The following is a 144,179-nucleotide window of genomic DNA, read 5'->3' as shown; positions in this document are numbered from 1 at the left end:
ATAGTCTAGCCATTGTCAGAAATAGCAGAACAAGGTAACACGAGAGACAACCTGACGGAGAGATGCAAGCGCAGGAACCCAAGCAACAGAAACCAAGACTACATGGCATCTTCAGAGCACAATTCTCCGACCAAAGCAAACACTGAATATCCAAACATACCAGAAAAGGAAGAGCTAGATTTTAAATCACATTTGATCATGATGATAGAGGACTTCAAGAGAGACATAAAGAACTCCCTTAGAGAAATGAAGGAAAACATAAATAAACAGGTTAGAAGCCTATAGCAAGGAATCACAAAAATCTGTGAAAGATATCCAGGAAAACAAAATCAAACACGTAAAGGAATTAAAAATGGAAATAGAAGCAATAAAGAAAGCATAAAGGGAGACAACCCTGGATGTAGAAAACTATAGGAAGAGACAAGGAGCCATAGATACAAGGATCACCAACAGAATACAAGAGATAGAAGAGAGAATCTCAGGAGAAGATTCCAGAGAAATCATTGACACAACTGCAAAGATAATATGAAACAGAAAAAGCTACTGGCCCAAAACATACAGGAAATGCAGGACTCAATGAGAAGATCAAACCTAAGGATAATAGGTATAGAGGAGAGTGAAGACTTCCAGCTCAAAAGACCAGAAAATATCTTCAGAAAAATCATAGAAGAAAACTTCCCTAACCTAAAGAAAGAGATATCCATAAACATACAAGAAGCCTACAGAACTACAAATAGAGTGGACCAGAAAAGAAACTCCTCCTGTCACATAATAGTCAAAACACCAAATGAACAAAACAAAGAAAGAATATTAAAAGCAGTAGGGGAAAAGGTCAAGTAACATATAAAGGCAGACCTATCATATTAAACCAGACTTCCCAGCAGAGACTACGGAAGCCAGAAGATTCTGGACAAGTGTCATACAGACCCTAAGAGAACACAAATGCCAGCCCAGGTTACTGTATTCAGGAAAACTCTCAATTAACATAGATGGAGAAACCAAGATATTCTATGACAAAACTAAATTTACACAATATCTTTCTACAAATTCAGCCCTACAAAGGATAATAAATGGTAAAGCCCAACACAAGGAGGCAAGATAAACCCTAGAAAAAGCAAGAAACTAATCGTTTTGCAACAGAACAAAGAGAAGACAAGCACACAAACATAATTTCAACATCCAAATATGAATATAACAGGATGCAACAATCACTACTCCTTAATACCTCTCCACACCAATAGACTCAATTCCCCAATAAAAAGACACAGATTAACATACTGGATAAGCAATGAGGATCCAGCATTTTGCTGCTTACAGGAAACACACCTCAGAGACAAAGACAGACACTACCTCAGAGTGAAAAGCTGGAAAACAAATTTCCAAGCAAATGGTCTGAAGAAGCAAGAAGGAATAGCCATTCTAATATCAAATAAAATCGATTTTCAATCGAAAGCCATTAAAAAAGATAAGGAAGGACACTTCATATTCATCAAAGGAAAAATCCACAAAGATGAACTCTCAATCCTAAATATCTATGCGACAAATACAAGGGCACCTACATACATAAAAGAAACCTTACTAAAGCTCAAAGCACACATTGCACCTCACACAATAGTAGCAGATTTCAACACCCCACTTTTATCAATGGACAGATCATGTAAACAAATTAAACAGAAACATAGACAGACTAAGAGAAGTCACGAACCAAATGGACTTAACAGATATTCATAGAACATTCTATCCTAAAACAAAAAGATACTCCTTCTTCTCACCACCTCAAGGTAATTTCTTCAAAACTGACCATATAATCGGTCATAAAACAGGCTTCAACAGATACAGAAAGACAGAAATAATCCCATGTATCCTAGGAGAACAACATGGGCTAAAACTGGTCTTCAATAACAATAAGGAAAGAATGCCCACACATACATGGAAGATGAACAATGCTCTACTCAATGATAACCTGGTCAAGGAAGAAATAAAGAAAGAAATTAAAGACTTCTTAGAATTTAAGGAAAATTAAGGGAGAACATACCCAAACATATGGGACACAATGAAAGCTGTGCTAAGAGGAAAACTCATAGCGCTGAGTGCCTGCAGAAAGAAACAGGAGAGAGCATATATCAGCAGCTTGACAGTACACCTACAAGCTCTAGAACAAAAAGAAGCAAATACACCCAGGAGGAGTAGAAGGCAGGAAATAATCAAACTCAGAGCTGAAATCAACCAAGTAGAAACAAAAAGGACCATAGAAAGAATCAACAGAACCAAAAGTTGGTTCTTTGAGAAAATCAACAAGATAGATAAACCCTTAGCCAGACTAACGAGAGGACACAGAGAGTGCATCCAAATTAACAAAATCAGAAATGAAAAGGGAGACATAACTACAGATTCAGAGGAAATTCAAAAAATCATCAGATCTTACTATAAAAGCCTATATTCAACAAAACTTGAAAATCTTCAGGAAATGAACAATTTCCTAGACAGATACCAGGTACCGAAGTTAAATCAGGAACAGATAAACCAGTTAAACAACCCCATAATTCCTAAGGAAATAGAAGCAGTCATTAAAAGTCTCCCAACCAAAAAGTGCCCAGATCCAGATGGGTTCAATGCAGAATTCTATCAAACCTTCATAGAAGAACTCATACCAATACTATCCAAACTATTCCACAAAATTGAAACAGATGGAGCACTACCGAATTCCTGCTATGAAGCCACAATTACTCTTATACCTAATCCACACAAAGACCCAATGAAGAAAGAGAACTTCAGACCAATTTCCCTCATGAATATCGACGCAAAAATACTCAAGAAAATTCTGCCAAACCGAATCCAAGAGCACATCAAAACAATCATTCGCCATGAATAAGTAGGCTTCATCCCAGGCATGCAGGGATGGTTTAATATACAGAAAAGCATCAATGTGATCCATCATATAAACAAACTGAAAGGACAAAATCACATGATCTTTGCATTAGATGTTGAGAAAACTTTGACAAAATTCAACACCCCTTCATGATAAAAGTCCTGGAAAATATAGGAATTAAAGGCCCACACCGAAACATAGTAAAAGCCATATACAGCAAACCAGTAGCTAACATTAAACTAAATGGAGAGAAACTTGAAGCAATCCCACTAAAATCAGGGACTAGACAAGGCTGCCCACTCTCTCCCTACTTATTCAATATAGTTCTTGAAGTTCTAGCCGGAGCAATCAGACAACGAAGAGAGATCAAGGGGATACAGATTGGAAAAGAAAAAGTTAGGGGTTGGGGATTTAGCTCAGCAGTAGAGTGCTTGCCTGGCAAGTGCAAGGCCCCGGGTTTGGTCCCTAGCTCTGAAAAAAAAAAAAAGAAATGAAAAGGAAAGGAAAAGAAAAGAAAAAGTCAAAATATCACTATTTGCAAACCACATGATAGTATATTTAAGTGATCCGAAGAAGAAGTACTAAACCTGATAAACAACTTCAGCAAAGTGGCTAGGTATAAAATTAACTCAAATAAATCAGTAGACTTCCTCTACACAAGAGAGAAACAAGTCGAGAAAGAAATTAGGGGAATGACACCCTTCATAATAGTCCCAAATAATATAAAGTACCTCAGTGTGACTTTAACCAAGCAAGTAAAAGATCTGTACAATAAGAACTTCAAGACTCTGAAGAAAGAAATTGAAGAAGACCTCAGAAGATGGAAAGATCTCCCATGCTCATGGATTGGCAGAATTAATATAGTAAAAATGGCCATTTTACCAAAAGTGATCTACACATTCAATGCAATCTTCATGAAAATACCAATCCAATTCTTCAGAGAGTTAAACAGAACAATTTGCAAATTCATCTGGAATAACAAAAAACCCAGGATAGCTAAAACTATCCTCAACATTAAAAGGACTTCGGGGGGAATCACCATCCCTGAACTCAAGCCGTATTTCAGAGCAATAGTGATAAAAAACTGCATGGTATTGGTACAGACACAGACAGATAGACCAATGGAAGAGAACTGAAGACCCAGAAATGAACCCACACACCTATGGGGACTTGATTTTTGACAAAGGAGCCAAAACCATCCAATGGAAAAAAGATAGCATTTTCAGCAAATGGTGCTGGTTCAACTGGAGGTCAACATGTAGAAGAATGCAGATCGATCCATGCTTATCACCCTGTACAAAGCTTAAGTCCAAGTGGATCAAGGACCTCCACATCAAACCAGACACACTCAAACTAATAGAAGAAAAACTAGGGAAGCATCTGGAACACATGGGCACTGGAAAAAATTTCCTGAACAAAACACCAATGGCTTATGCTCTAAGATCAAGAATCGACAAATGGGATCTCATAAAACTGCAAAGCTTCTGTAAGGCAAAGGACACTGTGGTTAGGACAAAACAGCAACCAACAGATTGGGAAAAGATCTTTACCAATCCTACAACTGATAGAGGCCTTATATCCAAAATTTACTAAGAACTCAAGAAGTTAGACTGCAGGGAGACAAATAACCCTATTAAAAAATGGGGTTCAGAACTAAACAAAGAATTCACAGCTGAAGAATGCCGAATGGCTGAGAAACACCTAAAGAAATGTTCAACATCTTTAGTCATAAGGGAAATGCAAATCAAAACAACCCTGAGATTTCACCTCACACCAGTGAGAATGGCTAAGATCAAAAACTCAGGTGACAGCAGATGCTGGCGAGGATGTAGAGAAAGAGGAACACTCCTCCATTGTTGGTGGGATTGCAGACTGGTATAACCATTCTGGAAATCAGTCTGGAGGTTCCTCAGAAAATTGGACATTGAACTGCCTGAGGATCCAGCTATACCTCTCTTGGGCATATACCCAAAAGATGCCCCAACATATAAAAAAGACACGTGCTCCACTATGTTCATCATGTAGCCTTATTTATAATAGCCAGAAGCTGGAAAGAACCCAGATGCCTTCAACAGAGGAATGGATACAGAAAATGTGGTACATCTACACAATGGAATATTACTCAGCCATCAAAAACAATGACTTTATGAAATTCATAGGCAAATGGATGAAACTGGAAAATATCATCCTGAGTGAGGTAACCCAATCACAGAAAAACACACGTGGTATGCACTCATTGGTAAGTGGCTATTAGCCCAAATGCTTGAATTACCCTAGATGCATAGAACACATGAAACTCAAGACGGGTGATCAAAATGTGAATGCTTCACTCCTTCTTTAAAAGGGGAACAAGAATACCGTTGGCAGGGAATAGAGAGGCAAAGATTAAAACAGACACAGAAGGAACACCCATTCAGAGCCTGCCCCACATGTGGCCCATACATATACAGCCACCCAATTAGACAAGATGGATGAAGCAAAGAAGTGCAGGCTGACAGGAGCCTGGATGTAGATATCTCCTGAGAGACACAGCCAGAATACAGCCAATACAGAGGCAAATGCCAGCAGCAAACCACTGAACTGAGAATAGGACCCCCGTTGAAGGAATCAGAGAAAGAACTGGAAGATCTTGAAGGGGCTCGAGACCCCATATGAACAACAATGCCAAGCAACCAGAGCTTCCACGAACTAAGCCACTACCTAAAGACTATACATGGACTGACCCTGGTAGGACTGACCTCATAGGTAGCAGTGAATATCCTAGTAAGATCATCAGTGGAAGGGGAAGCCCTTGGTCCTGCTAAGACTGAACCCCCAGTGAATGTGATTGTTGGGGGGAGAGTGGCAATGGGGGGAGGATGGAGAGGGAACACACATAAAGAAGGGGAGGGGGATGGGTTAGGGGGATTTGGCCTGGAAACCGGGAAAAGGAATAACACTCGAAATGTAAATAAGAAATACTCAAGTTAATAAAAAAAAGAGAGAGAAAAAAAAATATTTCTAGTAACAAAGCCAATAGGATACTTACTTCTTCATTTTGATATCATTAAAAGACAAATAATGTCTTTAAATAAAAATTTCATGTATTCAAAAAAACAATGGAATACAATTAAAGACTCATCTTATATCCATCAGAACGGTTACAATCAATAAAACAAATGATAGCTCATGCTAGAGAGGATGTGGAACACTCTTCCATTGCTTGTAGGAGTGTAAACCTGCACAGCCACTATCAAAATCAGTGTGGTGGTTCCTCAAGAAAATGGGAATCAATCTACCTCAATCCAGCTATACCACTCTTTGACATATTCTCAAGGGTTGCTTCATCCTACAACAGAGACACTTGCTCAACCATGTTATTGCTGCTCTAGTCAATATAGCCAGAAATTGAAAACAACCTAGATGTCTCTCAAAGGATGAATGATAAAGAAAATATGGTACATTTATACAATGGAATATTACTCAGCCATTTAAAAAAAATGACACCATGAAACGTACAGGTAAATGAATGTGGGTGGAATTAGAAAGAATCATTCCAAATGAGGCAACCCAGACCCAGAAAGACAAATATGGTATGGATTCATTTAAATGTTCCTATCAGCTGTTAAGTCAATGATAACCAAGATACAATCTGTAGAACCACAGAAGTTAGGTACAAAGTAAGGAATTAGGTGTTGAGGTCTGGTCTATTGCTATGTATTGCAAAGCTAAACACAGACCCCCAAAACCTGGTTGCCCCAGAAACAAAAGAGTTACACTTAAACCCAAGTAACTATGTCACCATGCCCCCAAGTTATATCTGATTGGTGAATAAAGATGCCAATAGCCAATAACTAGGAAGAAGAGACATAGGCAGGGTTTAGGGTTCCAGAGCTTTGGGAGTTCAGAGGAGAACCACAGACAGGAGATGAAGGAGAAGAGTGGAGAAAGCCTCTATCAGTCAAGAATCTTAAGGCTTATAAATATAAAGGTTGTGTGTGTCTTTTATCTGGGAACTGAATGGTCAAAGGCAGGGTAGAAACTCCAGATTGAGATTAAATATTTCAACAACTTTAGGGGAACAGCAGATGGATACCCTAGGAAAGGGGAGTAGGATAGACAGTTATGGAAGGTTGTGTGGGTGGACGGAACTGAAGGGTCAAATGGGGAAGATGAGGGAAGAGGGGCACAAGAAAGGAAATATAGGAAAAAGAAGCTAAAATCAAAGGTCATTTGATGGATGGTATGGAAACCTAATATCGTAGAAGTTTTCTAGCATATACACAAAAATGAAAGTGAGCTAAGTGAAATGGCCAAATAATGGGAAAGACAGAGCCTCCAATTGGCCATCTCTTGTCACCAAGTGAAGCCCAGGTTTGGGTTACATCAATTGTTGGCCAAAGGGATCCTCTGGGACTCCCCCAAAGAACCCAGGCTGTTCCCATAACATAGATTGCTCCCCATAGTAAGCCCTCATTTCTGAAGACAACAGCTACACAGCTCATTGACCATAGGCAAGTTGACCTTGTAGCCACATAGAACCCTCCCCCTACATGCCAGTGTCTATGGTACTGAAAGATGCTCTGCACACTACCAAAGGAGACATGTAACCATGTCTCAAATCAGCTACAAACCTTTGTGTTGGGAGTGATGCCCTTGAAGTCCTCCATTGTTGATGTTAGAATTAAGTATGACTAGGTTCATGGAAAATCCCCAGCCAGCTGCACAAGACTAATACAAATCTGGTGGTCAAGAAAAATAACAATATGATAAAGTTATCCTGCTGACTAATAATATGACAAACCTGTGAACTTTGTGACAACCTGTCAACATCAGCCTACTCCCTGACCACACGAATATTGTGTCCTTGGCCTGTGTAAATGTTTCTTACTTCCCCCTCCCTCTGTTACCCATGTTATGGTATAAATTCAGCCTTGGAGAAAAATAAAGTTGTCACCTTGATCAGACACTTGTCTTGGCATCCTTCTTCACATCCCTTGTCCCCCATTCTCTTCCAGGTACCCCCAGCACCCTTCGTTTACACCTTTGGATCTAAAATCTGTCCTACCTGTAAGATATGCTAGTGCAATGGTGACACAAAGCTTGTGGAAGGAACCTATCAATATCTGATTTGGCTTCAGGCCCACTCCATGAGATAGAACCCAAACTTGACATGTTTGGGTGACCGAAAACTTAAAACTAGATAACCCAAGGACCTAAGGTAAATCCAAATATTATTGAGCTAAAAACAAAAAAAAATCATAAAATGGCTCCTAATGACATACATACTATACTCATACATCAGTGACTTGCTCAGCCATCTTCAGAGAACCTTCCTTCAGCAACATATGGGAACAAACACACACACACACACACACACACACACACACACACACACACAAACATATACACACGCCCCCTGCAACCAGACATGCTGAGTGAGAAACTTCGAACACTCAGCTCTAAATGGAATATCGCTATCCTATCTCTCCCTTTGGGCTCAGGGAATCCTGTGGAAAAGGAGGCAGAAAGAGTATCCTTTACATATGTATTATAGCTTTCAACTTGGCATTTTCATGAGATTCCTAAGTGTGTGGAAATGTGTGGTCTCTGTATCTTTACCTGTTTCTTGTGCCTTTTGATGGGCTCCTTTACTTCTCTTGTTTGTGTTCTCCTATTCCAATGAATTAGTTTTGCTTTATTTTATAATTATACTTTTTATTATTATCCTTTAGAAGCCTATTTCTTTTCTAATAAGAGACAGAAAGAAGGTGGATTTGCATGGAAAGAAACATAATAAGGGGAGTAGAGGGAGGGAATACTGTATTCAGGATATATTATGTAAGGGGGGAAAGCCATTTTCAATAAAAGGGGGGAAAGTAAAAGAAAAGAATGATATGAAGGCTGTGGAGACAGCCCAGAGGATAAATGTGCTTACCATGCAAGGCTCACAGCTTGAGTTCAACCCCAGAACCCACATGAAATGGGACAACAGATTCTTCTGACCTTCACACAAAGCATACATACACACATAAAATAATGAAACAAATGTGTTCTAAAATAAAAACAAGCTCAATACAGCCTAAATAACTGAAATAAGAATATTTACAAAAATGTTAACTCCTTCAGATATTAGGGTATCCTTTGTGATATTAATAACTATTTTCTTAAAATAAATTTTTACAGGAATGAACAGGAATGAACCGCAACAGAAAGATAATTATAATCATGGAGTCTTGAGTTCAAAGTGAATGTTTCCCTGATATACTCAAAACCAAATGCAGATATTAAAGTATGGGGCTTAGGAGTATAGCTCAGTGACTAAGTATATTCTTAGTGAGCAGGAAATCTGGGTTTGATCCCCAGTCCCTGCCCTTAAAAAATAAAATGGTCAACTCCCCACCATCTAAATTCACCTCTCCTATGTCTCACTAATATTTCTCATAATGAGATTGAGAACCTGTATGACTGTGTGAATGGAGAAATGCCAATGTGGCAGTGCTTCAGCACACTGGGAACTACTGAGACCTCTATTGTGGGGTGCATGGAACAATGTGAGAAACTCCTCCATCTCAAGTGCCTGGAGCATTTGAATTTATATAATGAGCACATGGTCTCTTTGTACTCAAGAATTAATACATATTTATTCCAAGGTTTCCCTGACTTAGGTTATCTGTCAGAGAAACAAACACACTAGCTAGCCCAGGAGGATGTGCAGGGACTGCAAATGAGTCACCTTTGAAATGAGGCCCAAGCTGTGCTCTGACCACAGGCAATGGCTGTCGACTAAGTGTCAGGCAGGACCACTGTAGGATACTGAGTAATAGGTCTGCATGCATGGCTTGTTTAGTAATGAAGTCATCGTATTGCTATCCTGGTTACACTGTTACAGTCCCAGGCTTAGAAGTCTTGGGAGGAAATAAACTCCCATCACAACTGAGGAAAAGACCCTAAGTATGAATGCTCAGGAGGGTAGAATCAGAGACTTTGACAGCTTAAGGATGAAAGAACAAACATCAGCACAAGAGGAATGGGAGGTGTGGTGGCCTGAGTCTTTACAGTCCTTCCCTGAATGCACACTTTCATCCACACACAGAGATACTGACAGCTGGTACCACACAGACAAGTATACTCTTTTCCCTCTCCACACAGAGAACCAACCTCTATTCATCACATCTCTCACTAGAAACAACACGGACACTGGGTGGGGGAAGAATTCTATGACAGTTCATCTAAGTCTACCTACTACAAAAGCCAAAATATTGTTGTCTTGTAAAAGCATCACTTTTAAAAGATTTTTAAGTGTGTGTGTGTGAGTCTGACTTTATGCACATAAATGCAATGTTTGTGGAATCTAGATTTGAATCCCCTGAACCTAGAGATGTATACTGTTGTGAGCCACCAAAGTGGGTGCTGGGAACAGAACACCAATCGCTCTTAACCACTGAGTCATTTCTCTAACCCCTAAAGCAATATTCTTCGTCAAATTTCCACTGCAAAAATTTCCCTTGAAGCTGAAGGCCAAACCTCCCTGATCCCAGCCCACAGCTCCCTGGTCCCAAACCCCTTGGGAGAGAGAGTTCACCACCCACACAGGTGGGCACTCCTGAGACTGCAGAGTGGGAGAGACCACCAATACTGCCCATCCCTGCCCACATTCCTGGCCCAAGAGGAAACTGTATAGGGCCTCTGGGATCAGGAAGATAGGGGCACTCAAGCAGCAGGTGCCCTAGTATACCGCCCGGACCTGAAGGGACCCGGTCAACAGCTACCTGCACCCAAATGCTATGGGAGGGAGAGCTAAACATTCAGAGGGGCAGACACACTTGGGAAGCCAGAAGAAACTACATTCTACCCACATTTCTGACTCCAGAGGAAAATGCCTAATGCCATCTGGGACTCCGGTGCATGGGGGTCCTGGGAAAAGGCAGCAAAGGCCCTCCTGGTTGCTGCCCTCATACAGAGCTCAAAAGCAGGCCCAAGTAGCAACTTCAGCTCCAGGAAAACAGGTAAGACCAACTTCTCTGCTCCATGTGACCTGCCTGGTGGACTCAGGACACACACTCACAGAAATAGCTGAAGACCAGTAAACAGGAAAGACTACACACCTGAAACCAGAACACTCTGTTCCCACAACTGGCTGAAAGAAAACAGGAAAACAGGTCTACAGCACTTGTGACAAACAGGCCTATAGCACGGTGGAGGCACTGTCAGAAATAGCAGAACAAGGTAACATGAGAGAGAATCTGATGGTGAGAGGCAAGCGCAGGAACCCAAGCAACAGAAACCAAGACTACATGGCATCATTGAAGCCCAATTCTCCCACCAAAGCAAACACTGAATATCCAAAAACACCAGAAAAGCAAGAGCTAGATTTTAAATCACATTTGATCATGATGATGGAGAATTTCAAGAAAGAAATAAAGAGCTCCCTTAGAGAAATGCAGGAAAACATTAAAAAAAAAAAAAAGTAGAAGCCTATAGAGAGGAATCACAAAAATGCTTGAAAGAATTTGAAGAAACACAATCAAACAGGTGAAGGAATTAAAAATGGAAATAGAAGCAATAAAGAAACCACTAAGGGAGACAACCCTGGATATAGAAAACCAAAGGAAGAGACAAGGAGCCGTAGATACAAGCATCACCAACAGAATACAAGAGATAGAAGACAGAATTTCAGGAGCAGAAGATTCCATCAAAATCATCAACACAACTTTCAAAGATAATGTAAAATAGAAAAAGCTACTGGTCCAAAACATACAGGAAATCCAGGACTCAATGAGAAGATCAAACCTAAGGATAATAGGTATAGAAGAGAGTGAAGACACCCAGCTCAAAGGACCAGTAAATATCTTCAACAAAATCATAGAAGAAAACATCCCCAACCTAAAGAAAGAAAGGGCCATAAACATACAAGAAGCCTACAGAACTCCAAATAGACAGGACCAGAAAAGAAACTCCTCCTGTGACATAATAGTCAAAACACCAAATGCACAAACCAAAGAAAGAATATTAAAGCAGTAAGGGAAAACGGTCAAGTAACATATAAAGGCAGACCTATCAGAATCACATGAGATTTCTCACCAGAGACTATGAAAGCCAGAAGATCCTGAACAGATGTCATACAGACCCTAAGAGAACATGAATGCCAGCCCAGGTTACTGTATCCAGCAAAACTCTCAAATAACATAGATGGAGAAACCAAGATATTCCATGACAAAACCAAATTTACACAATATCTTTCTACAAATCCAGCCCTACAAAGGATATTAAATGGTAAAGCCAAACATACAGAGGCAAGACACCCTAGAAAAAGCAAGAAAGTAATAGTCTTGGCAACAAAACAAGGAGAAGACAAGCACACAAACATAATTTCACATCCAAATACGAATATAACAGGAAGCAATAATGACTATTCCTTAATATCTCTCAACATCAATGGACTCAACTCCCCAATAAAAAGACATAGATTAACAAACTGGATATGCAATGAGGACACTGCATTCTGCTGCCTACAGGAAACACACCTCAGAGACAAAGAAAGACACTACCTCAGAGTGAAAGGCTGGAAAACAACTTTCCAAGCAAATGATCTGAAGAAGCAAGCTGGAGTAACCATTCTAATATCAAATAAAATCAATTTTCAACTAAAAGTCATCAAAAAAAGATAAGGAAAGGAAGGACACTTCATATTCATCAAAGGAAAAATCCGCCAAGATGAACACTCAGCCCTAAATATCAATCCTCCAAATACAAGGGCACCTACATACATAAAAGAAACCTTACTAAAGCTCAAAGCACACATTACACCTCACACAATAATAGTACGAGATTTCAACATCCCACTCTCGCAATGGACAGATCTTGGAAACAGAAATTAAACAGAGACATAGACAGACTAAGAGAAGTCATGAACCAAATGGACTTAACAGATATTTATACAACATTCTATCCTAAAACAAAAGGATATACCTTCTTCTCACCACCTCATGGTACTTTCATCAAAATTGACCATATAATTGGTCAGAAAACAGGCCTCAATAGATACAGAAAGTTGAAATAATCACATGCGTCCTGTCAGACCACCATGGGCTAAAGCAGGTCTTTAACAATAAGGGAAGAATGCCCACATATATATGGAAGTTGAACAATGCCCTACTCAATGATAATCTGGTCAAGGAAGAAATAAAGAAGGGAATTGAAGACTTCTTAGAATTTAAAGAAAATGAAGGTACAACATACCCAAACTTAGGGGACACAATGAAAGCTGTGCTAATAGGAAAACTCATAGCTCTGATTTCTGCAGAAAGAAACAGGAGAGAGCATATGTCAGCAGCTTGACAGCACACCTAAAAGCTCTAGAACAAAAAGAAGCAAATACACCCAGGAGGAGTAGAAGGCAGGAAATGATCAAATTCAGAGCTCAAACCTTCCAGGTAGAAACAAAAAGGACCATAGAAAGAATCAACAGAACCAAAAGTTGGTTCTTTGAGAAAATCAACAAGATAGATAAATCCTTAGCCAGACTAACGAGAGGGCACAGAGAGTGTGTCAAAACTAACAAAATCAGAAATTAAAAGGGAGACATAACTACAGAATCAGTGGAAGTTCAAAAAATCATCAGATCCTATTACAAAAGCCTATATTCAACAAAACTTGAAAATCTGCAGGAAATGGACAATTTCCTAGACAGATACCAGGTACCAAAGTTAAATCAGGAACAGATAAACCAGTTAAACAGCCCCATAACTCCTAAAGAAATAGAAGCAGTCATTAGACATCTGCCAACCAAAAAGAGCCCAGCTTCAGATAGGTTCAGTGAAGAATTCTATCAAACCTTCATAGAAGACCTCATACAAATAGTATCCAAACTATTCCACAAAATTGAAACAGATGGAGAACTAAGGAATTCTTTCTATGAAGCTACAATTACTTTTATACCTAATCCACACAAAGACCCAACAAAGAAGAGAACTTCAGACCAATTTCCCTTATGAATATCGATGCAAAAATATCAAGAAATTTCTGGCAAACCGAATCCAAGAGCACATCAAAACAATCATTCACCATGATCAAGTAGGCTTCATCCCAGGCATGCAGGGATGGTTTAATATATGGAAAAGCATCAACGTGATCCATTATATAAACAAACTGAAAGAACAAAACCACATGATCATCTCATTAGACACTGAGAAAGCATTTGACAAAATTCAACACCCCTTCATGATAAAAGTCCTGGAAAGAATAGGAATTAAAGGCCCATACCAAAACATAATAAAAGCCATATACAGGAAACCAGTCACTAACATTAAACTAAATGGACAGAAACTTGAAGCAATCCAACTAAAATCAGGGACTAGATGAGGCTGCCCACTCTCTCCCTACTTATTCAATATAGTTCTTGAAGTTCTAGCCAGAGGAATCAGACAACGAAAGGAGATCAAGGGGATACAGATTGGAAAAGAAGAAGTCTAAATATCACTATTTGCAGATGATATGATAGTATATTTAAGTGATCCCAAGAGTTCCACCAGAGAAGTACTAAAGCTGATAAACAACTTCAGCAAAGTGGGTGGGTATAAAATTAACTCAAATAAATCAGTAGACTTCCTCTACACAAAAGAGAAACAAGTTGAGAAAGAAATTAGGGGAACGACAACCTTCATAATAGTCCCAAATAATATAAAGTACCTCAGTGTGACTTTAACCAAGCAAGTAAAAGATCTGTACAATAAGAACTTCAAGACTCTGAAGAAAGAAATTGAAGAAGACCTCAGAAGATGGAAAGACCTCCCATGCTCATGGATTGGCAGGATTAATATAGTAAAAATGGCCATTTTACCAAAAGTGATCTACACATTCAATGCAATCCTCATGAAAATACCAATCCAATTCTTCAGAGAGTTAGACAGAACAATTTGCAAATTCATCTGGAATAACAAAAAACCCAGGATAGCTAAAACTATCCTCAACAATAAAAGGACTTCCAGGGTAATCACTATCCTTAAACTCAAGCAGTATTACTGAGCAGTAGTGATAAAAACTGTATGGTATTGGTACAGAGACAGGCAGATAGACCAGTGGAATAGAACTGAAGACCCAGAAATGAACCCACACACCCATGGTCACTTGATTTTTGACAAAGGAGCCAACACCATCCAATGGAAAAAAGATAGCATTTTCAGCAAATGGTGCTGGTTCAACTGGAGGGCAGCATGTAGAAGAATGGAGATCAATCCATGCTTATCGACCGTACAAAGCTTAAGTCCAAGTGGATCAAGGACCTCCACATCAAACCAGATACAATCAAACTAATAGAAGAAAAGGTGGGGAAGCCTCTTGAACACATGGGCACTGGAGAAAATTTCCTGAACAAAACACAAATGTCTTATGCTAAGATCAAGAATCAACAAATGGGATCTCATAAAACTGCAAAGCTTCTGTAAGGCAAAGGAAACTGTAGTTAGGACAAAATGGCAACCAACAGATTGGGAAAGGTTTTTTGCCAATCCTACAACTGATAGAGGGCTCATATCCAAAATATACAAAGAACTCAATAAGTTAGACCACAGGGGGACAAATAACCCTATTAAAAAATGGGGTTCAACTCCTCCATTGTTGGTGGGATTGCAGACTGGTACAACCATTCTGGAAATCAGTCTGGAGGTTCCTCAGAAAATTGGACATTAAACTGCCTGAGGATCCAGCTATACCTCTCTTGGGCATATACCCAAAAGATGCCCCAACATATAAAAAAGACACGTGCTCCACTATGTTCATAGCAGCCTTATTTATAATAGCCAGAAGCTGGAAAGAACCCAGATGCCCTTCAACAGAGGAATGGATACAGAAAATGTGGTACATCTACACAATGGAATATTACTCAGCTATCAAAAACAACGAGTTTATGAAATTCGTAGGCAAATGGTTGGAACTGGAAAATATCATCCTGAGTGAGCTAACCCAATCACAGAAAGACATACATGGTATGCACTCATTGATAAGTGGCTATTAGCCCAAATGCCTGAATTACCCTAGATGCCTAGAACAAATGAAACTCAAGACGGATGATCAAAATGTGAATGCTTCACTCCTTCTTTAAAAGGGGAACAAGAATACCCTTGGCAGGGAAGAGAGAGGCAAAGATTAAAACAGAGACTGAAGGAACACCCATTCAGAGCCTGCCCCACATGTGGCCCATATATATACAGCCACCCAATTAGACAAGATGGATGAAGCAAAGAAGTGCAGAAGTGTAGATCGCTCCTGAGAGACACAGCCAGAATACAGCAAATACAGAGGCGAATGCCAGCAGCAAACCACTGAACTGAGAATAGGACCCCCGTTGAAGGAATCAGAGAAAGAACTGGAAGAGCTTGAAGGGGCTCGAGACCCCATATGTACAACAATGCCAAGCAACCAGAGCTTCCAGGGACTAAGCCACTACCTAAAGACTATACATGGACTGACCCTGGACTCTGACCTCATAGGTAGCAATGAATATCCTAGTAAGAGCACCAGTGGAAGGGGAAGCCCTGGGTCCTGCTAATACTGAATTCCCAGTGAACTAGACTGTTGGGGGGGAGGGCAATGGGGGAGGGTGGGAGGAACACCCGGGGAGGGGGATGTTTGCCCGGAAACCGGGAAAGGGAATAACACTCGAAATGTATAAAAGAAATATTCAAGTTAATAAAAAAAAAAAGAAAAGAAAAAAAAATGGGGTTCAGAGCTAAACAAAGAATTCACAGCTGATGAATGCCGAATGGCTGAGAAACATCTAAAGAAATGTTCAACATCTTTAGTCGTAAGGGAAATGCAAATGAAAACAACCCTGAGATTCCACCTCACACCAGTCATAATGGCTAAAATCAAAAACTCCAGCAACAGCAGATGCTGGAGAGGATGTGGAGAAAGAGGAACACTCCTCCATTGTTGGTGGGATTGCAGACTGGTACAACCATTCTGGAAATCAGTCTGGAGGTTCCTCAGAAAATTGGACATTGGACTACCTGAGGACCCAGCTTACCTCTCTTGGGCATATACCCAAAAGATGCCCCAACATATAACAAAGACACATGCTCCACTATGTTCATAGCAACCTTATTTATAATAGCCAGAAGCTGGAAAGAACCCAGATGCCCTTCAACGGAGGAATGGATTCAGAAAATGTGGTACATCTACATAATGGAATACTACTCAGCTATCAAAAACAAAGACTTTATGAAATTCATAGGCAAATGGATGGAACTGGAAAATGTCATCCTGAGTGAGGTAACCCAATCACAGAAAAACATACATGGGATGCACTCATTGATAAGTGGCTATTAGCCCAAATGCTTGAATTACCCTAGATGCATAGAACACATGAAACTCAAGAACTATGACCCAAATGCAATTGCTTCACTCCTTCTTTAAAAGGGGAACAAGAGTATTTTTGGCAGGGAATAGGGAGGCAAAGTTTAGAACAGAGGCAGAAGGAACACTCATTCAGATCCTGCCCCACATGTGGCCCATACATATACAGCCACCACACTAGTTAAGATGGATGAAGCAAAGAATTGCAGGCCAACAGAAACCAGATGTAGATCTCTCCTGAGAGACAGCCAGAATACAGCAAATTCATAGGCAAATGCCATCATTAAACCACTGAACTACAATCAGGACCCCTGTTGAAGGAATCAGATAAAGAACTGGAAGAGTTTGAAGGGGCTCGAGACCCCATATGAACAACAATGCCAACCAACCAGAGCTTCCAGGGACTAAGCCACTACCCAAAGACTATACATAGACTGACCCTGGGCTCCAACCTCATAAGTAGCAATAAATAGCCTAGTAAGACCACCAGTGGAAGGGGAAGCCCTTGTTCCTGCCAAGACTGAACCCCTAGTGAACTGGATGGTTGGGGGGGAGGATGGTAATGGGGAAAGGATGGGGAGGGGAACACCGATAGAGAAGGGAAGGGGGAGGGGTTAGGGGGATGTTTTCCCAGAAAAGGGGAAAGGGAATAACAATCGAAATATAAACAAGAAATATCCAAATTATTAAAGATGGGGGGGAAATTTTCCCTTGCATGTAAATGCAGCTAAAATCCAAGTAAGAACCCAATTTTATCTTTACTTCAATTAAAATTCCCTTCATGTTATACAACCAGGGACTCAGCAGGAGATGTTATATTGCTGACAAATGACCAAAGATAAATATATGGTAATGGGAAACAAAACCAAAAGCCTAGAAAGCATTGGCAGTTATAATAACAGAGATGCCAAAGTAAACTTAATGATTGTTCATTAGATAACATGTCATATAGCTTATTCTATGATATATCATTCTGTGTAGTAAGAATTAAAGTTTATAAACTTGAACTGTGTTATGGAAGCTGAAGATGTAGCCTCCCATTCCCAGCATGCATGAGACCCTGGGTTCCATTCTAGCACTATACAAATTATGAATGGTGACTTAAGCCTGTAATCCCAAGAACTTGGAAGGTGGAGGCAGGAGGATAAGAAGTTCAAGGTCATCCATCCTCACACAGAGTGAGTATGAGACCAGCCTGAGTAAGCTACATGAGGCTGTATAGAGAAAGTCAGGCTCCGATATTTTTAATGTTCAGATTCCATGAAATGAACTGTTTTCCCATGTGACAAGCTTTTTAGGCAATCTGTTGTCATCCTACAAAATCGTCCACTAAGTACATTCACTTGACAAGGACTTGTTTTATAGCAGGTGCCAGTTTCCAGACATCTCTGTTGCTGTGTCATTGGGGGTTTATGGATAAGAAGGTAAATCCTGAGGATCACCATGTTGTCTGAATTTTACAAAAATGACATCTGACTCTAAAACCCTGAACCCAGATTTATATAGGCTGACCAACTCTGAGGATAGGTATGGGTAGTCTGTGTTTTTAATAGTTAGTATGGTGAGCCAAATTATGAGGTTGGTGATCTCTGTTCCCCGACCTACGTCCTCTGTGGCTGCCCCACCCTTTCTGTCACCTAGGACCTGGTATGGATTAGTGGGTCACTGAGTGGAGTCACTTTGCTCTAACAGTTCAACTCTTACCTGTTGAGTCCAAAACAGCAGTACACAGCTTAGCGTCCATACTCTCTTCTCCTTGCCCTCACACCTCTTCCCAGGAAAGGTCTCAAAAGATCTGAACACTGGCAGTAAAATTGTAGAAAAATTACCTTTTATAAAAATTACCAAATTAATATTCTTCCTCAAAATGAAGCAACACTTGGCAAGGGCTTGTGTTAGAAGCAGCTTTCTGGATTTTTCGACTGCCTCACCCTGCCCTGTCCTCAGCAGCTATTTAGTCTTTTACAAGTATGGATGCATTTGGATCCCTTCATGCAGTTCCAACTTATTACATTTCACAAACAAGTAGTGAACTTGATGTTGTGGGCACCTAGCAGGAATATAAAATTATATGGAACAACACAGGCAGAGCCTTCCTTTTTCTTTCAGAAGAAGAGAGGAAAATTTCATGAAGTCATTGTTTTTAATCATTGTGTAGATGCACCACATTTTCTGTATCCATTCCTCTGTTGAAGGACATCTGGGTTCTTTCCAGCTTCTGGCTATTATTCATAAGGCTGCTATGAATACAGTGGAGCACGTGTCCTTGTTATATGTTGGAGGATGGGAGAACAACATAGGCCTGCTTGACCACCCAGTTCTCTCAGAGTCTAGACCACCAACCAAGGAGTGTACCTGGAGGGATCCATGGGTCCAGATACTTATGTAACAGAGGATGGCATTGCCTGACAGCAATGGGAGGGGAGGCCCTTAGTCCCAGGGAAGCTTGATGCCCCAGCATAAGACGATGCTGGAGGGGTGGGGCGAGAGAGTGGGGGTGGGTGGGGGAGCACTCTCATACAGGCAAGGGGGGGGAGAGAAGGGGTGGATATAGGATGGGGGACTGGAGGAAGGGATAACCGGGAAGTGGGATATCATATGAGATGTAAACGAATGAAATGCTTAATTAAAAACAAACAAATACTGTAATGCTTAATCTGAGACTTATATAAGATTAAGATATACAATGTACAAAATACTTAAGCATATAAAGTAATACATATGAATAAAAAAAGAAGAAGAGAGGCAACTACTTAAGCCCAGGGCACTGTTTGGATAAGCCACATTGAAAAGCAGTTCCCACTATATCAAAGATGGAAAACTAAAACATTCCTATATACTTAACCCTTTGCAATAACTTTAAAAATTAGCATTTCTCTTCCATACAAAAACAAGGAGCCACCCTAATTCTATTGAAAAAGAAGAAAATCTTTATCCCTATAGAATTTATTACAGGTCCTAGACAGACATGTGTCCTCCTCGGCTGCTGGTTCTCCTCACAGTAGTCATGATGCTACGATGATCACATGGTCACAGATCACATGATCACAGAGTCAAATGCAACTCTTGAAAGCCAACTGGACATTGATCTGTAGCCCACTAGCAGCTTGTCTCCTCTACTCAACAACCCACTGCTACCATACCCACTGATGTCACAGCAAGGACAAGCCAGTCACAAGAGTCTCCAATATGCCTGCAGGCCCTCTTCCCATCTGGGGCCCTTTGTCTATCACAGATGGATGAGGCTCTGAAGCAAAGAGATGAAACAATTGGCTATTTGCCCCGAGGCTCTTGATTCTCCACTACTTTAGCTGAATAATTTTATAGAATTGTTCTTTCAGGACACTTATTGCCATTTGGGGTTATGTAATAGCAAGCTCGCAAATAAACAGTCATTTGAATTTTTTACAAAATCGTCAAATCTCAATTGCAGGGCTGAAGGAGTGGGGGGGGGGAACGCCTGTCTTTGGTAGCCGAGGGCTCATTATTTTAAGACAGGGTGTTAAAGGTTTGAGCTCTTCCACTCCCTTTCATTAGCTTTACACACAAGTAAATACATTGGCAGCTTGGATCAGAGCACTGGGAAACCTCCTTACAGCAAGAAAGCAGTTCAGAGAACAGTCACAAGCCCTGCTGAACCCATTCACTTCAGAGCAAAGTCACCAGGCTGACAAAATCACCCACCCAAAGTGAGCTCAGACAGTGTAGGGGTGAGAATACTCAAGTTCTTGTGGCATTACATGTGTAAACAGAGGCATGTCCCTCGAATGGTAGGTCAGCTGATGTCTATCAAAGGCAGGGGTTTCATGGCTGATCAGGGTAGAAAGAAGGGTAGGAAAGGTCTGTGGTCCTCAGACAAACCACCACTGGACGCAGCCATAGGCATCTGTCCCACATGTGTTCAACTAGATTTGCCACAAGTAATGTATGGCACTGTCTCTCCTCTATACCTTATAACATGAGTTAGATGGACCTGTTCCAGAGTTCCTGATCACTTAGCAATATCCCTATTTTTAGCCACTTCCCAGGCTCTGGAACAAATAGCAAAAAGGATCTGTAAAGAACTCTATTGTATGTAGAGTGGAATTTATTAGAGGAAACACTTGAAGGCCTCATTACCTGCAAGACCAGTAAGTGGCAAATGTGTGGTGAAGTTACCACAATCAAACTAAAACAGCCATAAAGGATGGTCTCTGTTGAGCAAAAGTACAGCTCTTACCTTAAGTTAGATAAGTACTTTGTTCTGGAGCCAAATATAAATGACCTTGGCCACCAATCATAGATTTGGATTACCCCAAACGCCATTTTTAACATGGGAGTAACTACTCTGATGTTTTTATGGTGACAGAACAAAGAAAGCCATAAATCAAGGCACTTTTTAAATACACTGGTAGAAACACTAAGTAGGTGGCTCTAAGAACATAGAGAATTTCAGCAATAGTCTCAGACACTGATGATGGTTATCCTGTTGGAAATTCTGGTTAGTAAAAACTAAGGTTTTGCTAAGTTAATGCACCCCATGAGCTTTCTGTTAGTCACGGGATATTAGGTCTGACAAGAAGTAAACAAGAGATGATTATTGTTGTGATGGCTAAAGATAGCCCAATATACTTGGGATTAGGTTTTCTCCTGCCCCGTAGGTCCTGAGGATTGAACTCAAGTTGTCAGACTTGACAACAAGCACCTTCACCCCTGAGCCACCTTGCTGGCCCACAATGTTGGCTCTGGTCCTGTGATATATCAACCTCTTCATATCTCTGGAATTCTAATCAGCCAATCAGCTGCAGACACTGCTTCTTTCCAGGGGTTCTCACTCATGTCTCATCTCCAGAAGTATTGTGTAGGAAATATTAGACATGGTGTTATTCTGACAGTGTTCTCTTTCAGCTGTCTCATTCTTTAAATGCTACCACTATTAGTTTGACTTCAGCTAATAGTCATTAAAAGCTCCAACTAAAACTATGATCCATGACTTTCCAAAACAAGCCATTCAGAAACCCAACACTCCTATTCCTGTGGTGCCCTTGACTTTGTTCTTCATGCATGGCTTCATCCTCTAGCTAGTAATTAGATGGTTATGGGCAGCCTAGACTCAAGTCCAGAGGTAGTAAAGCACACATATAGAGAACTGTCACCTTTCTGGATGTCTCTTGTTTAGCAATAAGGATTTGTCAGATACCTCCTCTCCCATAGCATTCTCTCCTTACATCCTACGAGCCAGAAGTAGGCGATAACTTCACTGAAAAGAGGAATGGGACTCATGCCAGTCCCAAAGACAAACCAGGAACCACAGCCAAGGCTTCCTCAAACACTCAGCCATGGGAACATGGGATAGCTGCCTGAACACATGGATGCTCTCGAGAAGGAATGGATGAGAAGGGATGGAGACATGATTGCTGTATTATAGCAGTGCCTGCTATGGATTCTCACCAATCCTACAGGTGCACAATGGAAACATAAGCTTCAACTGAGTAGTTAAACCCTCACTTGAACTACAGCCCCCTTCCCAGGGATCACTTATAACTAAAGGTATCTGTAAGACTCTGCCATTAGATATTCCTAAATAGTGAGACATCTGGACCACATGAAAGCGGAAGCAGCTTCTGTCCTCACAAGGACCTACCATGTTACCTCCTCCAATGGAGTTATATAAACTCGTTAGACCCCTTCAAAGTCTCTAGAAGGAGACTGTGAAGTTTCCCACAAACTAAGTTGTATTAAGCAATGGCTATGCAAGAACCTCTGAGGTAGAATATAGTTCTTTATATGTATTTCCTGGAGTGTTATATCCTGTGATATGTGGTAGACCCATTTTCAAGGTGTTTTTTTTTTAAACTTCCAGTACCCAAGCATACTGCATCTCTATTGACAAAAGCAAAGAAATGGAATAAGCCTAGATGTGTCTCATAAGACACGCAATGCAATTTTGTCTAGCTGTTAAGAAAAATAAAATTATGAAATTTGCAGGGCAATGAATGGATCTGGAAATTCTATTAAGTGAAATAACCTAGATGCATGAAGACAAATACTACATATTTTCCCTCATGCACAAAGCCTAGCTTTTCGTGTGTGTGTGTGTGTGTGTGTGTGTGTGTGTGTGTGTGTGTGTGTGTGTGTGTTTTTATGTGCTGGGGAGATGAGTGTAACTCATAAAAATAAATAGGTGATTGATGAGAGAAGAAAAAGAAGGTTTAAGAAGGCAGGCAGAGCATAGTAGACTACATGTGACATAAAAGTGGTAAAGGAAGGGGACAAATAGGGGAGATGGGGAGAGGAATGACAGAGAGGATCAATAGAAACAACGATTGCATGAAAAGTCCATGAGCAAACCTATTACATTGTATGCTAATACTAAGACAAATTTTAAAGAATACATTAGAAGATTCTCTTTCTCAGTCAGAAGAAAAGTACAAACTAAAATTAATAAAATATATTAAAATAAAAGATGTTTGGTAGAATAAAAACTGTTTATTTCACAGAAAAGATACAAGAGGAAACAGTTATTGCATTCTATACTCTAATATAATAAATTGCCTGCATATAGCATTGAACTTAAATTCCATCACTATGAATAGAAGTTTTGTGAAAATAATTTTTGGTTAAATATAAAGCTGGTATTAACTACTGTTCAAAAGCTGGGATGTTCATATGTCCTGATAGGGATGTCACTACTGTGGTTTTGCTCAATAGACAAGATGTGCCTCCAAATCACCTTCCAAATATCTATGTTTCTGCACCTTGATTATTGCTGCTTTGGCTTTGGTCAGGAGAATCTCCATTAGCAGTGGACATTGTTACTGAAGGCTCATAAGTGAACAAAATACTGAGAATAGGTGACTGCCAAGTGCTCCCTACTAAATGAAATCTTCAAAACATACCTGCCAAAGCTCAGTGAACATCACAGAAGAAGAGACAGAAAGAATGTAAGATCCTGAACAGGGGGACAGTAATTGTGGGACACCATCTTCTGAGCACAACTTGACTGTTGGATGCACTCTTGAGCTCCCAGTACCAGTATGTAATTATCTACATAAGATGGGGCTCTGGCAACAGTCTAACATGGTGGTGGGGTAGTTGAGGCTTAAGACACCATATTCCTCCCAAAGGATTTAGAGGCAGTAAGTGATTACTAAAGAAGAGGGAGATTTGTTTCAATGGTATATCCATAAATAAAGTGCCCAAGGTCCTATAAATAACCATGTTCTTGTAAGTAGCCCTCATTAAACCACCTAATCAAACCACCATAATTAAATTAAGACCTGAAAATAGAAAAGGTCTAGATGGGAAGAAAAGGACTACAGGAGTAGAAGGGAGACAAGGAAAAGTAATGGGATTAGCATGATCAAAATTCATTATATAGAAGTATAAAAACATTGAAATAAAACCCATTATCACCTATAATTAGCATATGCTACCAAAACTTAGAATCCACCAGTAGTCAAGAGTTCAGCAGGGAAGGGGAGAAATCCATAAGCCCCCTCTCAATCCGTGATTGGTTTTTAACAGTCCTAACCTTGTATAGACCTACAGTAGGCAACTTCAATAGCTGAGATTTTATTTCCATGATTGTGCCATGCCCTGAAGGCATCATTTCACAGCCCTTTTCCCTACCATCTGGCTCTCAAATTCTTTCATCTCCCTCTTCCTTGATGATCTCTGAGCCCAGGAGGGGATGGTATAAATGTCCTGTTAAGGACTGAACGCTCAATCATCACTTAACCTCAGCACCTTGAATAGCCATGAGTCTCTGCATTCACTATTATTGACTGCAAAGAGAAAGGTCTCTCATTAAAGATGCTCCAGTATGTTCATAGCTGCTTTATTTATAAAAGCCAGAAGCTAAAAAGAACCCAAATGTCCTTCAACAGAGGAATGGATACAGAAAATGTGATTCATTTACACTATGGAGTACTACTCCTCTATAAAAAAATAACAACTTCATGAAATTCATAGGCTAGTGGATGGAAGTAGAAAATACACATCCTGACTGAGGTAACCCAGTCACAAAACAACATACATGGTATGTACTCACTGATAAGTGGATATTAGCCCAAAAGTTTGGAACACCCAAGATACCATTCACAGACCATATAAAGCTCAAGAAGGAAGATCAAAATGTGGATACTTCAGTCCTTCTTAGAAGGGGGAACAAAATACTCATGGGAGGAAATATAGGAGCAAAGATTGGAGCAGAGATTGAAGGAAAAGCCATCCAGAGACTGTCCCACCTAAGGATCCATGCCATATGCAGCCACCATACCCAGTCACTATTGCTGATGCCAAGAAGTGTTTTCTGACAGGAGCCTGATATGGATGTCTCCTTAAGAGGCTCTGCCAGAGCCTTACTGATACAGATGAGGATGCTTGCAGCTAACCATTAGACTGAGCATGAGTTAGAGAAAGAACTGAAAGAGCTGAAGGGGTTTTCAACCCCACAGGAAGAACAACAATATCAACCAACCAGAACCCCCATGAGTTCCCAAGGACTAAACCACTGACCAAAGAAAAGAGTACACATGGAATGACCCATGGCTCCAGCTGCATATGTAGCAGAGGATAGCATTGTCTGGCATCAATAGGAGGGAAAGCCCTTGGTCCTGTGAAGGTTCTTTTCTCCAATCTAGAGGAAAGCCAAGGTGTTGGGGTGGGAGTTGGTGGGTGGGAGGGGAAGCATCCTCATAGAAGCAGGGGGAAGGGGTAGTGGAGAGGGGGAAAACCAGGAAAGGGGATAACATTTGAAATGTAAATACATAAACTATCCAATAAAAAATAAAAAGGGCTGGAGAGATGGCTCAGTGGTTACGAACACTGACTGCTCTTCCAGGGGTCCTGATTTCAATTCCCAGCAACCACATGATGGTTCACAACCATTTGTAATGGGATCCACTGCCTGCTTATGGTGTCTCTGAAAACAGTGTACTCATAAAAATAAAATAAATAAATCTTTAAAAAAAAAAAAAAGACCATTGATGCCTTGTCTCTTCCAAAAGACTCCATAGCTCCTGCAGTGCTGTGAAAGCTGGCCAGCAGGAAAGAAACTCCCAGCTTAGTTGCTGTTAAATTTATTTATATCTTACAACCAAAGTATGTGATGTCTCCAGCAACTGCATCTTCTTATCTAATTATCCACATACCCAATGGCAAGCCTACCCAACTCCAATAAATAGCTCCTAACCCATGGCTACACAAACAATCCTGGTTAAAACCACAAAATAAAACATAAAGACATGGCCATAGGAAAGAGACCTATAGGGAGAGGGAAAGGATGGTAGGGGTAGGGATGAGAAAGGATGGTATGTAAATAATAAGTAGAATGTACTGTATAGATGTATAAATTGTCAAAAGAAAACTATAAGAGAAAATAAAATAAAAATTAAGTTGAAGTTTTTGACAACCAGAATATTCCAGTAATAGCTGAGCCTCCAACATAAGACAAAGAATTCCTACCACTACTGGGCTTCAAGACTGCTGCCATCAAAGTCTTCCCTAAGAAAACACACTATGGCCTTTGGTATTCTTATTTTTTTAATTGAGCCAAGCCCTTTCAATAACAATGTATCATTAACAACACTAAACATACTTTTAGTAACGCATATTCGATAAATACATTCGTATATAGTATACATTTATTTAAATTTTCCCAAAGAGGAAAAATTAATTCCTATAAACACTTAGAATATAGAAGCTCCAGTTCATTCCCACATCACTGATCCCCACCCACAGCTCACTGCTCCCAAATCCCGTCGTGGGAGAGAGAGCTCACTGCCCAGACAGGTGGGCACTCTTGAGACTACAGAGCAGAAGAGACCACTAACACTGCACACCCCTGCCCACATCACTGGCCCAAGAGGAAACTGTATACGGCCTCTGGGATCCTGTAGATAAGGGCACTGGAGCAGCAGGTCCCCTACGCCCTAGACACCGCTGGAACCTGAAGGGACCGACCGGATAAACAGTTCTCTGCACGAAAATCCTGTGGGAGGGAGAGCTAAACCTTCAGAGAGGCAGACACACCTGGGAAGCCAGAAGAGACTACACTCTGCCAACATTTCTGACTCCAGAGGAAAACACCAAAGGCCATCTGGGACCAGGTGCACGGGGGCTCCCGGAAAGGGCGGCACAGGTTCTCCTGGTTGCTGCCCTCGCTGAGAGCTCATAAGCAACACCCCACGAGCAAACTTGAGCCTCGGGACCACAGGTAAGACCAACCTTTCTGCTCCAAGTGACCTGCCTGCTGAACTCAGGACACAGGCCCACAGGAACAGCTAAAGACCTATAGATAGGAAAAAGTACATGCCTGGAAGCAGAACACTCTGTTCCCATAACTGGCTGAAAGAAAACAGGAAAACAGGTCTACAGCACTCCTGACACACAAGCTTATAGGACAGTCTAGCCACTGTCAGAAATAGCAGAACAAAGTAACTCGCCAGAGATAATCTGATGCCGAGAGGCAAGCGCAAGAACCCTAGCAATAGAAACCAAGACTACATGGCATCATCGGACCCCAATTCTCCCACCAAAGCCAACACTGAATATCCAAACACACCAGACAAACAAGAGTTAGATTCAAAATCATATTTGATCACGATGCTGGAGGACTTCAAGAAAGACATGAAGAACTCCCTTAGAGAAATGCAGGAAAACATAAATAAACAAGTAGAAGCCTACAGAGAGGAATCACAAAAAAATCCCTGAAAGAATTTGAAGAAAACACAAACAGTTGAAGGAATTAAAAATGGAAATAGAAGCAATCAAGAAAGAACACAGGGAAACAACCTTGGATATAGAAAACCAAAGGAAGAGACAAGGAGCCGTAGATACAAGCATCACCAACAGAATACAAGAGATAGAAGACAGAATCTCAGGAGCATAAGATTCCATAGAAATCATCGACACAAATGTCAAAGATAATGTAAAGTGGAAAAAGCTACTGGTACAAAACATAAAGGAAATCCAGGACTCAATGAGAAGATCAAACCTAAGGATAATAGGTATAGAAGAAAGTGAAGACTCCCAGCTCAAAGGACCAGTAAATATCTTCAACAAAATCATAGGAGAAAACTTCCCTAACCTAAAGAAAGAGATGTCTATAAGCATACAAAAAGCATACAGAACTCCAAATAGATTGGACCAGAAAAAAAAACTCCTCCCGTCACATAATAGTCAAAACACCAAATGCACAAAATAAAGAAAGAATATTAAAAGCAGTAAGGGAAAAAGGTCAAGTAACATATAAAGGCAGACCTATCAGAATCATACCAGACTTTTAGCCAGAGACTATGAAAGCCAGAAGATCCTGGACTGATGTCATACAGACACTAAGAGAACACAAATGCCAGCCCAGGTTACTGTATCCTGCAAAACTCTCAATCAACATAGATGGAGAAACCAAGATATTCCATGACAAAACCAAATGTACACAATATCTTTCTACAAATCCAGCCCTACAAAGGATAATAAATGGTAAAGCCAAACATAAGGAGGCAAGCTACACCCTAGAAAAAGAAAGAAACTAATAGTCTTAGCAACAAAACGAAGAGAAGAAAAGCACACAAACATAACCTCACATCCAAATATGAATATAACAGGAAGCAATAATCATTATTCCTTAATATCAATCAGCATCAATGGTCTCAACTCCCCAATAAAAAGGCATAGATTAACAAACTGAATACGCAACGAGGACACTGGATACTGCTGCCTACAGGAAACACACCTCAGAGACAAAGACAGACACTACCTCAGAGTGAAAGGCTGGAAAACAACGTTCCAAGCAAATGGTCTGAAGAAGCAAGCTGGAGTAGCCATTCTAATATCAAATAAAATCAATTTTCAACTAAAAGTCATCAAAAAAGATAAGGAAGGACATTTCATATTCATCAAAGGAAAAGTCCACCAAGGTGAACTCTCAATCCTAAATATTTATGCCCCAAATATAAGGTCACCTACATACATAAAAGAAACCTTATTAAAGCTCAAAACACATATTGCACCTCACACAATAATAGTAGGTAATTTCAACACCACACTCTCATCAATGGACAGATCATGGAAACAGAAATTAAACAGAGACGTAGACAGACTAAGAGAAGTCATGAACCAAATGGATTAACAGATATTTATAGAACATTCTATCCTAAAGCAAAAGGATATACATTCTTCTCAGCTCCTCATGGTACTTTCTCCAAAATTGACCATATAATTGGTCAAAAAACGGGCCTCAACAGAAAGGTACAGAAAGGTAGAAATAATCCCATGCATGCTATCAGACCACCACGGCCTAAAGCTGGTCTTCAATAACAATAAGGGAAGAACGCCCACATATACGTGGAAGTTAAACAATGCTCTAGTCAATGATAACCTGGTCAAGGTAGAAATAAAGAAAGAAATTAAAGACTTCTTAGAATTTAAGGAAAACGAAGGTACAACATACCCAAACTTATGGGACACAATGAAAGCTGTGCTAAGGGGAAAACTCATAGCTCTGAGTTCCTGTAGAAAGAAACAGGAGAGAGCATATGTCAGCAGCTTGACAGCACACCTAAAAGCTCTAGAACAAAAAGAAGCAAATACACCCAGGAGGAGTAGAAGGCAGGAAATAATCAAACTCAGAGCTGAAATCAATCAAGTAGAAACAAAAAGGACCATAGAAAGAATCAACAGAAACAAAAGTTGGTTCTTTGAGAAAATCAACAAGATAGATAAACCCTTAGCCAGACTAACAAGAGGACACAGAGAGTGTGTCAAAATTAACAAAATCAGAAATTAAAAGGGAGACATAACTACAGAATCAGAGGATATTAAAAAATTCATCAGATCTTACTATAAAAGCCTATATTCAACAAAACTTGAAAATCTGCAGAAAATGGACAATTTCCTAGACAGATACCGGGTACCGAAGTTAAATCAGGAACAGATAAACCAGTTAAACAACCCCGTAACTCCTAAGGAAATAGAAGCAGTCATTAATGGTCTCCCAACCAAAAAGAGCCCAGGTCCAGACGGGTTTAGTGCAGAATTCTATCAGACCTTCATAGAAGACTTCATACCAATATTATCCAAACTATTCCACAAAATTGAAACAGATGGAGCACTACCGAATTCCTTCTATGAAGCCACAATTACTCTTACACCTAAACCACACAAAGACCCAACAAAGAAAGAGAACTTCAGACCAATTTCCCTTATGAATATCGATGCAAAAATACTCAATAAAATTCTGGCAAACCGAATCCAAGAGCACATCAAAACAATCATTCACCATGATCAGGTAGGCTTCATCCCAGGCATGCAGGGATGCTTTAATATATGGAAAACCATCAACGTGATCCATTATATAAACAAACTGAAAGAACAAAACCACATGATCATTTCATTAGATGCTGAGAAAGCATTTGACAAAATTCAACACCCCATCATGATAAAAGTCATGGAAAGAATAGGAATTCAAGGCCCATACCTAAACATAGTAAAAGACATATACAGCAAACCAGTTGCTAACATTAAACTAAATGGAGAGAAACTTGAAGCAATCCCACTAAAATCAGGGACCAGACAAGGCTGCCCACTCTCTCCCTATTTATTCAATATAGTTCTTGAAGTTCTAGCCAGAGCAATCAGACAACAAAAGGAGATCAAGGGGATACAGATTGGAAAAGAAGAAGTCAAAATATCACTTTTTGCAGATGATATGATAGTATATTTAAGTGATTCCAAAAGTTCCACCAGAGAACTACTAAAGCTGATGAACAACTTTAGCAAAGTGGCTGGGTATAAAATTAACTCAAATAAATCAGTAGCCTTCCTCTACACAAAAGAGAAACAAGCCAAGAAAGAAATTAGGGAAACGACACCCTTCATAATAGACCCAAATAATATAGAGTACCTCGGTGTGACTTTAACCAAGCAAGTAAAAGATCTGTACAATAAGAACTTCAAGACACTGAAGAAAGAAATTGAAGAAGACCTCAGAAGATGGAAAGATCTCCCATGCTCATGGATTGGCAGGATTAATATAGTAAAAATGGCCATTCTACCAAAAGCGATCTACAGATTCAATGCAATCCCCATCAAAATACCAATCCAATTCTTCAAAGAGTTAGACAGAATAATTTGCAAATTCATCTGGAATAACAAAAAACCCAGGATAGCTAAAACTATCCTCAACAATAAAAGGACTTCAGGGGGTATCACTATCCCTGAACTCAAGCAGTATTACAGAGCAATAGTAATAAAAACTGCATGGTATTGGTACAGAGACAGACAGATAGACAAATGGAATAGGATTGAAGACCCAGAAATGAACCCACACACCTATGGTCACTTGATTTTTGATAAAGGAGCCAAAACTATCCAATGGAAAAAAGATAGCATTTTCAGCAAATGGTGCTGGTTCAACTGGAGGTCAACATGTAGAAGAATGCAGATCGATCCATGCTTATCACCCTGTACAAAGCTTAAGTCCAAGTGGATCAAGGACCTCCACATCAAACCAGATACACTCAAACTAATAGAAGAAAAACTAGGGCAGCATCTTGAACACATGGGCACTGGAAAAAATTTCCTGAACAAAACACCAATGGCTTATGCTCTAAGATCAAGAATCGACAAATAGGATCTCATAAAACTGCAAAGCTTCTGTAAGGCAAAGGACACTGTGATTAGGACAAAATGGCAACCAACTGATTGGGAAAAGATGTTTACCAATCCTACAACAGATAGAGGCCTTATATCCAAAATATACAAAGAACTTGAAAGATAAAAGTTTTAAAGTTGCCTCCCTAGACACAAAGTTTAGAGCAGAAAAAAAAAAAAAAAAAAACAGGTTAGGCTATAGAATGGATAATTACATTGGCCAGCTCAACAGCTTTCTCCCAGAAACTAGCTGACCATAAATCTTAGAGAACAATCTTGAGAAGTAGGAAACAACTTTTCCTAGGAACTAGCGGACCATGAAGTTAAACAATCTGAGAAGTAGGAGACAGCTTCTCCTAGGAAACAATCTTGGGAGACAGAGAGTTCTTCCTTGTGATTTTTCACTGTTATTCTATGACGCCATCCCTGCCCCCTCGGGTTGTGGTTTCTCCCTTTAAATACCTCTTCTCCCAGCCTCTCGGGGTCGAACTCCACTGCCCCTGCGTGGGATACGAGTCTTGACCCCAGTGCACTGGTTGCTATCGATAAACCTCATGTGATTACAACAAGGACGGTCTTGTGTGAGTTCTTGGGGGGTTGCGTCATCCCGAGACTTGAGTGAGGGTCTCCCCACTCCGGGGGTCTTTCATTTGGGGGCTCGTCCCAGATGGGTGACCACCCTCGTCTCCAAAGACCCACTTGGAGGTGAGATAGCGTCTGTGTCTTTGTCTGTGTCTGTGTTTTGTGCCAGCTAAACTCTGGGTCTGTATTTGCCACTCTGGGTCTGTATTTGCTCGAGAGTTCTGGAGTTCTGGTTTCGCAGTCACTCCCATCTCAGGCTGAGAGGGAGGCTCGTTTCTCAGGAGAGAAGTGAGTGTGAGCGGTAGACGTGCCTGGGGCTCACTGATTGCACTGCCCTGGGAGACATCCCAGGAGCTGAGGAGGGACCCCAGGGATGCCTGGGAGATTCCCATCTGGGTGCTTGTGAGGATTCAGTGATTCTCCTGGATTGGAGAAAAGACCTGCCCTCCTGGCCATCTGTATTTCCAGAGTGGTTTTTGTCTGTGTGTCTTAGGTCTTTGTTTTGTGTTACCACTAGATTGAACACACAACTTGTCAGTTGAGATTCTGGTTGGGAAAGAGGAGTGATGTGGATTCCGCTCCCTTTCATCTGTTTTTGGTGAGCTCACAGAAGCTCCCATCTGAATCAGTTTGGTTTTGTGGTGATCTTGTGGTGGCCACTTGTCTTTTGTTTTTGTGCACACTTCTGTTTTTTTGTCTGTTAATCTTTTGATTGTCTTTCTGTGTGATTGAATGCTTTTGTCCTTTTTGGCGGACCTCTATTTTCTGGACTCTCTTCTTGTTTTCTCACCATCCCACTTGAGATGCTTGTTAATAGCTGTTACAGGAAATACAGAATCCTACTAGAGGCCAAAAAAATGTTCCAGACTCCAGACACGGATGTAAGGCCCTCACTTCTGCCTGTTGGATTCAATATGCCTGAAGGTAGGGAGTGCTCCGGGTCTGCCCCCAGGCTCCAAGGGTGGGTCTCCGAGGGGCTGGAAAATGCCCCACCAATCTGGCTAAGATAAGAAAAAGATATGAAGAGAAAGTTACAGAAATTTAAAGGGTTAAAAAGTTAGAGAGCTAAAAAGAGATAAAAGACAAGAGAGGAACATATACTGGCCACAGTAGTTAGGGAACCTAAGAAGACAGTACCTGACAACCGAAGAGAATTCCTGGTTAAAGATCAGTGTGCCTAATACAAAGAAAAAGGAGACTGGGTCAGGGACTGCCCCAGAAAGAACAAGAGGGGCCACTGGAGAGCCTCTTGGTCCTAGAGTGCTGGCTATGCGCAGAGATAGAAGAGAAGCCCGCCCAGTTGTTTTATGGATACAGAGACCCAACGCTCTGTGCTCCTATGCCCCAGTGGGCCAGTATCCAAAGACCTTGGGTACAGGGGGCTACTGACAACAAACAATACTTATGGACTCCCCAAAGAACAGTGGACCTCGGCGTGGGCCAGATAACCCACTAGTTCATGGTCATTCCTGACTGCCCCTATCCCTTGCTCATGAAAAATGTGCTCTCCAAGATGGCTTGCGTGGGCTAAAATGGCTGGGTGAGGCCATGTGTATGCATACCTGCAGACTGTGTATGTGGAGCTTAAGACTGTCTCAGTGTACCAGTACCTGATGCTGGGAGATGTGTGGCTTAGTGCTGTTCTGCCTAGAACCCATCACTCCTGCCAGCTGGGCACTAACAACTGTCACCCAATCCAGGGTGATAGAGTGGCTGATGTTTTGCCTCTGAATAGAACGTCCCAAAAGATGGGACCACTGGTCAGCTGCCATGGACTAGATTCTCCACCGGTTGGGGACAATCTGGTCACCTTGCTGCCCAATCCTGACCTGGAGCCACCATAGCATGAGTATCAAGTACTGGCAGAAGCCAATGGGTAGAAAAAAAGACCTCTGCGACTGGCTGATTGATCCCTGCTGAAAGCTGAGGCTACCTTGTCTACCGATGGAAACAGTTCTCTTCATAAAGGTCAGAGATAAATACATGCTACAATGAAGGACAACACAAATGTCATCTGGGATGGACAAACCTCTACCCCCCAGCACATTAGCGCCACAGATGCCTTACCATCTCTTGGATGCCTTGATGAAGCCAACAACTGTGAGTATTATTCATTGCCCAGGACATCAGGAAGGAAGAGATTCAGTGACATGGGACAGTAACAAAACAGATAAAGTGGCTCGGGGAATGGCTATGCAGGAGCCTATCCTGGTTACAGGCCTACAAGAGACAGCCACTGGGAACTGGGATTGGACTAAGGGATGACCTCACTTAGAATGTACAACAGAAGAAAAGGCCCAAATTGCTTATCTCCTAGTGTTTGTAGATACCTTTTCAGGAATAGATAAAAGCTTTCCTCACCAAACAAGAGACGGCCTCGATAGTCATCCAGAAGAAATCTTCCCCTGGTCAGACAATGGTCCTACTTTCATTGCCAAGGTAAGCCAGGGTGTGGCCAAGTATTTAGAGGTCGATTAAAACTTACATTATATCTACAGACCTCAAAGTTCAAGACAGATAGAATAAATAGATAAGGCTCTAAAAGAGACCCTGACCAAATTAACCATGGAGACTGGCGCAGACTGGGTGATACTCCTTCCCTCTTGCTCTCTTCAGAGCAAGAAATCTCCCTTCTAGATTCAGCCTAACCCCCTTTGAGATCTTATATGGGGCCTCAGCTCCTCTGACTGTATTAGATGATGTTACTGAGCCAACATGTCATAGTAATAATGATTTGTATGCCAGGCTAAAAGACCTACAGGTGATACAGAAAGAAATCTGCTCACAGCTGGCAGCAGCCTATGCCCTGGGGACCCCTGAGACATCTCACCAGTTCCAGGTTAGAGACTTGGCTACATACAACGACACTGAGCCCAGACACTTGAGCCTCGCTAGAAAGGACCGTAGCTGGTGCTGCTGACCACCCTGACAGCTGTCAAGTCTCAGCCTTCACCAGCCACATACTAGCCGTTGGGGCTGAGAGCTGGGACCTAGAGAGACACTCAGATCTTCAAAAAGCTCCCTAGACTTACACATCAGAGATGGTTTGAGAGCTGGTTTAGTAGATCTCCTTGGATGACTACTCTGATATCTTCCCTTATTGGACCCTTCTTAATTTTTCTTCTGTTTCCGATTATAGGTCCCTGTGTTTTAAATAAGCTAGTTACCTTCATTAGAAAAAGATGAGTACTGTTCAGATTTTGATGTTACGTCAACAATATCATGTTTTACAAGGTTAAAAAAAAAACAATATTATAAAGATACAAAAATTTAGTTCTAAGATTAGAACTAGCCACGAGAAGAAGTGGGAAATGAAAGATAAAAGTTTTAAAGTTGCCCCCCTAGACACAAAGTTTAGAGCAGAAAAAAAAAAAAAAAAAAAAAAAAAACAGGTTAGGCACCAGAATTGTATGTTCCAAGAAGCCTCTCCTAGGGCTATAGAATGGATAATTATATTGGCCAGCTCAACAGCTTTCTCCCAGAAACTAGCTGACCATAAATCTTAGAGAACAATCTTGAGAAGCAGGAAACAACTTCTCCTAGGAACTAGCGGACCATGAAGTTAAACAATCTGAGAAGTAGGAGACAGCTTCTCCTAGGAAACAATCTTGGGAGACAGAGAGTTCTTCCTTGTGATTTTTCACTGTTATTCTATGACGCCATCCCTGCCCCCTCGGGTTGTGGTTTCTCCCTTTAAATACCTCTTCTCCCAGCCTCTCGGGGTCGAACTCCACTGCCCCTGCGTGGGATACGAGTCTTGACCCCAGTGCACTGGTTGCTATCGATAAACCTCATGTGATTACAACAAGGACGGTCTTGTGTGAGTTCTTGGGGGGTTGCGTCATCCCGAGACTTGAGTGAAGGTCTCCCCACTCCGGAGGTCTTTCAAACTCAAGAAGTTAGACTGCAGGGAGACAAATAATCCTATTAAAAAATGGGGTTCAGAGCTAAACAAAGAATTCACAGCTGATGGATGCCGAATGGCTGAGAAACACCTAAAGAAATGTTCAACATCTTTACTCATAAGGGAAATGCAAATCAAAACAACCCTGACATTTCACCTCACACCAGTGAGAATGGCTAAGATCAAATCTCAGGTGACAGCAAATTCTGGCGAGGATGTGGAGAAAGAGGAACACTCCTCCATTGTTGGTGGGATTGCAGACTGGTACAACCATTCTGGAAATCAGTCTGGAGGTTCCTCAGAAAATTGGACATTGAACTACCTGAGGATCCAGCTATACCTCTCTTGGGCATATACCCAAAAGATGCCCCAACATATAAAAAAGACACGTGCTCCACTATGTTCATAGCAGCCTTATTTATAATAGTCAGAAGCTGGAAAGAACCCAGATGCCCTTCAATAGAGGAATGGATACAGAAAATGTGGTACATCTACACAATGGAATATTACTCAGCTATCAAAAACAATGACTTTATGAAATTCATAGGCAAATGGATGAAACTGGAAAATATCATCCTGAGTGAGGTAACCCAATCACAGAGAAAAACACGTGGTATGCACTCATTGATAAGTGGCTATTAGCCCAAATGCTTGAATTACCCTAGATGTACAGAACACATGAAACTCAAGACGGATGATCAAAATGTGAATGTTTCACTCCTTCTTTAAAAGGGGAACAAGAATACCCTTAGGCAGGGAAGAGAGAGGCAAAGATTAAAACAGACACAGAAGGAACACCCATTCAGAGCCTACCCCACATGTGGCCCATACATATACAGCCACTCAATCAGACAAAATGGATGAAGCAAAGAAGTGCAGGCTGACAGGAGCCTGGATGTAGATCTCTCCTGAGAGACACAGCCAGAATACAGCAAATACAGAGGCGAATGCCAGAAGCAAACCACTGAACTGAGAATAGGACCCCCATTGAAGGAATCAGAGAAAGGACTGGAAGAGCTTGAAGGGGCTTGAGACCCCACATGAACAACCATGACAAGCAACCAGAGCTTCCAAGGACTAAGCCACTACCCAAAGGCTATGCATGGACTGACCCTGGACTCTGACCTCTTAGGTAGCAATGAATAGCCTAGTAAGAGCACCAGTGGAAGGGGAAGCCCTTGGTCCTGCTAAGACTGAACCCCCAGTGAATGTGACTGTTGGGGGGAGGGCGGTAATGGGGGGAGGATGGGGAGGGGAACACCCATAAAGAAGGGGAGGGGGCAGTGAACTAGACTGTTGGGGGGGAGGGCGGCAATGGGGGGAGGGTTGGAAGGGGAACACCCATATGGAAGGGGAGGGGGGAGGGGGATGTTTGCCCGGAAACCGGGAAAGGGAATAACATTCTAAGTGTAAATAAGAAATACTCAAGTTAATTAAAATATGTATGTAGACATAAAAAAAGAAAGCTATTATATTTAAATGGCATACTGTGCTTTGAATAAATGTAGAAAAAAAAAGAAGCTCCAGTTCAATAATAAATTTGGGGTGTAGGCTCAATTCCTGTGAATGAGCACAACACAAAATAATGACAGAAACCAAACCAATTCCCCTCAGAGTCAGTGCTTACTGTTGACCTCATCATGTCCATTATTCTCCTTAGGGCTAGGATTAAGTCAGAGCATCTTTCCTCTAAGTATCCACCTGCCTATAACAATATGACAAGCTTTTGGAATTTGGTCTCCACTTGTATGGCCATGACACACTGAATGAGCTTGATCTTGCTGAATTTAGCATCCATTTAGCCTCCTTTGTTTTCATCTCTTCCCTCTGTTCCCACTGCCTCTCATACTAGGGCATGGATTATTTACCTCTTATCCCACTGCAATAACTTCTTTGACCCAAATGCAGGCTACACAGTGAATAGGGCATGAATTTCCTAAAGTACAGCTCCAATGACATTGCTTACCATCTCAGAAAGCTCCACCAGAGAACACAGTGGAGAACAGCAGAGTCAAAGTACACGATATCCTCAACTTCATTATCACCCTGTCTTCACAATGCTCAGTATGGTTTCAGAATTGCTATGGGCTAGCATCACTATAGGTCTGCCACACTGCTCTTTTCCAAACAGAAGTATAAAATGCCTCCCCACCAGTATATATGACTGTGGTGGTTTGAATATGCTTGGTCCAGGTTAGTTAGTGGCACTTTTAGAAAGTGTGGCCTTGTTGGAGAAAGTATGTCACTGTGGGGGTGGGTTTTGAGACCCTCCTCCTAGCTGCCTGAGGACAGTTTGTTCCAACTTCCTTTGCATGAAGATGTAGAACTCTCAGCTCCTACAATACCATGCCTGCCTGGGCACTGCTGTGCTTCCTACCATGATGATAATGGACTGAAACTCTAAACTATATGCCAGCCACAATTAAATGTTGTCCTTTATAAGAGTTGTGTTGGTCATGGTGTCTAACTAAGACAATGGTGAAAGACAATTAGTATCTTGTCCCTTTAATCTATGGGTACAAGATTCTATTTGAACTAATGTAAATCTTCTGGAGATCTTGGAACTTTGGGATGGATAGAATGACTGGATTGGCCTTTAAATTGCCTCTTTTAAGGTAACACTGAGATTAGTGTAAGAGCAGATAAAGCAGAGGCCATTTCACTGTGTCAGTCAAATCTCATCTCAAGTCCTTTTCCCTGACTTACACGGTAGGAAGACCAGTCACATTTGCCAACATCCCTTTAATATGGTTGGGACATTATGACTAGGTTCTAGAAAATAGGAAGTTTGTGGTAAATTAGGCATCTCCAACTCTCTCTTTTTAAAATATATTGCACAATTCTCAATTCCCCCTCTCCCAGCTTCAGCCAAAAAACTCACAAAATCATAGGCAGGCCCTCCAATCCTTGTACTAAATGGCTATAGAAATTCCCTTATTCATTTACTTTATTAAATACCCCTCTCTTCCCAACTTTTACTCTTGTTTGATGTATACAGCATTCATTTTATGTTAACTTGACACAAGCTAGAGTCATTTGGAAAGAGAGAAAGAAAATGCCTCAATTGAGATTGTCTATAGGTATAACTATAAGATATTTTCTTGATTAATGATTGATGTAGGTAGACCCAGACCAGTGTGGTACAAAGTTGTATAAGAAAGTAAGATGTCTAAGTGTCTTGACCAAGCCCCTTCCCTCAAGCTCAGGAACCTGTGTAGAAGAAGGGACAAAAAGATTATAAAAACCAGAGGTGGTAGATGACTCCAAGAAAAAAATATCTTGCAGACACAACAGGGCTGATGCACATATGAACTCAAGGAACATGAAGGTGCAAGGCTTGCACAGTTTTAAGCCAGATGAAAATCTCAGAATAGAGAAGAAAACCTAGGCACAAAGTCCCATTCCTAACTAGGAAGTTATTTACCATGGATGTCTTATGGGAGAGGGGAAATAAGTTTTCTCAGTGGAGTGACACTGACCATATTAACCATGCTCCAGGGCAGGTCCCATGATCAGGTGTAATTGTGTCCCATACTCTGTGCAGCCTGTGTTGCCTAGTTCACACTGATCATAGCTGGAGACCTCATGAAGTATAAACTTCGTGGGGTTTGTGTTGTTTTTGCTTTGATTTGTCAATTTTTTGACATTGGGATACTTGTTTCAATTTGTTTGGGTTGTTGTTGTTGAAAGAAAGAATATGAGGTGGGCACAGATGGGGAGGATCTGGGAAGCATTAGGGAGGGGAAAGAATATGACCAAAATATATAAACATTTTTTCTGCTGATAAGAAATTAAAAAGAAGAAGAAACAAACAAAAGGAATAAAGCAGGCTGAGCAAGTCATAAGGCCCAAGACAGTAAACCATCACTCCTCTATAGTCTCTGCTTCAGTTCCTGCCCTGGATTCCTTTGATAATGAGCTGTGATGTGGAAGTGTAGGCAAAATAAACCCTTTCCTTCTCACATTGCATGTGGTCATGGTGTTTCTTCGCAGCAATTGAAACTCTGAGACACATACCATGCTTGAGAAATTCAACTTTGGATATCTGATATCAATTGGCATCCCAAAGTCTGTGTAACCTGGGCTGACTAGTTCACACTGAGTGTAGCTGGAGACCTCACAAAGTATACTTCGAGCAAAAGGGAAAATGAGAAAAGGAAAAGTGAGAGGGGGGAAGAAGGAGGGATGGAGGATCAGCAGGTCCCCCGCAGTCCAGACACCACCCGGACCTGAAGGGACTGATCAACAGTTCTATGCACCCAAATCCTTTGGGAGGGAGAGCTAAACCTTCAGAGGGGCAGACATGCCTGGGAAGCCAGAAGAGATTACACTCTGCCCACATTTCTGACTCCAGAGGAAAACACCTAACGCCATCTACAACCGAGGTGCATGGGGGCTCCGGGAAAAGGCAGCGCAGGGCCTCCTGGTTGCCACCCTCACAGAGAGTTAAAAAGCAGCCCCTCATGAGCAACTTGAGCCATGGGACCACAGGTAAGACCAACTTTTCTGCTCCAACCAACCTGCCTGATGGACTCAGGACACAGGCCCACTGGAACATCAGAAGACCAGTAGACAGGAAAGACTACACGCCCGAAAGCAGAACACTCTGTTCCCATAACTGGCTGAAAGAAAACAGGAAAACAGGTCTACAGCACTCCTAACACACAGGCCTATAAGACCGTCTAGTCACCATGAGAAATAGCAGAACAACGTAACACCAGAGACAACCTAATGGCAAGAGGCAAGCGCAAGAACCCAAGCAACAGAAACCAAGACTACATGGCATCATTGGAGCCCAATTCTCCCACCAAGGCAAACACTGAATATCCAAAAACACCAGAAAAGCAAGAGCTAGATTTTAAATCACATTTGATCATGATGCTGGAGGACATCAAGAAAGATATGAAGAACTCCCTTAGAGAAATGCAGGAAAACATAAATAAACAAGTAGAAGCCTATAAAGAGGAATCACAAAAATCCCTGAAAGAATTCCAGGAAAACACAATCTAACAGGTGAAGGAATTAAAAATGGAAATAGAAGCAATCAAGAAAGCACTAAGGGAAACAACCCTGGACATAGAAAACCAAAGGAAGAGACAAGGAGCCATAGATACAAACATCACCAACAGAATACAAGAGATAGAAGACAGAATCTCAGGAGCAGAAGATTCCATAGAAATCATCGACACAATGATCAAAGATAATGTAAAATGGAAAAAGCTACTGGTCGAAAACATACAGGAAATCCAGGACTCAATGAGAAGATCAAACCTAAGGATAATAGGTAAAGAAGAAAGTGAAGACTCCCAGCTCAAAGGACCAGTAAATATCTTCAACAAAATCATAGAAGAAAACATCCCTAGCCTAAAAAAGAGATGCCCATAAACATACAAGAAGCCTACAAAACTACAAATAGATTGGACCAGAAAAGAAACTCTTCCCACCACATAATAGTCAAAACACCGAATGCACAAAATAAAGAAAGAATATTAAAAGCAGTAAGGGGAAAAGGTCAAGTAACATATAAAGGCAGACCTATCAGAATCACACCAGACTTCTCACCAGAGACTATGAAAGCAAGAAGATCCTGGACAGATGTCATACAGACACTAAGAGAACACAAATACCAGCCGAGATTACTGTATCCAGGAAATCTCTCAATTAACATAGATGGAGAAACCAAGATATTCCATGACAAAACCAAATTTACACAATATCTTTCTACAAATCCAGTGCTACAAAGGATAATAAACAGTAAAGCCCAACATAAAGAGACAAGCTACACCCTAGAAAAAGAAAGAAACTAATCATCTTGACAACAAAACAAAAGAGAAGAAAAGCACACAAACATAATTTCACATCCAAATATGAATATAACAGGAAGCAACAATCACTATTCTTAAATATCTCTCAACATCAATGGATTCGACTACCCAATAAAAAGACATAGATTAACAAACTGGATATGCAATGAGGACCCTGCATTCTGCTGCCTACAGGAAACACACCTCAGAGACAAAGACAGACACTACCTCAGAGTGAAAGGCTGGAAAACAACTTTCCAAGCAAATGGTCTGAAGAAGCAAGCTGGAGTAGTCATTCTAATATCAAATAAAATCGACTTTCAACTAAAAGTCATCAAAAAAGATAAGGAAGGACACTTCATATTCATCAAAGGAAAAATCCACAAAGATGAACTCCCAATCCTAAATATCTATGCGACAAATACAAGGGCACCTACATACATAAAAGAAACCTTACTAAAGCTCAAAGCACACATTGCACCTCACACAATAATAGTAGGAGATTTCAATGCCACACTCTCATCAATGGACAGATCTTGGAAACAGAAATTAAACAGAGATACAGACAGATTAAGAAAAGTCATGAACCAAATGGACTTAACAGATATTTATAGATCATTCTATCCTAAAACAAAAGGATATACCTTCTTCTCACCATCTCATGGTACTTTCTCCAAAATTGACCATATAATCAGTCATAAAACAGGCCTCAACAGATACAGAAAGATAGAAATAATCGCATGCGTCCTTTCAGATCACCAAGGGCTAAAGCTGGTCTTCAATAACAATAAGGGAAGACTGGTACAACCATTCTGGAAATCAGTCTGGAGGTTCCTCAGAAAATTGGACATTGAACTACCTGAGGACACAGCTATACCTCTCTTGGGCATATACCCAAAAGATTCCCCAACATATAACAAAGACACATGCTCCACTATGTTCATAGCAGCCTTATTTATAAGAGCCAGAAGCTGGAAATAACCCAGATGCCCTTCAACAGAGGAATGGATACAGAAAATATTGTACATCTATACAATGGAATATTACTCAGCTATCAAAAACAATGATTTTATGAAATTCATAGGCAAATGGATTGATCTGGAAAATATCATCCTGAGTGAAAAACACGCATGGTATGCACTCATTGATAAGTAGCTATTAGCCCAAATGCTTGAATTACCCTAGATGCACAGAACACATGAAACTCAAGAAGGATGACCACTCCTTCTTCAAAAGGGAAACAAGAATACCCTTGGGAAGGAATAGGGAAGCAAAGTTTAGAACACAAGCAGAAGGAACACCCATTCAGATCCTGCCCCACATGTGGCCCATACATATACAGCCACCAAACTAGATAAGATGGATGAAGCAAAGAAGTGCAGGCCAACAGGAACTGGATGTAGATCTCTCCTGAGAGACACAGCCAGAATACAGCAAATACATAGGCGAATGCCAGCAGCAAACCACTGAACTGAGAATGGGACCCCCATTAAAGGAATCAGAGAAAGGACTGGAAGAGCTTGAAGGGGTTCAAGACCCCATATGTACAACAATGCCAAGCAACCAGACTTCCAGGGACTAACCCACTACCCAAAGACTATACATGGACTGACCCTGGGCTCCAACCTCATAAGTAACAATGAATAGCCTAGTAAGAGCACCAGTGGAAGGGGAAGCCCTTGGTCCTGCCAAGACTGAACACCCAGTGAACGTGATTGTTTCGGGGAGTGTGGTAATGGGGGGAAGTTGGGGAGGGGAAGCCTATATAGAAAGGGACGGAGAAGGCTAAGGGGTATGTTGGCCCAGAAACCAGGAAGGGGAATAACAATAGAAATGTAAATAAGAAATACTCAAGTTAATAAAGATAAAAAAAGAAAAAATAGGAGCAAGGAAGGAAAATAATGGGAGCGGATAGAGTTTAGATAATGCAACTATGAAATATGCTGTGTGGCTTTAAAGTTCCTCTTAAAATTAAAAGCTCACGTTCACAAAACCAGCATAATTTACCTTAATCAACAAAAAAAACCTACCATTCTTGGCCAGAAATATGAAATTCCACCAAATATGAAAAGAAAGAGAAACATTTTTTCCTCCTAAGTATCTGAGAAGTAGGTATTTTGTTGACAATTTAAAGAGCAGGTGAAGCTGCTATTTTTAAGCAATTCAGATTTGAAACTCCAAGGTTACAACTCAAAATTAAGAGACTCATTCATATACAACGCTGTCTTGGATTTTTTGGTTCAAAGCTTGAAGTAATAAACCGCAGCTGGTTTGCTGTGATGAAGATTAAACTCAGGACCGCTGAGTTGTAAAACATCCAATCCGATCATGAAAGGTAGGAAATCTTATTAATCCCAAAGATGGATGCAACTCGAATCATCGCATCAATTTGTCCTCACAGAAAGGACATCATTAAACACTTTCAGGTAAACCCTGAAAGTGACGGAAGCACTATCTACTCTAGCTGAGATTGAAAATACACTGGAATGAAACTCAAGACGGATGATCAAAATGTGAATGCTTCACTCCTTCTTTAAAAGGGGAACAAGAATACCCTTGGCAGGGAAGAGAGAGGCAAAGATTAAAACAGAGACTGAAGGAACACCCATTCAGAGCCTGCCCCACATGTGGCCCATACATATACAGCCACCCAATTAAACAAGATGGATGAAGCAAAGAAGTGCAGACCAACAGGAGCCGGATGTAGATCGCTCCTGAGAGACACAGCCAGAATACAGCAAATACAGAGGCGAATGCCAGCAGCAAACCACTGAACTGAGACTAGGACCCCCGTTGAAAGAATCAGAGAAAGAAGTGGAAGAGCTTGAAGGGGCTCGAGACCCCATATGTACAACAATGCCAAGCAACCAGAGCTTCCAGGGACTAAGCCACTACCTAAAGACTATACATGGACTGACCCTGGACTCTGACCTCATAGGTAGCAATGAATATCCTAGTAAGAGCACCAGTGGAAGGGGAAGCCCTGGGTCCTGCTAAGACTGAACCCCAGTGAACTAGACTGTTGGGGGGGGCGGCAATGGGGGAGGGTGGGGAGGGGAACACCCATAAGGAAGGGGAGGAGGGAGGGGGATGTTTGCCGGGAAACCGGGAAAGGGAATAACACTCGAAATGTATATAAGAAATACTCAAGTTAAAAAAAAAAATACACTGGACTAAATCTGAGTGGGTAGCTGTAATTGATGACAACATAAAACTTACACATGGATCATGAAGATGTAGGTAAGGTGTTTGTTGTTGTTGCTGGGAATTGCAGCCCCATGGTGTGATGGTTTGTATATGCTTGGACCAGGGAGTGACACTGTAGGTGTGTCACTGTGGGTGTGGGCTATAAGACCCTCACCCTCGCTGCCTGGAAGCTAGTCTTCAACTAGCAGCCTTCACATGAAGATGTAGAACTCTCAGTTTTGCCTGCACCATGCCCTGCCTAGATGCTGCCCTGCTTCCACCTTGATGATGATGGACTGAAATTCTGAACCTGTAAGCCAGCCCCAATTAAATGTTGTCCTTATAAGAGATGCCTTGGTCATAGTGTCTGCTCACATCAGTAAAGACTGAAGACACATGAACTCCCAGAATTGTACAACTATTATTATCCATCAGTGAAGTTTTTCAGACTTTCAAGTGGCCAGACTTCACATAGGCAAAGACTGATCAAAACAATTACCATAGGGAACATGAAAGAAGCTAAGCAGGAAGAAAAAGGCATGCTAAAAAGGTAGAAACAGGGAGGGGGATTTCCCATGATCATCAAGCAAACTGTTACCAACATCCCTCCAGGTAAACCTGGAAAAGAAGCAATAAAGTACTAAGGAAGACCATGTGGAACCAGATGAATCTTAATTTCACCCAAGTCTACCATGCTATGAAATGTTACCACTTTGGGCTTTTGTACTACAAAGTCTGTGAGTAGGAAGACCTTAAACCCTGCCCATCCCTGTCTAATGCAAGATGCTTCTTCAATTTTCCTGAAATGTTGAAATGTTTTCCTCCCAAGCTAGGAAGTGGCCATGGCAACACTATTAAGTTGGTGACATTTCATAGGAGCCAGGGTAAGATTGATGAAACCAGCTGAGTGGGCCTTGCTTTTCCCTCTGCTTTGTTTTAGTGGTTAGGGGAGAATGATTCTGAGATAACGAGGCAGTAAATACCAGGTAGGTCCATTTCCAGTGAGCTTCTCCACAGTATGATGGACTTTCACATTTCAAAGTCTGGAATGTAGACACTGGGCATGCTCATAAAGAGAGGACTCCAAGGTATGGTGCTAAACTCCTTTAATCCCATTACTCAGGAGCCAGAAGCAAGTAGAGAGCTGCAAATCCAAGGCCAGCCTGAACTACATAGTCAGGGCTATGTAGTGAGTCCTTGACTCAGAAAAATAAATAAGTAAAATTTACATTTTCAAAAGGAGAATCACTAAAAAGAATTGGGAAATTTCAGAACAAAATTCACTGGAAAGTGAACGTGCAAGATTGTTTTAATAGAAGATTAGGAGAAAGGTGCTATCTTCATAGAAAAATACCAACAAGTTCTAGCTGCTAGTGATTCCCTGGGGTAACTTTTGTCCACTCATTGCCTCTTCTCACCCCACACACTCTCTACTAATGCTCAGGTAACTCTCCTCCTGGCTTTGGGAAGGTTCAGCCCTTGTTAGTAGCAATGAGCCATTGGGAGATTCCAACTGTCTCTGTCTTAGAGCAGCTGAGGAGGGAACTTATTCCATCAGGGGGATTTTGAACACTCACCAGAGAGAAAGACATAGCAATACAGCTAAAAATGCTAACTTTACTTCCCTGGTGTCACATCAGCAAGAGACAGAGCAGTACAAAGTTCTAAAAAGGAAAGATGCATCCCCTACCCTTTATTTCCTACCACAAGGCTATCACCCCACCCACCCACCCACCCACCCACCCACTCACCCTTGTGGCCTTAGTCTGTCTGCTCCTCCTAACTCTTCTAAGGTCTACTTTAGACCCTTCTCTAAGATGATGCCTTGAAGCTTACCTTCCCTAATTAGTGTTTACTTCGTTTTGCTGGCTCATTGCAATTATAATCCCTTGCTGACAGTAAGGGATCTCTAACCCTGATATCCAGGAGCACAGTATGTGTCTTTCGCTCTATAAGGTCTCTGATCTACCTGGCCCTACCTTACTTATCTTGCCCTTGGGGTCACAAGAATACAAATATTATTCATTCAGGTTCCTATTCATTATCTTGATAAACTGAGCATCTTAATATAACTTTTTGTAATTCCAGGTAATAGGTAATTACTGTCCTACCTTTTATCACACCTCTTACAAAGTACTAAATAGTAACATTTGTAGAAACATGGTGTGCTATTGTTTCTCTTCTAATACAACCTTCTCTGTAATTACCATGGACAACCTTACCCAAGCACATTTCCCTATTATCTTTAGATGGGTGACTTCTAAGACTCTAGCACAGATATTTCCTCTCAATGCCAGCCCATATTTTCAGTTATTTATTTGACATGCCCCTGAGACACTCCCCTTCCCTCAGATTCCAAAGGAACTACTCAGATGTCCATTAGGTCAAGTAGATTATCAGGGGTGTTCTGGGTAGTTAGGACCTATGAAGAAGTGAAGGTTGCAAAATGGAGATAAGAGAGAAGGGTGACCCTTCACACCATCCCATTGAAGCAGTAGGCTCAAGCTTGACCCCCTAGATTCCCATACTTTGACTGTCAGCTGCTCCCAGGAGATATATCCTTAAAGGAGACAGGAGCCATTAGCTTAGGGCAATTCCTGTACTGTGACAGTTATCTTCCCCAGAAGGAGAGGTGAGTAGTAGTCTTACCTTCTTCTGATCAGAGGCCATAACCCTGCTAAGATAGTGACTGAATTCAAGCAATGTTGGCTAAAGGAGGCTTTAGGCATAGCCATTGCTAGTATGATATGTACTTTTTTTTGGGTTCCTGGTAGAGGGATGCTTTTATGAGAACAAGAGCTTCCAAACCTAAAGAGTGCAGCATTACAGAAATCAAAAGTGCACATTGCCCAAGAGGATCACTAGAAGTGATAATAGAACCACCTTCTGCTTCTACCGTTTGGTAGAAGGTTCTTATATTTTTTCCTTCTGGAGACATGACAACCATTGATTTAGCCTGAAAGGGGATTCCCACCTGGCAAGATACAATCTCCAAGCTGGAGACATATATGCACTATTGAAAAGTCTCTCTCTTGCTATATTTGTCTATAGCTTCTAGGTGGCATGTTATATTAGATTTAGAAGTTTGGCACATGACTCCCCTGGTCATTAGCCTACTGTGACTTTGGGAGCTGTAAAATAGGTCTGGATGACAGAAACCTCAGAGCAATACATTCAAACTGGAATCACCATCATTTCCCCTCCTCATCCTTCTACCTGCCAACTAGATTTTTCTATTTTGTATTAGGTATCCTAATGTGCTGTTCAAATGAGATGTTCCTAGAAAGACAGTGTCACCACCTATGGCTGCCCTAAAACTGCACCCTTCCTAGTGCCTGGTTCTGATACCTCATAATATGCTACAGTATCCAGAAGTAACAATGTTATCCCCAGTTTCTCACACACACCCCACCACTACATATTTTAATTCAAATATCTGACCCTCTCCTATCCCCTCCAGTACTTCATACTTCCCTCTTATTTCTTCCCCTTCCCTCTCTCCCCCAGGTCCTCCTCTCCCTCCAACTCCCTCAATAATACTGTTACCTCCTCAAGGCAAGTCTGAAGCATCCGCACCCTAGTCTTCCTTCTTCCTAAGCTTCATATAGTCTGTGGGTTGAATCATGGGCTAATATCCACTTATCAGTGAGTAGATCCCATGTGTGTTCTTTTGTAACTGGGTCACCTCACTCAGAATGATGCACCCTTTTGCCTGTGAATTTCGTGAAATCGTTGTTTTTAATTGCTTAGCAATACTCCATTGTGTAAATGTACCACATTTTCTGTATCCATTCTTCTGTTGAGGGATATCTGGGCTGTTTCCAGCTTCTGGCTAATATAAATAAGACTTCTATGAACATAATGGAGCATGTGTCCTTGTTATATGTTGGAACATTTTTGGATATATGCCCAGTAATGGTATAGCTGGGTCTTTAGGTAGAACTATTTCCAATTTTCTAAGAAACAGCCAGATTGAAGGGTCCCATACACCAAGGAAAAGAGAGGCTCCCAGGACCCAGCAAGGATGACTTTAGCCAAAATTTGCAGAGAAGGGGGAGATAGAACCTGTAGAGACTACCTCCAGCAGATAGGCACAGTCCCCAGTTAAGGAATGGGAGCACCCACTCATCTCAAAGTTTTTAACTCAGAAATGTTCCTTGTCCAAAGGAAGAAAAGGGACAAAAGTGGAGCAGAGACTGAAGGAAGGACCATCCAGAGACTGCCCTAGGGATCCACTTGTCTGCAGACACCAAACGCTCACACTGTTGCTGTGGTCAAGAGGCACTTGCTGACAAGAACCTAGTATAGCTGCCCCCTGGGAGGTCCAGCCTGCAACTAACCAATGCAGATGTGGCTGCTTGGAACCAACCATCAGACTGAGCTCAGGGATCCTGTTTTGGAGAGATGCAGAAGGACTAGAGGAGCTGAGGGGGATTGCAACCCCATAGGAAGAACAACATTGGCTGACTGAACTACCCAGTGCTCCCAGAGACTAGACCATCAACCAAGGAGTGTACAGGGAGGGATCCATGACTCCAGATTCATATTTAGCAGAGGATGGTCTTGTCTGACAGCAATGGGAAGGGAGGCCTTGGACCTGTGGAGGTTTGATGCCCCAGCAAAGGGTAGGTAGGTGGGGGAGCACCCTCAAGGAAGCAAAGGAGAGGGGAGAGAGGGTGGATATGGGATGTGGGGTTTGTGGAGGGGTAACCTGGAAGTGGTATATCATTTGAGATATAAAGGAGTGAAATGATTAATAAAACATACAAAGCAAAAAACAATGCTACCTCAGAATGCATAGGCTCCAATACCCATTTAGAGGTAGCAAGTACATTTTGTAGATCAAGAAATGCAACACATTTTAAAAATAAACAAATGTTTCAAAACAAATGCAGCATGTATAACACTAGTGTGGACAAAATACCCAGAATCCCAAGGGAAGACATGAACTGTCCTTTGTCTTCTGAATTCAGTTGGTAGAACTTTGGTAGGAAAATGAGCAATGAAGAAGTCTGGAGTTCAGAAGACTAGATGAAGCATTTTTTTTTGCTCCTGATATTTAACAACCCATATGTCTGTCTCATCATTCCAACACCTCATCTTGGATGTCTGAAAGATATCTTGAGACCAACTAGTCCTTAACCCCTCCTTGATCTTATCCCACAATCTAGTCCTTTTGAAAATTTTCTCAACCATGAAAATAGCATTCCTGTCTACTCAGTTGCTTTAGCCAAGAAATTGTCTTTGATTCTTACAAATCCACAAGCAAGTTCTTCTGATTTTCCTGTCTAGACACTCTAGAATTTATCCATCATTGTCCATCCCCAGTCGCAGTCACACCTCTGCCCATCCAATTCTCCTGTGATTCTGGGCATTTAGCCAGCCAGCCAGAAAGAAACAACTACACACACACACACACACACACACACACACACACACACACCTATCTATTTTCTCCCTAAATAGCCAGAGTAACCTTTTTAGAAAGATATCCCCACCTTGTCACTTTCTGTTTAACACAAAGCTAATCTGGTCTACAGAGAGAGTTCAAGGACAACCAGAATACACAGAAAAACCCTGTCTCAAGAAAAAGCAAAAGGAAGCATAATTCATACTCTGCTCCCATTGTGGAATCAGAGGGTGAACAAGTTCCTGAAGTGACTTTGGCCTGCATCCTTCCTATCAACCCTCCCAGGACTGCTTCCTTAATAAATAAATCTCTTGCACACAGATTCCTGTCTCAGGGACTGCTTCTGGGAACTGCAGTCCAGGACATAATCTCACCTTCCTGGGTACAAGGAGGGAGAACTGGTATCTTGTTCAATGCCCCCAAAGAAGAAAGAGTTAATAAGATGTTGGTCCTTGGGTTTAGGATCTGGATTTAGGACATGGATTCTTCACCACATCTCATCCAGAGATTAAATAGACCTGGGATAAAAGAAGTCATCCTATCAGAAATTTTAAAAATATTTGCTCTTACTTTTTCTACTCAAGTGTCCTGAGCCACAGCTCACGCATTTGTGAAGTTTCAAACTAACAAGTCTCGTGAGGCATTCATGGGGAAGCCTATGAGAGTATCTTAGCCATAAGATTTTGAAATTAGACTACTTTCTCTCTAAAACATAATCATCCTGGGATTTGTCAATCGTTATCAAAACCATGGCAAAATAAATAAATAAATAAATAAATAAATAAATAAATAAATAAATAAATAAATCCTGATCACCACTAAGGTGACCAGAGTACAGAGGCAGCTGCACAAAGGTACAACATACCCAAACTTATGGGACACAATGAAAGCTGTGCTAAGAGGAAAACTCATAGTGCTGAGTGCCTGCAGAAAGAAACAGGAAAGAGCATATGTCAGCAGCTTGACAGCACACCTAAAAGCTCTAGAACAAAAAGAAGCAAATACACCCAGGAGGAGTAGAAGGCAGGAAATAATCAAACTCAGAGCTGAAATCAACAAAGTAGAAACAAAAAGGACCATAGAAAGAATCAACAGAACCAAAGGTTGGTTCTTTGAGAAAATCAACAAGATACATAAACCCTTAGCCAGACTAACGAGAGGACACAGAGAGTGTGTGCAAATTAACAAAATCAGAAATGAAAAGGAAGACATAACTACAGATTCAGAGGAAATTCAAAAAAATCATCAGATCTTACTATAAAAGCCTATATTCAACAAAACTTGAAAATCTGCAGGAAATGGACAATTTCCTAGACAGATACCAGGTACCGAAGTTAAATCAGGAACAGATAAACCAGTTAAACAACCCCATAACTCCTAAGGAAATAGAAGGAGTCATTAAAAGGTCTCCCAACCAAAAAGAGCCCAGGTCCAGACGGGTTTAGTGCAGAATTCTATCAGACCTTCATAGAAGACCTCGTACCAATATTATCCAAACTATTCCACAAAATTGAAACAGATGGAGCACTACCGAATTCCTTCTATGAAGCCACAATTACTCTTATACCTAAACCACACAAAGACCCAACAAAGAAAGAGAAATTCAGACCAATTTCCCTTATGAATATCAACGCAAAAATACTCAAGAAAATTCTGGCAAACCGAATCCAAGAGCACATCAAAACAATCATCCACCGTGATCAAGTAGGCTTCATCCCAGGCATGCAGGGATGGTTTAATATACAGAAAACCATCAACGTAATCCATTATATAAACAAACTGAAAGAACAAACCACATGATCATTTCATTAGATGCTGAGAAAGCATTTGACAAAATTCAACAACCCTTCATGATAAAAGTCCTGGAAAGAATAGGAATTCAGGCCCATACCTAAACATAGTAAAAGCCATATACAGCAAATCAGTTGCTAACATTAAACTAAATGGAGAGAAACTTGAAGCAATCCAACTAAAATCAGGGACTAGACAAGGCTGCCCACTCTCTCCCTACTTATTCAATATAGTTCTTGAAGTTCTAGCCAGAGAAATCAGACAACAAAAGGAGGTCAAGGGGATACAGATCGGAAAAGAAGAAGTCAAAATATCACTTTTTGCAGATGATATGATAGTATATTTAAGTGATCCCAAAAGTTCCACCAGAGAACTACTAAAGCTGATAGACAACTTCAGCAAAGTGGCTGGGTATAAAATTAACTCAAATAAATCAGTAGCCTTCCTCTACACAAAAGAGAAACAAGCCAAGAAAGAAATTAGGGAAACGACACCCTTCATAATAGACCCAAATAATATAGAGTACCTCGGTGTGACTTTAACCAAGCAAGTAAAAGATCTGTACAATAAGAACTTCAAGACTCTGAAGAAAGAAATTGAAGAAGACCTCAGAAGATGGAAAGATCTCCCATGCTCATGGATTGGCAGGATTAATATAGTAAAAAATGGCCATTCTACCAAAAGCGATCTACAGATTCAATGCAATCCCCATCAAAATACCAATCCAATTCTTCAGAGAGTTAGACAGAACAATTTGCAAATTCATCTGGAATAACAAAAAGCCCAGGATAGCTAAAACTATCCTCAACAATAAAAGGACTTCAGGGGGAATCACTATCCCTGAACTCAAGCAATATTACAGAGCAATAGTGATAAAAACTGCATGGTATTGGTACAGAAACAGACAGATAGACCAATGGAACAAAATTGAAGACCCAGAAATGAACCCACACACCTATGGGCACTTGATTTTTGACAAAGGAGCCAAAACAGTCCGATGGAAAAAAGATAGCATTTTCAGCAAATGGTGCTGGTTCAACTGGAGGTCAACATGTAGAAGAATGCAGATCGATCCATGCTTATCACCCTGTACAAAGCTTAAGTCCAAGTGGATCAAGGACCTCCACATCAAACAAGATACACTCAAACTAATAGAAGAGAAATGGGAAAAAGCCTCAAACACATGACCATAGGGGAAATTTTTCTGAACAGAACACCAGTGGTTTATGCTCTAAGATCCAGAGTCAACAAATGGGACTTCTTAAAATTGCAAAGCTTCTGTAAGGCAAAGCTCACTGTTGTTAGGACAAAACGGCAACCAACAGATTGGGAAAAGATCTTTAACAATCCTACAATATAGTGGGCTTATATCCAAAATATACAAAGAACTCAAGAAGTTAGACTGCAGGGAGACAAATAACCCTATTAAAAAATGGGGTTCAGAGCTAAACAAAGAATTCACAGCTGAGGAATGCCGAATGGCTGAGAAACACCTAAAGAAATGTTCAACATCTTTAGTCATAAGGGAAATGCAAATCAAAACAACCCTGAGATTTCACCTCACACCAGTGAGACTGGCTAAGATCAAAAACTCAGGTGACAGCAGATGCTGGCGAGGATGTGGAGAAAGAGGAACACTCCTCCATTGTTGGTGGGATTGTAGACTGGTACAACCATTCTGGAAATCAGTCTGGAGGTTCCTCAGAAAATTGGACATTGAACTGCCTGAGGATCCAGCTATACCTCTCTTGGGCATATACCCAAAAGATGCCCCAACATATAAAAAAGTCACAGGTTCCACTATATTCATCGCAGCCTTATTTATAATAGTCAGAAGCTGGAAAGAACCCAGATGCCCTTCAACAGAGGAATGGATACAGAAAATGTGGTACATCTACACAATGGAATATTACTCAGCTATCAAAAACAATGACTTTATGAAATTCGTAGGCAAATGGTCGGAACTGGAAAATATCATCCTGAGTGAGGTAACCCAATCACAGAAAAACACACATGGTATGCACTCATTGATAAGTGGCTATTAGCCCAAATGCTTGAATTACCCTAGATGCCTAGAACAAATGAAACACATAACGGATGATCAAAATATGAATGCTTCACTCCTTCTTTAAAAGGGGAACAAGAATACCCTTGGCAGGGAATAGAGAGGCAAAGATTAAAACAGACACAGAAGGAACACCCATTCAGAGCCTGCCCCACATGTGGCCCATGCCTATACAGCCATCCAATTAGACAAGATGGATGAAGCAAAGAAGTGCAGGCCGACAGGAGCCAGATGTAGATCTCTCCCGAGAGACACAGCCAGAATACAGCAAACACAGAGGCGTATGCCAGCAGCAAACCACTGAATTGAGAATAGGACCCCTGTTGAAGGAATCAGAGAAAGAACTGAAGAGCTTGAAGGGGCTCGAGACCCCATATGTACAACAATGCCAAGCAACCAGAGCTTCCAGGGACTAAGCCACTACCTAAAGACTATACATGGACTGACCCTGGACTCTGACCTCATAGGTAGCAATGAATATCCTAGTAAGAGCACCAGTGGAAGGGGAAGCCCTGGGTCCTGCTAAGACTGAACCCCAGTGAACTAGATTGTCAGGGGGAGGGCGACAAGGGGGGGAGGATGGGGAGGGGAACACCCATAAAGGGGGAGGGGGGAGGGGTATGCTTGCCCGGAAACCGGGGAAGGGAATAACACTCGAAATGTATATAAGAAATACTCAAGTTAATAAAAAAAAAAGAATAGGTTAACGAATGAAGCAGGGAGAATACAACTTTGCATATTTAATTTTAAAAAAATTTACTGAAAGAAGGTATCACACAGGGATGCTGACATTATTGTTTTGCTTCAACTTCACACTTACTCTGTTTAGTTGTAATTTTCAAACATCTTTAATGCTCTGGAAATTTTTTTTTTCTAATGTGGGATATGGGGCCTGGAACTTGTACATACTGGGCAATTACTGTAGTACTGAACCACCTTTTTTGTACTGTTGTAATATTGCCTTGATTTCTTACTTGTCAGTGCTGTGTATCTCACCTTCCAGAGTCTAAGCTCCTCAAAAAAAAAAACAAAACAAAACAAAACAAAACAGAGGCAGCTGCACCATGAGAGCGAGTCAAGTGGGTGGCATGTCTCTACAATCATAGAGTCTCCACCATCATAGCACTACCACTGTTCCTTCCTCCTCCCGACCTATTAAAATTCAGAATGTGCTTATTGAACACATTCTCTCTCTCTCTCTCTCTCTCTCTCTCTCTCTCTCTCTCTCTCTCTCTCTCTCCTCTTCTCTTCTCTGCCCAACCCCCATGGTAAGAACTGACACAGTCTTTGGCTTCATGTAATTAAAGACACAAATAATCGAATAACAGAATAATCATCAAGCACTCAATATGTCAAGAAGAAAAATGTGCTTGATACTAGGGCATGGAAAAGGTGATCTTCCATGTGGTGGATAGAATGAAGGAAGGCACCCCAGCAAGAACTACCAGAAGAAAGGCAGAAAGAAAGAGATGTGGTAAAAGAATGTGGCTGAAAGAACCATGGGAAGATGGTGATGCATTTGAAAGAGTAGAAACACCAGAAATAAAAGAAAGGTGAAAAGACTGGATGAGAAAGCCACATGACTGGGTTACAGGTCTCCCAGGGCCAAAGACCACCAAGTGCTGCCTCTGCTCCTACATCCTGTTGAACTGGACCTTGCCGCTATAGAGGAGCATGGCTCACCCTTCCCCAGCAGGGCAGCTGGAGCTCTAAACCTAGATCTCTCCTTCTGGATTTACCTTGGGCCCACTGGCCTCCACTGTGGTATCTTCTCACTCTTTGTGTTATAACCAACACACAATAAGGGGTTCAGTGCTCTGTTGACAGAAATGATGGGAGTGAAGGGGGTGTACAGGGAGTCACATAATAAATGGTCAAACTGGACCCACTGTCTGGTCATAGCAATGAGTGGTCTACACCTAGAATCTGGGGACCATACCTCCTCCTCTCCTAGACTAATCACATAAACAGTTCCAAAAGGCACTTCTGCTCTGCAGGCAGATTTAGATTAGACTGCTTGCCAGAGATTTCCAAGCACTTGATTTCTATTTTATCTTAAATGCTCAAGTAGCATTTAGAGCAAGGCTGAATAACTGCTGCTTTGCCAATGATAATCCAAGTAAATGTGAAGGACCCTCGTTGCATGAGTGATGGGTACAAGGCTGAGGAAAAGTCAAGGGGAAGCTTCCAGATCATCCTCAGATATGAAAGAGACTTTGGGAGAAGAGAGGGCCTTGACTCTGAGCTCCCAGGAGTAATGTTATCTCTTCCTCTTTAGTCAGTTTGAAATCTTAATTGTGTTCCAGGGACAGAAATACTAAGGACTCCATGGAAGCACATTACAGGAGTTACAGGAGTGGGAGCTGTGTGGCCTTTATGTCCAGGGTCACATTCTCCCTGTCTCCAGGGAGGGCTTCATGGAAAGCTGGCTCTGGAAAGGAGCCCTCATTCTGCTGAATCCCACCAGCAAAGAGAGTTGACCCCAGACCACTGGGGGTGAAGGGCCAGGCCAATGAAGTCTGCTGGTTTACAGAAGTCTATACCTTCTCAAGAAGTGAAGGTCACAAAATACACAAAACAGTCTACATCAAGATGTCACTTTGTCAAATTCTTTAGAAATTTAAAAGCAAAGCAAAATAAACTAAGAGAAGGCAGAAAGCTGTTGAGGGCCCAAATGAAAGGCTGAAGAGACTCCTTGTATATTCTTAAGAATTTTGCAACAAGGTCGCTCTTTTTTTTCTATCAATAAAACAATTTCATAAAAGGGGATGGACTTGAACTACCCTTACCTGCTGGAATGTTTCCTGAGGCTAGCTCAAGACAGAACACGTACACTGCAGCTCACCGTTAGCCTTTAGTAGAGATAACTCAGCTTAGGGGTTTCCCAGAACTTGGGCAATGCAGCTTATTCTCTAAGGCAAGGGACAAACCATGGAAGAGAAAAGTCATTTTCCAAATCACTACTTCCAGAGGGCTCTGCTTGACAACTAGATTGGAATTTGCATTCCCCCAGACAGAATGCTCTCTTGAAGTACAGTGGACTCTGAGGAAAGTACCTATGTAAAACTATAGAACAGCATCTTTGGAGGTTTAAGTAAATCAGGCCATGAAACAAAAATAAATTATATATGTTCTCTTACCCATACTGCTTGAGCTTAACCAAAGACATGCTCTCAGGAGAGGGAAACCGGAATGCATTTATATTTTCTTGTCTTGACAATAGGGGATATTATGGAAGAGGAGAAGCAATTGTCAGGGAGCAATGACCAGATAAAGGTATCAGAACAAACTTAGAGGAGGAAAAGGAACCCTGCTTACCTTATGCAAGGCTTCCAAGCTTGGACTAGACATTGTGGGGGTTCAACAGTAGCATGAAAAGCCAGGCTCTGGTTTGTCACATTAACAGTGCATTTCTCAAGCTCTTCTTCATACACCAGGTATTAGTTAAAGCATGTTATCTTCATGTTGTCATCCAGTTCTTCCAGTGACCTTACAGGACCTGTCATTCACTTCTCCCAGTGACCTTACAGGACCCTTTCATTAGTCTCATGATGCAACTGAGGAAACAGCACCGAAATGGTCAATTACATTGCCCAAGGTCATACGGGTATAAAGAGCAGAACTCCAAACTCAAAATGACCAGCCACCAAATATAATGCCTTTTGTCTCTGTTCACCAGGTCATCGAGGACTTGGATCATCTCTTGTTCATCTCTCCTGTCTAGTCATCCCAGCAGAAGGTCACTAAACATCCTGAGCTGAAAAGACGCTAGTTGATTCGCTCAGATTTATATCTAGTTTATAGTTCTCATGAGAACACATGCTTTCTCTATCAGAAGAGCAGGCAGACCCAGGCCAAATGGTCCCAGATTGTTTGATGGGAAATAAAGAAAAGAATCACCAGGTAGGATTATTTTTAGCTACCAAAGTCACCAGGAGGTAGCACTTTTAAGGGCCAAGGCAAAGGCTGAAGCACCTTAAAACTTAGGGGGATAGGGAATTGGTGTTATTTACGCTCATGGCAGGACTGTCTAAATCAAGAAAGGCACCTGAAAAAAACAGGGATAGGACCAGGAGGATACCATCCAGCATGGCCAATTACTGCCAGCACTGTGTCCTTCAGGTAAATGAATGAGTCAGAAGCACAAAGAGCCTGAAGATTAGGGGAGACACAACAGTGCTATGGTAGTAGACAGCCCAGCCTAGCAAGGGTCCAACATGCACTGCATGAAAGAGTAATGGAATAAGCAGGCTCTGGATGCATCATGCTCAAACCAACTCCATTGTTGCCTATTTGAATTCTTTTGATCATACATCAGGAATTCCAACTGAGTTTCTAAATGGGGATTAGGCCCTAAAAAAAATACTTTTAGAAAAAAAAAGAGAAAGACTAAAGTATGACCCAAACTTCAGGCCTTTGAGAAAAACATGGTGTGGAGGCCATTCTTGAGAAGCTTTCCCCCAAACCCCCCACTTTCCTACACTCTCCACATTTGCCTAAGATAGTTCCGACTGACATATTTGTTCTGAAATATGGATGTGTGACCCTCTTTCTGCACCTCCTGATCCCAGGCATCCAGGGACCTGGGCATGTTCCTTTTTTATCAAGTCCTTTAAGGAAGAGCTAAAGAAACACAACTATACCACAGGCCTGTCTCACAATGTCCAGTTTAACACAAGACACAATGACATGATAACTTTAAAAAAAATGGTTTAGTGGTTTCAGGGTTTTTTAAGTTAAGATAAAATAGAGGAAAAACAATCTTCAAGAGACTAGATTAAATTAATAGAGACCACTTAGCAGTTATTTTCAAAAGCCAGATGACTTTAAATAAAACAACCAGTGCAGCAGATGCTAAAGGTGTGTTCCCTTGGGGCAAGCATGCTAATAAATGTGCTGATAGACAAGACACGTTTGGAATTCAAATAAAGGTAAAAGGGCAACCTCTCTGGAGACCCGGCTCTGTTCTTAAGAGAGTGCTTTCTTAGGAACTCAGCAGCTAAAATTAGGAAGAGTTGCTTTGCCCTCTAAGAGCATCCTCAAAAAAGATCTTGAGTCCAGCCTACCTTGCCAGGCTCTCACTAGATGGAAGCTAAGAGACTCTTGGTGTTTATTGGCTGGCCTGCCGGAGGCTGGATGGGGCAAGTGTGAGAGTGTGGACTTTAATGGAGCTGTCCAAAGCCACTAATTCTGTGGCCTTTAAACTCGGCCTGATTTCATCATCTATAAAGCAGGTACTGATGAGATCCCACTCTCAAAGTTGTCTTATGCTGAGGATAAACACAGCACACCTCTGCACATAGTTAGTGCCCATAAGATGTACACTGTCTGAGCTAAAATCACTACAGTCAGGGGTAGGGTTGGGGGACTGTGAGGATAGCCTAAGCTACATATCGAGCTCATGGCCAATCTGAGCTAAACAATAAGACATAGTCTTAACAAAAAATATGTGTGTGTGTCCCTTGAGATAGGGAGCATGGATTTCCCATGTTTTACTTATGCTGAAATGCTAAATATTTAGAATTATATGTGATGTATTTCCTGTGACTGTGTTCTACAGTCTCTGTCAGCCAGCTCCATTTCCCTTTGGTTAACCAATATCAGGTCTTTCTTCCCTGGACCCAGCAAATAGAAGTATCACTACCATATTCACCACTCACTGACTTACTCACCAATGATATATCAAATCCCATCCAGTCACCTGGTCTGCCCTTGGTCTCCTCCAGAGTGTGTTTTCACAACACCACAGTTTCCTCGCCACACTAAATTGCCACATTGTAACTTTATTGCCCTCAGAGGTTGCTCTGAATTCTTTCCTCACTCAGTACCCGGGGTAGTGCTTTTCCACCCTGCAGGTGGGCAGCCTCCCTTCTGGGAAAGAAGACTAGATTCCTAACCCACTGACCTAGTTTGCTAGTGTCTCAGGATCAAGTTACCTACTCCTTGGTCTCCCAGGACTTTAAGACTTAAGACAATTTAAATTGATGTGTGTCTCCTACCTTATTTGTACCACCCAGGGCCCGAGAATCTCCATGGAGGTCGGCCTTCCCCTGAGCAAAAAGCTCAAAAAACTGAACCCTTTCATAATGGTTTCTGAATTTTCCCTGTGAAGCTGGGGTTGATTATGTGGGGGTGGGGTTGTTTCCTTGTTTCACATAGGGTCTTGCTTTTACTGACTTGGAATTTGCTGAACAGGCTGCCAAACACCAGCTTTGTCACCAGAAGGTAAACTGAGGCAGGCAGTCACTGGGGGATCAGTGCTTAGAGACATTAACAGAGGTGGATCCAGATTTCTACAGGGGCTGCTGCCAATGGCAGGCAGCGATTAGAGAAGTTACCCAGCAGACTTTTCTCTGGAGGACAAAGTTTTCATCTAATTCTTAGATTAAGAGGGCTGTGAGGGCAGCAAGCAGAGCTGAACTCCGTTACAGCATGAAGTCCTCAGAACTCTGTAACAACATGAAGTCCTCAGGACACGTGCCACACCAAGGCTCACCCATGTGGCTATGGTAACCCATGAGCAGCATTCCATGAGTTCTAAAGCTGTTTGTCATTCCTCCTGCGAGGCCCTTGGCAATAGAACAAGCTGAGCTCAACCTCAAGACAAATCTTATGTCTGTCTCCCATATCCCCAGGCCTGAGTCCTGCAACAACAGGCAATCTCACCACAGTACTCCACATGTTTCATTTTGCTTTATTCAAAATTAAAATCCATTCTGATGAAATTTTCTATCCCCTGTTTTACACTTTATCTTCTCCTTCCTCTCAGCAAAAGAAAGAACTTACTAAGTTAACCCTCCAATCTTTCCGGTGTTGCATTCTACAAAGCACAATGCGCTCAGTACTTGGCCAGCTACTAGAAATGAGAACACTACAAAAGTTTAAAGATGAGTATCTGTCCAGAAACACACTAAAATGTCCTTCCCCATTTGACTTGTTTTACATTCCCATCCAAGCATCATAGAACCCAATCTTTGAATCTTTAACCTTCAAAGGCAATTGATAAAAAATCTTTGGAAAAAGTAAACCAAGATTTGGATAAAGGAAATTCCACTATGTCTTATTTGCTACCTAGAGTTGGCGTCATAAATGTTCTTTGTACTTGATGTTTGAATTGTCCCTCAAGTTTTCTATGCAGGAGTTTCTCTATGGTCCAGCAATGATTTGCATTTCTGTACAAATTATTCTGTCATCTGAACTCTGTTACCTGATTAGAAACAAGGCCAGGCTCTTCAGAGACACGGGTCTCCCTAATGTCTGTTGAGATATACTGTATTCATCACCCTGATCTCAGCCAAGTGGCTAAGAGTCACTGATCCAAGGCAGAGGGCAGGGTGTGGGGGGATCTGTGCAAAGTCAGCAACATGACATGAAAATCCAGTCACAAGCTGTCCTCAGCAGAGTGATCTTCAGATGGTGGCCGTGTATTTCACTCTCAGGAAATACTGGTAGAATGTTTTAGCCTAACCCAACCATCTCATAAAGACAGTGGTTATAGAATTTTGCAAATAGGCCGTTTATGCAAAACATAAGAAAAAGTTACCATAAGGTTATATATGTTCAGTTGGTTAACTGGGTACATTCTCACAGAAATACAAGATTCCATTTTTAATTTATGCAGATTATGACACAGTCAAGGGCTTGGGCTCTTGCTAGTAGAAGCACTTTGTTGCTTCAAAACCTCTTTCTGTTTCACTTGGTTTAGAACTTGGTATAGGAGTGGGGAAAGAAGATCAGATGACCACATCTACCATGGTGAAAATGACCAGGCAGAGATTATGAAAGGAACTCTTGGTAACTGTTTAAAAGCTAAGTGAGGACTGAGGAAGAAAGTAGGATTGATCATTCTTACAGCTCTGTCCCAACTACTGTGTTCTTGTCACACCTAGGTTATTGTAATGCAATTAAAGCTATGAACTATGTTCATCATCATCTGTTTCTAAATTTGGTGACTGGACTCCACAAGCAATAACCACAAAGAAGAACAAAAATCAATTAATATTTAGAATCTGAACTTGTACCCAGTTTTCATTGATTGGGAATAATTCTGGTTAGATTGGCTTTTTAAAAATATCATCTAGCATATTAGTTTGTTCAGAAACCAGAACAACTGCCTGAGCAAAGAATTAGTTGGTTTGTTTCATGATAGGATTTCTACAACTCTAGGAAGGTCAGCTATTCAAAACATTTCTGGACCCTTTCTAAAAATGAATGAGCTCAGCTGTCTCCTGGAGGGGAAAAGTGATGAATTATAAGAAACATGAACCCTGATTATTTGGACTTGAGCAGCAGGTCCCCTGTGCTCCAGACACCACCCGGACCTGAAGGGACCCAATCAACAGTTCTCTGCACCCAAATCCCATGGGAGGGAGAGCTAAACTTTCAGAGGGGCAGACACACCTGGGAAGCCAGAAGAGACTACACTCTGCACAAATTTCTGACACCAGAGGAAAACACCTAAGCCATCTGGGACCCTGGTGCATGGGGCGGGGGGGGGGAGTGGGGGAGCGGTTGGGAAAAGGTGGCACAAGCCCGCCTGGTTGCCGCCCTCATGGAGAGCTCAACAGCAGCCCCCGATGAGCAACTTAAGTGGTGGGACCAAAGGTAAGACCAACTTTCTGCTCCAAGCGACCTGCCTGGTAGATTCAGGACACACGCCCACAGGAACAGCTGAAGACCAGTAGACAGGAAAGACTACTCACCCGAAAGCAGAACACTCTGCTCCCATAACTGGCTGAAAGAATCAGCCAGCATTCAATGTGTCTTTTCTGACCCTCCGTCTGAAGAGGAAATAAAATCTGTCAGGGGAAGTGAGATTGAATCAGCCCTCCCTGAGAGAAAAGAGACAGTTACAGACTAATGCATACCTTCAATGCCAGAGCATAGTAGAACTGGAAAGCAATTGCCAAATGTTTGTATACAGATAAGGAAGAAAGCCCAAAGCCAAACACAAGTTACACCACTGCTTTCAGAAGCTTTCTTGGGAAAATAACATTAGACAGAAATCTTACAGCCACCTAAGGAAGGATGCAGGCAGTTCTGACAATCCACTTCCTGCTGCTGGGCTTTGGTTGGCTTCATTATGCTGATGTGACTGTCGTGCTCTGGTGTCTGCAAAGAAGGCAGACCCTGGGTGCTTATTGCAAATGCCCTTCCTGCTCTCTTTAGAAATAAAAATTAAAAAACAAAAACTAAGCTCAGAAACAAAACACTTCTCCCCTCCACACCTTGAGAGTGCCTCACACACAGGACTGGGTTCCACCTCTTCTAAAGAGGAAGAATGGAGTTATAGTTACCTGCTTCTGCCTCACAGAATTGTTACAAGATTAGCACATGTAAAACAACTCAATCTAACATCTGGCATGTAGAAAATCCTCAATAATATTACCAACAATTATTGTTTTAAATAAATGGATAACAAGGCTTATGGTCAAAATTCTAGATTCTTTTTGAGATAGCATATCACACTGTGTAGCCCATTCTACTCACTAAGCAGCTCTAATATGGCCTTGAACTCATAATCATCACTCCAGCCTCAGCCCAAGGTTCATAGATGTGTGCCATCATGTCCAGAGTCTAGAAACTTTGACATTTTCATGGAAAGTATAAGGTTTCCTAAAATTGTCTGTCCAAAAAATGTTCAGAATCATTGAACTTACAAGCTCTTGATTTATGGTCATATATCCAACGTGTTAATTTGGCAACTGGGGTTCTTATTAATATATTTATTATTAGATACTGTAGGCTATTACAAATGGAGTTGTCAGGGAAGGAAGGACTTAGAGAATGCAGGATCCCACACTGAGGGTGCTGTACTCCTTGCTGAAGAAGTTCTCACTTCTGTATGCCAAAAATCTTAATAGACATCCTGTCAGTCACACAGCCTCAAAGATGCCAAATATACTCGTCTCACTGGATGAGTATAAGCTGGCGTTATTTTTCCTGAGTAGATCCATATTTGACCAAAGACATCTAAATACATAGGAAATGAAATAAGTATTTTTATAAAGTTTTCCATTGCAGTCATGGTGACAGAGGGTAAGAAAGGGCAGTCAGAGATAGAAAACATCAGAGCCACAGACAAAGTCCTCTTAGACTGCAGGGAAATCTATGCCAGAGGTCAGAACAGTCAGTCAGGAATGTTCTAGTTCATCAAAAATTTGACATTTGGGTTTTTGATCCAAAGAACAAAGGAAATGTTGCCCTCATAAATCCTATCTAGCCTTCACTTACATCAAACCAGCAATTGCTTGCTTGCTTTCCAAACCATGAACTTGATATGAAGTGACATTTTCAGGGAAGCGGTTCAATATGGTCACTTTTTGTAAGTAAATAGGCAATGTAAAAATATGTATCTTTAACTGAGAGAGCTGGCCTTTGTATAAACAAATAACACCACTGACATATATTGAATGATATGATGGTTTTAAGAATTGTTGTTTAGGCCTTTCTTTAATCCCAGCGTTCCAGAGGCAGAGGCAGGCAGATCTCTGTGAGTTAGAGGCCAGCCTGAATTACACAAAGAGAGTTCTGGGATAGGCCAATGCTACAGAGTGAGAGACCCTGTCTCAGGAAAACAAAGAAACAAACAGACAACAACAACAAAAAGAATTACTGTTCAAGAGTTGGCTGTGGTGGTATGTGCCTATAATCCTTGTACTTGGAAGGTAGAAGCAGGAGGATAGGCAGATCAGGAGTTCAAGTCCATCCTCAGCCATGTAGAAAGTTAAAGACTCCCTTGAAATGCATAAAATTTTGTCAAAAATTCAAAAACAAAGGTTCCTGTTTAAGAAAACTTGGATCCCTTTTTTCCCCTGATCCACCATTATGGGTAGCACCACCACGATGCAGATTTTTGTGAAGACCCTTATGGGGAAGACCATCATGCTCGAGATTGAGCCCTCGGACACTATAAAAAATATAAAGGCCAAGATCCAGAATGAGGAAGGAATTCCTCCTGATCAGCAGAGGTTGGTCTTTGCTGGTAAGCAGCTGGAAGATGGCCATACTTTGTCTGACTACAACATTCAAAAGGAGTTCACGCTCCATCTCATGCTGAGACATCGTGGTGGTGCTAAGAAAAGGAAGAAGTCTTATACCACCCCCAAGAAGAGTAAACATAGGAGGAAGAAGGTTAAGTTGGCTGTGCTGAAACACTATAAGGTATGAAAATTGCAAAATCAGCTGACTTTGTCAGGAATGTCCTTCAAATGAATGTGGTGCTGGAGTTCTCATGGGTAGCCACTTTGACGGGCATTACTGTGGCAAACATTATCTGACTTACTGCTTCAACAAACCAGAAGACAAATAGTTGTGTATGAGTTAATAAAAAGAAGGAACTGAAAAAAAAAAGGAAACTTGGATTCGCCTTCATATTTTTATGTTTGTGCATCCCTAGGGTCAAAACTCATAATGACTCCAGGAGGACCTTGCAGCTGTGATGATGGTCTCGTCTGTGGAGCAGTGCTGAGGGTAAAACATGCCATCTCAGCCTCACATGTGACAGGCTATTCTATCAGCAAAGTTCCAACACAAGATTTAGAGGGGGAAACAAGGGTCCCCCATCATTTGTAAACTTAACCAGCTGATCGTCATTGTCTGCTCCTAGTCGAAAGGTATCAATAAGTTGAAGCAAAAGAATCTCATTAAAGGAATGAGATTTTTATAAAAGCAGAATTTCTATATGTAATGGCCTAAGGGTTGGCCATGACACAAAAGGAATTCTGTCCCCTTGGCCATGATAGCTTTCCACAGCTCATACTGGTATGTGGGCAGGAGAGGTGACACTATGCTTCTCTAAATGGAAGGTCTGGGAAGAAAGCCAAGAAGAGAGTACTGTCTCTTTTCCTTGTATCTGATCTCCCTGATGCAGCTTTCTTGTTTGATTTTAAAGTATATCTAGAAATGATTTGAATGTATTTCTCGATTTTCTTCCTAAATAAAGCTAGATGTACCTGGGATAGAACACATATTGCAACTATTGGAATGGAAATAAAATAGCAATTATCAAAGGATGTACACATACAACTGTACACGGTAAGCCATGTACTTCCCTTGTCACCTTTAAGCTATTCTGCACTTGGGACATTTGTATTCATCCATTTTGAGTATGTACCTGCCTGCCATGTCCCCAAGATGGACTCAGAATATTTCCACCTACCACAAACAAAAATGCATCCTGCTGTATTTGTGTTGCGAGCACTTACCCCCTTAAGATAAGCAAGACACTCTGAGTATTATTTTTCTATATGTCCCTATAGATTAAACTATAACTATAAATGTACCTATAGATACCTGTCCCATTATCATTATGAGATGCCTTCTAAGTATAATATTTATTCATGAAGATTATTTCTCTTGTGACCAAAGATTATGTCTGTAGGATGTCTTTCTATGACGGTTTAAATAGAAATTCCCCCGACAGACTCATGTGTTTGAATGCCTGGCCCATAGGTAGTGGCACTATTAGAAGGTGTAGCCTTATTGGAAGAAAAATACAGGCAGACTTGGAGGTCTCATACGCTGAAGGTACTCCCAGTTTAACATATACAGTCTTCTGCTGCCTGTGGATCAGTGGATTAAGTTATAGAACTCTCAGCTCCTCCAGAACCATGTATGCCTGCCATGGTCATGACTCCTGCCATGACAACACGGACTAAGCCTTTGAAACTGTAAGCCAGCCCCAATTAAATGTTTTTATTTATAAGAGTAGCTGTGGTTGGTGTCTTCACAGCAATAAAATCCTAAGACACTTTCTTTTGTATTTTCCCTCATCGTTAAATGAGCAGTTTCCTAGCAGTTATATTTGGCAAGCAACTATTTGATTACAGGGACAAGAGTTCTTTTTATTTAATGTTGACACCACTCCTTGGTCTAAATGTGATGGCCACAATTGGAAGATGAGCATCCAAGGCTCAGAAGTGTTTTGTGTTGAGATCACAGTTCTTAGAGGTGCCAGGGTTGAATCTCAAACCTAAATGTCTGCCTCCAAAGTCTACACCCATAGGCTCGTCAATACACAGAGATGCCAAGCACAGACTTACAGGTCCAAGGCTGAGCAGGTTGTCGAGCAGCTGATTCCTGTGACAACACGAGGTGCACTCTGCTTCTCAGATGTATCTCTGTGACTGATTACCTACTTGTATTGGTGTCCTGAGCTAACTTTGATCTCTTTGCTTCTAACCTTAACTGCTACTTGCTGTTTGTCAGTAGTGCTGATGTATCCTAAATCCTTGCTTCTTACTGGGGTTCAGTCAACCTTTCCATGGTTAAGTGCTGGTTACTATGAAACCTCTGGCATGCAAGAAGAGCTAATGAATTTTCATAGTTAAGGAATGTGATTGTATCTGTGTCATACATAGATAAATACACTTTGCCACTTTTAAAAAGAAAAAAAACTAACTCAAAGATAACCCTTTATTTAGCCTGAGGCAAGTCTACAAGGAAAGTCTTTGCTTTCATCAAAGACTTCCTTGAAGCCTCGCCTCTCTTAGGGGACGAAGCCCTACCAGATATAAACTGACTTCCTTAATCCTCATAGTTGGTCATGATATTTTTCCCAGGCCTCTCTTGCCACCTACTGGCAAAACATGGGAGCAAGAATCCAGGATTAGGGCACAGGAAAAGAGTAAGAGTACTGAAGCAAGGCCACTGTGCACTGCTAACTGTTAAGGTCCAAAGCCCAGGTAGACCACACATTCCAGAAAGGCTGAGAGTGGGCAGAGGAACAGGCTCTTGTGCCTAAGCCACCAACAGCTTCTATGTCTCCTTAAAAATATATGAACAAGGTAGCCTTCATGCCTGAGACTGACAGAAGAGCTTCAACTATAGGGAGAATACTCTCTGGAAACCTGATGTGCAGCATGGTGGCTGTGGTTGGTGACACCGTATAGGTCTACTCAGAACATGCTAAGAACAGATTCCATGTGTCCACAACATGGGTAGATTAATTGATTTTCTTGTTGCTGTGATAAGCAATTCAAGGGGGACAGGCTGAGTTTAACTTGTAGTCAGAGGGTACAGTCCATCGTGGCAGAGAAGTTACAACACCAGGAACCTGAGCCAATCGATGGTTACATTACATTACATCTGTAGTTAAAAAACAAAGAGTGGTGACACCACTGATACACATCTACCTTTCTTGTGTGTGTGTGTGTGTGTGTGTGTGTGTGTGTGTGTGTGTGTGTGTGTGTGTGTGTGCAGTCCAGACTCCTAGGCCTTGGGACAGTACCACCCACACTGAGAGCAAGCCATCCTCAATCAACTGAATCTAGATAACAACTCCTGGGCATGCCCAGAGGTTTGTCTTCTAGGAGACTCTGGATTCTATGAAATTGACAGTCAAGGCTAGCCAATACAGTGACTGTGCCAATTATTCAATCCTAGTAATTTTTTTTCCAAAATGTATCTATCAAGACATCACACTATGCACTTCACTCAATATTTTTTTTTCCTAATCACAACAATAACACTGGAGAAAACATAAGTCTGGGTTTAGAGCTGGAGAGGTGGCTCAAGTGAGTTAAAGGCACCAGTTGTTCTTCCAAAGGACTCGTGTTTGATTAACCACACTTGCATGGAGGCTCACAACTGTCTATCCAACTCTACTCCCATGAAATCTGATGCCTTCTTCTAGCCCCCACAGACACCCAGCACTTACAAGGTGTACAGATATATATGTAGGCAAATCACCTATACACATAAACAAAATGCTTAAATGAACCTGGTGTGGTACAGTGTGTAAATCTAACCTTCATGAGACTGAGGCAGGAGGCTCACAAGTTTGAGACCTGCCTGGTCTACTCAATGAGACTTTGTCAAAGGGGAAAGAAATGAAAGGTGAGAGCAGAGAAAAAAGGAAAAAAGGGAAAAAGAGTTAAAAACCTAGAATGCATTAAAGGAAAGAAACTGCACAGGAAATAATATCAGAGAAACCACAAAAATGTTACCTCCCCCACCCCGCCAAAAGAAAACAAACCAAAACAAACAAACAAACAAAAAAAAACTTCCTAAAGGCACCAAGGAAGAATGTCACTGTCACCACAAATGCAAGAAAATCTGAGACCCAGCCCCAGGGATAGAGCACTTGTGTAGCATGAGGAAAGCCTAGTATTAATTCCCAGCACTTGGAGGAAAATCTTAAAGTTAAGAATCTACAGTGCCACCACTGTAACTGTGGACAAGGGCCACAGTGCTCCAGCTTCCCACTCCTTCCCAGAAACTCTGTGAGTCCAACCAAATGAGTGCCAGCAGCATACTGATGCAGTAACTAAGCCCTACTGACAGTAAGACTGAAACATTTTCTTAAAAACCGTGGTGCCCTAATTGACAGGCATGCAGCTATGCTTTCAATGTCATCTTACCTCCTGTCTCAGTGAGGGTTTCTGTTGCTGCAGTAAAACATCATGAACACAAAAGCAAACAGGGGAGGAAAAGGTTTATTCATTCGGTTTATGCTTCCACCTCACAGTCCCTGACCAAAGGAAGTCAGGACAGGAACTCAAGCAAAGCTGGAACCTGGAGGCAGGAGCTGATGCAGAGGTCATGGAGGGGTGCTGCTTAGTGGCTTGTTCCTCTATGGCTTGCTCGGCCTGCTTTCTTATAGAACTCAGGACCACCAGCCCAGGGATGGCACCACCCACAATGGGCTGGACCCTTCCCCGTCAATCACGAAGAATGCCCTACAGGCTTGTCTGCAGCCTGATCTTCTGGAGGCCTTTTCTTAACTGAGGTACCTTCCTCTCAGACGACTTTACCTTCTCTCAAGTTGACATAAAACTATCGAACACAATTGATCCCTTGTCAATTTAGCACACAAACACATCACCATGAAGCCGCAACTTTTCCTTCCCTACTTATTCCCAAAATCTCACATTAAAAATATAAATAACCTTTAAAACACCACCATCTTATAAATTAAACCATTTTATGATACCCAATCTCTTTAAAACTCCAAAATCTTTTTTAAAAGTTCAAAGTCTTTCAGTCGTGGGCTCCTATAAAAATCAAAAATAAACAAATACTTTCTTCAAAAGGGAAGAACCAGAGCACAGTCACAATATAAACAGAATTTAACCAAACTCCATCAATGTAAATAACTAAGTGTCTAGTTATCTGAGATTTACTCCCCATCTCCTGTGCTCCTAAAAGAGCCTTGGGTCACTTCTCCAGCTTCATCTTCTGCAACACACAGCTGTTCTTCTAAGCTCAAGCTGGCTCCCTGGGGGTCATCGCATAGTTCTGGCATCTCCAAAATGCTGGGGTCTCTGCTGAAACTAGACTGCATTCTCATCAATAGCCTGTCTTCAATTTCTCTGCATGATCCCTTCAATCCAGAGCCTTCAACTGCTACTGGCCTGCACCTTCATCCATGGCCTCTCCTGGCCTCTCACCTTATTAAGCCCCAGCTGTTCTCCATGACCTTCAAAACTAGTATCACCTGGGTGACTCTTAAACTACCAAGTTCAGCTACCAGTGTGAGGGACAACCTTGGCCATCTCTGGAACACAGCTTCTGTGTACTAACTCTCAGAAAACTCTTCTCAGAAGATTTCACTTCAATGGTATTGGTCCCTTCTTTTTTTTATTGGATATTTTATTTATTTACATTTCAAATGTTATCCCCTTTCCGTTTCCCCTCCACAAACCCCATATCCCATCCCCCTCCCTCTACTTCTATGAGGGTGCTCCCTTAATCACCACTAATTTCTTAGCTCCAGCTAACCAACAACAACGGCTTCTATAACACAAAGATTCCACATCAACAGTGCTGGTCTCTTGTTAATTATGGCTGACTCTTCAGCCCCAGCTAACCAGACTCTGGGATATCAACAACACAGGAAGTCCCAAAGAGGCACAAGAGAAAAGTAAACAAAGACACTTAATAGCAAACCCTTTACTTGCTCCCAGAAAACCAGCAGCCAGGCTTTTTCACAGAACTATGAGCTCAAACAGCCTAGTAACTACTCACCATCATTGCTGTTGTGACTATAGGGTAAGCATAGAGAGCAGAGGATGCTGGGAAGTAGGAAGACAGGGAAAGACAAGCTTTATCCTCAAGTTTTATTGCAGAAGTCTGAAGATAAGTTGCAGATGTGGCTGCTGTATCATACATGGGTCAGTAGGTGGCAGAGAGAAGAGAGGTTATGTCTACACTCAGTGTTCTGACCTGAGAACATCTATCTGAATGTAGTAGCCTAACATTTCCTGAAAAAAGTGACCCTGAGACCACCACCAGTCAGACACCAAGCAGGCCCAGATGGGCTCCAGGACAGGGAACAAGCCAGAAAAGACTAGAAAACCCCTCCTGGGGGTTGGGGATTTAGCTCAGTGGTAGAGTTCTTGCCTATAAAGCGCAAGGCCCTGGGTTCAGTCCCCAGCTCCGAAAAAAAAAAAAAAAAAAAAAAAAAAGAAAACCCCTCCTAGCACCTTGGCCCAGGCAGTAGAGAGCCTAAGACAACCACCCTGGCATAGGGCTACTCAGGCAGACCTGTGAAGGAGCTAGCCTGAGACGACCACCAGACCAGCACCACAGAGCCTGGACAGTGGGCTAGCCTGAGATGAACACCAGTTGGGTGCTGGGCAGGCCTAGTGGGGCAGACTATGCCCAAGATAACCCCTGAGTGATGCCATCATGCATGAGTGGGGCATAGCACTCCTGAGATGACCCCAGACTCTCAGAGACCCTAGGTGCCACTCAGAGGAGCAAATGCAAGTTAGTAGTGGAGAAACAGAAGAGAAAGAAACAGAGGAATATGGGTACAATGAAGAGAGGTAGAACTGGAGACTCAAGGGTAATGAGGAATAGCCTAATGTGATGCCACCAGGGACCATGGTGGGGTCATGGCCTCTGCTGCCACTGGGGGCCATGTCTGAGTCCATGACCATGTAGCAGCAAGCGAGGGAGGGAGGGGCCTCTGCGCATGAGCGTTCTCCTTTCTCTGCTTTCTGGGCAGCAAGAGGGACCATTCCTTCCACACCATGATGGGCTGTATGCCTCTGAACTATGAGCCAGAATAAAGCCTTAAATTGTCAATTGTCAGGTATTTGGTTAGGAATTAGAAAAGGAATAAATTCAAAGAAAATTCTAAGGCATGGCCTAGGCTGATCTTTCAAGGGATCTCACCAAGACAAAACCCAGCCTCCCCTAGAAGAAACTCATCAACAATAGCCTGGACATGCCACTTCCCTGTCTCCATTTCTACTCTTTCCCAGCACTTTCCGGAATCGCCTTCCATGTCAACTTCTTTTAATCAAAACCTTGACTAAAGTCTCTGTTAGAAGGAACCTGAGCTAAGATAAACAGATTCTATTAGGTCCTGCACCAAGGGTTCAGCTAAGGTGAGTGACATTTACATGCTTTAAGTTCTCACTTTTATACCCAGCATGGCTCCCCTTTCAGCAGCTTCAAACTCTGCTAGTGCCAAGGTAAGAGTCCTGGGTACTGCCCGGCTCCCAAAGAAAAGGCTGGGACAACCCAGATGATTCCACAGAGAATATACAGCTTTCAGGATGGAGAAGCCAGGCCTGTTTGTGCAGGCCTCACAAAGTTGGAGGAAAGGCTTGAGTTATACATGTCAGGTTGCTTGGCATCAAAAGTCATTCCGCTGGGAATCACATGGCCTCCATCACAGGAAGTGCTCCTTTTCAGTTGGGGAAAACTATGTAGGGTACGTCAAAGGCAAAATCATATGTGAACAAAATTACTGAATTCACCACATAGAAACTTAGCACACTTGAGGTATAAAATATACCCTAAACAGGAAATCAAAAGTTAAGCAATAAGCTGGAAAAAGTTTTGCAATATATGTGGCAAGGGTTAAAGAACTTAGTGAATCAGGGCAGGAGGCAGATGCCAAATAATCTTTATTCATAACCTTCATCAGCAGAGCTGCTGTGAAAAGGGTTGTCAGCTCTCAGCAGATATTTGAAACTGTGCTGACTAAAGAGGAAAATTTAAATGCTCTGCTTGTAACGAGAAGTCAGCATTTATCAATGGCTGTGCAACTAGTGGAGATTGTAGAGAAATCCAGGAAGACCTGCCCTCCCACCTCCACCCTCTTCACCTCCCACACTTGCCCCTGTAGGCATGGTTTCTCACTGAATGAAGAGAAGGAAGGGAAATGTCAGTGAGGCTGAGCTAGCAAGTATAAGCTATAAAACAACTTTCAGCCAGTCACCTGGGCCTTCCTAAAAGTTAACAAAGACCCAGCAAGCTACAGAGAAAACAGGATAATCGTTCAATAGTAGTCCTAGTTCAATAAGGTTAATTCTTACGATTCCAGGCAGAAGTGGGCTTCAGTTCTTTGGTTAGTGCCCTCCCCATGGCTTTCTTTTGGGTGGGTTGCTTAGATGTAAAAACAAAAGGAAATCTGAAATAACTTTTGATACATTAAAAAGCACAAATTATGTACATTTTACCAAGAACAGAGGAAGCCTTGAACAGACAGGCCTCAACTGAAACTCTGCCTTTAGTTTACTCAGACCTCAAAGGCCTTTGGTCTCTTTTTCCTATCTCCAGACCTCTTTTTAATATTATTAAATTTATTTATTTATTCATTTTACATCCCAATATCAGCCCCCACTCCTACCAGTACCCTGTCATGAAGCTTCACCCTCCATTTCTCCCTCCCCTTCTCCTTTGCAAAGGAGGAACCACCCCAGTATCCTATCCCCCCACTCTCCCTACCTCACTGAGGCACATCAAGTCACTGAGAAACTACACTCGTCCTCTCCTACTGAGTCTAAACAAGGCAGCCCCGTTAGGGGAATGGTATCCTCAGGCAGGCAGGTGACAGATTCAGGGACAGTCCCGGCTTCTGTTGTTATAGGAGTCAAATGAAGACCAGGCTGCACCTCTTCTATACATGTGTAGCGGGCCTAGGTCTAGCCTGTGCTCACTCCTTAGTTGGTGGTTCAGTCTCTGGGAGCCCCCAAGTGTTCAGATTAGTTGATTCTGTTAAAGTCAGTTATCCTCTTTGGGTGTCTCAATCGTTCCCCCCAACTCTTCCGTAAGACTCCACAAGCTCCATCTAATGCCTGGCTGTGGGTCTCTGTCTCTCTTTCCATCGGCTACTGGGTGGAGCCTCTCAGGGAACAGTTATGCTAGGCTACTGTCTGCAAACATAACAGAGTATCATTAATAGTGTCTGAGATTGGTTCTTGCCCATGGAATGGCTCTCAATTTGGGGCAGACATTGGTTGGCCATTTCCTCCATCTCTGCTCTCTTTGTCCCTGCATATGTTGTATGCAGGATACATTTTGGGTTGAAGGTTTTGTGGGTGGGTTGCTGTCTTTTTCCCTCCACTGGGAGTTCTTCCTGGCTATAAGAAATGCCACTTCAGGATCCATATCTCCTGTTAGGAGTCTCAGCTACAGTTACCCCGATAGACACTCTGGAGCCTTCCCCCATCCTAGTTCTCTGGAACTTCCTAGAGATTGCCCCTTAAATTTATGGGACACTATGAAAGCAGTCACTAAGGTCTTTGGTTTCTAAAACAAACAGAAGCAAGAATTTCTTTCCAAGTTTTTTAGAGCTATTCCTACCAGGCAGGATGTGTTTGGAGCCCCAACAAGATGAATTGAGACTAGCGTGGGGACCCTAAAAGGAGCCAATAGCTGGAGGGGCCACATAGCATTTCTATCCTTTCAAGTGACATCGAATCAGTGGCTCCTCTGCTCCCAACCCCGTGGATGTGTGAACAGCTGAGGAGAACTCAGTCTGCCTTCTAGAGTAGGTGGTGTTGCTCCTGGCCTGGAAGAAAGACACCTGAGGAGTCTGGCTGAGAACTGACAGTCACAGACAGAGATTTCCTCCCACTCACTGCCCCAGCCTTCAGACCTTTTGCAAAATTTTACAACAAAGACACTTCCCACAACGTTGTTCTACTACTACAGAAGAAGAGGAAGAGGAGGAGAGGAAGGAAGAGGGGGGGAGGAGGGGAGGAGGGAGGAGGAGGGGAGGGGGAGTAGGAAGAGAAACAGGCATGCCAGCCCCACCATACTTCCCACCCAACTGGTCTTCCAGATTCACCACAGGTAGCCTGTACCCCTTTCTATATTCCACCTCAGCAATAGACATACACATTTTTCTGAGGAAAATTATTTTATTATTAATAATAATAACACTTGTAAAACCCTAAGTGTTTAGCACCTTGGGAAGGAAAGAGCTTCAAACAAAGCTCTGAGCACAGCCTAGATGTCCATCAACAGATAATGAGGAAAATGTGGAGCATAGATACAATGGAAATTTATTCAGACATAAGGAACAGAGAAATCTTGGCATTTGTAGGTTCCAGTGACCCAGACTCAGAAAGACAAATACCATGTTTCTCATATGAACCTCTACTGCATTCTCATTTTATATATGTGGGTGTTGGATCGTGGAGTGAAAGGGGTGGCCATGAGAAGTTCGGAAGTAGTAGTAGGTGGAGCACATGAGACATGATAGCAGAACAGAGACTCCTGGGGGGTTGGGGGGAACAGATGGGAGGTGCAGGAGGGAGGAGGGGAGAGTTGTCTGGAGAATTTTCACCCTGATAGTGGCACTTCACAGCCTTTTCCACACCCCTCAGGTGGTCACAGTGACAAGCCAAGCTTCACTCTGAAGACCCAGTGAGTGTATTTAGGATCGCTAACCAAGCATAGATCTGGCAGGAACATAGGTGATCCCCAGACAGCCCCACTGACAGTCTGCACCCAGCCTGTAGACTCCATGTTTTCAAAAACATGATGCAAACATGGCAAAATGGTGTACATATTGACTGACTGGAGTGACTGGTTACTCCCTCAAGAACCAGTGACCCTCCAGCCCCTTTCCTCTGTGAACAGCATCAGGAAACAGCAAGAACTGCTGCAGTGATGTTCAGCAAGAAGGCAGGCACTGCTGCACTCATGAATATGGGGGTTCTTTGGTTCCTGGGAATAGCACTACACAATGAGAATCCACAGGGACAAAAAGAAGTGAGATCATGAAATCCATTATGTTGTGTGCTGGTTTAAAATTAAACAACTAAAAATTATGAAAAAGGTACATGAGGTAAGAAAGTAGACTGTGCAAAACTCATAATTCTGACCAGAGCATTTCATGTTCATCAACACACTGTTATGATTGAAGTCCTCGCCTGTCAAGAATATACTTGACAGATAAGTGAAAGCTGTTATGCCTACCTTCTCTTTCTATGGAAGTCAAGTTAGATCACATTGGCCAATATTTTTTTTTTCTTTTTAGAAGCAGTTAAGTAAATAAGGTTGTCTTTGTTTAAATGTTTATATCATATGTGTGTCAACCATCAGTGATTAAAAATAAAATTTGATAACCTATGCTAGGAGGTAGATTACTTTGTCTTTGTATGTTTTTATGTGATTGTACTATAGAATCTTTATTATACAAAGAAAGAAAGGTCACGTAGTCCAGAAGTGGAAGGGAAAAGTTGTATGTCAGACATGCAATTTAAAAAATACTTTTCTGAGCAGCTCTCTGCTCCCAGAACCCGTGGGAGAGATACCTTACCGCCTGGTCAGGTGGGCACTCCTGAGGCTGCAGAGCAGAAGAGACCACCAACACTGCCCACCCCTGCCCACATCCCTGGCCCAAGAGGAAACTGTATAAGGCCTCTGGGCTCCCGTGGGAGAGGGCCCAGGTGAGGCAGGAGCCCTGCCTGAGACACCGCCGGAACCTGAAGGAAACAGACCGGATAAACAGTTCTCTGCACCCAAATCCCGTGGGAAGGAGAGCTAAACCTTCAGAGAGGCAGACACGCCTCTGAAACCAGAAGAGACTGTCTCTACACACATTGCTGATTCAGAGGAAAACACGGAGGCCATCTGGAACCCTGGTGCCGGAGGCTCCCGGAAGGGGCGGCGAGATCTTCCTGGGTGCTGCCACCTCGGAGAGCCGTGGGCAGCACCCCTGCAAGCGAACTTGAGCCTCGGGACCACAGGTAAGACCAACTTTTCTGCTGCAAGTGACCTGCCTGGTGAACTCAAGACACAGGCCCACAGGAACAGCTGAAGACCTGTAGAGGGAAAAACTACACATACTAAAAGCAGAACACTCTGTCCCCAATACTGGCAGAAAGAAAACAGTAAAACAGGTCTACAGCACTCCTGACACACAGGCTTATAGGACAATCTAGCCACTGTCAGAAATAGCAGAACAAAGTAACACTAGAGATAATCTGATGGCGAGAGGCAAGCGCAGGAACCCAAGCAACAGAAACCAAGACTACATGACATCATCTGAACCCAATTCTCCCACCAAAACAAACATGGAATATCCAAACACACCAGAAAAGCAAGATCTAGTTTCAAAATCATATTTGATCATGATGCTGGAGGACTTCAAGAAAGACGTGAAGAACTCCCTTAGAGAAACACAGGAAAACATTAATAAACAAGTAGAAGCCTACAGAGAGGAATCACAAAAATCCCTGAAAGAATTCCAGGAAAACACAATCAAACAGTTGAAGGAATTAAAAATGGAAATAGAAGCAATCAAGAAAGAACACATGGAAATAACCCTGGATATAGAAAACCAAAAGAAGAGACAAGGAGCTGTAGATACAAGCTTCACCAACAGAATACAAGAGATGGAAGAGAAAATCTCAGGAGCAGAAGATTCCATAGAAATCATTGACTCAACTGTCAAAGATAATGTAAAGCAGAAAAAGCTACTGGTCCAAAACATACAGGAAATCCAGGACTCAATGAGAAGATCAAACCTAAGGATAATAGGTATAGAAGAGAGTGAAGACTCCCAGCTCAAAGGACCAGTAAATATCTTGAACAAAATCATAGAAGAAAACTTCCCTAACCTAAAAAAAGAGATACCCATAGGCATACAAGAAGCCTACAGAACTCCAAATAGATTGGACCAGAAAAGGAACACCTCCCGTCACATAATAGTCAAAACACCAAATGCACAAAATAAAGAAAGAATATTAAAAGCAGTAAGGAAAAAAGGTCAAGTAACATATAAAGGCAGACCTATCAGAATCACACCAGACTTCTACCAGAAACTATGAAGGCCAGAAGATCCTGGACTGATGTCATACAGACCCTAAGAGAACACAAATGCCAGCCCAGGCTACTGTATCCTGCAAAACTCTCAATTAACATAGATGGAGAAACCAAGATATTCCATGACAAAACCAAATTTACACAATATCTTTCTACAAATCCAGCACTACAAAGGATAATAAATGGTAAAGCCCAACATAAGGAGGCAAGCTATACCCAAGAAGAGGCAAAAACTAATCGTCTTGGCAACAAAACAAAAGAAGAAAAAGCACACAAACACAACCTCACATCCAAATATGAATATAACAGGAAGCAATAATCACTATTCCTTAATATCTCTCAACATCAATGGCCTCAACTCCCCAATAAAAAGACATAGATTAACAAACTGGATACATAACGGGACCCTGCATTCTACTGCCTACAGGAAACACACCTCAGAGACAAAGACAGACACTACCTCAGAGTGAAAAGGCTGGGAAACAACTTTCCAAGCAAATGGTCAGAAGAAGCAAGCTGGAGTAGCCATTCTAATATCAAATAAAATCAATTTCAACTAAAAGTCATCAAAAAAAAGATAAGGAAGGACACTTTATATTCATCAAAGGAAAAATCCACCAAGATGAACTCTCAATCCTAAATATCTATGCCCCAAATACAAGGGCACCTACATAATGTAAAAAGAAACCTTACTAAAGCTCAAAACACACATTGCACCTCACACAATAATAGTGGGAGATTTCAACACCCCACTCTCATCAATGGACAAATCATGGAAACAGAAATTAAACAGAGATGTGACAGACTAAGAGAAGTCATGAGCCAAATGGACTTAACGGATATTTATAGAACGTTCTACCCTAAAACAAAAGGATATACCTTCTTCTCAGCTCCTCATGGTACTTTCTCCAAAATTGACCATATAATTGGTCAAAACACAGGCCTCAACAGATACAGAAAGATAGAAATAATCCCATGCGTGCTAACGGACCACCACGGCCTAAAGCTGGTCTTCAATAACAATAAGGGAAGAATGCCCACATATACGTGGAAACTGAACAATGCTCTACTCAATGATAACCTGGTCAAGGAAGAAATAAAGAAAGAAATTAAAACTTTTAGAATTTAATGAAAATGAAGGTACAACATACCCAAACTTATGGGACACAATGAAAGCTGTGCTAAGAGGAAAACTCATAGCTGAGTGCCTGCAGAAAGAAACAGGAAAGAGCATATGTCAGCAGCTTGACAGCACACCTAAAAGCTCTAGAACAAAAAGAAGCAAATACACCCAGGAGGAGTAAAGGCAGGAAATAATCAAACTCACACCTGAAATCAACCAAGTAGAAACAAAAAGGACCATAGAAAGAATCAACAGAACCAAAAGTTGGTTCTTTGAGAAAATCAACAAGATAGATAAACCCCTAGCCAGACTAACGAGAGGACACAGAGAGTGTGTCCAAATTAACAAAATCAGAAATGAAAAGGAGACATAACTACAGATTCAGAGGAAATTCAAAAAATCATCAGATCTTACTATAAAAGCCTATATTCAACAAAACTTGAAAATCTACAGGAAATGGACAATTTCCTAGATATAGATACCAGGTACCGAAGTTAAATCAGGAACAGATAAACCAGTTAAACAACCCCATAACTCCTAAGGAAATAGAAGCAGTCATTAAAGGTCTCCCAACCAAAAAGAGCCCAGGTCCAGACGGGTTTAGTGCAGAATTCTATCAGACCTTCATAGGAGACCTCATACCAATATTATCCAAACTATTCCACAAAATTGAAACAGATGGAGCACTACCGAATTCCTTCTATGAAGCCACAATTACTCTTATACCTAAACCACACAAAGACCCAACAAAGAAAGAGAACTTCAGACCAATTTCCCTTATGAACATTGACGCAAAAATACTCAACAAAATTCTGGCAAACCAATCCAAGAGCACATCAAAACAATCATCCACCATGATCAAGTAGGCTTCATCCCAGGCATGCAGGGATGGTTTAATATCTGGAAAACCATCAACGTGATCCATTATATAAACAAACTGAAAGAACAAAACCACATGATCATTTCATTAGATGCTGAGAAAGCATTTGACAAAATTCAACACCCCTTCATGATAAAAGTCCTGGAAAGAATAGGAATACAAGGCCCATACCTAAACATAGTAAAAGCCATATACAGCAAACCAGTTGCTAACATTAAACTAAATGGAGAGAAACTTGAAGCAATCCCACTAAAATCAGGGACTAGACAAGGCTGCCCACTCTCCCTACTTATTCAATATAGTTCTTGAAGTTCTAGCCAGAGCAATCAGACAACAAAAGGAGGTCAAGGGATACAGATCGGAAAAGAAGAAGTCAAAATATCACTATTTGCAGATGATATGATAGTATATTTAAGTGATGCCAAAAAAGTTCCACCAGAGAACTACTAAAGCTGATAAACAACTTCAGCAAAGTGGCTGGGTATAAAATTAACTCAAATAAATCAGTAGCCTTCCTCTACACAAAGAGAAACAAGCCAAGAAAGAAATTAGGGAAACGACACCCTTCATAATAGACCCAAATAATATAAAAATACCTCGTGTGACTTTAACCAAGCAAGTAAAAATCTGTACAATAAGAACTTCAAGACACTGAAGAAAAGAAATTGAAGAAGACCTCAGAAGGTGGAAAGATCTCCCATGCTCATGGATTGGCAGGATTAATATAGTAAAAATGGCCATTTTACCAAAAGCGATCTACAGATTCAATGCAATCCCCATCAAAATACCAATCCAATTCTTCAAAGAGTTAGACAGAACAATTTGCAAATTCATCTGGAATAACAAAAACCCAGGATAGCTAAAACTATCCTCAACAATAAAAAAGGACTTCAGGGGAATCACTATCCCTGAACTCAAGCAGTATTACAGAGCAATAGTGATAAAAACTGCATGGTATTGGTACAGAGACAGACAGATAGACCAATGGAACAGAATTGAAGACCCAGAAATGAACCCACACACCTATGGTCACTTGATTTTTGACAAAGGAGCCAAATCCATCCAATGGAAAAAAGATAGCATTTTCAGCAAATGGTGCTGGTTCAACTGGAGGTCAACATGTAGAAGAATGCAGATCGATCCATGCTTATCACCCTGTACAAAGCTTAAGTCCAAGTGGATCAAGGACCTCCACATCAAACCAGACACACTCAAACTAATAGAAGAAAAAGTAGGGAAGCATCTGGAACACATGGGCACTGGAAAAAATTTCCTGAACAAAACACCAATGGCATATGCTCTAAGATCAAGAATCGACAAATGGGATCTCATAAAACTGCAAAGCTTCTGTAAGGCAAAGGACACTGTGGTTAGGACAAAAGGCAACCAACAGATTGGGAAAAGATCTTTACCAATCCTACAACAGATAGAGGCCTTATATCCAAAATATACAAAGAACTCAAAAAGTTAGACCGCAGGGGAGACAAATAACCCTATTAAAAATGGGGTTCAGAGCTAAACAAAGAATTCACAGCTGAGGAATGCCGAATGGCTGAGAAACACCTAAAGAAATGTTCAACATCTTTAGTCATCAGGGAAATGCAAATCAAAACAACCCTGAGATTTCACCTCACACCAGTGAGAATGGCTAAGATCAAAAACTCAGGTGACAGCAAATGCTGGCGAGGATGTGGAGAAAGAGGAACACTCCTCCATTGTTGGTGGGATTGCAGACTGGTACAACCATTCTGGAAATCAGTCTGGAGGTTCCTCAGAAAATTGGACATTAAACTGCCTGAGGATCCAGCTATCCCTCTCTTGGGCATATACCCAAAAGATGCCCCAACATATAAAAAAGACACGTGCTCCACTATGTTCATCGCAGCCTTATTTATAATAGCCAGAAGCTGGAAAGAACCCAGATGCCCTTCAACAGAGGAATGGATACAGAAAATGTGGTATATCTACACAATGGAATATTACTCAGCTATCAAAAACAACGAGTTTATGAAATTTGTAGGCAAATGGTTGGAACTGGAAACTATCATCCTGAGTGAGCTAACCCAATCACAGAAAGACATACATGGTATGCACTCATTGATAAGTGGCTATTAGCCCAAATGCCTGAATTACCCTAGATGCCTAGAACAAATGAAACTCAAGACGGATGATCAAAATGTGAATGCTTCACTCCTTCTTTAAAAGGGGAACAAGAATACCCTTGGCAGGGAAGATAGAGGCAAAGATTAAAACAGAGACTGAAGGAACATCCATTCAGAGCCTGCCCCACATGTGGCCCATATATATACAGCCACCCAATTAGACAAGATGGATGAAGCAAAGAAGTGCAGAAGTGTAGATCGCTCCTGAGAGACACAGCCAGAATACAGCAAATACAGAGGCGAATGTCAGCAGCAAACCTCTGAACTGAGAATAGGACCCCCGTTGAAGGAATCAGAGAAAGAACTGGAAGAGCTTGAAGGGGCTCGAGACCCCATATGTACAACAATGCCAAGCCACCAGAGCTTCCAGGGACTAAGCCACTACCTAAAGACTATACATGGACTGACCCTGGACTCTGACCTCATAGGTAGCAATGAATATCCTAGTAAGAGCACCAGTGGAAGGGGGAAGCCCTGGGTCCTGCTAAGAATGAACCCCAGTGAACTAGACTGTCGGGGAGGGCAGCAATGGGGGAGGGTGGGGAGGGGAACACCCATAAGGAAGGGGGGGAGGGAAGGGATGTTTGCCGGAAACCGGAAAGGAATAACACTCAAAATGTATATAAGAAATATTCAAGTTAATAAAAAAAAAAAATAAATAAATAAATAAATAAATAAAAATACTTTTCTAATTTTATACTATAATAATACAAGTAATTTGGTTATAACTTGTTTTCTTGGACATATATATTAAAACTTAAACTCTAACTAAAATAGCCTCCCTACTTTTAATATGGTTGTACTGTAACAGAGGTCTAAAACAAGTGTCTATCGGGGTTGGGGATTTAGCTCAGTGGTAGAGCGCTTGCCTAGCAAGCGCAAGGCCTTGGGTTTGGTCCCCAGCTCCGAAAAAAAAAAAAAGAAAAAGAAAAAGAAAAAGAAAAAGAAAAAGAAAAAAAAGAAAAAACAAGTGTCTATCTCTGAGTGAAGAAAATAGTCAGAATCGCACATGTTCAAGAAATGATAGGAGAACAGGAAATAGAAACAAATAGGCAGAACTCCTCAAGGGTGTAATCCAGGAGTGAGAAGTAGAAGGGGATTAAAGAAGAAAATATGGGCTGGAGAGATGACTCCGCAGTTAAGAACACTGACTGCTCTTCCAAAGGTACTGAGTTCAATTCCCAGCAACCACAAGGTGGCTCACAACCATCTGTAGTGGGGCCTGATGCTCTCTTGTCTCTGAAGACAGTGACAGTGTACTCATATACATAAACTAAATAAATCTTAGAAAATAAAAAGAAAATATAAGGCAAAGGAGTAATGGATGGGGAAAGGTTATCAGAATGATGCAGGGAAACTCTCAGGGTCCTTGGCTATCATTGCTTCCAGAGATTTCCACAAAGCATGTATATGAGTTGGGACTTAGAGAAAAGGAGAAAAACATTCTGATAGACGTGTAACTCCAGACTTCTCCAGAACCAGCTTCCCTTATACTTGATCGAGAGAGAGAGAGAGAGAGAGAGAGAGAGAGAGGGATATTGACCAAGGCTGTGCTTTAATCAGCACCACTGGATTTTACTTGTTACCACTGTCTTTGCAATTGGTGTCTAGTATGTTTGCTTGTTTTTTTTAATAAAAATCTTTCAGAACTGCCCAGTGATGTTAGACATTAAGTCCAACTATGTTTGATTCGTGTTGCAGCCTCAGCAACAAGTACCTATGGGTGACTGTGCCTCAGCTGGTACATAGAGGTGAGGAGGGAGTCCATTACCAGAACACCTAAGACCCAAATAGATTCCTCAAAACGGACATTTCTAATACTTAACAGTAGGAAATATATCTGCTATTTATAGACTCTCAAGCCCAAATGTACTATTGTTGGACTCAAAGGCAACTTTTGTTTTTTCTCTTGATAACTGGAACAACACACTTAGTCATAGTGTATAGACTATGCACTATGCATAGAATAGATTTAAGAGAAAGAAGTGCATAGAATAGATTTAAGAAGAGAAAGAAGTGCATAGAATAGATTTAAGAAGAGAAAGAAGTGCATAGAATAGATTTAAGAAGAGAAAGAAGAGGGAGGGGTTTCTTCTGGTGTTCACCTTCCCAAGCCTCCTGACTACTCAGTTCCCACAGCTCTTGGCTTACACCAGAAGTGGACAGCAATGGGTGGCTGCTGTCTCCAGGAGCATCCTGTGGATGGTGCTCTGCCCCAAAGGCAGAGCAATTCACTCTGCGTTCTTTCTCCATCTCTGAGTAGGCTGGGCTGGGCACGCTCCAGGAGAGTTGACTCTCAGTGAAGAGACCTGCCTGGTTGGGAGAGTGGGTTAGTGGGCATTTCTTTGAAAATTGCTCCTTCCTTGCTCTTTCTTCCTCTTTCTCACTCTCCCCCCCAACCCTCCCCGCCCCGGGGCAGTGATTGTTCTTTCAAATGCTGTTCCTTAAAGTTGTCTTTACCTCCTAGTAACCAGACCTCTGCTACTTCCTGGTAATAGTTAACACTTTAACTTTTCCTTTCCAGCTGACTGCTCTTTACTTCCTGGTTGGACGAATGAGTGCTTCAGAGAGGCAATTTGAACACACTTTCTCTCCCTGATAACAAAACCTTAAAAAGCCTTTGACCTGGCATTAAGGACAGATGTGTGAATTTGCTAAATTTAAAAGCCAAGATTAGGATCCACGAAAGACAATAGGCTTTACCTCCTAGTGGCAAAACCCGCAAAATAAAATCAACAGCCATTTACTCCACAAAAGAAACCTCTGTGGGCTTCTCTGAGAGACCTGTCACTCAGAAGTTGCTGCACTTCCACTTCATAGGTAAAGTCACAGTCCAACGCTGTAGTCAAAAAGGTAATTGGTTATTTGTGGCCATGATTTTATCTAACATTCGAGTAATCTCACTGGCTCATTTTAGAATCCACAAGTCAGTCAGGGCAAAAGGCGGGGTCTTTGGTACCAATATTAAAAACCCAATCTTACTCAGTTTTGATTTTGAGTTGCTCTCAGCTAGACCACGTTTCAGCACTAGGGGGCAATATCCTCATTCAGATCGTACTCTCCACTGACAGACAGAAGTAGCTCTTACTCGCAATTCTTCCCAATGAGAAGATTAACCCAGTAAAAGGAAGAAATTATATATCATCCAGGATTCACTTAGGAGCTGGAGAGGAATACTCTCCACTGGTTTTCATTCTTATTTTTGAAGTTGCAATGTGAACGATTCTTTAAAGAAAGCCCAAGCCTCCTACCAGTCTCTCTGTCTTCCCCCTGTCAACTAGTCACCAGAAAACTCTCCACTTTTTTGCTCAAGAGTGGGTTTCAGATTTAGGAAGTAGCTTATGGATACAGTGAAGCATGCCTTCTAGTCCCAGCACAGAAAGGGAAAAATGGAAAGAAAAGCAAATGAATTTTATCCCAACATTGTAAATTTCCAAGTGAGGAGCCTTATCCCTGGTAGTTCTGCACATGGTCGATCACAGACTGGTTCTATAGCATGAAGGAAAAATGTCCTAATTCACTTTCTGCTGCCTTGGAACAAGAGCAGTTTCGGAGAGGATATGGCTTACTTGGCTTTCAGATTGCAGTCGATCATGGAGGGGAAAGTAAGAACAGGAAGTTAAGGCAGGATTGAAACAAAGACCATGAGGATCACTTCTTACAGTTCTGCTCTGTGGCCTATGCTCAGATACCTTTCAAAATACAGCCCAGGCCCAGCAGCTAGGAATGGCATCACCCACAATGGGCTGGGCATTCCCATATTAATTAGCAATAAAATACTCCAGTGACCTGCCAATCTGATGCAGGCAATTCTTCAGTTGAGACTTCCTCACGTTAATAACCAAGCTTAGTTATCACAAAGAGAGGGCTTGGCTAGTTAAACTTCAGTGGAGAACAAAATCCTGGTTTGCCAGTGTTAGGTAATATATGATCTCATTTTATCAGAGTAGTCTGGTTAATCCAGGTCAGAACATGTTGTGCTCTTAGTCGGAAAAAAAATTCAGAGTCCTCAGCTCACCCATCAGGATACCCTGCCCCAGCACACCTGTTTGCTAACCCTCAATGTATATAACTCTCAATGTATATAAACCAAAGATACAGTTTTGAAGACGGGGAACCTGACCATAGAATGGTACTTACATCCAGCAGTAATTATATCCAGAAATGAAGATTCCCCAACACATTGCTTTATCCCATGAGTTTGTAATAAAGCAGAATAATAGACTTCTCCAACAGAATGAATCGAGGCTCTATTTGCACCTAAGTCCCTGAGAAGATTGCCAGCATACAGTCTGTCTTCTGAGTGCTGGATTCCATATCACAGCAGTAACACTTGTCACTTGCCAACACCAAGGCTCTGCACTTGATTTACTACACAGCAGCAGCAGTAGCTCTGTACAGTGACATGAGTCCGTCTCTCTCTCAGTGCTATCTGTCCAGTCAGTCTCTGGTAGGAGGAAGGTTTTTTTTTTTTTTTTTTTAAACATATAAATTTTTTATTGTCCCCAAAGAGCCCAAATTGTCCTTGTGACCAGGATCTTGTTTCTGGAGCCAGGAAACTGAGGTCTCACTCATCAGCCTGCTGCACAGTTTCCTTCTCAGACACACAGATGCCCTCCAAAAACTTTCTGATATCCTTGTTTTTAACCATTGTGGTTTGCTGAGTCAGAGCCGCTGAATTTGAAACAAGTTCAATATCATTTCCTTCAAGGATTAATTCATCCTTCTGGGCTTGAGAGACAGAACAAGCAACACCTGTCCTGATCCAAACCCTGCGAATGTATTTACCACCCTAAGAAATTTTGAATTTCAACCAAAGACCCATTCTCCTGAATAATGACATTGATAGGGAAGGGAGCATACACAGACTTCATCTTGTAATGGAAGCCCAGTGATCATATCACCCTTGATCATATTCTGAATATGACTGCAGATGGTTCTAACAGTGGCCAGTTCCTTTCTGTTACCCCACCATTTGTCAACACGGAGCCTTTTCTTTTTCTTTCCAAGAAAATTCAGCTCTACACTAATGTGATTGAAGTCCCTCCGCAGAGTTCCCCTGGGACCCTTCACTATGACTGTGGGCCCCTTTAGAGTGATGTTGACATTTTCTGGAATGTCAACAATCTGATTGCTGAGAATGGTCTTCATTCTTGAAGTAGATGGTGCCAGAAGGTGTCTTTTACCATTCACACAAATGCACCCAAAGTATGCTGTCAGGAAAAAAATCCCCTATAACGGCATATCTTATTTAGTCACTGCATCTGTCTGAGGTGACTCCTATGGGTCTCATTCTACAGTTCTGTTCCCTGTGCTACACAGTGTACATGAGAAAGGGGGAAGCTATACCCACAGCTCTGTTCACAGCCAATACCAAGAGATCCTGACACAAACCTGCTAAAAGCTCTGAGGTCAGTGCTTCAGTTTCCTTTCCTGTTGCTGTGATAAAATACTCCAGCAAAAGCAACTTAGTGGAGAATGGATTTGTTTGGCTGGCAATCGCAGGTCATGGCCCATCCTAGCTAAGTCATGATGGAAGAGGATCAAGAGAACAGGCACATTACACCCACAATCAAGGGCAGAGAGCAATTGATTATTGTGCAGTCTGCTTACTGTTCAGCTTCCCCTTCCTTTACACAGTCCAGAAGCTCTGCCCAGGGAATGGTCCCACCCACAATTAAGGCTGATCTTCACACACCAGTAACATAATCAAGACAATACCTCCCAGACCCTCTCAGAAGCTAATCTCAATCTAGGTAATCCCACACAGGTGGACCCAAAGGCTAACCTCCTGGTGACAATCAACTCCCACCACCCAGTGACCAGTATATCACAAGGAGTTGCCATGTCACTTTTCCAAAGTCCCCACATGTGCCTTCCTCTCCAAAGTAAGTGTATAAAAGGAGACATGCAAGTAGAAGTCTACTGCACTAGCTATTGTATTGTGCGAAATAACAGCCACATAAAAGCACATAAGTATATAGCGTCAAGGATAAAGTGAAGACTCTTACCTTGTCCACCCAGATTAGCTACCCTTACCCCAGAAGACAGGCCACCTCACCCATAGGGCCTGCACAGCTACATCTTCCTCACTCTTCCGAGAGGTAACCCTGTCCTGAATTTTATGCTAATACTGTTTAAAAATATTTGTATTCTCACATATAATTGTGGTTCATTGCCCCCTATACATAAGTATTTCTTGGCTTCCTTCTTTATTCTAGCCCTGATGGACTCTATGTTATCTCTCAGTTGGGACCATGAACTTTTTAATACAAGGATTCAGAGTTATGAAAGCATGAAATTTCCTGAACTAGCACCTATGGGGAGAATTACTGGGTCATTAGGTATGCTAATTTTCAAATTACTAAATTACAGACTATTTTCCCAAAATGGTTGTAGTAATTCACACTGCTGAGGTGGAGTTGCTTCTTCTGACTGGTACAGACATTTTATATAGCTTCTATCAAAGTTGTAAATATAAGATGCCCTATGGAATAAGAAATACATAATCCACATTTCCATTATCAAATATGAGTTCCCATATTTGGGACCATTTTGTTTCTAAATACATTTTGTTCAAATTACGTCCTTGCAAATTCTTAGCAACCTTAGACCTCATTGTCGTTATATCTTCTCTGCCTGTCTCTCTGTCTCTCTCTGTCTCTCTCTGTCTTTGTCTATCTTCTCTCTGAACTTGTGTTGGTATTTGAAATTTTCTTCTGTGATATTGCCTATTGTGAATGTTCCTATTCATTTTTAAGGTGTACAAGATATATTTCATAATGTTCCTATTCCTTACACCTCAGCAGTGACATAGTTCTTGTACTCATCCACTTAAATGTGCTAGCAGGGCTCAAAGACTCTGAGTACCGATATGAGAAGCGGTTCTTTGTAGTCCTTTCAAGAATGTGTTGAAATGTATGGGACTTCATGTGTTGACTCGTAGTCCCCAAAAATATGTCATTCTAACCTCCAGAGATGGTGACATATTTGGGAATCCAAGAAAAAAGTTCATGGGGCATAGGCTCTAATCACTGACAGCTGTCCACACGGAAGGGGGCACTTGAACACAAGAACACACAAAGAACACAATGAAGACACCTGAAGAAAATGCCCACTCGGACACAACTACGGAACACCTGGGTCTGCCAGAGGGTAGTGGTGCAAGGAACTGTTTTTCCCTACAGATTTCAGAGCATGAGGACCTGCTGCTCAAGGGATTTCTATTGTTCTAAGTCATTGAGTTTGTTAATCACAACCACCCTGGGAAAGTAAGATAGGAATCTGAAACTTTAGGAAGGATGAGGAAGGAAGCAGTTGCTGGCAGAGTTGGGAGGAGATGGGTATGAATGCACCTCTACCGTCCCCTTCCTTGGACACAGTGATGACAATTCTGAAACCAGGCAGCAAAACATGGCAAAAGTTGGAGAGAGGTCCACTCTAGCTGCATGAGCCATGTGCACCACAGTGTTGGTACAATCTAGAAGGATTTTTACCAGGAACCACTGCAAGAAAGGTTGAGGAAAGTAGAGGAAGCAGACAAGCAAAACCGACCCCAAGGACAGATCAGACGTTTCAGTGACCAGTTCAAGACACAGAGTTACTATAATTTGTTTATAAATGTTGTGTCACTGTCCTGGTATTTGCTGAGCACCTACATATGTTAACTTTAATGGCAGACAAGCTACCGAGAAAATGTACCTCAAAAGGCAGCTCTGGGGTCACTGTCACTAAAACCAAGGCAATAATCAAGGACTGATCTTTTCTCATCTAATCTAAGAAAATGGTGTGGCTCCAAAATAAAACTGTTAAGAGTCAAGGAGTACAGTTCCACATGCACAGGGTGACTTCAGTCTCCCATACCGAAGCAAACAAACCAAACATGTTCAATTACCAGGAAAAAAATGCTTTTTTTTTTAACCTCAAACATATTCTGCATTAATAGAACTCTTAACCACCAGAAGACAAAAGGAAAAACAAGTACTTCCTTAATCTAACGAGATCAAAGGAGACGCTCAGGTTTCAGGGGACCAGGGATTAAATTCCATCTGGTGAGAGAAATACAAACTCCAGGGCTTCTAAAGAAACTTCTAGGCTGAAGGTATAACTCAGTAGTGTGTCATTTGAGAAGCCCTGGCTTTATGCCAGGCACTGCAGAAACCACCTGTGATAGATGACCCATACCATATGGGAGCTAGAGGCAGCAGGATCAGGAGCTGAGTCTTCCTTGACTACACAACAAGGCTGAGATCAGACTGGAATACTGGAGACTTTGTCCCTAGCTAGGGCCTGAAACATTGTGTGATGGTTCGTATATGCTCAACCCAGGGAGTGGCACTATTAGAAGATATGGCCCTGTTGGAGTGGGTGTGTCATTGTAGTTCTTAGCTTTAAGACTCTCATTCTAGCTACCTAGAAGTCAGTATTCTGTTAGCAGCCTCAGCTCCTCCTGCACCATGCCTTCCTGGACACTGCCATGCTCCTGCCTTGATGATAATGGACAGAACCTCAGAACCTGTAAGTCAACCCTAACTAAATGTTGTCATTATATAGTTGCCTTGGTCGTGTTATCTGTTTACAGCAGTAAAATCCTAACTAAGACACACTGGTAACTTTGTGAAATGTATTTCCATTTTTTGAAGGTGGGAAGAGTCAAGATTTATTACGAACTCATATTTCTCTCAGATTACTTTATATAATCCACAAGAACTCTGCAAGTTGATGGGGTTTTTTTTTATTCCATTTTACAGATGCAAAAAGGGGTGTTCTGAGAGGATTCACAGCTTCCAGGAAGTTACTCCTTAGTGAAGAACAAAGGTATAGTTTGAGCACAAATGTCTCCACACTGTTCTTTCCACATACAGGCATCTGTAGGCAATGGACCTCAAAGCATGCCAAATAAGAACCCAGCTAGCACTGAGCCAATAATGCAAATGACATTGACAAGAGAACTCACCATTAAAGCCATGATTCTTCATGTCTTATCACACTTTCAGAAAGGAAATGGCAGACTGTTGACAGATTGCTGGCACAATTTGATGAGCCACGGAAGATACAGAAAGGAGGCTCTATCGATATCTCTTCAGCCATTGGTCCTACTTTTTAAGATTTTTAATAGCTCTTCTTTCTAAATGAATTGCCTGGTTGAGAAGGGCAAAGATCTAGAACCTGGAACCCAGATGTTTCATTTTAAGTTGCTCTGAAGACATTCAAAAGGTGTGGGGTTCAGAAAGGTCAGTGCAGCAGACAGTAAACTGTAGAATCACTGGCATATAAGTGCTTACATGAAGTCATGGGCAAAGAGGGCCTGCAAGGTTAGGATGTGATATGAGAAGTAGGGCTCAATAATATTAACAGTGTTAGTCAATTAATACTCAGACTCCTCAATAAACTCCCAAAGCAAACCCAGATGGTCTAAGATGACTCAGACATCTCTCCTACAAGGTCATCTGAGAAAAAGATGATAATCTATACTCTCCAGTCTTTCTCATCTGTTTAAGAAAGACTTGTTCATAATCTCTTGGTAAAGGACCGCTAGGCTAGCTTCACTTCAGGGGATGGGAGAATATTCACCATGCTTTGTTACAATGCTCCCACTCTCCTGCTAGTGCTAATTAGATCCCTCAGATGTTTAACCCTAGTCAACAATCAACCCAATGTCAGTTAGCCTCATGTCTTTATTTACAGGGAATCCAGATAGGAAAGACAGAAATGTTACTGGGAAAAACACACACACACACACACACACACACACACAGGGACATAAAAACATGAGAAAAATTGAGAGAATTGGCCCAAAGAATCACTAAATGTGAACCTCATTAGTTTTCATATCTCACAATAACAAAAATCATTAACTGGATCTAGATAAGTGTATTTCACTTCTAACATAGAATATGAGATAATTGAACTTTACATTTATCTCTATTAACCATACTCTTTGGACTATGTTCAAGGTAATGTCTTTCTTTCATTTCATTTCATTTCATTTTGTAGACAGGGTTTCTCTGTGTAGCCCTACCTATCCTAGAACTCCCTCTGCAGACCAGGCTGACCTCAAACTCAGAGATCTCCCTGCCTCTGCCTCCTGAATGCTGGAATTAACGGCATGCACCACCACATCTGCTTCTCAAGGTAAATTTACACCACCCCAAATAAGACTATATAGCGGGAAGATGGAGATATGAAAGTAAGTTTGGGAAAGGGGGAGGAAGAGGAGACATGTACAGGAATGGGAGCTGGCCAAGCAGAGCTTGCCTGTCCGGGTTGGTGTGCTGCTGCTGTGTACTCAAATGCTCTATACTGGTCCCCAGGATCTCGTAGCCCCCAGTGAGGAGCATCTCATCCCTGAAGTCATCCAAGAAAAAAATACCATTATCTACACTCTCTAGTCTTCCTTATCTGTTTAAAAAAGACTTGATCGTTAAATAAAGCATCCTCACATGTACTAGCTTGTATCTTTTAAACTTTGCTTCCCAAGTTAGCCCTGATTGGTTAATAAAGATGCCTAAATCCTGGTCTGGGCAGAAGAGAGGGAGTAGAGTGAGGTTCCCAAGCTGGGGTCTCAGGCAGGAACATAAGGAAGGGAGAGGAGGAAGAGAAAGAAGTTGCCCTCCTTATCAGGCCAGTTGGAGACACTACCAAATCCTGTATGCAGCCTACGACTTTAACTGGACACCTACTTAGGCAGCTTGTAATTTCAGCCAGGTGACCAGACCAGGTGGGCATTTTTCCTGATCTAATTCATACCTGGTTGGTGTCAGTAATAAGTGGCTATTGAGAATTTCTGTCTCCTGTGATAGGTAGAAACTCAACCAAGGCAGCATTCCCTGCCTTGAAGACTTCATTGAAGTCTGTTGTCAGTGCTGGGGAGAGAAGAAAGTCCATATATCCTATCCTGGATACTTTTCTAGTTCCATAAAGGGTCTTTGAAAGCATAAAACAACTTTAGTTCTCAAGCTGCATATCAACCAATTACCAGTTAAGCTTTGAAGGATGTGTCTAAGGATTCTGGTGATTGTGGTCTGGGTTGAATTAAAAACTAGTAATATAAGAAAATTATTGGAGGAATCACAGAAATGAAAGATAATGAAGACTATGCACACATTTGAAAATTCTGAGCTGGAGATATTGCTCAGTGGTAGTGTGCTTGTCTGGCTTGTGTAAGTTCATGGCTTCAATGCCCAGCACCATGATGTGGGGTAGAAGGGTGGGTGTGGGGGTGGTGTGCGGGTGGCTTTAAGGAGTTTATAATTTAGGGTAAAGGAAGAGTACAACAATAAGCCAACAATAAAGTCAGATCTGGGGACACTGCCACAAGTGTACATGCATCTCCAGGAATGACGAAAGTGCTACAGGGATTAATTCTGCATATTGAAAACAATGGAATTCCTTGCTCGGATCTAACAATCCCATCCATTGGAGAACTGTTCATCTAGACGGAACACACTGAGTAGCTGTGTTTTGGAGAAGAGAATGACTCCTCTGTGCAGGTATAGAAGAGAGGCTGCCAGCATGGATTAGGCTTCAGCGAAAATGTTTTAGGCTTCAGTGAAAACTTAGGAAATGCAACTGAAAGGAGGGTTTCCTTCAAGTTGACCTCATGATATTTACAAGGAAGGCTGAAATTAGCTCGGCAAGTCCTGTTGAGTTGCCATGGGCTTTGAGCAAAGATTTGATTTCCCCCCAGTGCATCTAACACATGAGAGAGTTGGGACTTCCCAAATTCAATGCAGGGACTACAGGGCACCTTGCTGTTTAAAACAAGGGCTCAGCTCAGGTCTCCCACTACAGGTGTTTGCTTGGCTTTGCCTCTTCCCCACAAACTAGAGTTAGTTATTTGCAAAATATATCTACAATCGGCTAAAAGATTTGTTGGGTGAGATTAATCATTTCAAACGCTTATCTGCGGAGTGCTCATTCTAGGCTTTATGCTAATTTGGAGATCTAAGTTTGAAATCCAGATTTTTATACTGTGAAAGAAGAGAACCGACTCTCCATGGCTTGTCCTCTGACTTATACACACAGATACACACACACACACACACACACAGACACATACACTCACACACTCACACACACGTAAGCACTCCTGGTAAAATGTAATGTACTGTGGACCAGAAATGACAATATAAGCAGACAATTGAAATTGATTAGTTTCATCATACAAGAATTAAACAAATGTTCAAAATAATTATGCATTAAACTAACATATGAGGTTAAGGGTGAGTACTGCTCCTCCAGGAATCTCTGGATCCATACCACACATGCTGGGTAGCTCATAACCGCCTCTAACTCTGGCTCCAAGGCATCTGATACTTCGGTCTCTGTGGCCATTCACATTCATGTGTACGTACACAGTCATATATATGTAACTAAAAATAAACCTTTTCTAATTAAAAAAATTAGCATGTGCCATGAAACATAGTGTTTTGTTCAGTTTTCCACAAAGCAGAGTAAAAATCCCTGGAGTGCAGATTTGAATGACTACACTTAGCTTCCTTTTGTTTATTTTTTTATTTTAAAAAAGTGGAATTCCACTAAGCAATTTCTATACAGTGATACAGTGTTCGAACAGCTCGCTTCTCTGACTCCAGTTAAAGCTTTATATTTTAAAATGTCTACAGGACATGTGCTTACATGAATATTGAGTGTCACACTAACCAACACGTGCGGCGACTTTAGCAGCATTATTGCACAATGACCCCAGGTAACACTGCACATTCTCTCTGTTTCCTATGTCATAAAGTGCTAGATATAAATGGGAGAGGAAGGGCAATCGCTAAACACAAATCCTCCAGATATTTCTACACAAGCGTAGGGATGCGTGCCAGTCAGTGCTGGGTCAGATGCAGTGTGATTAGCCCAACAGGCTTCCATTAAAAAGAATCAATCAAATAAACAGCTTTGGTTATTCTACCAAAATGCTACCATTCCATTGCATAATCAGTGCTGAACACATGTAAGTCTTAGTGTCTGGACATTTTAACTTTTAAAAAGGCAATTCAAATAATTGGAAAGTAACCTTGCAGAAATTAACATCCAGTGTAGAAAAGGTGTAAAAACTGACTAGACACATCCTTGTGATTTTTAGCTATTATGTCTAAGGACTTTTGTATTTTACTGATTCACACTACAAATGCTTATGACCACACAATGAGCCCACAAACAGTGCCATCCAAGTGGACAGTAGTAACATGTAACATGTCTGGTATTCAACAACGCTGAAAATGGACAGCAAACTTCTCAAATCTGTAAACAAAAGCCAGAAAACCCTGATGTATAACATATGTACCAAATCATAAAGTTCACAAGACACAAAAAGATAGGTGTTCACTATCAGTCCATCTTCCCTAGTATTTCTGAAAAATAATTCTTTACTATAAATATGAGTATTTTCTAAAATAAGAAAATTTGAAGATAAAATTTCCTGAAAAAGAATTATATTGTAGTGAAAAGTCGCATGGGTTCAAGAACCCTGTGTTTCTTATATGAAACGATGCTTGCTACATGTACAGGACAATGGGCACTACAGCAAAGACACTCTTAGAGATATTCTTACCAATACAGTCTGTGGTCTATAGGGGGAAAAAGCAGTATTCGTTTGCCAGGCAATATACACTCAGTAGTTACACACTTTAAAATACATAATTTTCTACTTAAATATACTACCATTTTATGGCCTTCATCATTTTACCTATCTGTAAATTTATTTTCCTATTAACATCAAATGCAAGACACATGGCTTAGTACTAATTTCTATCGATAAACATTTAAAAATATCTTCTCTTTGGACATGTACATGATACACAATGAAAAGGAAAGAAGAAAACAAGCACAAAGAACTTTGTAAATACTTTGTATCCCACTGCAACCCCCAAACAAAGGGACATGAATAATACCACCATCAGCTGACTTACATCAATTAGAGTCCTTGTCCCCAAAGAGAAGGACTTCCACTGTAGAGTTATCTATCCTGGACCAGTTAAGACAAGTCTCTACTCCCACCATTTGTAAAAGGTAAGACCATTATGACATGAAAAAGTTGTGAATCATACACTAGCTGGGTATGGTGGTGCCCACCTATAATCCCAGCCCCTCAGGAGGCTATAACAGAACAGAGTTTGAAGCTGGCCTGGACTACACACTGAGACTGTGTATGTCAAAGCAGAACAAGACAAAACAAAGAATCACACAGTACAAACAGGTGTGGTGACAGAGACGTAAATGATATGTAATTAGTTACGAAGACTCTAACACCACGGCATGGCTTTGTTCACAGTTCTGATCCTCGTCCTGTGGGGTGTCCAAGCTACACATCCTCTTCATATTCCAGATATTTCGCGGTGATGGTTTCCTCAAGCTGGATCCCTCCACTGCCCATTAACGCGAATGCGGGGTACATTGTGTGTGAACAGTCCACCTGGCGCTCATATAGGCATTTCATGTGGTCCATATCATAGAAGCTCACTTTGCCTTTATCACAGTCAAGGAAAATCCCTATACTTGTTGGCATGGGGAGAACTCTGTTTTCGGGTTCATTAGAAGAAGTAGGTGACTTGGGTATAAAAAATTTCTTCATGCCTATAGTAACTAATGTAAACGGTTGTGAAGAATCAAAATAGGCGTCCTCACTTCCGCTGTCATGCCCACTGTCTTGCTCATATCTACAATACAATAAACACAGCAACTTATCTCCAAGCCACAGTCTCATAGGGTCTTCAACACACTCAAAAAATAGTGCACACTGATCTAATGTTAACGTACACACAAATGTTCCACGAACACACCTAAAGCATAAACTATACATTGTCATTTAGAGTTGTCCTATGTGTGCAATGTCAAATGTCTCATAGTAGCATCCATGCTTACCTAAATTTAGATACAAATAGGAACTTAAAAATTTATTTCCATTGGGAAAAAAATCAGAGCAGAGGATGGTGAGGGGCTTAATTTGAGATTAAATATGTATGGTACACAATGCTATGTCATAAACTACAAAGAATTACGTTCTTATCCATGGAAGTAACAGGCCAAGGTAAATAACCAGGTACTCAAAAGGGCACGAGATAAGAGCGTGGTTCATTCTCCTCTGGAAAACCCTATTTCCTGATTGTGATTCCCACATTAAGTAAGAATAGTGAAAATGTTTTTCCTTTTGTGACACATGAAAAGTCACAGAAAAATCTGATACACAAGCCTTCCCCATATATACCTTGCCTTTTTATATACCTTGTCTTTTTATATATCTTGAATCGTAGTACATCAATAATTTTAATCTTCTTTTTAGCTTCTCCTATTTCTCATGCTGTCAACTTTTATATGTCAACACAAATATTTTATTGAGGGCATACCACTGTTTTACCACTGGTCAAACATTTACCATTTACAGTATTTACACTAAGCATGCCATTGTGTTTAATTAGTCCCTTACCTAGGATAGGTCATTATATGTCATCACTAATCTGCGAAAAAAGTCCATCCTATCATCCATGGCCTCTCACCACATGTTACACATTCATGTTTGTCCATTCAGATTGAATACTAAAAAACCCACCTATTCATCTTATCCCCATTTAAGAGAAACTAAACTACACAATCTGCATTATTCAATATCTTAAGAAATTTACCTGCTGAAGAAACAGATCTAACAAGAAGGCCTGGTGGGAAAGTTTAGAGAAGCTGTGTAAATAAACTAGATAATAACCATGAAACGGGCAGTTAACAGTGTTTCACTGGAGGGGGGTTTTGACATACACTTTAGGAACTATGGGGAACTTTCAAAATTTAAGCTGTGAAGCTGTGTCATAAGCAAGAGGGACTCAAAACAGACTAGCTTCCTCATAGCAGCAAAACTAAATATTAATTATTCTGTGAATAAATACAAGACACCCTGACTCCTTTCCAAAGACAGGCACACGACAGAGCCAATCACCCAGATCTAAGAAGCGTGTGTTCCAAATGTAATGAACAGTCCCAGCCTGTGTTCAGAGTGATCTTGGGCAAAGCTGATATTTACTTTTAAAGTAGTTGTCAAGTTCTCCATCAAGGGAAAAACATACCTTGGACTAGCTGCGTCCCGGGGAGAGCGCAGCCACTCTTGCAGTTTGTCACTGGAAGCAACTCCCACTTTCACCAGGTATGAATACGGTTCCACACGGCAGGCCCAGAAGTGTTTACCTTTCGTGATCCCGACATCCCCGATGATGTAGTCTAAGCTTGTGTAATGGCCCACTTGGATGCGTTCCGCAGCGAGGAGGACATTAAATCCAGCTCTGCTCTCTACCCGGTCTCTCTTCAGGTTCAGCAAGAGATGCTCAGTATTGTAGCCACACTTTTCATCAAACAGGAAACTGAAAACTGAACGGAGGCCAAGATTATTCTTAATGCAATCTGAGTGGCGCCTACCGGAATTTCCATACTTTAAAGCTGAATCTTATAGTTTAGATGCAGGGATGCTGTCATACTATGCCAGACAGCTAAGACAATCAAAAAGGACAACTCCAATGGGGCAGTACATTCTAGAATATTCTCTATACCTGAAGATCTTCAGAAATAACCAAAGCAGTAGAAAATGTTCTATATATCATGAATATTTATGAGTATTTACCTTGGGGTCAGCAGTGTTAACTACTATATAGAGAGCATACTTGGCTAATCATTCATTTCTTTTTTTTATTTGTAATATTTTTATTTGTATTACTTTTTTTTCCTCCATCTTTATTAAATTGGGTATTTCTTATTTACATTTCAATTGTTATTCCCTTTCCCAGTTTCCAGGCCAACAACCCCCTAACCCCTCCCACTCCCCTTCTATATGGGTGTTACCCTCCCTACCCTCCCCCCATTACCGCCCTCCCCCCAAAGGTACATTTATTTTATTATTTTTAATTATTGGAGGGGCAATGTGCACATGCATGCAGGTACCCAGGAGGTCAGGAACTTTGGATCCCCAGGAGCTTAAGAGGAGGTATAGATTTATAAATATTCTGGTTTCTTCATTTGAAAATTGGTAAGCTTTTTCCCTTATCAATCATCACAACATACTGTGAAAACACTATGGGTTTCTAGTTTGGAGAGGTTTACATCCAGCACAAATACTAACAGAGGATTAATCTCTACATTTCCTCATTTACAGGATGGAGCTAAATCAACTATTTCAAACACAACACTTGTAGCCAGCGCATGCACAGCAAAAATATCCACCAACAAAAAAACCGATAAAGTATGGGAGCCATACAGGGAGGTGTTACCAAACCTTAGGAAAGGAAATCCTGACACATAGCACAACACAGACAACACAAAATAGGCCATATGCAAAATGATAGCTACTGCAAACTCCACTCTTGTAAGGTACCCAGATAGTCCAATCCTCAGAAAGAAAGGAGAGAGACTCTACCAGTGTCTATGGGGAGAGTGCTGAAGGGTTGTTCACTGGATACAGACTTTTCAGGTGAGATTTATATTTTTTTCCCTGAAGATGTGAATAGTGCCAGCTTTACATTCGCTGTCCAATCTTTCCATCACTAAACTGTATGCCTACAATGATACGTCTACCTTTATTACATGACATTAAAAAAAAATAGCTGCCAGCAAGCTAAACCCGGCCCCATATACAGCAGATCCTTCTTGTTGGTGGTGGCTAGTGTCCTGGCATAGTTATCCTTGATTCGTTTCCATCTCTAGTACCTCCTACTTTGAACAGTAAATCTAAATGGGTCCACTACTAAAATGGCTTCTTTCAGAGAGGAAGATAAAACTCTTAGTATGCCTTCTCCTCCCTATATAACTGCTGCTAAAATCAGCAGCCTTGTTCAGAACTGTCTTTCTGCTTTCAGAGACCAGAAATTTAAAAACAGCATATGGCATTAAATGTCTACTGGATACTTGAAAATTCACCCTCTTTATTGGTGTGAATAAAGCTCAAAAGAAATAATTCCAGCCAACCCTACATATCTGTGGTAGTTTAATAGATTCGCCCCCCATAGACTCCTGTGTTTGAATGCTTGGCCCATAAGGAGTAGTACTATTAGGTGTGGTCTTACTGCTGAAGGATGTGTGTCTCTGTGAATGTGGGCTTTGAGGTGTTATGTTTAAGTTACACCCTGTGTGGTACACAGTCTCTCATTACTGCCTTTAGACCAAAATGTAGAACTTTCAGCTCTATCTCCAGCACCATGTCTGTCTGGATGCTGCCATGCTTCCCACCATGATGATAATGGACTGAATCTCTGAACCAGTAAGCCAACCCCAACCAATTCAATGTTGTCCTTTATAAGGGTGGTAATGCCTCCCTGCACCCAAATCCTGTGGGAGGGAGAGCTAAACCTTCAGAGGGGCAGACACACCTGGAAAGCCAGAAGTGACTACACTCTGCCCACATTTCTGACTCCAGAGGAAAACACCTAACGCCATCTGGGACCCCTGTGCACAGGGGCCCGGGGAAAAGGCGGGACCAGCCCTTCTGATTGCCACCCTCACAGAGAGCTCAAGAGCAGCCCCCCCCCCCAGGAGCAACTTCAGCCCCAGGAACAGAGGTAAGAACAACTTTTCTGCTCCAAGTGACCTGCCTGATGGACTCAGGATACACGCCCACAGGAACAGCTAAAGACCAGTAGACAGGAAGGACTACCCGCCAGAAAGCAGAACACTCTGTTCCCATAACTGGCTGAAAGAAAACAGGAAAACAGGTCTACAGCACTCCTAACACACAGGCCTATAAGACAGTCTATTCACTATCAGAAAGAACAGAACAAGGTAACACCAGAGACAATCTGATGGCGAGAGGCAAGCACAGGAACCCAAGCAATAGAAACCAAGACTACATGGCATCATCGGAGCCCAATTCTCCCACCAAAGCAAACACTAAATATCCAAACACACCAGAAAAACAAGATCTTGATTTTGAAATCACTTTTGTTCATGATGCTGGAGGACTTCAAGAAAGACACGAAGAACTCCCTTACAGAAACACAGGAAAACATAAATAAACAAGTATAAGCCTACAGAGAGGAATCACAAAAATCTCTGAAAGAATTCCAGGGAAACACAATCAAACAGTTGAAGGAATTAAAAATGGAAATAGAGTACGGCTACTCGACTTTCCATCCCACAATCCCTCGAGCCCTTCCTTTCCAACTTGGACCCGGCAGAATGGCTCCCGCAAAGAAGGGTGGCAAGAAGAAGAAGGGCCGTTCTGCCATCAACGAGTTGGTGACCCGAGAATACACCATCAACATTCACAAGCGCATCCATGGAGTGGCGTTCAAGAACCGTGATCCTTGGGCACTCAAAGAAATTTGGAAATTTGCCATGAAGGAGATGGGGACTCCAGATGTGGACATAGACACCAGGCTCAATAAAGCCGTCTGGGCCAAAGGAATAAGGAATGTTCCCTAGTGAATCCGAGTACATTTGTCCAAAAAGTGTAATGAGGATGAGGATTCACCAAACAAGCTCTACACACTGGTAATGTACGTGCCTGTTACCACATTCAAAAATCTACAGATGGTCAATGTGGATGAGAACTAACTGCTGAATGTCAAATAAAGTTACAGAACTGCCAAAAAATAAAAAAAATAAATAAAATAAATAAAAATGGAAATAGAAGCAATGGAAATAGAAGCAATGAAGAAAGAATACACAGAAACAACCCTGGATATAGAAAACCAAAGGAAGAGACAAGGAGCCATAGATACAAGCATCACCAACAGAATACAAGAGATAGAAGACAGAATCTCAGGAGCAGAAGATTCCATAGAAATCATCGACACAACTGTCAAAGATAGTGTAAAATGGAAAAAGCTACTGGTCCAAAACATACAAGAAATCCAGGACTCAATGAGAAGATCAAACCTAAGGATAATAGATATAGAAGAGAGTGAAGACACCCAGCTCAAAGGACCAGTAAATATCTTTAAAAAATCATAGAAGAAAACTTCCCTAACCTAAAGAAAGAGATGCCCATAAACATACAAGAAGCCTACAGAACTCCAGATAGATTGGACCAGAAAAGAAACCCCTCCCATCACATAATAGTCAAAACACCAAATGCACAAAATAAAGAAAGAATATTAAAAGCAGTAAGGGAAAAAGGTCAAGTAACATATAAAGGCAGACCTAGCAGAATCACACCAGACTTCTCGCCAGAGACTATGAAAGCCAGAAGATCCTGGACAGATGTCATACAGACACTAAGAGAACATAAATGCCAGCCCAGGTTACTGTATCCTGTAAAATTCTCAATTAACATAAATGGAGAAACCAAGATATTCCATGATAAAACTAAATTTACACAATATGCACTACAAAGGATAATAAATGGTAAAGCCCAACAAAAGGAGGCAAGCTACACCCTAGAAAAAGCAAGAAACTAATCGTCTTGGCAACAAAACAAAGAGAAGAAAAGCACACAAACATAACCTCACATCCAAATATGAATATAACAGAGAGCAATAATCACTATTCCTTAATATCTCTCAACATCAATGGTCTCAACTCCCCAATAAAAAGACATAGATTAACAAACTGGATATGCAATGAGGACCCTGCATTCTGCTGCCTACAAGAAACACACCTCAGAGACAAAGACAGACACTACCTCAGAGTGAAAGGCTGGAAAACAATTTTCCAAGAAAATGGTCTGAAGAAGCAAGCTGGAGTAGCCATTCTAATATCTAATAAAATTGATTTTCAACTAAAAGTCATCAAAAAAGATAAGGAAGGACACTTCATATTCATTAAAGGAAAAATCCACCAAGATGAACTCTCAATCCTAAATATCTATGCTCCAAATACAAGGGCACCTACATACATAAAAGAAACCTTACTAAAGCTCAAACCATGCATTGCACCTCACACAATAATAGGAGATTTCAACACCACACTCTCATCAATGGACAGATCATGGAAAGAGAAAATAGAGACATAGACAGATTAATAGAGGTCATGAACCAAATGGACTGAACAGATATTTATAAAACATTCTATCCTAAAGCAAAAGGATATACATTCTTCTCAGCACCTCATGGTACTTTCTCCAAAATTGACCATATAATTAGTCAAAAAACAGGCCTCAACAGATAGAGAAAGATAGAAATAATCCTATGCATCCTATCAGACCACCACGGGCTAAAGCTGGTCTTCAATAACAATAAGGGAAGAATGCCCACATATACATGGAAGTTGAACAATGCTCTACTCAATGATAACCTTGTCAAGGAAGAAATAAAGAAAGAAATTAAAGACTTCTTAGAATTTAAGGAAAATGAAAGGTACAACATACCCAAAATTATGGGACACAATGAAAGCTGTGCTAAGAGGAAAACTCATAGCTCTGAGTGCCTGTAGAAAGAAACAGGAGAGAGCATATGTCAGCAGCTTGACAGCACACCTAAAAGCTCTAGAACAAAAAGAAGCAAATACACCCAGGAGGAGTAGAAGGCAGGAAATAATCAAACTCAGAGCTGAAATCAACCAAGTAGAAACAAAAAGAACCATAGAAAGAATCAACAGAACCAAAAGTTGGTTCTTTCAGAAAATCAACAAGATAGATAAACCCTTAGCCAGACTAACAAGAGGACACAGAGAGTGTGTCGAAATTAACAAAACCAGAAATAAAAAGGGAGACATAAGTACAGATTCAGAGGAAATTCAAAAAATCATCAGATCTTACTATAAAAGCCTATATTCAACAAAACTTGAAAATCTGCAGGAAATGGACAATTTCCTCGACAGATACCAGGTACCAAAGTTAAATCAGAAACAGATAAGCCATTTAAACAACCCCATAACTCCTAACGAAATAGAAGCAGTCATTAAAGGTCTCCCAACCAAAAAGAGCCCAGGTCTAGATGGGTTCAGAGCAGAATTCTATCAGACCTTCATAGAAGACCTCGTACCAATATTATCCAAACTATTCCACAAAATTGAAACAGATGGAGCACTACCGAATTCCTTCTATGAAGCCACAATTACTCTTAAACCTAAACCACACAAAGACCAACAAAGAAAGAGAACTTCAGACCAATTTTCCTCATGAATATCGACACAAAAATACTCAATAAAATTCTGGCAAACCGAATCCAAGAGCACATCAAAACAATCATTCACCATGATCAAGTAGGCTTCTTCCCAGGCATGCAGGGATGGTTTAATATACGGAAAACCATCAACGTGATCCATTATATAAACAAACTGAAAGAACAAAACCACATGATCATTTCATTAGATGCTGAGAAAGCATTTGACAAAATTCAACACCCCTTCATGATAAAAGTCCTGGAAAATATAGGAATTCAAGGCCCATACCTAAACATAGTAAAAGCCATATACAGCAAGCCAGTAGCTAACATTAAACTAAATGGAGAGAAACTTGAAGCAATCCCACTAAAATCAGGGAGTAGACAAGGCTGCCCATTCTCTCCCTACTTATTCAGTATAGTTCTTGAAGTTCTAGCCAGAGTAATCAGACAACAAAAGGAGATCAAGGGGATACAGATTGGAAAAGAAGAAGTAAAAATATCACTATTTGCAGATGATATGATAGGATATTTAAGTGATCCCAAAAGTTCCACAAGAGAACTACTAAACCTGATAAACAACTTCAGCAAAGTGGCTGGGTATAAAATTAACTCAAATAAATCAGTAGCCTTCCTCTACACAAAAGAGAAACAAGCCGAGAAAGAAATTAGGGAAACGACACCCTTCATAATAGTCCCAAATAATATAAAGTACCTCGGTGTGACTTTAACCAAGCAAGTAAAATATCTGTACAATAAGAACTTCAAGACTCTGAAGAAATTGAAGAAGACCTCAGAAGATGGAAAGATCTCCCATGCTCAGGGATTGGCAGGATTAATATAGTAAAAATGGACATTTTACCAAAAGCGATCTACAGATTCAATGCAATCCCCATCAAAATACCAATCCAATTCTTCAAAGAGTTAGACAGAACAATTTGCAAATTCATCTGGAATAACAAAAAAACCCAGGATAGCTAAAACTATCCTCAACAATAAAAGGACTTCAGGGGGAATCACTATCCCTGAACTCAAGCAATATTACAGAGCAATAGTGATAAAAACTGCATGGTATTGGTACAGAGACAGACAGATAGACCAATGGAATAGAATTGAAGACCCAGAAATGAACCCACACACCTATGGTCACTTGATTTTTGACAAAGGAGCCAAAACAATCCAATGGAAAAAAGATAGCATTTTCAGCAAATGGTGCTGGTTCAACTGGAGGTCAACATGTAGAAGAATGCAGATCGATCCATGCTTATCACCCTGTACAAAGCTTAAGTCCAAGTGGATCAAGGACCTCCACATCAAACCAGATACATTCAAACTAAAAGAAGAAAATGTGGGGAAGAATCTCGAACACATGGGCACTGGAGAAAATTTCCTGAACAAAACACCAATGGCTTATGCTCTAAGATCAAGAATCGACAAATGGGATCTCATAAAACTGCAAAGTTTCTGTAAGGCAAAGGACACTGTTGTTAGGACAAAACGACAACCAACAGATTGGGAAAAGATCTTTACCAATCCTACAACTGATAGAGGGCTTATATCCAAAATATACAAAGAACTCAAAAAATTAGACCGCAGGGAGACAAATAACCCTATTTAAAAATGGGGTTCAGAGCTAAACAAAGAATTCACAGCTGAAGAATGCCGAATGGCTGAGAAACACCTAAAGAAATGTTCAACATCTTTAGTCATCAGGGAAATGCAAATCAAAACAACCCTGAGATTTCACCTCACACCAGTGAGAATGGCTAAGATAAAAAACTCAGGTGACAGCAAATGCTGGCGAGGATGTGGAGAATGGGGAACACTCCTCCATTGTTGGTGGGATTGCAGACTGGTAGAACCATTCTGGAAATCAGTCTGGAGGTTCCTCACAAAATTGGACATTGAACTACCTGAGCTATTCCTCTCTTGGGCATATACCTAAAAGATGCCCCAACATATAACAAAGACACATGCTCCACTCTGTTCATAGCAGCCTTATTTATAAGAGCCAGAAGCTGGAAAGAACCTAGATGCCCTTCAACAGAGGAATAGATGCAGAAAATGTGGTACATCTACACAATGGAATATTACTCAGCTCTCAAAAACAATGACTTTATGAAATTCATAGGCAAATGCATGGAACTGGAAAACGTCATCCTGAGTGAGGTAACCCAATCACAGAAAAACACACATGGTATGCACTCATTGATAAGTGGCTATTAGCCCAAATGCTTGAATTACCCTAGATGCACAGAGCACATGAAACTCAAGACGGATGATAAAAATGCAAATGCCTCATTCCTTCTTAAAAGGGGACAAGAATACCCTTGGGAGGAAATAGGAAGGCAATGTTTAGAACAGAGGCAGAAGGAACACCCATTCGGAGCCTGCCCCACATGTGGCCCATACATATACAGCCACCAAACTAGATAAAATGGATGAAGCAAAGAAGTGCAGGCTGACAGGAACCGGATGTAGATCTCTCCTGAGAGACAAAGCCAGAATACAGCAAATACATAGGCAAATGCCATCATAAAACCACTGACCTAAGAACTGGACCCCCGTTGAAGGAATTAGAGAAAGGACTGAAAGAGCTTGAAGCAGCTTGAGACCTCATATGAACAACAATACCAAGCAACCAGAGCTTCCAGGGACTAAGCTACTACCCACAGACTCTACATGGACTGACCCTGAGCTCCAACCTCATTAGTAACAATGAATAGCATAGTAAGAACACCAGTGGAAGGGGAAGCCCTTGGTCCTGCCAAGGCTGAACCCCCAGTGAAAGTGATTGTTGGGGGGAGGGCAGTAATGGGGGAGAATGGGGAGGAGAACATCCATAGAGAAGGGTAGGGGAGAGGTTAGGGGGATGTTGGCCCAGAAACTGGGAAAGGGAATAACAATCAAAATATAAATAAGAAAGTTAATAAATATAAATATAAATATATATAAATATAAATATAAAAAATAAATATAAATATAAATAAGTTAATAAAGAGAAAAAAAAAGAAAGTTGGTAATGGTCATGGTGTCTCTTCACAGCAATGAAACTGTTATGATAATATCTGTTATAAAATATTTTAGGCCACAATATTCCTGAGAAGCACACACACAAGTTCATACATACATACATACATACATACATACATACATACATACATACATGCATGCATACATACACACACACACGCACGCACACACACACACACACACCATTTTTAAGTATTTGGACAAAAAGGGAAATGCCGAATTCATAAAATATGGGTACATAAGACAAAAAAACGGGGGAGATGCCTAAAAAACCAACTGAGTTTGTCTGAGGCAGTGATGGGCAGGGCAAAATGCTTCCCACTACCATAAGTCAGGACAACTTTAGCTCTAAGCATCCCCCTTCTATGAAGATACTGCAATAGACACCAACTAACCTGTATGTCCTTCCTATCCAGTAAAGCTCTTCAACCTAATAAATAATAAGTAATTTCAGCATAACCTGGAAAGAGAGTAATATGGTAATATGGAACAAGAAGCTATCTGTGTAGAGGAAAGCTTGCAGTGTGGTACTAAAACATGCTTTCTACCCTTGTGTGCAATGAAGCACACTGGGAGAGAGAACCTAGGCAAATCAGACAAATCATGCCAATGAATTTAAAAACTATCAAGATCCTGTACTTTAGACATTGCCATCAACTGACTTTTAAAAACATCCTAGAACCATGCTATCATTGTATTGTCTTGGTTCTTTGCGCTGAGATATGATTGCCTTATGATTTTTCCCTTGGATGGCGTAGTACACTCAACACGCATGCATACCAGGCTGGTCTCCAATTCAGAGATCTGCCTGCCCCAGTCTCCTAAGTGCAGGTATTAAAGGCATGTTTCCCAAAGTTCATCCAGTCATACTATCCTAATCATTTAAAATAGCATTCATGTCATTCTGATGCCAATTTAGCCCCAGTCATTAACATATCTTTTTTTTTTTTTGGTCTGATATCAAATTCTAATACAGTCTATGAGGTGATATTTGTTGACTCAAGCCATTTCTAAATCTCACCCAAGTGTGGAATCTACTTGTCTAGACTCTTTCAAAAGCAAAAGGCTGGTTTTAATGTAGGTCTACTTATGGAGATACTCTACACTTCTGGGCCTCTTCCACTCCAGTTCCTGTATTCCCAGTACCTGGAGCTGGAGGAGTATGCAGAACCAGTTCTCGGCTGCAGGGACTGCAGATAGAACCCCTGTAAGCTCTCACTCGGAACGCATAGGGACTGTTGCTTTCAAGATTGGAGACAACTTTACTTGTGCCATGAACTTCTATCTCATTCCAGGATATCATTTCTTCGTCTCTATTAATCTTGCGGTATTCGAGAACATAGCTGTCGGCTTTGTCCTTTTCTGGATGGTGCCAGTCTATCAGGGCATTATTATACACTTTACTCTGTTCCTCGTTGATCTCAGGAATGTCTATGCCTGAGAGAATTATGACAGAGAACACGATATTCAGACAGTATTGCCTTCAGCGAAAATAAAGTATTAGCAGTTTCTATAATGTCCAAGAAATTCTGAATTTATAATATGTATAAGAAGATAGTAAATCTCATGCATAAGATAAGGTAAATCTGTAATTATAACTGAACTGGAAAAAACTAAGCGGTATAATTATTAATTCTGAAACACTGGAAATTCTTTTTTTTTAAGATTTATTTATATTATTTATACAAGGTACACTGTAGCTGTCTTCAGACATATCAGAAGAGGGCATCGGATGCCATTAAAAATGGTTATGAGTCACCAGGTGGTTGCTGGGAACTGAACTCAGGACCTCTGGAAGAGCAGCCAGGGCCCTTAAACACTAAGCCATATCTCCAGTCCAAATGCATCTTTTTTTATATAGGTTTTTAAAATCTTATGTTTGGGGGTTAAGTATGTGAAAGTGAGTACAGGTACCCTCCTAGACCAGAAGATATCGGAGCCCCTGGAGCTGGCACTATGGTGGTTGTGATGCACCTGATATGGGAGCTGGGACTCAAACTCTGGTCCTCAGCAAGAGTTAACCACTGAGCATCTGTCTAGCATCAGTCTGTGCTGCTTCAACTTCACATGAAGAGAAACCTGAGCAAGGCAAATGTGTTAAGACGTAAGAGTGGAAGGAAGCCCTCCTTGTGATGTGGTAGCCTGTGAGGGTGTTTTCAAAAGGCATCTGTTGAAATCAGGACCCTCCTGATTGTGACAGCAGTCCTCAGAAGACTAATTTAATTCCCTTCTGGAAACTCTGTCTTCAGAAAGGAATTAATTTAAGCTGAGACCCTAATTCAATATGGCTGGAAATCAGAATATACTTTAAAGCAGATTCCATGTACTAACAGTATCATAAGCTCATAATTTAAAAATAATAAGTGATGCTGTGTATGCAATGTTTCAAAAGCCATTTTGTATATAAAAATGCAGGTGTAAAAACCAGTCTAAAGTTCCAGGATAAATGATCGTGAGCGATTTATGCACACACACAGCCAGAGATGGAAGCATGGCCTTCACTACTTACCACTAGAGAAAAAGGACAATTCTCCAAGCACCTCTGTTTGTTTCGAAATGTTAACAACATAGTCTTCAAAAGAAGCCTGGGCTGCAGGTCTAAAGCTCTTCAGGGATTCTGTAGCTTTCTGTATTCTGTGGGCAGACATATGTCAGATAAAAGTCATTCTTTGAAAAGGCAGGTCATGCTAAACACTGGCAATGTGGCTGTCCAAAGAAATGGACACTGCATTTGGAACCCAGGATGCAACAGAGCCAGACTGCTCCTTCACCCACCACCAGGAACTACTCAGCCAGGTCGAGGTTTTCTAAAGCTAAGGAGCCAAGCAAGTACCTGAGATGGAGCTGCTTTGCTGTCTGCACAAAGCAAGACTGATCCGTCTCCTTCAGCACTTCCTGAGCATATCCCACAAGCCCGTTATTCTCTAGAAGGCCTTGGTACTCTTCCATTTGAGTGTGAAATTTATCTAGTCTTAGTTTCTTAGAGGCATCTATGGCTTTCAGAACAGACGACTTCCTGTCTTCCAGGATTTCAAAGAGCTTCTCAAAATGTGCCAGCGCTTCTTCCTTCGCCCTCTCTCCATTGCACTAGTGTAAACCACACAAGTGTTACCTCTCCATTGCATGAGTATAGAACACAAGCATTACCTTAGCTATAAACCCATTCAAAGTCTTCTCATGACACCCTACATAATATCAACAAAACAAGGCCAGATGTTGTAAAGAAAAATTTTCATCTGCTCCCAAAAATCTTCAAAGCAGTATCTTGGGGTGAGGAACTTAAAAAAAAAAAAAAAACACAACTGTTCGCTTCTGTTTCTATTTGCTTTGTGAGGTCAGAACTTTGTACTGTTAGAGTCCGGCAATAGGCAAATGATTCGATCAAATGAGAAGCAATTTTCAGTGATAAAATTAGTTAAAGGGCAGAACTGAACTGATTTAACCACAAATACAGCAAAAGCCCAATTCTTGAGAGTTTGCAACTCATCTCAAATTCAGGAATATTTCTAAATACAGGAAGCTATTCTAAAGTTAAATTACACCATAGAACTTTTAAAAGCAACACTCTCAATATTCTATATTAAGGTCTTTAAAATAAATTTTCTTTAATCGTTACCCAGCCACATGCTTGTAGGAAAAGCTGAAACTGAGCCTGAACTCAGGGTTCAGTGCCAACCACTCTCCCACTCCCACGCAAAATACATGGATAACAGAAATTATTCAGATTTTTACGATGATGACTAAAGATTATGTACATGAAAAGCACAACACTGTGTCACACTCTAAACACTCTTATCACTGCATATTTATTTCTTCTGTTTCACAAAGCAACCAATCTGCAATCTATACCATAAACATGATGATTTGGGGTTTTGTTTGCATAACCCTGGTGGCCTCAATCTCAATCCTGCTGCCTCACCCTCCCTAGTGCTGGGATTTCACATATGTGTCACATTTGTTATAAAATCAGAGCTCAGAGTGACTTCGAAAGAATCCAGTGAGTTCTCAGAGTGCTCACTACAACACATGTAATAGCAAAGTCTTCAGGAATAGGCACTGCTAGGACACTGCTGGACACTGCAGAATTTCCAGCAGCCTCTGGTAAAGGATCGCCGTTCAGATTACTTTCTCCATTGCTAACCACATCAGTTCAAGTTTTCAGTTGTGGTAGATTATTTTAATATAACATGTATTATTGGGTTTTATATGATATTTTTGTATTTACTAATATACTTTGTTCTAGTTCAGTTTTTAAAGGAAAAGGTCAGAGAACAGGAAGATTCAAAGATTTTCCATAGTAAACTAGAAATTTGCATAGATTAAAATTATAATTGCAGATACAGAAAGTGTCTCATCATCACTGAGGAAGTGTTAAGGATGGAGACAAACATGGCATTAATTTACTTTGGGGTATGGGGGCTGTTAAGACAGGGTTCTCTGTGTAGCCTATAGACCAGGCTGTTCTTGAACTCAGAGATTCTCCTGCCTCTGCCTCCCAAGTGCTAAGATTAAAGGCATGTGCCACCTCCCAGCTTAATTTGCATTTTTCTTTCTTCCTTTCTTTTCACTGTTTCTTCAACAGTAACGGTGATACAGACCAAAATCAAGACCTACATGTCCTGTACATGTCATGTAAATTTTCTACCACTAAGAAACATCCTCTGCCCCCTGTTGCTTAACCATCTCACTTCCTACTGGGAAAAAATATTTCAAGAAATAACAATCTTGAGCTAGCCTAGATCTTTTATTTTAATTATAAGTTTAAAAGTGATCAAGAGGAAAAGAAAAAGCAAAAACTCCATTCCACATATCAAAGTCTATGAAAGGTACTTAAACTGTCAAATAACCCAACCTTACTCTTACTGTATTTTTAAAATGCTATTTTTTATTATTAAATTGTTTGTTTTTATTAATTTTTTTACATTTTATTTACTGTATTTGTATATACACACACACATATACTCATCTGAGAATTGATTCTTTCCCTTGACTATCTAGGCTCCAGAGATTACCCTTAGGTAAATCAAGTTTAGCAGCAAGTCCCTTTACCTTATAGGTCATCCAGCCTGTACCCACCCCTTTTTTAGAGAGTCTTATGTAATCCTTTAATTTCTATGTTGCCAAGGCTGGCCTTGAACTTGTATAACCTTTTTGTTTCTATCTCCCAAGGGCTAGAATGACAGGTATAAACCACCATACCAGTTTACTTTCTGCATAGTATTATTCTGTATGGAATAATACTATGGTTCCTGCCCCTAGAACAGAGCCAGCAGGATATGGGCCTCCATGAGTATTGATGGTTGCTATGAGCATAAAGCTTATTTGTATAACAGTATATATATTTTCATGTTCCTCCCTCAAGGGATGTCCTCTCTGCCAAGGTTAATGACTCTATGATAATCAGAGTCAGCATGAATTTGGGAGGTATTGAGCATATCTGTGTCTCAAAAAAAAAAAATGGTAGAACACTGTGACCTCTGGGATAGCCCTTTAGGCTGTGGGAAAGAACATTGAAAACATGAGTTCAAAAATACTAATTTCTCAACTGTGCAAAATATAAGGATGCAATATGAATTGTATAAGGAGCTTCACAGATCTAAAGGAACAGAGGCAGCTGCACTATGAACCAGCTTATCAGAAAGATACAAATCCAAGCAGATACAAAAGCAGACAGATTCCTGAGTTCGAGGTCAGCCTGGGACAGAGGGAGTTTAGGTCCAGGTAATTTCAGGGCATGGTCACCCAGCTATCTTATTTTCTGTGCTTGTGTTTGCTGTCACTTTCTAAGAATCAAGGGGCTGAGGTCACGGGATGCTGATTCATGGGATAATCAAAAGGGAACCCGGGGAATGACTGAGTTTATATATAAATAAAAGAATTGGCTTTTTATCTGAAAGAGATGAGCTATCCAGAGAGTTTTTAGAATTAAAAAGCATGTCTTGAGCAGAGAGCTGTCTGGAGATCTCTAGAGAGATCAGAACAGAAAGAGAGCAATCTGAAACAGATCAAGCAGAAAATGGGCTATCAGTTTGTAATCAGATTTGACTTCAAGTCATTTGTTTCACCACTCCTAGACATCTCTTCCTCAAAACCCTTCTCCAAGCTTAGGCTGGTCCTTGGCAATTTTCTCTACTTTAATTGAAGTAGAAAATACAAAGAGAAAAATGTATATGTAAGCATAAAGGCAGGGACTCTATACATACTGACTAGCAGAACATTCAGATAAAAGCACATTACTGTATACCAGCAGTCACCCTCACAACCTCTGCAGTGCTGATTCTCCTTCCTCAAGGAAAACTTTATGAAATTTTTAAATATAATCTAATCTCATTGCTTGACTACTTAAAAAGTAGTTAATGTAAATGAATGTTTTGCCTGCATATGTCTGTGTACCATGTAGATGCCTGAAACTAGAGCTATAGATGATTGTGAACCACCATGTGGTGTTGGAAATTGAACCCAGGTCCTCTAGAAGAGCAACCAGTGCTCCCAACCATTGTAAAACCATCTCTGCAGCCTGCTCTTGATACTTTCTATAAATGTCATCACAGCATCATCCCTTCCATACAATGTATGGCAAGATATACCTAGACTATATATTATTACCTTCAATAGTTTCATCACTACTTGCACACTACTGTTAATGGACATTTGAGCTGTTTCCACCTTGTGGCCAATGCAAACAAGGCAAGCATGAACACTCATCTTCATGAACGTAAGCAGCTAGAACATGTATTCAGCAGAACCTGGAATTTTCAACAACCCTATCACATACTTTAACCTTTCAAAAACTATCTGTTCATGTTCACATGCAGGTCAGCGTTGAAAGCTAATCTTTCCCTACGACTCCTGAACACTGATCACCCAGGAGTCTACTCTGCATGTGTTTCAAAAGTTCCAGGGAAGCAGAGGTATAAGGTCCCACAGTTCCCAGCTCAGAGAACACATTTAGGATGTTATGAACAAATAAGACAAGGTCTGGATGAGTGAATGAAAAGGTTCTCTGACCAGCTTGTAACTTACCTCTGTTTCTTTCATTAACAAGTTTAGTTCAGAAATTTGACTCTTCACCTGGCTTTCCTTACCAATAAGGAAATCAATGTCTTTTGAAAGTTTTTCCTGTGGAAACACACAGAACAGAAGTACAAGAGTAAGTCAACAAAGATTTAATGCAACTTTGTAAATTACATGGTACCCTTCCTTCCTGATGAAGAATCAGCAAAACCAACTGTGGTGATTAACTCAAGGTAAATATTTACTGGCCTTAGCACATAGGCTCAAGGTCAACTGAAAGGTTAAATGAAGGCTGGGGGTTGGGGAGAAGTAACAGTCAAAAATTCCAAATGTGCAAGTAGAACTTTTCATTATCTCTCTCAGAATTCTTATTTCTAAGGCTTCCAAGCACACTGAAGGTCAAATAGTACCGCAGCTCAAATAGTAGAGCCTTCCTTCATATTTTACAATTTACACACACACACACACACACACACACAAGCACACAACATACCAGGAAAAACACCAAAGATCAATCCAAAATCCCAGCTCATCCCAGCCTTGCTATTCATTCACTATACATTGGTGAAAACATTGACTTTCAACTAATTTGTAAATTAGCTACTCTGAACACTATAATTTTTCAGAGAAATTACATTGCAGGTTTTGGTGTTATCTCTAGTTTGATCTAAAAGAAATGTTTTGCAATGAATCCGAAATGTTTTTAAAAGCAAAAACCACTTAAGAGCACTTGGTAAGACTACCAAGTCTCAACGGAAAACTGTATTACGTCTAAATGAAAATGAGAAAGGTCAGGAAGTAACTCCCAGGACCCAGGTGATGATGCTCAGGATGAATGCTCTTTGGGATGCTAACTGCTGAACACCTAAAATGTAAAATGAGGGCAAGAAGAAAGACAACCCCTTGGGTAAGAATTCAAGAAGTAAGTTTCTAATCTATTTCATCTTCCCCTTTACACTAGAGAATGAAAGAGGATGTGTGCAGAAATAGACATGATTGGCTCTGCAGGACCCATGTCAGTCTCAGAGGGACACCCAGCAACCAGATACACAGAAGCCCTCTGGGAGTGCTCACTGGAGAAAGAGGAAGTGGCCGACAGGAAAGGAACAAGACTTCTGGACACAAAAGACAGAATGGTTTGGGGAATCTAGCTTAGGGATAGAGCAGTCCCCAGCATGTACAAAGTCTTAGCTCAATCTCCAGTGCCCACATTGACCAATCGTAAGAACCAGACATGGCTGTACAAGCCTGTAATCCTTAAGAGAGACAGAGAGACAGAGGCAGACACAGACACAAGGACACAGAGAAAAATAATGGGACCTTACAGAATAATGCTACAAAGAGACAGAAAATCTTCCATTGTGACCTAGCATTTTATCCATCCAAGGAACCCAAAGTTCACGAGGTACAAATACCACAGTCAATAGCTGAACCAGAAGCCTACTCATAATTAAGTAACATAACCACCCTCCAGGGTTAGGGAGTATTTCACATCACACTGCAAGCCAAATGTCAAGCCTAGCACCGTCCCTTATGAACACATACTGGGACCACACGCATGAGCACAGCCTCTGTTTTTTCTTAACTATGGTAACAGAGCTCCATCTGCCCCACCCCCCATTGTCCACTCTTTGTATGCTCAAAGCAGTTAGACACGGTCATTGGCCCCAAACCCCCAAAAATGAGGATGGCATCTGAGAGAAGGGAAGGAGAGACTAGGAGTTAAGGCTTCCTGGTAGGCAGACATACGGAGTAGGACGTGGCTAGGTAATAAAGGTGGCAAATCTCCAAGATGGCCAGCCTCCTCTCCAATTTTCTGACTTGAGACAAACCCTGGCAGCTTTGTCTCACACCAGTAGGAGTCCTGCTGGTAGACAAGATCACAAGATCTTGGTTCACAAGATCAGATCAGAGCACACACACCACAGCAACAGCACCAAAGCCTCTTTCTTGCAAGTAGTCTAGCATGGCCCCTGCACTCGGAATGAGCAACTTTAAAGTTGATATTGGCTTCAAATTGACTGGCCCTAAATGCAGTACAGGGGTAAACTCTTCAGAGGCTTCCCTCAGGAAGAGACTGGATTATTTGTGAGGGAGAAACTTTTCAAGTCCTCCTCTACTTTGCAAAGGCTCTTTGTCTCTCTATGTGTCTACAGCATGTCTGCATGTGTGTATTTCTTCATTCACAATAAATGAATGCCCTTCTTTACTGCTAAAAAATATAACTTATTGTTGTGAATCTGTGACTCCTAAGGGTTTGCCATGCAACAATTTCCTCCAAATTTAAACAGTTTTGCCCATCACAAGGAGACTTCTCAAGACTCATGAAGTAGACCAATCTCACAAATCTCAGAGAGTTCCCGAAAATTACAAGATTAACCAGATCATCCTTCCCAAGGAGTTACACAGTCCATAACTCTCCTACCAGCCAAGCTGCCTGCAACCCCAACCTGGGGATCAGGGATACAGCTGGCTTTTCAGTGACACAGCTGCCTATGAGCCACCTGTGCTTCCATAAGTAACCGCTCCCATAAGTAACCACAATAAAAAGCTCATTAATTTGCAAAACTGGATTTTTCAAGATTGTTCTAGTCTGTCATCAATTCAGTGCCTATCTGAGGTGAGAAGATACATATTCACATCATTCCAAGAAAACCACACAAAAAAGCTAAGACCCTGTGTAGTAGGACTAGGTTAGTCTCTATAGTTGTCCCAAAGGTCCTATGAGAGGCTAATTCCAAGTCAAGTTTGAGAACTGTTTTTCCCCTTTATATATTACATCCCCAATAATAGACACCAATTAAACACTAGTAAACAAAACAAAGGAAAAGTCATTCAACAACAGCCAATCTGTTCGTGCAAGCAGTCTAGGAGAGGAATACATATTTTGCACGGCCATTGCACTTGGAATATTTAAAGTTAATATCAGCCTTGCTTCATCTCTAGAGATGCTCAGGAAAACTTTGGAAGTGTACTACTTGAAAAGGAACCCACAGTGTACCTATTCAAGCTACTGTCTTACGTTATTTTTTCCCTTGAAGCAATACAATAGCTAAAAGATACAACTTAAGGGAAGGGCAATTTGTGTTGGTTTCGTTTGAAAGGACACAAGTCCATCATAGCAGGTAAGGGCACAGTAGCAAGGGCTGTGGCAGCAGAAAGATGACATGGCTATTCATGTTGTACTGATACACATGAAGAGTTCAGCTAGAATCCACATGGGATATAACCGTAAGGCCCCACATCTCCTCCAGCCCAGCCTCACCTCCTAAAGGTTCCATAGCCTTCCAAAATGGGAATCAATGTTCAAACACAAGAACCTACGGGGGCATTTTATAGTCAAATGTTAACCACCACCATGTTAGGAAAGCCCAACAGTATCAGCACTTATGACAGCAACAAGTGCCAACCTACATCAACAACTCTGATAACATTCACCACAAACATCTCACACACCTAAAATATGAATGCCACACCAACATCTCCCTGCACAGTGGGGCCCGCTCACAGGAATGTTCGAATTTTCTGCTTCTCTGAAAATAGAAATTTGTGTAAAATTATTAACAACTTGTCTAAAATCAAAGTGCTTTTGATAAGAGCACACACAAAAGGAGTAAGACTCGTCCTTAGAAATTCGTGAAAATAAGAGATGGAAAACAGAAATCCCTCAGGAAATGTTCTTTAATGGAATGCTCGGCAACTTCTGCAGATGGTTACAGAGAGAACAGTTTAAAGTAAGATAAACCACAACAAAGCTTGATGAGAAACCTGTACAGTGATGTGAGAGGCTGAGAAAGCTCTGCAAAAGCCCCAACTGCAACAGTGGAGAGGCTCGGTGACTGAGGTGGGGCCAGACCAGGAGAGACAATGAATGGCCGTCATTTCAGGACACACCAGAAATCAAAAAGCCTAGGGGGCCAAATGGTGAGAGGAAATAGTCAACAGGAATCCCCGTGGAGACTCTTTCTGGGGTCCCTGTTCTGGAAGACCAAGGGCAGGCAGTCATGGGGAAGAGGGGCTCTACTTTAAGCTCGTGTGTGTGTTTCTGTCAATGTTAACAGAAGCCAAGCGAGTCACAGGAGGGAAAATAACCTAGCCTCAGCTAACAAAACTGCTAGCAGTGATCATTCTCTATTAACTGGTTAAGCCAGTTTCTCCAAAAGCACAAGCAGTTTCCAGAATTGAAAACACATCTTCACCACCTGACACACACAACAACACAGATAAGAAATCCAGTGTTTACCTCAGCAGATTCAACAAACAGCAGACATGAGACAAATGTAAGCTTACCCTTCCACGATGTTCATTTCTCTAATTCAACACCCAACTGGCCGAAAATAAGTGATACTGTGTCTTTGCATCGTGTAACCAGTCCCCCTCAGCTTAAACCTAAAGCCAAGTGGAAAGGAGACCTGCTACTCTTAGCAGACAACAAATCTAGACAATTAGTTTCTTATTAAAGAGTATGTAAATTGGTAAGTGTAAATTGATAAGAATATTGTTCTGAAAGTCTGAAAGAAATTAACGTGCAGTAAAAGATAGCTATGTTACTATGTGTACATTTTTCATCAAGCTTCCTGACATTTCTCTCCTAATGTCCTTGATTTCTAAAATGATAGCTTTCTTTTTTTGTTAGTTAATGATTCAAGAGGCAGCTGGCTTCCGGGTAAGAGATGGCCACTAAGAACACAAAGGCATGAATGACTACACAGATAAGATTCAGTCCAACCTCACAACCTCCAGTGGAGAGAAGCCCTGAGGTGGAAGTGATCATTAGTTGCCAATCACTTAATCAAATGTGCCTATCAATGAGGCTTCTATAAAAAGAGAAGGTTCAGGACTTCCATATATCAGCGCCAGCAGCACTAATGGAGGTTCTCATAGAGTCACAACCAGAGGGCGTGGTAGCTCTTCCCTCCCACATTCCTCTCCCTGTGCAACTCTTCATCAGCACCTGTAGTAATATCCTGTCGATAAACTGCTGTTTATGCTCTCCTGAGTTTCGTGAGCCTCTCAAATAAAATAATTAGACCCAAGGAGGGCGAGTAACTGAACCTTCTTTTTACAGCCATGTGATAAAAGGCATTTAAAACAAACAAACAAACAACAGACCACATGGAGTGTGCAGCTAACACATAGAGTGGGGCAGAGGCACCAACAGCCCTGCAAACTGAGCCCTTCACTGGTAGGGTCCAACAGCACATCCAGGTACAATGTCAGGACTAAATTGAATTAGAGGGTCCCCAGCTAGCATCTTCTGCTGTAGAACCCATTCCTTACTTATTCTCACCATGTGAGGTCACAGAAGCCTTTGTGCCCAGGTGTTGTGGTAGCACGCACCTGTAAATCACACCTTGAGAAGTAGAGGTAGAAGTATCATGGCAAATTTGAGGCCAGCCTGGTTTACATAGCAAGACCCTGTCTCAAAAAAAAAAAAAAAAAAAAGGAAGGCTTGTGAGGTGAAAGAAACTGGGAGTGCTTTACCAACACCATAGCTTTACGAGTGGCAAGGACTTTATAAGTGTGATATATTTTAGGTTGTTTCGTGTGAAGTTGGCCAACTGCAGATGCATGACAAGGGACAAAACAATTCTGGCTTCCCACTTGAAACAACCGAGCACACCAGGAATCTCTCGTTATGCATCAGATCTCAGAGAGACATTTTCCTAGACAACGGAAAACCAGAAAAGCTGGCTATCCTAGCTTGCTGTCTGCAGTTTCTAGGGCTTTAGGCAAAGTACTCAAAACAGACAGCATCTCCCTGAAGTAGGAGTTGAGAAAGCCAGAGTTTCTAAAGCCTAAAACCAGAGACGAGAGAAAAGGGAAAACCAGCAGAAAGGTATACAAGATTGAATACCAATCAGCCATGCCTGAGGTCAAGGAAAGTTCCAGAAAGGATTAAAGTTTGCACATGCTCCCCAGCATCCAGGACTCTGACTCCAAGAAAGACCTTCTAATCATTGGGAATGAAGGATCATCAAAAAGCAAAGCTGAAAACATGGTGTGATTAATAATATCTGAAAGCTAATCAAAACGTCCAGCTGACTGGTTTTATGTTAACTTGGTACAAGCTAGAGTCATCTAGGAAGAGAGAGCCTCAGTTGAGAAAATGCCTCCCTCTCTCTGTCTGTGGGCAGTTTTCTGGAATCATGAATCTCAATTGCTGCAGGAGGGCACAGCACACTGTGGGTGGAGCCGCCCTTGGGCAGGAAGGCCTGGGTGGTAAGAAAACAGGCTGAGCAAGCCATGGAGAGCAACCCAGTGAGTGAGCAATGTCCTCCACGGCTTATGCTCCAGTTCCTGCCTCCGGGTTCCTCTCTGGCTTTAGTTCCTGGACTGAGTCCTTCAGTGACAGACTGTTGTCTGGAAGAGTAAGAGGAAATAGCAGCTTTCCTCACCAAATTGCTTTTAGCCATAATGTTTTACACAGCAATAGAAGCCCTAACTAAGACACCAAGCAAGCAAAGGAACAGAGAAATAAAAGCTACAATGGCCAAACCTGTCCATGACACAGACATATGACACTATTCATGTATATGGCTACATCTAGGACAATCTGCACACATACTGCTAAACAAAGGGAACAATTAAAATAAAAGGGAAGCTTAAGGATGAATTAGTTCCTTTAAAACTACACTTTACAGCAAAAACAATGAAATAGAAAAAAGCACCATACTGCCCACTCTGCTACTGACCATCAGATTTGAAAATTTTCAGAAGCCTTCTACCTCTGCACCCAGAGAATCAGTAATGAACCCAGCTCACAGAGGATCCTAACAGGGTCCCACTCCTTTCTCCCTCACACGTCAGAACTAGCTTTAACACACTCAAAAAAAACTAAAAATGTTATGACAGATGTCTTTAAAATAATTTCTATATAATTTTTATAATTGCATTACATATTTATATGTGATTATATAATTATATGTAATTTATGTATAATATATTCACATTTATATTGTATAATTTATTTTATATGAATATGTAAGCATAAGAATTATATATGCTATGTAATATATAAACATAAATTTAATCATTCAAATATTTATATATTTAATTATATGAGTATATATTAAATAACTGTATTTTTATATATTAAGTTTTACTTTATACTGTTAACTCTATTCAGTGAAACAGAGCACATTACAACTCATGATTTTATACATATAAACTGAGTCATGAAATCACCAGTTATCAAAACCTACTTCCCGTGCAGGAGAGATGGCTCAATAGTTAAGAGCACTGGCTGCTCTTCTAGAGGAACTGGGATTGATTCCCAGTACCCACAGTGAGGGTGATAACCCTCTGAAACTCCAGTCCCAAGGATCCAGTGCCCTCTTCTGACCCTCTGCAAACACTGCACACACATGGTACACAGACATACTTGCAGGTAAAACACCTATAAAGGTGAAATAACATAAAATAAAAACTTAAACCCACTTCTAAAATAACAAGTCATACCTTTAAGGTTTTGTAGGCACTGCTCATGGTGGTTACCCGGTGATTGGAATGATTCCCACCCAACTTACAGAGGTGGCAAACCGGTCTCCTGCACAGTTCACAGTACATGTTTATTCTCTCTGTCTCATGTTCTGGGCACATTAAAATCTATTGAACAAAAACAAATGGACAGTTAAAGATCTAGGCTTCAAGTAATCTAGCATGTCCCCCAATACAATGATTTGTTAGTATAAAATACAGCTGTATAAGTGAATAAAAATACACACACAGAGAAAAAAAATGTCACATGAAGACTCTAGAATTACCGTTTTTTAAATTTGAGGGTTCAAACAGTTAAAACACAGATGTTACTTCTCCTAAATTTGGCAAAAACATTCATGCCAATAGGACTCAAGTACAGTGCAGGCTTAAACAAGCTAGAAGGGCCTCTAACCACTGGGATTTGGCACACATCTTAATGAGCATCCCTATGAGGTATCAGAAGACCTTGAGAGGATCAATGGCCTGACTCTCCATACAAGCCTGTTGTTAAGAGGGCCCTGGAAGGTTGTGATCTAAGAGTCCAGCAGGCTGGACACACAAGCCACACAGACCCTGCCAGGCAGCAGCTCCCTGACTCAAGGTAACAGCAACATTTGTATTTACTCTATGAAATATCATTATAGATGCATTTGAAATTATACATAAAATATTGTTTCCATAAAACAGTTTCCATAAAATACTGTTTCCATCCAGAAACAAGTATTTACATAGCATGTTAATGAAATTAAAGTTCATTATTTCAAGAGACTACATGTCAGGCAACTATAACTGGTCCAACAAATTAAAAAAATAGAAGACCAATATGCAAATGCTACTACCATTACAGCCTCGGGGACAGACAAAACTGGAACAAACAATGCTTCAGAATGCCCAAGTTCCAAATTCTCAAAAGCATATGGTTTGTTTGTTTGTTTGTTTTATTGTTAGTTTGGGGGGTTTTTGTTTGTTTGTTGAAATAGGGTTTCTCTGCTCTAGCCATCCTAGAACTCACTTTATATCAGGCTGGCATTGAACTCACAGAATTCCACCTGTTCCTGCTTCCTGAGTGCTGGGGTTAAAAGCATGCACCACCACATCCAGTGTATATGCTTTTTAAAGTAGGAAAACAGAACTTCCACAGTAAGAGGTTTAGTGCATTCAGTTACAGGTGAACACTCTCTAAGAGACAGCTTTTACTGACTAACATAAATGTCTGCCAAGGACTACTTTTCTTAATATAGACTATCCATACACCTTTGGTTTACTTATCTGGATTTCAGAGTAGCAAATAAAAATTTATAACTAATTTACATTCCAAATTCTATGACATACTTAACTTATAAAAATCTAGCCCATGTGCCCTTCCGTGATCTTCTTAATGGAACACTAAAACTTTTGAAGTCATACATATTTAAAGCTCAATGATCTTGAGGAGTTACGGTGAGAAATATCATAGTAGGAAATTCAAAGTTATTTAATAAACCTGTTACCAAACTAACAGTTTTGACAAAATGTCCTTCCAAATGTGGGTACAAAGAAATATCTTTGCTTTAATCTTTCAGGCTACATTATATAAGAAATATTGGGTTGGAGAGACAACTCAGTGGTTAAGAACACTGACTGCTCTTCCAGAGGTCCTGAGCTCAAATCCCAGCAACCCTATGGTGGCTCAAAACCATCTATAATGGGATCAGATGCCCTCTTTTGGTGTGTCTGAAGAGAGAGACAGTGTACTTATATATATATAATAAATAAATCTTTTTAAAAAAGAAATATTCAGTGAATACTTTTGAAATCTCTGTTTTAAGATTTTACTTTAAATTATTTGTATGTGTCTGTGTGTGATATGGAAACATTAGTGCAGTACTCAAAGAGGACTGGATCTCTTGCAACTGCAATTACAGTTGGCTGTGAGGAAACCATGTGGGTGCTGGGAACCAAACCTGGATCCTCTGTTAAAGTCAGTAGGCAATCTTTACCACTGATCCATCTCTCTGGCTCCAAAAGAGTTTTTGCAATTTATACAGAAAATTATTATAAATTAAAGACTGTATTCTTAAGAATACTATTATATTTCATACGAGTTACTAAGTTGTAAAAAAGAACAACTTTTAAAGCATTGTTTCAATTACACAAATCAGAACATCTTGGAGATGTACAAAAATTGTTTTACTCCTCAGAGATCATAGGACATGAAGTTCTTATGAGCATTGGTAACCAATTATCCAGAATACTTGAGAAATGAAAATTTGACCTAACAGATTATAAAACCACTATGTCTCAAGCTTTAAAGTTGTAATTATCAGAATGTTACCCAATCAAATCTTCCTGTCTCTAGACTCCTGGAGATCTTTTCCATCACATTTGGTACCCTAACTTACCTTGGGTCTGAAATTAGTGGTGGGGCCCACATACTCATGCTGGGCTTTACCGTGCCCCAGGATGATAAATTTTGAAGTATTAAGTTGCAGTGACTTGCACCACAATCCATGCAGCTCTTTTTGATTCCTGGGTGGTGGTTTACAAAGGTCACACCATAATGGCTGTGGGCTGCCTTAGCGGCCTGTCGGTACCCTCCTCGACAATCGCCCAAAGTGAAATTTCAAACAGACCACTGACTCCTCGCTCTCCAAGATCCACATCATGCTCGCAGCCAGGACAAGGAAACATGGTTGGTCTGGGGGTCAGTGAATTACGCTTCCAGCCTGTGTAATTAGTAAGTCTTTATTCAGTTACATCGTACGTGATTGATAGGAAGAAAAGTCAGGTTTTAGAAAGACATGTCTCTGCAATAACAAACGTTCCAAGTGGCTCCATCTACATTCCAAAAATGCTTTTCAAAACAAATATTTTCACTTGGTATATAAGAAAATTTCAAGTTATTAAAAGTTATCATAGAAAAAGGAAAAATAATCTACAATAAATTGCACATAAAGCACATAAACTCATATTAAGCCAAACACAGACACGAAGACAAAACATATACTTCATAGATTTAGGAGTTTATATAATTAAGATTTAATAATTAAGATTTCTAGTTAAGGTGCTGGAGAGAGGGCTCAGTGGTTAAGAGCACTGACTGCTCTTCCAGAGGTCCTGAGTTCAATTCCCAGCAACCATATGGTGGCTCACAACCATCTGCAATGGGATCCGATGCCTTCTTCTGATATGTCTGAAGATTGTGATGATTTGTATATGGTTGGGCCAAGGAGTGGCACTATTAGGAAGTGTGCGGCCTTGTTGGAGTAGGTGTGTCACTGTAGGTGTGCCTAGTAGCCCCTCTGTCAGGGTTAAACTAGCATTTGAGGCTAGCAACCTTCTACAGAACATTATTATGCTCCTTTATCGACTCTGGAAAGGCATGATCTGAGAAACCCCTCATGGTCATAATTCTATGATCCTTTGAGGGGGGTCTGTGATGGTTTATATATACTTGGTCCAGGGAATGGCACTATTAGAAGGTGTGGCACTGTTGGAGTAGGTGTGTCACCGTAGGTGTGGGCTATAAGACCCTCACCCTAGCTGCCTTCAGATGAAGATGTAGGACTCTCAGCTTTGCCTGCCCCATGCCTGCCTGGATGCTGCCCTGCTCCCACCTTGATGATGATGGACTGAACCTCTGAACCTGTAAACCAGCCCCAATTAAATGTTGTCTTTTATAAGACTTGCCTTGGTCATGGTGTCTGTTCACCCAGTAAAACCCTAAGGTAAGTGTACTCACATACATTAAATATATATATGTAAATAAATAAATAAATGGTTTTTAGTTAATTTTATATATCATACCCAAAATCATTGAGGGAATACCATCTTAGTTGACTGGGAAGAAATGGGGCAGATGAAAGAGAAGGACCTTAATCTGGGCCTACAAATAAGCATACTAAGTGCAATCCCAGAGACTATTTGGAACTGCAAAATTGCTACCTACACATACTGTGTATTTCTGGTTAGTCTGAACTTCTCTCACATACACAATGGAATGGGTGGTTATATATTTTAAGAACCATCTCAGTAGAATGTTTCCCACTGTAGCAGTGTTTTATCTGGGAAAATTTGGTGGTAAAGACAGAAGGGATTGACTGCAATCCACAGAAGAATGATTAATTCGTTCATAGATCTGAACTTAATAGCTTTAACAGGGACCAAACATTCAGTATCTTCTTGGGGCCTAAAACAAAGAATCATTAAGATTACTAAACTCAATGCCAAGAAGCATTACATGTAATTTAATATTATAGAAAATATAATAAGACTTTAAACATTAAGGTTTTTTTATTCAATATTATCATCCTGATTTTAGTAAGTTAAGAAACCAAATTATGACAGATCTTACCTGCTGGTTCACAGAAATGCAAAGCAGTCCATTTAATATAGGTGGATGCATACTTACTCAAAACTTTCTTAGAGTATGAAATCTTGGTTGCCCACAAAAGAACTTCCATAACACACAAACCAAGCAACTTCTTAACAACTCCAGCCTTCTTTCATACTACCATGTTCAACATCAAAAATTAATGGGTAAATTCAGTATGCTCTACTTGGCAAAGATCTTTAAATAGCTATGTTAATATTACTCTTGAGATGACTGTCATCTAAAAATAATGTCTTAAATATGCCTGGTATGACATCACAATAGGTAACACTTAGCAGACAGCCCAAAGGGTTGTTTATATTAATGACTTTATAGCATGCAAAGTGTCATTGAATTCCAAAAGCAGCTAATATGACAAGCATGCACAGTATCCTTAATATCCCCATTTAATGACATTCTAACCTTAACATTTTAAAACATGAATCATATAAAAATAAACTTTCCACACAAACTTGAAAATTCTATTCTAAATATATCCCTGTAGTAGTTTTCAAAACATGCAATACAGTCCAAGATGTTTCACACCACAGCAGGCATGTAATGAAATAAGTGCCAGGCTAATTAAAAGAAAACAAAATAAAATACACACACACATGCCAATGAAAATTTTTTTTGTGAAAATAGGAAGCCAAACAATTCCAGAAGTCAAATAATGCAGTGGTCAAGTTTAAACAGATGGAAATTCGTGTTAGTTAGATCCTTCTACACATTAACTAGATGCTAGAAATTTAAAATCTCAATAGTGCATGTGAAAAGCTATGGTCTAGTATAGTTCATGACGGTTGTGACCAATCAAGTAATGATAGGAAACAAAATCATGAAAATCAAATCATGCTTTAACATGAAATCTGGTAATACCCAAATTTTGTTTGTTTAATATCGCATTCCTCTTCTGTCTATCTGTTACCTTTTTATGGCAAAAATAAAAGTTTTTATAAAATATTACACTGGACCTCCTCAATGAGGGAAAATGTTGGATCTAAGGCCTGAATAATTTCCAGATATTAGGTATTCTGGCTGTTTCTCTAAACAGATCCTCTCTAAGTGTCCCTAAGAATGCTAATAAGCTTTCATTGTATCTGTCATATGCTTTTACTGTTGTTTTCAGGGAATATTATATTCAGAGAAACAAAGAACGTGTGGCAGCTCCGAGGATATCCTGGAAGGTAAACCTCATGAAAAATAAAAAAACAAAAACCAAAAAACAAAAAAACAAACAAACACTGCACAAAAAGATAAATGTAATAAAGTCAACTTTCAATAGCTGTGCCATCTGAAGAGCCATGAAGCCAAATGGACGTCAAAATTTAAATTTAACGTAATTACATTTGGTATCGGTAGCCATAGTTCAAGCTGTCAAGAGTACTGGAGGCTAGTGGATACCACAGCATGTAGAGAAGCATTGAATGTTTCCGTTTTTAAAGTTCTATTTACACAGTATACAATATGGGAGCCAGGGACTAACCAGATGATGACGGGAAGGCTAGGAAGTCCTGAAGACGGAACACCAGCCACACAACTGTGGGAGACCGCATCTGTAAGTTAGGCAGATGCTCTCAATTCATGTGGCTTTGCTTCAAAGGCGCAGTAAGACACGATTTTAAGATAGCTAAAGAATTTTCAAAATGGTTGATAGCCACCAAAGGAGCCAGATGTCAGTTTTTGCTTTATCACTCAACTGTTAGGGAGAAGAATAAAATATTTAAGAACTAATGCAAGCGCATCAACTGTGTGCAGCTCACTTCAGACTGCTGCATTGCATCTTCTCCCATACTCTGGTGGTAACAACTCCTGTTTTCATGGCTTGCCCGACTGCTGGGTGCCACCAGTTGGACTGCTCAGAAGGTGAGAGAAACAGAAAAGGGTAACATTTCTCAACCAAAGAGTATCACCAGAATTTAACCAAAAAAATAGTCAATTTTACTTTAAGAAGTCAACTGGCGAGGTGGGGGGAGCTGTGTGTACATGACCCACAAGTGGGTAAGACTTCCATATTAAATTTCTGATGGCAAACACTCTCAAACGTTGGCAGCAACAACAACAACAAAAAAGATAATATGCATAAAACAATGGAGAGACTATAAAATTGACAACTTCAAACAAAACTTTAATATCTGTTTAACCTTCCCAACATAGCTTGTTACGTTTCATTATAGTCTACGGAAATGTAAGATTTTTTCAGGCACCAGATACTAAAAGACAAAACCACGTTGTGTATATGGACAAAAGGAAAGTGGGGATCATTTTGACATAAACCCCTTAAAAACATCAGAAATTTTGTCCTGTTTGACCTGTTTGTCAATGTCATTCCAATTTGTTTACTTTCTATGTTATTTTGAAGACTTGACCACTGGTGTTAGAGAAACTCTAGCTACACAAAAGAATTTAAGTCTAACACCACTCTGTCTGCAGCCACAAAAGCAATAAAGCGGTTTTTTTTCTACCTCTCCACCCCAAAGATCTCCGCTGTGGTGCTGTGGACAATGAACAGAAAGCTGGATTTAAAACTCCATCCCAAAGAGAATGCTCACAACTTGTTAACAAAAGAGAAAGCAGTGACTGTGTCCCTCACAGAACACAATTATTGGATCAACAGTAAATGTGTGTGTTTCCTGACACAGGATGTTTACGAAGGCAGCTATATAAAACAGTCAAGTGATCTTACAGAATTCGGCTGCACCACTCTCAGGCAACACTTGAGAGATAGATGCTTTGTCCTACAAACTTGTGTCTTTAAAAAACCTCATATCTGGCCACTAAGTAAATTCAAGTATCTTTTGTTTGCTTGCTTTTTTTGAGCTAAAACGCTAACTTACAAAAGGATTATTATAACTCAATATCTCTGATAAAGGAAAATACAAAATGGAGGGAAAGATTACACACATATAATCAGAAATATAAGACAATACAGCTTTTCTGTTTATACACCTGGATGGGTAATTGACATATATACAGAAACCTTATGCTCTCAAAGTACCCTTTTGTTAAGAAGTCGATTAAATATGTATAACATTATCCCAATGGAATACATGAGCCACAGCACAACGTAAGCTCTCTAGTAGCCACAATAAAAGTTAAGAAACAAGCTTAGTTCTAGTATTATTTGACCCACTATACCCATTATATACAACCTCAGAATGCAATAAGATAAAAAGCATTAAATCTGTCTTTGTTATCAGAAGTCTCAGAAATCTAGTAAGCATTTTATATGTATAGCAGGAACTATTATATTTAATCAAAATGTCCTATTTCAAGCACTCCACAGCTAGTATATACTACACTGAATAGCTTAGGGTCTAATCCTTTAGTAAAACTAATGGTAAAAACTAATTTTTAGAAATATATTCTTTCCACATCCACTGCTAAGAACAGGGCTTCTGGCTTCCTTTTCAAGTGTGTCCTATCATGTCTATTCATAAACAAAAGGTATTATTATATCTGTAAAACAATGGCCCTTGGCCCTTTAAAACTGCTGACAGAAGACAGTCCTGACATTTGTGACCAGTGATTCACAAAGCAAACCTTTGGAAGTGACTGCCACATTTCAGACAGTCTCATGTTCCAAGCCCATCAACTCTCTAAGATTTATTTTTATTTATGTGTATGTTGGAAGGGCACCTGCAAGAAGAAGGTGCCAGATCCCCTGGAGTCAAAGCTACAGGTGGTTGTGAGTCACCTGACACGGTGCTAGGAACCATTCAGTAGTCATCCTTCTCCAACTTAAACACTCTCGGCACCTGCAACCACCAAAAACTTTTTAAGCACTTTCAACTCTCTGCTCAGGACATGATCTGCCTGCACAGTGATCTTACAGAAGGGGGAGGGGCATATTTTAGTCACTTCACACCTAATCTGGACAGTGGGTGTATGGTGGAATGGAACTCTTACTCTGAAAAACAAAAAGTGGTTAACCCTGTTACACTGCAGTCATGGTGGCACACACTCTGTGTGATTCTAATACCAAAAGGATGTTATTCAGTATCCGCTCAATAATTGTTCACTAGAGTGCTATGGTAAGCTCGCAAAGGCACGGATAATTCTAACTTCTTATGAACCACACATGAGAGTCAGTCAAATCTAGGTATTAAAGCACAGAACTTCATGAGAGATGTATGTGAGCACAACCTAATCATATGTAGGATGAAAACGTGTATGATCACAACTAAGGAAAAAGATCCCACCAATTGTCAGTACTGAATAGCAATACACAAGAAGTAAATTTTCCTCCACCCACCAAGGGGATTCCCAACTGGCCAGTGATGACCCACTGAACATCAAGTTTTATCTGATAAAGATAACTTCAACTCATTATCGTCTTCCTGTCCCTCAGGATCCCAGATTCATAGCAAAGAGCAAAACATAAACATCAAGACCTCACAGTGAACACAACAGTCTTCTTTGTCCTCCATCTCTCTCAAACACAATTTGCCCAATCGACTTCCATGGTATATCCATATATATGTGCAAACTATCTCCTAAATAATGAATGATTGGCATTCAAAGAAACTGCATGGGACTAGAGAGATGATAGCCCAGGGGGATGCAGATTTGACTCCCAGCATCCACATGGTAGCTCACAAGCATCTGTAACTCTAGTCCTAAGGAATACAACACTCTCTTCTTACCTCAGATGCCAGGTACACATGCATAACATGCAGGCAAAGCACTATACATATAAAATCAAGTAAATCTTCATATTATATACATGTTTTAAATATAACATATGATATATATTATATATAAAACATATATCCATATAACATGTATATATAACTCATAAAAGTACTCTTGTTCACTCTGATGGAGTAGATACATGGATACAAATACTGAACAAGGAACTTATCCACTGCATAAGGCAGGCAAAGGTGATACTCTTTAAATGCAGCTTAGAAAGAGATACTTTTCTGAAAAATAGAGGGAAAATTCACAAGATTCAAAAGTTGTCCCTGTCCTACCAATGGGAGGAACTGAGTAGAATAGACCAAAAATGTAAAGATGAAACTTCCAAGTGCAAACTGTTCAGAGCAGAAGCTCTGCAGCCTGGAACTTCTGCACACTTAGACACACGCTCCTTAGTGTAAAGACCATGCTTAATGTGAGGCTGCGGTCACCACTAACTTGAAAAAAATTCCAGCAGCTTTTGTAATTTTAAATTAATTTTACTCTATATCACCTCTACAGCTGTTCAGAGACAACACCATCATGACAGAAAGCAAGGTAAATGTTGGCCTGTGATACAGGTACAAAATATATGCTATGTGCCATTAAAACTACATCTATAAATTACTGCAGAACTCTAGTACTCATGATGGTCAAACCCTTATTTTGGGGAGTAGGCAGATACCCATGTATCCCAGGGTGGCCTTGACATCATAGATCCTCCTCCCATGTGCTGGAACTACAGGTGTGTGCCACCATACCCTGCCAAAACACTTACTTTAAAAAAAAAAAAATCGGGGTGGGGATTTAGCTCAGTGGTAGAGCGCTTGCCTAGCAAGCGCAAGGCCCTGGGTTCGGTCCCCAGCTCTGAAAAAAAAAAAGAAAAGAAAAAAAAAAAAAATGCCGGTAAGGAGACTATGATTCTCAAGTAGAATGATATCACATTTGATTTGCTTTAAAAGTTTTCTAAGGGTTGGAAAGATGGCTCGGCAGTTAAGAATACTGGCTGCTATTCTAAAGGACCTTGGTTTGATTCCCAGCACCTACATTATGGCTTACAACCAACTGTAACTTCAGTCCCAGGGGATCTGATGCCATCTTCTAGTCTGAGAGGATATTGCAGGCACATGGTACACAGACATACACTGAAACACACACATAAAATAAAAATAAGTAAAAGTTTTCTAGAAGTAAACTAGTACTCCCATCCTTAATTCTGCAGTATTTATTTGCACAGTAACTTTATTGATGCTTCTCTAAATATTTCATTATTTCACCATTACTGATCACTTAAAATAAAGACAGTTGTAAGCAGTTTAGCACACAGTATTCAATATCCCTCTTAAGTGCCTATCAAAACACACACGTTCATTCTGACATTTTAAGTGGGGGCTACAATTATAACTTGTTCACTTGGAAAATCATAACAAAACACCATCTCCCTTCCAGTTATAACTGAACCTCTATCAGTAAGCTCTCCCTGCCCCACCCAGCTTCTCCCACATACCTGGTCTGTTAATCTTGTCGATTTTATCCATGCTGGGGGAGGTGAGCCGGAGCCGAGGGCTGCTCTGATTAGAGCTGTCTGACGCCACATCGTTGAATGAGTCATCAAGAGACAGTAAGAGTTCTTTCACACACTTATGACAGACGCTGTGCTGGCAGGGAAGGATCAGCGGGTGTGTAAACAGCTCCTTGCATGCTGGGCAAATAAGCTCCTTTTCGATATTCTTGATAGTCACCTTAAGATGGAAACCAACACCAGGTCAAAACTCTCGTGGGCAGCGTGTCAGCATGCTCATGTATCCTGTGTAAGCGCATGTGCTTGCCTTTCCAAGATAGAATTCAGAAACAGACCTTAAAATGTGAACTTCCCAGCCAGGAAGGCAGTGGTGGCCATACCACAGAGGCAAGCAGATCTCTGTGGGTTCAAGGCCAGCCTGGTCTACAAAGCGAGTTCCAGAATAGCCAGGTCTCCACAGAGAAACCCTGTCTTGGAAAAAATAAATCCCTACAACTATGAAATTCCTTTAATATACATGGCACGGAATTAAGAACTAATGATATAAAGACAAAAGAACATAAAATATTAGAAAAAAGATTAGAATAAAAATATTAGAGGACCACACCCTATCAAAAATCACAGGCTGTTCACATCATCAGGGACAAGTCCCTGATTTAGGACTTCACTGAAATTCTAAAAGTGATAATTTTCAACAAAAAAATAATTTCACCATGACACTAACCATTCTTAATTCATTAACTGTATGACTGTCAAATACGAAGAGCTGGCAATAAATAAATAACACCCAGGCTAAACCAGTGTGTTCAGGAATCCTATTTACAAGCTGAGGATCAGCAATTTTCTACGTTAAATTTGACCATTTTTGTGTGTTTTATGAAAATGCCACTAAAGTGCTTGATTTTATATTGCAATATTGAAGCACAGTTGTGATAAAAGCACATCATAACTATTACAGATGGAGAGAGGACTCAAAGACACCACCCTAAGAGCGTCTTCCTTCGAGCCTATACCTATTCATTATTTCACCACCTTGAGTAGGAAACACTTTAGGGTCACAACTAAAAAGGTTGTGACTCCATACTGTTTTCCCATCCATCACCTATACAGGTTTTGGGGAAAGTGCTGGGAAGGTGGGAGGAACAGCACTTAAGTTTCAAATTCTATAGCTTACTGTTGGCCTCCCTGAAGTTTGAATGACAAGACAACATTTTGAAAATTTCAATCTTATACAATCATTTCATCTATAGGAAATATACAGAAAAATTTTGGTGTGATTTTGGGGGGGGGATGGGGAAGGTGTTCAAGACCGTTTTCCTGTGTAGCCCTGACTGTCCTGGAACTAGTGCTGTAAACTAGGCTAGCCTCGAACCTCACCTGGATATGTATTACCAGTGCTGGGTTAAAAAGTGCTCAGAATGCAGATCGATCCATGCTTATCACCCTGTACAAAGCTTAAGTCTAAGTGGATCAAGGACCTCCACATCAAACCAGATACACTCAAATTAATAGAAGAAAAAGTGGAGAAGCATCTCGAACACATGGGCACTGGAAAAATTTCCTGAAAAAAACACCAATGGCTGATGCTCTAAGGTCAAGAATCAACAAATGGGATCTCATAAAACTGCAAAGCTTCTGTAAGGCAAAGGACACTGTTGTTAGGACAAAACGACAACCAACAGATTGGGAAAAGATCTTTACCAACCCTACAACAGATAGAGGCCTTATATCCAAAATATACAAAGAACTCAAGAAGTTAGACTGCAGGGAGACAAATAACCCTATTAAAAATTAGGGTTCAGAGCTAAACAATGAATTCACAGCTGAGGAATGTTGAATGGCTGAGAAACACCTAAAGAAATGTTCAACATCTTTAGTCATAAGGGAAATGCAAATCAAAACAACCCTGAGATTTTTACCTCACACCAGTGAGAATGGCTAAGATCAAAAACTCAGGTGACAGCAAATGCTGGCAAGGATGTGGAGAAAGAGGAACACTCCTGCATTGTTGGTGGGATTGCAGACTGGTACAACCATTCTGGAAATCAGTCTGGAGGTTCCTCAGAAAATTGGACATTGAACTACCTGAGGACCCAGCTATACCTCTCTTGGGCATATACCCAAAAGATGCCCCAACATATAACAAAGACACATGCTCCACTCTGTTCATAGCAGCCTTATTTATAAGAGCCAGAAGCTGGAAAGAACCTAGATGCCCTTCAACAGAGGAATGGATACAGAAAATGTGGTACATCTACACAATGGAATACTACTCAGCTATCAGAAACAATGACTTTATGAAATTCATAGGCAAATGGATGGAACTGGAAAATATCATCCTGAGTGAGGTAACCCAATCACAGAAAAACACACTGGTATGCACTCATTTATAAGTGGCTATTAGCCCAAATGCTTGAATTACCCTAGATGCACAGAACACATGAAACTCAAGAAGGATGACCAAAATTCGAATGTTTCACTCCTTTAAAAGGGGAACTAGAATACCCTTGGGAGGGAATAGGGAGGCAAAGTTTAGAACAGAGGTAGAAGAATCACCCATTCATAGCCTGCCCTACATGTGGCCCATACATATACAGCCACCGAACTAGATAAGATGGATGAAGCAAGGAAGTGCAGGCTGACAGGAACCGAATATAGATCTCTCCTGAGAGACACAGCCAGAATACAGCAAATACATAGGCGAATGCCATCATTAAACCACTGAACTGAGAAAGGGACCCCCGCTGAAGGAATCAGAGAAAGGACTGAAAGAGCTTGAAGGGGCTTGAGACCCCATATGAATAACAATGCCAACCAACCAGAGCTTCTAGGGACTAAGCCACTACCCAAAGACTATACATGGACTGACCCTGGAGTCCAACTGCATACGTAGCAATGAATAGCCTAGTAAGAGCACCAGTGGAAGGGGAAGCCCTTGGTCCTGCTAAGACTGAACCCCCAGTGAACGTGATTGTTGGGGGGAGGGCGGTAATGGGGGAGGATGGGGAGGGAATACCCATAGAAGAAGGAGGGGGAGGTTTAGGGGATGTTGCCCGAAACCGGGAAGAGGGAATAACAATCAAAATGTAAATAAGAAATACTCAAGTTAATAAAGATGAAAAAAAAAGTATACAAAAAATTCCGAGAAAAAAAAAGAAGTTAAAAAAAGTGCTCAGAAAGTAAAAATTAATTCACTCGTTTTGATGAAATAAGCGTGTGCTAATCTATTTCCCCACCGGTGACACACGGGGCTTTAGTAAATCCTGATAATCACACCAAGAACAACTGACTTCATCACTGCCAACAGATCTTTAATGCAGTTTCTCTTGAGGAATCACAAGTATTTAAAAAGGCTCAAGGCATACTACGATTTCAACAAACCTGGAAATAAGACGGTCACACCTAAACTCACACCAAATACTGGATAGTCACATTTTATCTCATTTCACGAAGTATCACACTAATTTAAAGGAAAAAAGAAAAGATAGATCCTGACTTCCCAAAATAGAATCTTGTCCCGTTTTACATATAACTAATACCATCGGTAAAGCTCCACCTTCTATAAGAATATCTAAAACTCATTTCCATTTTTCTTGAGCCTAAATCATTTGACTACGATGGATATAAAGTAATTCTTCAAGGAAAAATCAATATTTATTTATATGCTTTGAGTTAAAAATCAATGTGATGTGATAGCTCAGTCAAGCGACTGCAAAGGGGTGGGTCAGGAAACTTCAGGAGACGTGCCTACTCAACCTCTGCAAAGAAAAGGCTTGAACCGCACAGCCGCAGGGGCCCTGACCCCGCCCAGCGAGCAGGAGACAAGGCTAAAAGCCGGTGGCAGGAGCAGCCTGGGACCAGGAGGTACTCCAGCGCCCCTCGGGTCTCCAGACAAAGGGCAGCACGCTGGGGCACGCGCCCTACTCTTAAGCGCACAAGACACCCCAAAGCGACTACTTCTGCAGACAGAATCCCACGAAAGAGCCTGCCCTTCCGTCCTCAGAGTGGCCAGGTGCACAGAACCCCGGTCAGCATTTCTCTCCTTCCCGCTGGACCACTGGACCCCGTGCCCCTCTCGATCCTCAGGAGAGCAGAAAAAGGCTTCGCCGGACGGTGGGACCGGCCGGGACAGAACAACCAAGAGTAGGCGCGTACCTGAGAGTCTGAAGCATCCCCCTCCATCGCAGCCCTCCGCCGGGTGACATCAACCACCGAGTCTTTACAGGCGCAGCGGGCCCCAGCAGGGTCGTGTGGGCGAGTCCCCGCGGCGATTCGGGAGCCTCGGGTCAGACCGGAGGGCAAGCTGGTTCGCCAGATCCGGCCAGCGGGCCACGCGGCGAGGGACTGGCCGGCGCAGGCGAAAGCACGGGCGCGGAGAGTGCGGTTGCTCCCTGCGAGGGCCCAGGGAGCGGCGAATGACGCCCCGCTGCCGGCTGCGGCGGCGGCTCGCGCGGACTGCAGCTGGACTAGCAGCCAGGCGGAGACTAGGGCGGTGGCGTGGGGCGGGGCCGGGAGGGGGAGGGGCTGTCGCCCCGGCAACAGCGCGGCCGCACAAAGGAGGAGGGACTAATTGAGGCGTGGTCGGTGGGGAGGTGGGGCTCGGGAGGGGCGGGTGCTGGCTCTTAGCTGCCCACCACTCGTGCTCTCCCTAGGGTACCAGCAGTCTAAATCCTCCAGGTCCGGGTGACAGCTCCCGGGCCGTAAGTGGATACATCCTAGCTCTGCGGCGCTTTGGTCCATTTCACTTTTTCTGTGGGCGTTGGCAAAGTGCGCGCCAAAGCCCGGAGACTAGTGACGCTACCAGGCTCTGAACTGAAGTAGGGATCCCAACAAGTGCGCCTCAGGGAGCATTAGGAGCACTACTACCGGGCCAAAGCGAGATCCCGCCCACTCCTGCCGCCACCCCTAAGCAGGCTGGCCTAGGGGAAGTTCTCGGGTGGGTCCCCCAGTCTGCTTTTAACCTACTCTTCCTGCCTTTTTTTTTTTTTTTTTTTTTTTTTTTTTTTTTTTTTTCCCCGAAGTCGCATTCCTGGTCACTGAGCACTTAAAGTACACTCCGTTTTTCGCTCAACCAGGCATTGGCGCCTCACGCCACACAGGAGCCCAGTGTTACTGGGACAGCCCGAGGAGCAGGGATTCCTTCCCTGGGTGCTGGCCAAGGATTCAAGTCAAGAGACTGCGGCAAAGCCCCCACCCTAGCTCAGCCCACAACCACCTTACGGTTTCTCAACCGAAGACCCTGGACTGGGTCCAGAAATGCTCCGGCAGCCACACCAAGCTTGCACCGGACAAGGGTCCTGAGATGGGCGCGTTTCATCTGCTTCCTCAGCACCGGCAGAACAAATCAAGGGAGGCTGCCACAGTCGGGGGCAAATAACTACTAGGTAATTAAAGCCACTGCTTTCATGCTGGCTAGTTTCGTCTGTAGGTATTAGATCGAAAGAACCTTTGTCCTACTTCCCAGGCCAAGGAACACGGAGCTGCTGAGCTACATCTCCATTAGGTTTGGAAACGCATCCTACTTTTAATTTCCTGCTTTGAAGAAAGCTATCTCCTGCGGCAAATCCCATATCTTCTCACAGCTCTGACACCAGCAGTAACCTCTTCGTCAACCAGGCAGTTAAATGACCATAACAGTCTAGAATTGAGAGTAGCAAGGGACTATAGTGTCTACTAGAGTACCCTCAATCTAGGTCAGGGGTGGGGCGAGGGGTCGGCGAGGCATGACTGAGCTAGTCCTATCCAGATAGGCAGCAGCACATGCTAGATCCTGTGAGCTTCCATGTATCTGGAGCATGTGTCCTAAGCAACAGGGAAAAGAGAGCAACAAACCTCTACGTCCCACAACATGTACCTAAATAGACTTCTTGAAAGTCTTGACTTTCAAAAAGTATGTCTATTTCTGTTCCTAAAAAAGTATAAGTCTATTCTTGTTTCTAACATTGGCCTTTGTACTAAAGGTACATTAGTACGCTTAGATAGGCCTTTGAGCCGACGGTAGAGCAAAAGAAATTAGGTTTCATTAGCACAAATTGAGGACAAGACTTTTATAAACAACACCTGGGTGAAAATAAAATTCGAGGGTTTTCCATTTATACAAAGCAAACTTCACTGAGATATTTCACACCTGGCCAGCAAACTTCTGTTATACAACTTCACAAAATGTGGGATTCTAGGCACTTTCAAACACTTTTTTATGACAGTATGAATTGCTACAGCTTTCTTGAAAGGAAATTTATCAATTCCTATTTTTAAAATCGCAATACAATAAGCTTTGGGAATGATTTGTGGCTAAGAATGGTCCTATTTCAATACTTGTCATGTATATACAAAACAATACAAAAATCTTACTTGCATTTATAATGACTAAATTCTTTCCATAATGTACATCTATGCTACAAAATACTTTGGAGCAGAGCTATTTGATGAGAAGAGGGGACCTAGGAGTAGGAGAGCTGGGGGTTGGAGGAAGTACTGTAAATACTGTCACAGGGACATGACATGGCGACTGTACCTATGAACTCAAAGTAGCTATGGTTTCCTTCCCAAGATCTAGTCAGCAAGAGCAGTGAGCATTCCCACAGGCAGAACTAGCTGGGACTCAGTGGGTTAGTAACAAAAACTGAGGACACAATGGAGGTAAGAGGACATGTTGGGGTGCCTGGGAGGATGGAAGATGCAAGTTGGAGAAGCATACGGCAAGATTCACTGCTTAAATATATGAAATAACCAAAAATGCATATAATATTTTAAATATCAAAGACGTCTAAAATACAGTGAGGTTTTATTAAATTAAATCTACCAAGCATTTATAGAGCAGAAGTTTTATCCTCAGCACTGTATTGTTGCTACTCTGGTGTGTGTGTGTGTGTGTGTGTGTGTGTGTGTGTGTGTGTGTGTGTGTGTGTGTGCAGGTATATGTTCAAATAGGTAAATAATAAAAATGAATAATGAAAATGAATACAAACAAGTATTATATATTAAATAAAATGAACGAAATAGCACAAAACAGGTCAGGAGAGATAATAGGATTAGTCAGGTGTGTGAGACTTACTTTCCACTCACACAGTTTTGCTGGAATTTTTTTTTTCAGTATATGCTTGTTTCAATTCCAAAGCATTTTTGTTGAGAATCCTATTGCTCTAGAAACTACTAAAAGCAGGAAGGGAGTGATATTAATGGCAAGTCTGAAGTCTGCTGCTGGAAACCATGGGCTCCCCACTTCCCCTTAGAGTCAGCATCCTCTTTGGCTGCTAGGCTCCCATCAGCTTCCCATTCTTGGCACTCAGACCTCCACATCTCCACTTAAAAGGTACCAAGACCCTTCCTGGGTCCTGAATAAAATTCCCTGGTTGGTTCTGTTCGTCATGTTTGTAAGTTTGCTTTGAGGTAAGCATATCACCATGTTGGTCTCAAGGACATGATCATTTTGCCTCAGCTTCTTAAATGCTGGGATTACAAATGTGTACTACCATGTCTGACTTGCATGGGTTGCTTATTATTTGTGGATTGTTTTTATTTCTTCTTTACCCAGGTCATCTTGGTTTTTTTGTTTTGTTTTTTGTTTTTTCAGATCCTGTTCTTTCTCACCCTCACAATTAACTCCGCTGCCTACCTGGGATGCCCCTCTGCCTGCCTATCCTGCAGAGACAGTCTAACACAGTGGTTCTCAACCTGTGGGTCACAACCCCTTTAGAGGTTGAACAACCCTTTCAAAGAGATCAACTAAAACCATCAGAAAACACCAATACTTGCATTATGACTCATAGCAGTGGCAAAATTAAAGTTATAAAGTAGCAATGAAAATAATTTTATGGCTGAGGGTCACCACAACATTGAAGAACTGTATTAAACATGCTTAGGAAGGTTGAGAACCAATGGTGTTTAATGGGTATTTTAGGATGACTTGCTTGAGATAGACTACTGTTGTGGTGGCTCTGTGTGCATGGGGACAGAATAAGCTATGTGCTACAGCTCAGCACCTTGTTCTTGGTATGTAAGGGACAGAAGGTTGGATATACATGAGTTCATGCTTCAGTGTGTGTGTTGGGAGGCAGGAGTTAAAGGAGAGGTGGTGAACTTGCGATGACACAAAATGAGTCTGAAAATACAGAGGGCTGGAGCACCTAGATTTCTATACATGCTGGGAACTTTTTGAAGGCTGTAAATAAAGTGGCGAGATGGCTTGGTGGTTAAGAACATGGTTTTCTCTTCTAGAGGACCAGGGGTCCATACCCAACACCTGCATGGAGGCTCACAGCATCTCTAATCTAATGCTCTCTTCTCACCACTGCAGGCACCAGGCACACACATGCCACACAGCCATAGATGCAGACAAAAAGGCAAGGATTTCTTAATCATCCCACTTTGTACTTTATAAGATGCCCTTTCTCTTCCCCCAGTTTGACCTGACCTACCCTACCAGTCCCGATAGTTTCTGTTAACATGTGAGCCAAAATGCAGCACATGGAAGCTTGGTCTATGCCTGCCATCTCCCTCAAGCCTATAGACCTTCAGAATCCTTGGTTCCCCTCTCCCTCTCCCTCTCCCTCCCCTTCTCGTGTGTGTGTGTGTGTGTGTGTGTGTGTGTGTGTGTGTGTTCGGTAGTGAAGATTAAACCCAGAGCTGACTTAGGTTAAGAAAACGGTCTATCATAGTCGAATCTCCAGCCTACTTACTTGCTCTGCCACAGAGCTGTAAGCTATGTCACATGCACCTAGTTCATGAAATCCAAAAGGTTAACAACCCATTAGCACTACTCACTCAGCTTACCTGGTCTCTTTTTATGTTGGCTCCTGGCCACCAGAAAGAGATGAGATTCTTAACTGGGTTGGGTCCTAGTGACCACAGTGAGGTTTTTCAGTGAGCACCCTGAACACCAGGCTTTACCTCCAGTCTAAAGCAGACAGAGTGCCATTCTGCTATGTCCTAAACAAAAGGCAGAAGCAAGGTAATGTGACTACAGACTTCAGCTTTTCAACATCCCTAGAAGAAAATGCAGACAGCCCCTAGACTTCAGGGAAACAACGAGGCTAAACATGATGGAAATCACAAGTTTTACAGTAGTTGGACACATTGCAACCCACACCACCAGGTATCAGAAGTCCACAGTGAAAGGCAGTACATTTAACTGTCTACAAGTTATACCCAAACCTGGAACAGGGCATGTTCCCCAGTCATACACTGTTGCTATGGGAACAAAGTCAGGAGAGAGGCATCCAGAGAGCACCTGGCCAGGTCCTACTCATCTTTCCAGCTGTCACTTCAGACTACTAACTGTGAGAAGGAGAAAGAACCAAACCTAAAAAGAAGAACCAGTGTGGCGTGAAGGGTAACCAAGAGTAGAGAAGAAATGAAAGGTATCTAAAAGTATACACAATAACAAATCCCCAAAAGCCAAGCATGGTAGCGCATGCCTGTAATCCCAGCATTCAGGAAGCTGAAGCAGAAAGATAATAGATTTGAGGCCAGCCTTGGCTACATGCTTGCTTCAAAGCAAACAATGTGGTAACCACCCCCCAGGGGATTCATTATGGTCTAATTTTCATTGACCATCTCCCCTAACTCAGACCCCATTTGTACTTAGAGTTTATGATGCTCAGCTTAACTAAATTAAGCAGTAATGTTTGATGATTGGAAGCCTTGTTCCAAAACCACTTTAGCTTTTATGTCTTAAGATAAAACCCTGTAGGCACTGAACACAGTAGCACCCAGCCAACAGTTCCACATTGGGAAGATGTGAAGAGGTGTAGGTCTGCCCTGGCAGGAGTTTCTGATTAGTATCAGAAGTACAGCCTACATGGTCAGTGGGCAACAGGCTCTTGGGCAAGTTGAGGTGAATAACATTGGTATACACGGGTTGTCTACTTCCCCTTTGACCACATCCTATTATTCTCCTTAGGACTGCTGGCATAAACACACCCAATTAAAGTAGGATGATATATAACATTTTTAGTATATGTCTCAAATATTGTACATATTTGTATTAAGTTGTTTTTTATATGAGTTTCAAATTTAATTTTATAGCTCATATTTGCATATGTGTGTGTGCACATGTGTGCATGTGGTGGCTAGAGGACAATCCTGGGTGTCATTCTTTAAAATGTCATCTATCCTTTTAATTATTTTCATTTTTTTGCATTTATTGAGATGGGGTACATGCATGTGCTTGTTCACACATGCACACACACACACACGCACACACACAAACAGGGTACACATGTGGAAGACAGAAGACAATGAGTCAATTCTCTTGTTTCTAATGTGTGGGTCCTGGGGATCCAAATTAAGTTGCCAAGTTTGGCAGCAAGTGCCTTTACCTTCTGAGCCATCTCTCAGCCCTTTGCAATTTTGTTTTTTAAATTTAAGCAGGTTCTCTCATTGGCCTCGAACTCTCTAATAGGTTAGGCAAGGGTGGCTGGCTAGTGGGCCCATGTGATCTGCCTATCTCCACTTTCTCAGTGCTGAGATTACAAGTAGGTGCCATCGTGATCAGCTCTTTTTAGTATGGGTTCTGGGGAACCTAAGACAGATTGTTCCTTGCAAGCACTCCACAGACTAAGCTATCTCTGCAGTTGTATATCAAGTCTTCTTTAAAAACATTACTTTGTAGGAGCCAGTTCTCTCCTTATACCCGTAGGTTTTGGAAGCAAGTGCCTTTACCCAGTGAGCCACTCCTCCAGCCTTATATTAGGTATTTTATCTAAACATCCAACATTGTCTTGTTAGTGATCACATGGTTACAATATAAAGTATCTCAAGACCTGCTCCAGTTGCTGGAATACATAGCTTATCTGTTGAAGGTCTATTGTGTATCAATAATGTTCCCAGGAAGCTTGTATAGGATATTCCTTTAATCTGTGCATCAGTCCTGTACAATGGGTATAATTCTCTATAGAGGGGATATGCACCAGTCAGTACGCTTCCATCCCTCCACCTCAGCTTAACTAATGGGCTAGTTATCATCAGCCAGAATGCAAACCTGGATGGCACTCCACCCTTCCTACTGCACTGCATAAAGTACATAATTAGTCATTCATGAAGATACCCACTTACCCTTCTATATGATACTTGGAGATACTATCTTCAAATTACTTCTACAACAGAAAGATAAGTTGTTTGTCAAACTAGCTATTTTTAAACAACACTACAAATCAGTCTTCTTTTCTTTTCCCACGGCACATATATTTGATTTAACCCTAACATACAAAACAAAGAAGAAAGATAGAAAGTAGTCACTTTAAGGTGAGCCAAACCTCACCATTATTACCCCAGTTTGGGTTTCAGTTGTTGGAACAACTACCTGTTCAGCCATCT

General features: G+C 41.2%; 1 protein-coding gene and 4 pseudogenes across 1 annotated transcript; 3 read left to right on the top strand and 2 right to left on the bottom strand.

Annotated features, from left to right (window-relative positions):
• The first annotated feature begins 65,424 nt into the window (after positions 1–65,424).
• LOC116884502 lies at positions 65,425–65,890 on the top strand (annotated as a pseudogene).
• A 5,751-nt stretch (positions 65,891–71,641) lies between these two features.
• On the top strand, positions 71,642–71,781 carry LOC116885053 (annotated as a pseudogene).
• Positions 71,782–87,237: 15,456 nt separating this feature from the next.
• LOC116884649 lies at positions 87,238–92,819 on the bottom strand (annotated as a pseudogene).
• A 2,440-nt stretch (positions 92,820–95,259) lies between these two features.
• Trim36 (tripartite motif containing 36) lies at positions 95,260–137,323 on the bottom strand. The gene is given in 14 exon segments (XM_032885395.1): positions 95,260–97,428; positions 98,824–99,121; positions 108,961–109,251; positions 110,324–110,448; positions 110,648–110,901; positions 114,838–114,933; positions 122,290–122,436; positions 124,692–124,741; positions 124,744–124,811; positions 124,813–124,850; positions 124,853–124,914; positions 124,917–125,015; positions 132,849–133,083; positions 137,019–137,323. Coding segments are annotated over 14 exon segments (2,145 nt in total). The 5' UTR covers positions 137,046–137,323; the 3' UTR covers positions 95,260–97,073.
• Positions 101,837–102,319, top strand: LOC116884885 (annotated as a pseudogene).
• Positions 137,324–144,179: the final 6,856 nt, after the last annotated feature.

Source organism: Rattus rattus, chromosome 15, assembly GCF_011064425.1.
Source record: "Rattus rattus isolate New Zealand chromosome 15, Rrattus_CSIRO_v1, whole genome shotgun sequence".
Lineage (NCBI taxonomy): Eukaryota > Metazoa > Chordata > Mammalia > Rodentia > Muridae > Rattus > Rattus rattus.
Note: the sequence above shows the minus strand (reverse complement) of the source record. Positions and strands in the feature narration are given on the sequence as shown.